At 46.1% G+C, this 128175-nt stretch overlaps 5 protein-coding genes and 1 non-coding gene across 9 annotated transcripts; 4 read left to right on the top strand and 2 right to left on the bottom strand.

Moving 5' to 3' along the window:
- Position 1: 1 nt before the first annotated feature.
- Positions 2-6874, bottom strand: NR1D1 (nuclear receptor subfamily 1 group D member 1; the record flags this gene model as incomplete). The annotated part of the gene is made up of 7 exons (XM_060204889.1): positions 6217-6874; positions 2642-2986; positions 2263-2351; positions 2014-2158; positions 1032-1675; positions 585-770; positions 2-106 (listed from the first exon to the last, which is right to left on the bottom strand). Coding segments are annotated over exons 1-7 (1545 nt in total), but the record flags the coding sequence as incomplete, so codon positions are not given.
- Positions 6875-22738: 15864 nt separating this feature from the next.
- On the top strand, positions 22739-22845 carry LOC132542232 (U6 spliceosomal RNA). The gene has a single exon (XR_009553338.1). It is a non-coding gene; the product is annotated as a U6 spliceosomal RNA (small nuclear RNA).
- Positions 22846-43156: 20311 nt separating this feature from the next.
- LOC132541943 (basic salivary proline-rich protein 4-like) lies at positions 43157-44408 on the bottom strand. Its single transcript, XM_060203554.1, has 2 exons — positions 44057-44408; positions 43157-43707 (listed from the first exon to the last, which is right to left on the bottom strand). The coding sequence occupies exons 1-2, from the start codon at positions 44406-44408 to the stop codon at positions 43526-43528; spliced, it is 534 nt and encodes a 177-aa protein (XP_060059537.1). The 3' UTR covers positions 43157-43525.
- Positions 44409-44658: 250 nt separating this feature from the next.
- On the top strand, positions 44659-64422 carry MSL1 (MSL complex subunit 1). 3 transcript variants are annotated; one of them, XM_007531025.3, is made up of 9 exons: positions 44659-45655; positions 48863-49083; positions 51577-51959; positions 53837-53884; positions 54443-54507; positions 55485-55552; positions 55975-56099; positions 56266-56338; positions 61895-64422. In XM_007531025.3, exons 1-9 carry the CDS (start codon positions 44876-44878, stop codon positions 61983-61985), a joined length of 1854 nt encoding a protein of 617 aa, XP_007531087.1. In that variant the 5' UTR covers positions 44659-44875; the 3' UTR covers positions 61986-64422. The 3 variants fall into 3 exon arrangements, with proteins under 3 accessions (XP_007531087.1, XP_060059536.1, XP_060059535.1); XM_060203553.1 differs by lacking the exon at positions 61895-64422 and adding an exon at positions 60417-60565; XM_060203552.1 differs by lacking the exon at positions 53837-53884.
- A 2378-nt stretch (positions 64423-66800) lies between these two features.
- Positions 66801-97543, top strand: CASC3 (CASC3 exon junction complex subunit). The gene is made up of 14 exons (XM_007531027.3): positions 66801-67263; positions 67618-67645; positions 68580-68617; positions 78214-78372; positions 78462-78613; positions 80681-80857; positions 81675-82360; positions 88742-88806; positions 89410-89524; positions 89804-89902; positions 90165-90379; positions 91622-91744; positions 91911-91971; positions 95918-97543. The coding sequence occupies exons 1-13, from the start codon at positions 66940-66942 to the stop codon at positions 91932-91934; spliced, it is 2205 nt and encodes a 734-aa protein (XP_007531089.2). The 5' UTR covers positions 66801-66939; the 3' UTR covers positions 91935-91971; positions 95918-97543.
- Positions 97544-104575: 7032 nt separating this feature from the next.
- On the top strand, positions 104576-127009 carry RAPGEFL1 (Rap guanine nucleotide exchange factor like 1). Of its 2 annotated transcripts, XM_060203551.1 has the most exons (16): positions 105365-105504; positions 107176-107353; positions 108247-108325; positions 110519-110654; positions 110868-110965; positions 116040-116152; positions 116390-116557; positions 119327-119424; positions 119530-119652; positions 122432-122610; positions 122687-122777; positions 123351-123401; positions 123749-123836; positions 124023-124087; positions 124448-124502; positions 124732-127009. In XM_060203551.1, exons 4-16 carry the CDS (start codon positions 110538-110540, stop codon positions 124854-124856), a joined length of 1371 nt encoding a protein of 456 aa, XP_060059534.1. In that variant the 5' UTR covers positions 105365-105504; positions 107176-107353; positions 108247-108325; positions 110519-110537; the 3' UTR covers positions 124857-127009. The 2 variants fall into 2 exon arrangements, with proteins under 2 accessions (XP_016047177.2, XP_060059534.1); XM_016191691.2 differs by lacking the exon at positions 107176-107353 and having other exon boundaries at positions 104576-105504.
- The last annotated feature ends 1166 nt before the right edge of the window (positions 127010-128175 follow it).

Below are 128175 nucleotides of genomic sequence, written 5' to 3'. Positions count from 1 at the left end.
ATATGCCCATGGCGCCCGAGCTCCTGCAGGCTGTATGTGTGCGGCTCAGGAACATCACTGTCTGGTCCTTCACGTTGAACAGCGAGGCAAAACGCACCATCAGCACCTGTGTGTGTGTGTATGTGTGTGCATGAGAGGGACGTTAGGCATCCTGTGTGAGTTGGGAGGACCAGTAGCCTAGACTACTTCTAGAATTTTTCAAGACTTCACTGGCATGGCCTTAAAAGTTCTCAGCAGTGTGGGTGTAGGGGTAGTTCCAGAGATCCCACTGGCCTGAATCCGAGTTTAACTTTATCACACTACCTGTGACCTTGGCAAGGCACTTCAGCTAAGTGAAATGTGCTTATGCTGGGACTGGGGATAGTAACGCATCCTAAAGTGCTATTTTAAGGTAGTAAGATGTAATTCAACCCCAGTTGAGATGAAAAAAAAGCCTTGCCCCAAGCAGGAATGAGGGACTCTGCCCCTTTCTCTCCCAGTCGAGGACAGATTGGGGTTTCAGAACCTCAGCCCCTCCTAAACACCAAGGCTTTGTTCTATAACCTCCCCAAGGTCAAGAGCAGGGAGCACAAAGGGTAACTCACCTCAAAGGTGCCAGCCTTAAGCAGGGTGACCTGGTCATGCTGAGAAAGATCCTGGAAGCCAGGGATGTGCTTGGCAAACTCAACCACCTCCCGCACAGCGGGCGTGAAGCTCATGGAAAAATCCTCCCAGATCTCTTGCACAGTTCGCCCGCTGCATCCATGTGGGTACATGTTCATGGGACATGCCTGGAGGAACAAGGGGTTTGGGAAACTGACGTCAGCCCAGCGGCCTCAGACAGGCTTCCCCCACAGGGCTGGACACTAGTCTCTGCCTACGCTAAGAGCTGGGTAGAGATCAGGGGTTCCCAGGCAGGGCCCTTACTGCAGGACTGAGCATCCTCCCCTGGGGAGAGGCTACTCCTCACTGAGCCTCCAGGTGTGCCCAGCTGTGTTATGCTAAATCCAGACTTCTAGGCCCCCTGCCCACATCACCCTCAGTGCCCTCACCAGCAGAATGTTCTTGGAGTTGCCCTGCCGTAGACTGTTGGCAGGTGCTTCGCCTTCTGGGACTGAGTACACATGGGTGGGGCATAGACGATGCCCGTTGCTGTTGGGCTGGTGGCAGCTGTGGCGGGCAGGACCCAGGGGCCAGGTGGGAGGGTAGGCGGAGGGAGCCTGGCGTAGACCATTCAGGGCCTCATTATGACGTTGGGCAGCCATAGCATTGTTATCATTGGGAGCAGGTGGGCAGCCCTGATTTTCCCAATGATGTGGGGTGGAGGCCAGAGGGCTGCTAGATGCATGGTTGGCATTAAAGTTGCCAGGTGAGGTGCCCAGCTTGTCGTGAGCATAGGTGAAGATCTCCCGATGGGCCCGCGCCACCTGGGATATCACGTCCTCCACGGTGGGCTCAGGGCTTGGGGACCGGGGAGGTGTCAGCTGCTGAGGGAACTGGGAGAAGCCCACCAAGGGTGAGGGAGCCGGAGCTGGAGGTGGTGAGGGGCCCATGGGGCCTGGAGTGGGGTGCTGGGTGGGTGAGGTCTCCAGCGGGCACTGGCTGTTCAGCTGGTTGTTGGCCAGGTTCATGGCACTCTGCATCTCAGCCAGCATCCGCTGCTTCTCTCGTTTGGGGATGCGCCCAAAACGCACAGCTGTGACAGGATGAGAGCAGTGTCAGGAAGTTCTCATACACACACTCACATGTGTCTCTTCCTTCCTTTTTCCTGAAAGGGCAAAGACCCTGAAGGCTTGGGGTTCCACATCAAAACTAAAACAAGCCAGGCCACACCCATCAAGGGGGATTTCCAAGTAGGGATTTCAGTAGGAGGTGACCTGAGGGACCAAGGGGAAAAAAGCGTGTGTTTACCCAAGAGGGCAGACTCTAGCCCTTCCCTATGAAAATGAAACTTGCAGCTATCTCCAGGGTAGACACTGGACAGAGGGTGGGGGAGGGCACAGGGCTACTTGTGGGACAGCAGTGCAGCCTCACCATCTCGAGACATGCCCACGGAGAGACACTTCTTGAAGCGACACTGCTGGCAGCGGTTGCGGTTGATGCGGACAATGGAGCAGTTCTCATTTTTCAGACACCTTTTGTATTGGATGTTCTGCTGGATGCTCCGACGGAAAAAGCCCTGAAGGGCAGTGAGCAGGCGAGTGAGCATCTGCATCTAGGTCTGGCTTCTGTGTCCTGGGGGAGAGGGTCACCTGCCCCTGCCCTCACCCCTGCCTGCCTCACCTTGCAGCCCTCACAGGCGTGCACACCGTAATGAAAGCCTGAGGCAACGTCCCCACACACTTTACACAGCAGCACCATGCCATTCAGCTCTGCAGGAAGAGAGGGGTACAAGGTGAGCAGGAGAACTGTCTGGGGGGCCTGCCATGTGTAAGTGTTCTGAGCTGAGGATCCTGGGGGAGGGATGGCAGAGAGGGAGCTCCAGTTTTGAGGCAGCAGTTAAATGAACAGACTGGGCTAGAAAGGGACTGTTGCAACACTAGGAGAAATCCCCAAGGCCAGGGTAGGCCCTGAGCATGATTTTGACACATGAACACCAACTCTCGGTCTCTGGGTCTCTGACTGCCTCCCCTGCCTTATAGTCGGCTGGAATGTTACTCACTGGTGATGCTGCTGGTGCTCTTGCTGGGGGACACTCTGCTGCTGTCTTCCAGGGCCACCTGTAGACCCCCTGGGGAGCTTCCATTATAGAAGGAGGAAGAAGAAGATGAGGAGGAGGATGAAGAGGATGAAGATGGAGAGCCATCCTCACTCACACTGGGGGCCATGCTCCCAAAGGATCGAGCTGGGTCCTGGGTGAGGGAGCCAGTGGGTGATGGTGGGAAGTAGGTGGGGCAGCCTTGAGTCAGGGACTGGAAACTGCCATTTGAGCTGTCACTGTAGAGGGATTCGGGGCTGGTGCGACTCGGGGAGGAGCTGCTGGAGCCAATGTAGGTGATGACACCACCTGGCAGAAAAACACAAGGGAAGGAATGTCAGCTGACATGCACCTATGGTCCGAGGGCAGCACCCTGATTGACACCTCCCCCTACTCCTCTTCCCCAAACATTACTAGTCACTCAGAGAAGATAACCATATGGAATTCCTAAGCTTAGCGCCCTCACAAGAGCCATAAGTAACTTCTCAGCATAGACTAGATGTCGGTATGACTAGGCAACACCCAGGTCCCTTTGAAGGGTACATTCAGTTTCAACCTTGAGTGTGATACCTCCCTAGAGGCATGCCCCCAAGGGCACCTGACAGGTGTGCCCACCAAGCACTAACTGCTTTCCCTGGGAATATACACTACAACTAACAACTTAGTTGTCAGCTGTAGACATGGGATGGATAGACTGTGCAGCTGAGGCCCATTCATAATGCCCAGTCTTCTCACACCCCCCTAGTCCCCTACACACATAAGAACAGCTGCTGGTTTTAACATCAAGATCATTCCAGAGATGAGACCATAAAAGGGCAGTAAGGAAAATGGAAGTTTAATATGAGTAAGATAGTCAAATTTGAGCCAGTAAGAGCTTACAGGATCTGCATGCCTGAACTCCAGAGGTTCCAGGCTCAATCCCTGGCACCACCATAAACAAAAGCTGACCACCAGGAGGTGGGAGGAAGGGGACAAGCTCGTGTGTGTGTGTGTGTGTGTGTGTGTGTGTGTTTCATGAAAATAAATTCTTTTAATTGGTCTGGGAGGTGGCGCAGCGGGTAAAGCATTAGACTCTAAAGCATGAGGTCTAGAGTTTGATCCCCGGCAGGGCATATACCAGAGTGACAGTTGGTCTTCTTTCTCCCTTTCTCTCTCTCATTAATAAATGAAAATTTAAAAATAAATCTTTAAAAGCAAGTTAAGGGAGTCGGGTGGTAGTGCAGCGGGTTAAGTGCATGTGGCACAAAGCACAAGGACAGGTTAGGATCCTGGTTCAAGCCCCCGGTTCCCCACCTGCAGGGGAGTCACTTCACAGGTGGTGAAGCAGGTCTGCAGGTGTCTCTCTGTCTCTCTCTCTTCCTCTCTATCTCTCCCTTCTCTCTCAATTTCTCTCTGTCTCTATCCAAAACTAATTAATTAATTAATTTTTTTAAGTTAAAATGAAAAAAGTTATTCATCAAAAACAGTATTCTCTGAAGGTTCTCTGTATGGCCAGTCGCTTCCCATGGCCTCCATGAGAGTGGGAAGACTCTATCTCCCAATCCAGAAGACTTAGTAATGCAAGTTGCAGGAGGTGGAAATGAAGGGCAAATTGTTCAACCTAGGGCTTTGGAATTCCTCCCTGCTGATCTCTCAGCTTAGTCACAATGACCTTGGCTCTTTGGCCACTCAGGGACTTTAACCCCCTGAGTTATTAGTATTGCTAGGCAGGTGTCTGTGTTGCCCTGGCATTAGTAAGAGAAGGTGACCTGTGGGCCACACCTGTGCCAAGCACCTAGCTTTGGCCTGCCATGGGCGGCGGGAGAAGGGAGGATACCAGGACACGTGTGAGCCCACAGAGACCAGGCCACCGTGTCTCCACAGCACATGTCTTGCTCACCCACTGACACACACTAAGCCAGGCAGGGCAGCCTTAAAATAGCTCAAGGTTGGTCAGGGCGAACCCAGCTCCCTGTAAAATAGTTGCACAACAGATGCGCTCCTAGTTTCAGGACTGAGGTGGGGTGGGGGTTGGGATATAGATGCGGTGGTAAATGAACCTGACCTACTTCACCCATCTCCAAAGGGGGATTAAGACTGTCATCCACACAGACTTCCAACCTGAAAGTGAATTATATTCTTAAAAAAAAAAGTATAGATATGGATCTCGCACCACCAACTTGATTTGTGACCTGGAGGAAATCAACTTTCCTCTTTGGGTGTTTTCCTTTCAATAGGAGAAAAAAGGGTGAAAGGCAATATCCTTTCAGCTAGGGCTCCTTGGAAGACAAACTGCTGCTTGTTTCACAGGAGGTGAGACAGTGTTTGCAAGACTAAGGAAAGAGATTCTTGGAGAATAAAATTTGCAAAGTGTCCAAACTGGGTATAAAGGCAAAAACGGTGAGGGAAACGCAAATACAATCAAGGGGGAAGGGGAAACCTGTGAGGCCCCTTTGAAGAGTGTAAACACGAGGCCGAGAGTGGTCAGGGGTGGCTCCCTCTTACTTGCTCCAGTGATGTCCGGAGAATAGGGCAGGCAGGCCGACAGGAAAAGGAGGCAGGCCGGGCGGTGAGTCAGCCCAGCTTCACCCAGATCTCAGCGGGGCGGGGCGAGAGCTGGGTCCTCAGCCGGCCTCACGTCCCCTCTCCACGTGTGCCTCCTGCACGTGGCTCCCCAACGCGGAACCCCGGAACCCGAGACCCCGCCCTGCCTGCGGCCTGTCAGTCCGAAGCAGCAGCCCCGCCCCCGCCCCGCCCAACCAGGGCATCCGGGTCGTAGGTCCCGAAGGTCCGCAGGGCCCGGACCACCTAGGGGAGCCCTGCAAGGAACACGCGTTGCCGGGGCGACCAGGGGGTGGAGCTCATTATGTAACCGGGCCGGGAGGCGACGACCAATGGGGTGGCGGCCACGACTTGTGCTGAATGAAAACAAACGCAGCACGTGGGCCCGGTCCCGCGTCCATGTGAGCCCTGCAGGTCTCCCCAGCGCTGTGGGTGTCCTCTCTGGGGCCCGGCACCACTCTCCTCCGGAGCCTCTCCCTACTGTCACTGAGGATTCCTGGGTGAGGTCTGACCCGTTCCCCCAGCCCCTCCTGCCTGGAGCCCAAATCGCCCCACTGCTTCACAAGTTCCCCCGAACCTGAAGAAATGAAGGGAAGAGGAAAGAGGGATCGACTTTCCGCGAAGTCCTGGCATGCCACAAAAGCTGGGGGGGGGGGGTAGATAGATGGGGGCATTTCGGGGCACTGCTTCAGAGCTCCCAGCTCCTCTAAATTGTTCATCTCATCACAAGTTTCCGCTCCCTATGTCTTCCTGCCCGTCATCCAAGACCTTCAGGCTCAAGGGAGCGTTGGAGTTCAGAGGGGATAGTGGTGGAGCACCTCAGGACTCTACAACCCGCTCTGGAAATCCTAGCCAATGCCCCCCCCCCGACCCCAGCACGCTAGCAAATTACCAGACGGAGGGAGTTCCCAGTCCATTACAAAGTTCCTCTTGTCTACATAGATTAAGGTGAGAAGATAGTGACAGAAAGGATGATGACAGTAAAATAATCTCAGTACCTGTGTTGTTGTTGGAGTCTAGGGTCGTCATGTCTTCACCAGCTGAAAGTGGTCATTCAAACTGGACCTTGACACAAACAGGAGGTTGTAATCGCCGCTGTCGCCCCTTGGATATTGGTTGAGTGTGGGGAGTGAACCCCGAGGCTCGCGATCAGGAACCGAAGCACCTTGCAGCAAGGTCTTGGGGCAGCTGAACTGCAACCCTGCAGAAGGGCGGGACGCTGAGGCAACGGAGGTCTGTTTTGCATGGGAAGAGCAGAGAAAATGTGGGGGAGGGGGGAATCAGCTGCAGTAGTTCTGGCTAGAAGGTAGCAAGGAAGGTCGGGTTTCTTCAGTGCACCGGGTGCCACTGCTTGACGGCTCCGCAGCGCTGCAGGAGAGTGAATCTGAAGCTCTTGGTGCAAAAGTCCCAGAGGGAGAAAGGTTGCAGTCAGGAAGTAAGTGATGGAGAGAAACAGGGCACCCAGGCGCAAAGAAGCGAGACGTGTGCCCTGCTACGTTTCCTCGGCAGCAATATTTCACTCTGCCAATCTCAACCGCCTTTTGCCCCAGCCTTTTTCCCTGGGACAGAGGGCTCTGCGCAGGCGCCAGCAACCCAGGGTTCCCGGGCCGCACGCGGCACTGGAGCAGGTACCATGTGATCCCAGGGAGCGCCTCGTGCCCCAGTGACACACTTTTCCAGCAGCAGGCACGTTGAGCTTCATGCGCCTGCGTAACGCCAAGGCTTTCGGGATTTGTAGTCCAAGGGCCAAGTAAGCGGAATGCATTTATTTTCCCTTTCTGCTTTGCAAAAAAAAAAACTCTAGCTGGCGGGCGGAGGTGGGGTGGAGGGGAGCGAGGGAAGGGTGAGCAGAGATAAAATCTGGGTGGCGTGTTTAGAAAGCCTGTATGGCAGAGGCATGTGAATTCCTGGGGAGGGACTGGCAAGCTTCACTGCTCTGCGGGAGATCCAAGCTGACAAGCCATTTCTGCAAATCTTGCAAACGTGAGGGCTTCATGTGACTGCAGGATTGCCCTCGTTGAGGTTGTGGTTAACACAGGGGGAGAGAGAGATCACCAGAGTCAAGAGCTCAATTCCCTTTGCTGCAGGGCCAAGTTCAGAGACCAAGCAGAAAGGTGACCCCTCTATTTATTTATTTATTATTTTTATGATATTTTATTTTAATGAGGTAAATAAAGACCAGGACATTGCTCAGTGCTGGTTTATGGTGGTTCTAGGGATTACACTGGGACCTCACTTCTTCATGCACGGAAGTCTTTTGGCATAACCTGTATGCTATCTCCACAGCCAACATGATCTATTCCTCTTAGCATACTCCTAGGGAAAGGAGTTACTTGCTGGGAGGGGGGTGGTGAGGCTATCCCTATAGACTCCTCATTTGTATCACACCACCTCACCCATCCAGGTGACTTTGGGGTGAGTCATCTCCCTTTATCTGGGAAGTAAAGACCAAGAAGGGGAACTTTGTGGTGAAAGTGCTTTGAGGTCTTAAAGTCATAGAGGTCAGAGGTGAGAGTTGAGTGCAGAGTAACATTTGCTCCCCCCAGCTCTCATACACACCCTGGCTTGAGAAGAGCAAATAGATTACATGGAGGTTAACACAGAAGGCACCACAAAGGTAATTTTTCTCTTAAATTTTTATATATGTTTATTTGTTTATTATTGGATAGAGACAGAGAGAAAATGAGAAGGGGAGGGGAAATAGGGAAAGAGGTAGAGAGACACCTGCAGCCCTGCTTCATCACTTGTGAAGCTTTCCCCCTGCAGGTGGAGACCAGGGACTTGAACCTGGGTCCTTGCACAGTGCAATGTGTGCACTTAACCAGATGCACCACCGCCTGGCCCATTCGAAGATTTTAACCTTTCTTCTTTACTGATGAGTAAAAGGAAGCTTAGAAGTGAGTGGTTGGAGACTGAGGAGACAGTATAGTAGTTATGCAAAATACTTTCATGCCTGAGACTCTGAGGTCCTAGGTTCAAACCCCAGCACCACTATAAGTCAGAGGTAAGTGATGCTCTGGTCTCTCTCAGTATTTTTCTCTGTCTTTTTATGTATCTCTCATTTAAAAAGGGGGCGGTGGTGGCACACGGTTCAAGCCCCTGGTCCCCTCCTGAAGAGAGAAAGCTTCATAAGTGGTGGAGCAGTGCTACAGGTGTCTCTCCCTCTCTCTCTTTATTTTTTCCTGGCTTATGGTGGTGCAGGGAACTGAACCTGGAACTTTGGAGCCTTAGGCATGAGAGACACTTTGCATAACTATTATGCTATCTATCTGCCCCAGGTCTCTCTCTCTCTCTCTCTCTCTCTCTCTCTCCCCCTCTCTATCTCCCCACTCTCAATTTCTGGCTTTATCCAATAAAAAAAGATAATAAAAAATTTTGGGAGTCGGGCGGTAGCACAGCAGTTTAAGCGCACGTGGCACAAAGCACAAGGACCAACATAAGGATCCTGATTCTAGCCCCTGCCTTCCCACCTGCAAGGGAGTCGCTTCACAGGTGGTGAAGCAGGTCTGCAGGTGTCTATCTTTCTCTCCCCCTCTCTGTCTTCCCCATATCTCTCCATTTCTCTCTGTCCTGTCCAACAATGACAACATCAATAACAACAACAATAATAACTACAACAATAAAATAACAAGGGCAACAAGTGGGAATAAATATTTTTTAAAAATTTTAAAAAGGGGGCAGGCAGGCTGTGACAAACCTACTTAATTACACGTATTGCCATGTGCAAGGACCTAGTTGGAGCCCCCTTCCCACCCGCAGGGGTCTTGCTTCATGAATGGTGAAGCAGGTCTGTAGTTGTCTATCTTTCACTCTCTATCTTGCCCTCCTCTTTCAATTTCTCTGTCTTATCCAGAAAAAATAGGAAGAAGAGAGGGTCAGCAACCTACCTTCTCTGGACAGATGACCTCACCAATGTGTCCTGGAACCCCACCTCCCCAGAGCCCTACCACACTAGGGAAAGGTAGAAACAGGCTCGGGGTATGGATCACTCTGTCAATGCCCATGTACAGTGGAGAAACTATTACAGAAGCCAGACCTCCAAACTTCTGCACCCCATAGAGATCTTTAGTCCATATTCCCAGAGGGATAAAGAATAGGGAAGCTTCCAATGGAGGGGATGGGGTATGGCACTCTGATGGTGGGAATTGTATGAGTTGTACTACTTTTATCCACAATCTTGTCTATCATTATTAAATCACTAATAATAAAAAAAAAAGAAGTTGAAAAATAAGAAAACACTAAGGAGAACTTGGACTGGGTTTGGTGTATTGCACTATGGTAAAAGACTCTGGGAGGGCTCAGGTTCTGGAACATGATGGCAGAGGAGCACTTAGGGAGGGTTGAATTGTTATGTGGAAAACTGAGAAATATTGCACATTTTTAAATTACACTCTCTCTCTCTCTCTCTCTCTCTATATATATATATATATATATATATATACATACATATATATATATAGCCTCCAGGGTTATCGCTGGGGCGCAGTGCCTGCTCTACAAAATCCACTGCTCCTGGAGGCCATTTTTTCCTATTTTTGTTGCTTTTGTTGTTATTGTTGTTATTGCTGCTGTTGTTGTTGTTGAATAGGACAGAGAGAAATTGAGAGATGAGGAGAAGACAGTGAGGAGGAGAGAAAGATAAGACACCTGCAGACCTGCTTTACCGCTTGTGAAGCGACCCCCCCTATAGGTGGGGACCTGGGGGCTGAAACCAGGATCCTTGTGCTGGTCCTTGTGCTTCGAGCTATGTGCACTTAACCCACTGCACTACTGCCTGATCCCCCAAACTACTCTATTTTACTGTTGACTGTAAACCGTTTATTACCCCCACAAGAAGGAGAAGAATGAGGAGGAGGGGGAGGAGGAGGGGTAGGAGGAGGGGAAGAAGAAGGAGGAGGAAGAGAAGCAGCAGCAGCAGCCAAGTGGTGGTGCACCTGGTTGAGTGCTTATGTTACAGTGCACAAGGACCTGGGTTTGAGCTCCCGTTTCCCACCTGCAGGGGGAAAAGTTTCACAAGTGGTGAAGCAGTACTGCAGGTATCTCTCTGTCTCTATCCCTCTCTGCCTTCCCCTTCCTTTCAATTTCTGGCTGTCTCTATCCAATAAATAAATAAAGATAATTAATTTTTTTTTTAGAAATAGAAAGAAGAGAAAAAAGAAAGAGGGAAAAATGGCTGCCAGGAGTGGTGGATTTGTCGTGTTGACACTAAGCCCCAGCAATAACCCTGATAGCAATAAAAAATAAATAAAATTTTGAGATATATATATATATATATATATATATATATTAATAAATGACTGGTTCAAGGTTAGACTCCCTTGAAGCATCCATTTTCATCTTCCCACCCTAAATATCTAGATGGATGAACAAGTGAAACACACTGACCAGGAGTGAAAATAGCCAGTCTTGCCCTTTGAGCAAATGCCCCATTGGTAAAAGATCTCAAGTGGACTTCTGTGCTCTCTGAGGACTTGTGTGAGAACTAGAAGCTTCTTCTCAAAGCAACCCAGTGAGCTTGAGTCACCTGCTCCTCCTTGCTTATTCCTCGTCTGCACCAATGCCTCTAGGAAGGACTTGTTTACACACACAGCCTATGTGTTCAGTCTCTCCTTGCTTCCAGCACTGATGGTTGCCTAGACACATGACAGTCACCATGGAAGTATGAGGAATGTGAGCCCCCTTAGAAGGAGTAAACTGAATAGTTCCAAAGTGAGCAAGTTTAAGCTGGGAAGGTGGCTCAGTTGGTAAAAAAGCACATGCATTACAAACCTGAGGCCCCAAATTCCATCCCTGGAACCACGTAGCCAGAACAGTGCTCTGGTGTGTGTGTGTTTATCTCTTTCTTTTTCTTTTTTTTTTTTTTTTTAGATTTTATTTATTTATTCACTAGAAAGGAGAGAGAGAGAAAGAACCAGACATCACTCTTGTACATGTGCTGCCAGGGATTGAACTCAGGACCTCATGCTTGAGAGTCCGATGCTTTATCCACTGCGTCACCTCCCGGACCACTGTTTGTCTCTTTCATTAAATAGATCCTTTAATTTTTTTTTTTTTTTTGCTACTTGGGTTATTGCTGGGAATTGGTACTTACACAACTCTACCATTCCTGATTCCTGGTAGTCATTTTATTTTTATTTTGTTTTTTCATAAAGGATAAGAGACCAATAGAGAGGAAAGAGACACAGAGAAACACTTGTAAACACTGCTCCACCTCTTTAAAAAAATTACTTTATGGGAGTTGGGCAGTAGCGCAGTGGGTTAAGCACACATGGCACGAAGCACAAGGACCAGCATAAGGATCCCAGTTCGAGCCCCTGACTCCCCACCAGTGGTGAAGCAGATCTGCAAGTGTCTATCTTTTTCTCCCCTCTCTGTCTTCCCCTCCTCTCTCCATTTCTGTCCTATCCAATGACAGCAACAATAACAACAATAATAATAATAACCACAACGATGATAAAAAAAAAATAACAAGGGTAACAAAAGGGAAAAAAATGGTCTCTAGGAGCAGTGGATTTGTGGTGCAGGCACTGAGCCCCAGCAATGACCCTGGAGCAAAAAAAAAAACAACTTCATTATTTATTTTACCAAAGCACTGCTTAGCTCCTGATGTTGGGAGGTTGAACCTAGACCATTGGGACCTCAGGCATAAACATTACTTTGCTTACCTCTGCATATTATGCTATCTTCCCAACCCACTGCTCTACCACTCATGAAACTTCCCCCCTAAAGGTGGGGACTGGGGGCTTGAACCCAGATAATGTATATGTGCATTCTATTGGGTGAGCCGCCACAATTTTTTGTTTGTTTGTTTATGTGAGCAAACTGAGAGGACAGGAAGTTTGAAGAGAAGCTGATTGTGCAGCTGGTGTGACCACTGACCCTTTCTAGAATGGCCTGGGATTTAGCTGTTCCTCTACCCCCGCCTCCAAAGAGTGGGAGAAAGGGCAGTGGTTCTTCTCTGATCTGCCTTGGCCTTTCTGCCCAGAGCTGGGAAGTTGCAGCAGAATGTGGGAGGGCTCGGGAGGAGCTAGGACAAAGAAGGAAAGAGGCTTTTCAGGAAAACTTGGTTCTGAACTCAGCCTCCACCCCCTGTCTCTCCTCCCTGGGCTCTGGAGAGAAAGCTCAGAGGTGAGCCATCAAGTCCCAAGCTAGTTGCACTCTGCACCCTTCCCAACTCTCCATCAGAGTCTGGGTCACAGCCCAGGGACCTGCCAGAGCTGTACTCTAAATTGGGACTCTATTCCCCAGGGTACAGCACCCTTCAGGGACACCCCTTTCAGTCCCCCAAATTCCTCCCAAGGCCACAGCTCTTGTTATGGTGATCCGGCCCATCCCTTGTCCTACTTGCTGGTTTCTATCCCTACAGGGGCAAGATGGGGTGGACACTCCCTCCCTGAGAGTGCAGCCAGGGAGAGGGCAGAGGAAGCTAGGGCAGGGAAAGCTGAGATTTGGCCAGCCTGAGTTCTCTTGGCAAGAAGCTGGGTTGTTTTGCAGTCTGTGTGAGGTATGAAGGCGGCGGCAGGGAAGGAGTGGCGGGGGGGGGGCATTTCTGTTCCCTTCTTTTTGCACTTTTTAAAAAAATTTTTTTTTACATTTATTTATTTATTCCCTTTTGTTGCCCTTGTTTTATTGTTGTAGTTATTATTGTTATTGATGTCGTCACTGTTGGATAGGATAGAGAGAAATGGAGAGAGGAGGGGAAGACAGAGAGGGGGAGAGAAAGATAGACACCTGCAGACCTGCTTCACCGCTTGTGAAGCGACTCCCCTGCAGGTGGAGAGCTGGGGGCTTGAACCAGAATCTTTATGCTGGTCCTTGTGCTTTGTGCCACGTGCGCTTAACCCGCTGCGCTACCGCCTAACTCCCCCTTTTTGCACTTTTTGTAGAGACTCCCCTTTTGACACTGACCAAGAACTTTGAAGTTTCCTTTCTGCAGCTGAGAAGGAAACAGATGAAAGAAGAGGCAGCACCCTCTCTTGGCTCCAGAAGTTTCTAGTCTATCTACCCTGCTCTTCTTTCTGCCAGCAGCTTCTAGGAGGACAGAGATTTGGAGACCTAGAGCCATCCACAGGGAGTGGGAGAGCTGATTTGTCTGACCTGTAGAGACCTGGAATAGAATCTAACACTGGCCTCTCTTTGACCTCAACTTTAACTGTTAGACAACAGGTGCTTCTCAACATAGCCTCCCACTCTCCTGCCAGCTGGACATTCCAGTTGACTACACACACACTATTACTTCCATGGCCAAATTCAGCCCGAAAGGAACTGGACTCTTAATAAACTGTGCTCATATATGCTTCTGGATTTCCTTAGACTCTGAGATTATAAGTTAAAGAATACAAGCATGGCACAAGGACCGGCGTAAGGATTCTGGTTCAAGCCCTCGGCTCCCCACCTACAGGGGAGTCGCTTCACAGGCGCTGAAGCAGGTCTGCAGGTGTCTATCTTTCTCTCCCCCTCTCTGTCTTCCCCTCCTCTCTCCATTTCTCTCTGTCCTATCCAATGACAGCAACAACAACAATAATAATAATAACCACAACAATGATAAAAAAAAACAAGGACAACAAAAGGGGAAAAAATGGTCTCCAGGAGCAGTAGATTCGTGGTACAGGCACCGAGCCCTGGCAATAACCCTGGAGGCAAAAAAAAAGAATACAAGCATGTAAATATGAATGGTATGAGTATATGTGTATGTTTGATTCAAGATTTAATTTTGGGTCAGTGATATCTCACCAAGTAGGGTACCACATGGAAGTGCCACTGGCTCCTGGATGAGCTCTGGTGCTATGGTGTCTCACCCTCTCTATCTTTCTATCTGAATGAAAAAGTGGGAGTTGGCATTGCACTTGTGTGAGGCCCCAACACACACACACACACACACACACACACACACACACACACACTCTCTCTCTCTCTCTCTCTCTCTCTCTTATTTTCCTAAATTGGTCTGGGCAACAGGGCAACACCGTGTGCAAACCCTAGATGGCCTAAATCTTGGGCTGACTGCTTCACTGACTGACTGTGGGTGGATCCTTACTGGAAACCAGGTCATTCTTCAGTAGGTGCCTTCCCTTCCTCCTCCTTTCTCACCAAGTCAGCCATTGCCCAGGGAAATAACCTGTCTGCCAGGGTGATGTAAACCTGAGGCAGAAACCACCAGGCTGGCCTGGAATCAGAGAACCTGCCATTTCCTGCCCTACTAGGTCCTTTTTCTTTTCTCTAAAAAGTCAGCCAGCCTCCTTCCAACCCACCCAGAGCCTTGAGAATTTTGGAGGAATTTTCAAGAACTTGCCATAGGAGGGTCAAAAGTTTGAGTTGACTTGTTATTTAGGCAGTTGGATATAAAGAGGGTGAGGCATGATCCAGGGCTGGGTTCCATAGGTGTGTTTTGCCTGAGATTCTATCTTGACCTCACTACTCCTTTTCCAAGGAAAGGAAATAATACATATTAAGTGCTAACTGTATGCCAGGCACTATGCTATATGCTTCACACACACCATCTTGTTCAATTTCTAAACAGTCTTATGCTTTAGATCTCATTCTTGTTGGAGAAACTAGGAATGTGAGACTTAGAGAAAATTATTAACTTGCCCAAGATGTTAAAACAAATGTAGGCAATTTGTCAGGAGGCTGACATTTTTCTTTTGTTTTGTTTTTTGTTTTTCCTCCAGGATTATCGCTGGGCATCAGTGCCTGCACCATGAATCCACTGCTCCTGAAGGCTATTTTTTCCCCTTTTGTTGCCCTTGTTTTTTATTGTTGTTGTGGTTATTATTATTGTTATTGATGTCATTGTTGTTGGATAGGACAGAGAGAAATGGAGAGAGGAGGGGAGACAGAGAGGGGGAGAGAAAAACAGACACCTGCAGACCTGCTTCAGCGCCTGTGAAGCCACCCCCTGTAGGTGGGGAGCCGGGGCTCCAACCCAGATCCTTAAGCTGGTCCTTGCACTTCACGCTATGTGCGCTTCACCCGCTCAAGAAGCTGAGTTTTTTATTTTATTTTATTTTATTTTATTACCTTCAGGGTTACCACTGGGGCTCAGTGCTAACACTTTGAACTCATTGCTTCTGGTGGCCATTTTTCCAATTTTGTTGGGTAGGGCAGAGAATTGGAGAGAGGAGGGGGACAGAGGAAGAGAGAAAGATAAATACCTGCAGACCTGTTTAATCAGTTGTGAAGTGTCTCCCTGTACAGGTGGCATGCTGGGGACTCAAACCCAAGTCCTTGGGCAGGTTCTTGAGCATAGTACTATGTGTACTTAACCAGGTGCACCACTGCCCTGCCCCCCAGGAGGCTGAATTTGCATAGCAGTTCAGACTGAGAATATGTCAAATCAAAGAATGGTGTATGCATGTACAAACTATTGTATTTACTGTTGAATGTAAAACATTAATTCCCCAATAAAGAAAATTTAAAAAAAAGAGTGGTGTAAATGATGGACATTATTGTGAGAAGCTGAAAGTGGCAGTGGTCTCTCAAACCTGAGTTCAGTCCCCAGCACTGTATGTACCAGGATGGTACTCTGGATAAGCAAGCTCGCCCTGGGATATCCTGAGCAACAGTGGTACATGCAAGTGAAGTGTATCATCAAGAACAGAAGCTGGGAGTTGGGTGGTAGCGCAACAGGTTAAGTGCACTTAGCGCAAAGCACGAGGACCAGCATAAGGATCCCGGTTTGAACCCCTGGATCCCCACCTGTAGGGGAGTTGCTTCCCTTTTGTTGCCCTTGTTGTTTTTCATTGTTGTTGTAGTTATTGTTGTTGTTACTGATGTCATTGTTGTTGCATAGAACAGAGAGAAATGGAGAGAGGAGGGGAAGACAGAGAGGGGGAGAGAAAGACAGACACCTGCAGACCTGCTTCACTGCATGTGAAGGTCTCCCCTGCAGGTGGGGAGCCCAGGGATCAAAGCGGAATCCTTCCACCAGTCCTTGCTCTTTGTGCCAAGATGTGCTTAACCCATTGCGTTACAGCCTAAGCCCCCTCTTTTCTTTTTTTAAATAGAAGGTGAGAGAGAAAGATAAAGATAGAGCTAAAGCTAGAGATAGAGATAGAGATAGAGATAGAGATAGAGATAGAGATAGAGATAGGGCTAGGGCTAGGGCTAGGGCTAGGGCTAGAGCTAGAGCTAGGGATAGGTCCAGAAGCTGGCGCAGAGGAGAAAGCATTGGAATCTTACATGAGGTCCTGAGTTTAATCCCAGGCAGCACATGTACCAGATTGATGTCTGGTTCTTTTTTGTTTTTCTCTTCTCCTATCTTTTGAGGTAATAAATAAATTAAAATCTTGGGAGTCGGGCACAGCAGCTTAAGCGCATGTGGCGCAAAGCTCAAGGACCAGAGGAAGGATCCCGGTTTGAGCCCCCAGCTCCCCACCTGAAGGGGAGTCGCTTCACAAGCGGTGAAGCAGGTCTGCAGGTGTCTTTCTCTCCCCCTCTCTGTCTTCCCCTCCTCTCTCCATTTCTCTCTGTCCTATCCAACAATGATGACATCAATAACAACAATAATAACAACAAGGACAACAAAAGGGAATAAATAAATAACTTTTTTAATCTTAAGGAGAGAGAGAGTGAACGGGAGACACCTGCAATACTCCCCCACTCATGAAGTATTCACTCCTGGCAGGTAGGGACTATGTTCTTAAACTTGGGTCTTCAAACATGGTGATGTTTGCACTCTACTAGCTCCTATATTTCTTCTTCTTTTTTTTTCTTTTTTATATTTATTTATTTTCCCTTTTGTTGCCCTTGTTTATTATTGTTATTGTTGTTGGATAGGACAGAGAGAAATGGAGAGAGGAGGGGAAGACAGAGGGGAGGAGAGAAAGATAGACACCTGCAGACCTGCTTCACCGCTTGTGAAGCGACTTCCCTGCAGGTGGGGAGCCCGGGGCTGGAACCGGGATCCTTACTCCAGTCCTTGCGCTTTGTGCCACGTGCGCTACCACCCAACTCCCTCTTCTTCTTTTAATATTTATTTATTCCCTTTTGTTGCCCTTATTTTTTTTAAATCTTTATTTCCTTTTTGTTGCCCTTGTTGTTTTTATTGTTGTTGTAGTTATTATTGTTGATGTCGTCATTGTTGGATAGGACAGAGAGAAATGGTGAGAGGAGGGGAAAACAGAGAGGGGGAGAGAAAGACAGACACCCCCAGACCTGCTTCACCACCTGTGAAGGGACTCTCCTGCAGGTAGGGAGCCGGGGGCTCAAACCAGGATCCTTATGCCCATCCTTGCGCTACTGCCTGATTCCCTGTCCCTGTTTTTTATTGTTGTAGTTATTATTGCCGCCATCCTATATTTCTTTTTAAACTCCAACATTCTCCTCTTCTGACCATGAAGGTAGAAGGGACCAGAATAGAGTGCAAAAAACAAGAAAACTTCCTCCAAGACTGCTAACAGGTGAGTAACTGAAGCCGCCCTCTGAACTCTCATCTCTACCTGAGCCTCTGGCTTTAGGCTCTGCAGGTGAGTGAGGAGGGCTCAGAAGGTCAGGGCCCTTTAAAGACTTGGCACTTCTTTCCTGGGAATATATTAAGAATAAATTCTGAGGGGCCTGCCAGTGGCACATCCAGTTAAGCACACATCTCACCATGCACAAGAACCTAGGTTCAAGTACCACTCCCCACCTGTTATGTGCGGGGGGGGGGGGGGGGTGCTTTACAAGTTGTGAAGCAGGTCAGGAAGTATGTATCTTTCTCCTCGTCTCTCTATCTTCCCCTCCCCTCTCAATTTTTCTCTGTCCTGTCAAAGAAAAATACAAAGAAAAACAAAAGGGAAGAACGGGGAGCCGGGTGGTAGCACAGCAGGTTAAGCACATGTGGCGCAAAATGCAAGGACCGGTGTAAGGATCCCGGTTCGAGCCCCAGGCTCCCCACCTGCAGGGGGGGGTCACCTCACAGAAGGTGAAACAGGTCTGCAGGTGTCTATCTTTCTCTCCCCCTCTCTTTCTTCCCCTCCTCTCTCCATTTCTCTTTGTCCTATCCAACAACATAAATTTATGACAACATAAATAACAACAACAATAATAACTACAACAACAATAAAAAACAAGAGCAACAAAAGGGAACAAATAAATAATTTTTTTAAAAAAAGGGAAGAATGGCCACTGGGAACAGTGGACTTGTAATGCCAGCACTGAGCCCTAGCAATAACCCTGATGGCAATTAAAAAAAAATTTAAGGATAAATGAAGGGGCACCTGGTTAAGCATTTACATTATAGTGTGCAAGGACCCAGGTTCAAGCCCCTGGTTCCCACCTGCAGGGAGAAAGCTTCACAAGTGGTGAAGCAGGGCTACAGGTTTCTCTCTGTCTCTTTTCCTTTCTGTCTCCTCTCTCCCCTCTCAATTTCTCTGTCTCTATCAAATTTAAAAAAAAAAGGATAAATGCTGGGTTTGGGAGGTGGTCTGGTGGTTATACAAAAGACTTTTCATGCCTGATGCCCCAAAGTCCCATAAGCACTAACATAAGCAGAGCTGAGCAGTGATCTGATAAAAAAACATGGGAGTCAGGAGGTGGCACAGTAGGTTAAGCGCATGTGGTACGAAGTGCAAGGACCGGCATAAGGATCCCAGTTTGAGCCCCTGTCTCCCCACCTGCAGTGGAGTCGCTCCACAGGCAGTGAAGCAGGTCTGCAGGTGTCTATCTTTCTCTCCCCCTCTCTGTCTTCCCCTCCTCTCTCCATTTCTCTCTGTTCTATCCAACAATGATGACATCAATAATAATAACTACAACAATAAAACAAGGGCAACAAAAAGGGAATAAATAAATAAATAAAATTAAAAACATTTTGGAGGCTCAATTGATGGTGCTTCTGCTATCACATTAGATTTGCAAGAATGGGCAGTCGGGCGGTAGAGCAGTGGGTTAAGCGCACGTGGCACGAAGTGCAAGGGCTGGCGTAAGGATCCGGGTTCGGTGCAAGCCCCCGGCTCCCCACCTGCAGGGAAGTTGCTTCACAGGTGCTGAAGCACGTCTGCAGGTGTCTATCTTTCTCTCCCCCTCTCTGCCTTCCCCTCTTCTCTCCCTTGCTCTCTGTCCTATCCAACAACAACAACAATAACTACAACCATAAAAACCAACAAGGTCAACAAAAGGGACTAAATAAATAAATATTTTTTTAAAAAAATCTCAGCTGCATACTTAAAAAAAAAAAAAGATTTGCAAGTATGAGGTCCCTAATTCAATGCAAGGCATTGAATGTTCCAAGGAGATGATCTGGTTCTCTCTCTCCTCTGATCTCTTCCATAAATAAATAAATATTTTAAATTATCTTATTATTGGATAGAAACAGCCAGAAATCAAGAGGGAAGGGAGTGATCGAGAGGGAGAGAGACAGAGAGACACCTGCAACACTTCTTTACCATTGCAAAGCTTTCCCCTTGCAAGTGGGGCTTGGGGGCTTGAACCCATTCTTTGAGCATTTTAATGTGAACTCAATCAGGTATTTAACTGTGGTTTATGGTGGGGGGGATAGAACCTGGAACCTTGGAGCCTCAGGCAATAGTCTGTTTACATAACCATTATGCTAGCTCTCCCACCCAATAAATGAATACTTTTTAAAAATCCTAAGGGAAGGAGTCAGGCGGTAGCACAGCAGGTTAAGCACACATGACGCAAAGCACAATGACCATTGTAAGGATCGCGGACCCCTGGCTCCCCACGTGCAGGGGAGTAGCATCACAGGTGGTGAAGCAGGTCTGCAGGTGTCTCTCTTTCTCTCCCCCCTCTGCCTTCCCCTCCTCTCTCCATTTCTCTCTGTCCTGTCCAACAACGACGACATCAGTAACAACCACAATAATAACTACAACAATGAAACAACAAGGGCCACAAAAGGGAATAATAAATAAATATTAATAAAAATAAATACATCTTTTTAATTTTTTAAAAGATTTTATTTATTTATTAGGAAGATTGGAGGAGAGAGAGAAAGAACCAGACATCACTCTGGAACATGTGCGGCTGGGGATTGAACTCAAGACCTCATGCTTGAGAGTCCAGTGCTTTATACATTGCGCCACCTCCCAGACCACATAACTTTTTTTATATTTACTTATTATTCCCTTTTGTTTCCCTTGTTGTTTTATTGTTGTAGTTATTATTATTGTTGTCATCATTGTTGGAAAAATATTTTTTAAAAATCCTAAGGGAATAACATTCTTTATGTGAAGACCCCCACCCTCCTTTTTTTTCACCAGAGCACAGCTCTGGCTTATGGTGGTGCTGGGGATCAAGCCTGGGAGCTCAGAGCCTCAGGCATGAGAGTCATGTTACATAACCAGTGTGCTATCTCACCAGCCCTTAATGTGCACCTCTAAACAGTCTTTCAGAAATCTCCCACCATGGGTTCAGGTGGTGGCGCACTGGATTAAGTGCACATAAAGGAAAGCACAAGGATCCTGGTTCATGCTTCTAGCTCCCCAACTGCAGGTGTGTGTGTGGGGAGGATCACTTTACACATGGTGAAGCATGAGAAAGATAGACACCTGCAAACCTGTGGTGGGGAGCCGGGGGCTGGAACCAGGATCCTCTGCACTTACCCCACTGTGCTACCGCCCGACCCCCCCAGTGCCTTATCTTTCTATCTCCCTCTGCCCTCTCAGTTTCTCTCTGTCCTATCCAATAAAATGAAACAAATAACAAAAGGCCACCAGGAGTATGGATTCATAGTACAGACACAGAGCTCCAATTCTTCTTCTTCTTCTAGCGTTTGCCCTTCTTCCGTAGCCAGTCAACAGCGTCAGGTTGAAAGCTGTCAGGAGCTGCTTGTTGCTGGCTTTGAAAGTGACTGGGATCCATGTGGATTCAGTCGGCTAGGAAGGATCGTCAGTTTCCCCAATGAATGGGTACTCACGGGACACACCACGAGAAGGTCCATCCAATGAATCCCAGAGCTCCAATGATAACCCTGAAGACAAAAAAAAAAAAAAATTCTCACCAGACTGCTGAATAGCATTATTGATTATGCAAAATGACTTTCATGCCTGATGCACGAAAAGTCCCTGGTTCAGTCCCCACCAGAACCACCTGAACTTAACAATACTTTAGTAAAAATTAAGGGGAAGGCGGAAGGCTAGTGCAGTGGTGCACCTGGTTGAGTGCACATGTTACAATGTGCAAGGACCCAGGTCCCAGCCCCCAGGCCTCACCAGCAGCGTGAAAGCCTTGCAAGTGGTGAAGCAATGCTGCAGGTGTCTCCCTCCCTCTCTGTCTCCCTTACCATCTCAATTTCTTTTTTTTCTTTGCCTCCAGGGTTATTTCCCTTATTGTAGCCTTGTTGTGGTTATTATTGTTGTTGATGTCATTCTTTGTTGGATAGGACAGAGAGAAATGGAGAGAGAAGGGGAAGACAGAGAGGGAGAGAGAAAGACAGACATCTGCAGACCTGCTTCACCGCCTGTGAAGCGACTCCTCTGCAGGTGGGGAGTCGGGGGCTCCAACCTGGTCCCTGCACTTCGTACCACGTGCGCTTAACCCACTGAGCTACTGCCCGACCCCCACCATCTCAATTTCTGACTGTCTCTATGCAAAAAATAAATAAAGATAATAAAAGAATTTTAAGTCACCCCTCTTCCTGGACCAATATTGCTTCAGCAGATGGTTTGAGGAATCCAAAGGGGTGGGAGAATAACCTATTTAGAGCCCAGGATCCCATCCATGGCACAGGATCTAGAGGTGTATGGACTATGCTTGTTGGTAAAAGATTAAGCCCAAGATCTCCCTCTTTGGGAGCCAAGTGGTAGCAGAGCAGGTTAAGCGCATGTGGTGGGTGCAAAGTGCAAGGACCAGAGTAAGGATCCTGGTTCGAGCCCTTAGCTCCCCACCTGCAGGGGAGTCGCTTCACAGGCGGTGAAGCAGGTATGCAGGTGTCTATCTTTCTCTCCCCCTTTCTGTCTTCCCCTCCTCTCTCCATTTCTCTCTGTCCTATCCAACAACGACAACAATAATAACTACAATAAAACAACAAGGGCAACAAAAGGGAATAAATAAACATATTTTTTTTAAAAAAAGATCTCCCTCTTTCTGGCCTGGGCACCCAGCACATGCTACATGAAGACATTCTGTCCACTCTTCGCCATACTGCTACTAGAGACTTCACCCTCCAGGTCCTCTTACCTTCCCATTGGCTATCCCTGAGCAGGGGAGTGTGTGTGTGTGTGTGTGTGTGTGTGTGTTGGAGGGTTGTTTAACTTTATTTATTTTATTTGATAGAACAAAGAGAAATTTAGAGGTAGGGGGAGGTAGAGAGGGAGACATGGTCACCTTCAATCCTGCTTCACCACTCATGAAGCGTCCCCCATGCAGGTGGGGGCCAGGGAACTGTAATATGTTCACTTAACCAGGTGTGCTACCACCTGGCTCCTGGGAGTGTGTGTTTGTATCTGCCTATTTTTTTAAAAAAAAATTTTAGTTATTCTAATGAGTAAAAGAGGCACAGCTGAGCACTGCTCAACTCTGGCTTATGATGGTGCTGGGACTGAACCTGGGACCTTTGGTGTATTAGGCATGAAAGTCTTTTGTGTGCTCGCTTCAGCAGCACATATACTAAAACTGGGACGGTACAGAGAAGATTAGCATGGCCTCTGTGCAAGGATGACACGCAAATTTGTGAAGTGTTCCATATTTAAAAAAAGAAAGTCAGGTGGTCCGGGAGGTGGTGCAGTGGATAAAGCATTGGACTTTCAAGCATGAGGTCCTGAGTTCAATCCCCGGCAGCACATGTACCAAAGTGATATTTGGTTCCTTCTCTCTTTCTCCTCCTATCTTTCTCATGAATAAGTAAATAAAATATTTTTTAAAAAAAAGAAAGTCGGGAGTCGGGTGGTAGCACAGCGGGTTAAGCGCACATGGCACAAAGCCTAGAACCCACAACCAATAATAATGATAATAATTATATAATGTAAGAATCAGGGGAAATTGGTATTGTCCACTGACTAATATATGGGTAACAGGCTTCAGTCTACAAGGAAATGAGGAGGGACTCAAGTTCAAGGACTGGCATAAGGATGCAGGTTTGCGCCCCTGACTCCCCACCTGCAGGGGAGTTGCTTCACAAGCAGTGAAGCAGGTCTTCAGGTGTCTATCTTTCTCTCCCCCTCCTCTCTCCATTTCTCTCTGTCCTATCCAAAAATGACGACATCAATAACAATAATAACTACAACAATAAAATAACAAAGGCAACAAAAGGGAATAAATAAATGAAAGAAAAAAAAAAACCTCCTTTTTGTGGTCCGGGAGGTGGCACAGTGGATAAGGCATTGCACTCTCAAGCCTGAGGTCCTGAGTTCAATCCCTGGCAGCACATGTACCAGAGTGATGTCTTGTTCTTTCTCTCTATCCTATCATTTTTCATGAATCAATAAATAAAATTATATTAAAAAGATAACAGGAAAACATCCAAAATACTTGGAAAAAAATCTTTTGTGTGACAAATGATTATGCTGTTTCCTCAGACCTGTATCTGACTCTTGTTTCCAACCCTTACTCTAAGCTCCATCTTTTTCTTTTAAATATTTATTTGCTTATTCATAGAGACAGAGAAGAACTGAGAAGGGGAGGTAGAGAGACAGAGAGGGAGGGAGGGAAGGGAAAGGGAGAGACCTGAAGCTCTGCTTCACCATCATGAAGCTCCCCCTCCCACTAGTGGGAATTGGGGGCTTAAACCTGGATCTTTGTGAACTATAATGTGTGAGCTCTCCCAGGTGCATCACTGCTTGCCCCCCCAGCTTTATCTATACATCTATATATAAATGTATATAATTTTATTATTTATTAAGCTGAGCATTGCTCAGCTTTGGTTTTTGGTGGTTCTGGGAATTGAACCTGGGACCTGGATGCCTCAGGTATGAAAGACTTTTTCAGGGCCAGGCAGTGGCACATCTGATAGAGCACACATGCTGCAATGCTTAAAGACCCTGATTCAAGCCCCCAACCCTCACCTGCACTGGGGAAACTTCATCAGTGGTGAAACAGTGCTGTAAGTGTCTTTCTTCTTCTTTTTTTTTCTTAATATTTTATTTATTTATGAGAAAGATAGGAGAGAGAAAGAACCAGACATCAGTCTGGCACATGTGTTGCCAGGGATCGAACTCGGGACCTCATGCTTGAGAATCCAAAGCTTTATCACTGCGCCACCTCCTGGACCACATCTTTCTTCTTTTAAATAATTTTATTTATTTGTTTATTATTGATAGAGACAGAGATAAATTGAGAGGGGAGGGGTCTCCCCTGCAGGTGGGGACCAGGGGCTTGAACCTGGGTCCTTGTGCACTATAACATGTGCACTCAACCAGGTGCGCCACCACCTAGCCCATAACTTTTATTTTTTAATATTATTTATTTTGGACCTAGACAGAGAAATTGAGAGGGGAGGGGAAGTTACAAAGGAAAAGAAAAAAAATTTAAAAGAGGGCGGGGCCAGGTGGTGGCACACCTGGTTAAACCCACACATCACAGTGCACAAGGACTCAAGCTCAAGCCCCTGGTCCCCACCTGCAGATGTCTCTCTGTCTCTCTCCCTCTCTGTCTCTCCCTTCTCTCTCCAGTTCTGGCTGTCTCTATCCAATAAATAAATAAAGATGATTAAAAAATAGAAATAAATAAATAAATAAATAAATAAAAGTTATTATTTTTCTTTATCAGAGCACTGCTCAGCTCTGGCTTATGGTCATTCTGGGAATTGAACCTGGGACCTCAGAGCCTCAAGCATTAAAGTTGTTCGCATAACCATTATGCACCCCAGCACCCCCTTAATTTTTTTTAAATTGCCACCAGGATTATTGCTTGGTGCCTGCATGATGAATCTGCTGCACCTGGTGGCCAATCCCTCCCTTTTTTTTCCACTCTCCCTTTTCTATTTGATAGCACAGAGAGAAGTTGGGGGTGGAATAGAGAGGGACAGAGAAAGATAAATACCTGCAGAACTGTTTCACTGCAGGCTCAAACCCAGATCCTTGTTCATGGTAACATGAACGCTCAACCAGGTGTGTCACAGACTGGCTCCCTACCCTCCCCCCCCTTTAATAGAGATGGTGAGAAAGGGACCAGTTGGTGGTGCAACTGGTTGAGTTCACATGTTAATAGGCACAAGGACCCAAGTTCAAGCCCCCAGTTCCTGCAGGAGGAAAGCTTTGCAAGTGGTGAAGCAGTGCGGTCTTCTCTCCTTTCTCTCTCCCTTTCTGTATCCCCCTTCCTCGCAATTTCTGGCTGTCTTTATCAAAAGATTAAATATAATAGAGAGAGAGAGAGAGAGAGAGAGAGAGAGAGGCACAGCACCTAAGCTTCCAGCCTTGAATCTGGACTGCAGACATGGCAAAGTAGTACACTATGCGAGTGAGATATTTCACCAGCCCCCAAGCCCTATCCTAAACCCTGTCCTTATCTACCAGCACCCATTAGGACTCTGCAGCTTTCCATGCAGCTGCTTATGAAAACCAGAGGCTCATGGCAACACTCATGAGAAACTGTGGCCAGGGTAGATGGCAATGGCTGTGTGTAGTTTCTGGGAGGCTTACATAATCACAGACTGGGATGAGGAGGGAGAGGGGTTACAATGGACCTCCCAGTAAAAAATAAAAATAATAATAATAAAACAAGGGCAACAAAAGAGAATAAATAAAATATTTAAAAAATAATTATAATAAAAGAAAGAAAGAAAGAAATGAAAGCAACCCCCACCCTACCAGCACAGCCTGCTTGGAAAGAAGGAACAAGGCTCATTTGCCCTCCTCCCTTCTCTCTTCCTCTGGGCTGCAGCTGTTAGTTGGACTGGAAAGACTGCAGTATTTTAGGGGGAGTAGAGAAAGGCAGGGGAATGCTTCCTGCAACTTCATGAATTTGGGATCCCCTCCCTTTCTTCTAAATTGTGGGTGGGAGAGGGAAGAGAAGTAATTTGCCAGAGATTTTCAATGCCACAGGAAGGAGCTTTGGCTCATTAGAATGCGCAGTTTGCACCCTGAAAAAAAAAAATCTGTTCTGGTTGCAAAAATGCAGACGTGTGTAGGGGCCCAGTGGAAATTAAAAAAAAAAAAAAAAAGCGCTAGCTCTGCAATGCAGGATCTGCGAAGTTTTGGTGTGATACGGAAATGTGGGTCGTGCTTGTTCCACTTGTTCCTCCTAACCTACTGTCCGCCTGACTCCAGCAGTCTCACCTCCCAGCAAGATGCACCACATTCAGAAGTGGAATCACAAGTAGGGGCTGGAGCTAGAGTAGGGGGTCTTGGGCTAGAGCTTTGAGTGAAGCACCCGCAGAGCTTGGCGGGCCAGAGAGTGGAAGAAGAGGACATTCCCTAGAGAGCTGGAGGTTGAGCTACCTTCTGCACCTGCTTTTGAGTTACTGCAAAGCTCTTCTAGATTGTCCCTAGTCCTCAGCTCCTCCTACCCCCAGTCAGCAGAATGGCTCCCTTTTTCCTGTCCACTATGTCCACAGGTGCCACGGCTGTAGATTGATCCCTTGCTTTGTGTCCTTGGCCCCACAAATCCTTGAACTCTTCTCATTCTAATTCTGGACTGGGGGCACCTGCTGCATCTGTGTGTGGCATCCTCTTTCCTAGAAAGAAGGGACCAGGCAACCTGCTTTGGGGAGCCCAGCCTGCTCTGAGCTGATGTCAGCACTGGAACACATGGCCTGGGGGGCATGCTGGGCTGCTGATTTGGGGGAAGTCCTTTGTTCACTTGATTCCAAGGGGCTGCCCGGGAGAACAAGCCTTGGGAAATCATGCTTCCTCTCCCGGTGTTTGCTCCTCCGAGTGGCTCCAGAGAGACAAAAGGAGCCAGGAGACCAGCAGATGGGAGCCAGCGCTCTTTCACCCCTTCCCCATTCTGTCTCCCATTTGTCGGGCCAGTGGAGGCCAGAGCTCAGTGTGTTTGTGCCGGTCCCCAGCTCACGCGGGCTGCCGGGGTCACATGGCCCGGGCATGTGCAGCCTGCTCCATTTCTACCACAACAACTTGCTCATAAACAGCCCGGCGGCGGCGGCGGCGGCGGGCGCAGACATGTGCGCGCGAGGGGGTGGGGCACGTGGCCGAGCCCGAGCCAAGGGAAGGCGCCGGCTCAGCACCGCTCGGCCCTCCCCTCGCCTCCCCTCCACTCCCCAGCGCTCTGGCGCGGCCTCCACAGGAAATTCCTAGTGCTCTGTTGTGTGGCAGCAAAACATGTTTGGGGAAGTGGCTTTCAATAAGGATGGAGTCAATGGACTATTTGAAAAGAGATAGGGTGAATAATCAGTTGGCCACCAACGTGTCCTGCCCTTGCCTTGTCTTCCTTAGATTCCAGGTACACTGGAGGAATGAAGGGCTGAGCAGGAGTCAGTATTTGAAAGATACTGAGGGACAGTTACTGCAGTCAGAAACCGAGCACTTTATTTAAAATATATATTTTTAACAGGAGAGGTGGATTAACGAAAGTACTGTTCAGTGGTGGTGTAGAGGATTGAACCAGGGACTTTAGAGCCTCCGACATAAGATATTTTTTTCATAACCATTATGCTACCTCCCTCTTCCAGGGCTGGGGTTCTTGAAGACAGTAATTCTCTGGGTTCACTGGTGGGAATGCACATTCTCAGGCCCTATATCCCAGGTGGCCTGAATCTGGGGGCAGGAGGCTAGAGCCTAATAATCCTGAGTTTTCACAAGCCCTCGACCTGATGCTGGTGCAGGGTAAAGTCCGGGGGACCCTACTCTAAGGTAGCAGAATCTTGTCCAAGATCAAATGAATGTCCACTTTCCCTGTGTGGGCTTCTTCATCTCACAGTTTTAACTAGAGAGCACAACCAAATTTACTTTGATGCCATGTGAGAAGTATTTATTATGTTTATTTTTCCTTAAATTATTACTATTACTAGAATACTGCTCAGTAGAGGGGACTGACCCTTGGAACTCAGAACCTCAGCATGAAAGTTTGTTTTTTATTTTTATCTTTTATTTATTTATTATTGGATTGAGACAGAGAAATTGAGAGGGGATGGGGAAAATAGAGAGGGAGAGACACAGAGACATCCACACTATTCATGAAGTTTGTCCCCTGCAGGTGGGGACCGGGGGCTTGAATCTGGGTCCTTATACACTGCAATATGTGTGCTTAACAGGATGTACCACTGCCTGGTCCCTTGAAAGTGTTTGTTTGTTTGTTTCCTGGTTAACCATTATGCTATCTCCCCAGCCCAAGAAGCATTTATTATAGACTCTGGGCTTGATTTTCAGCAACAACATAAAAATCAGTTACTGCATGTCTACAGTGTGCAGGATGATGGAAAGGGTGGGAAATGCCTAGTGGAAGGCAAAGTAGATGAGATGAAAGGGGAGGAGATGGGGGCCGGGTGGTGGCGCACCTGGTTGAGCACACACACGTTACAATGCACAAGGACCTGGGTTTGAGCCCCCGGCCCCCACCTTCAGTGGGAAAGCTTCACAAGTGGTGAAGCAGTGCTGCAGGTGTCTCTCTGTCTCTCTCCCTCTGTATCACCCCTTTCCCTCTCGATTTCTGGCTGTCTTTATCCAAATAAATAAATAAAGATAATTTAAAAAAAAAAAGGGGGAGATGATACAGAAGGAAAAGTGATGCCGAGAAAGCTAGTACTGTGAGTTTATCTTCTCTCCTTCCTATTTCTTTTTTTTTTAATTTATTTATTCCCTTTTGTTGCCCTTGTTGTCTTATTGTTGTAGTTATTATTGTTGTTGTCGTCGTTGTTGGATAGGACAGAGAGAAATGGAGAGAGGAGGGGAAGACAGAGAGGAGGAGAGAAAGATAGACACCTGCAGACCTGCTTCACCGCCTGTGAAGCAATTCCCCTGCAGGTGCGGAGCCGGGGTTCGAACCGGGATCCTTATGCCCATCCTTGTGCTTTGCGCCACCTGTGCTTAACCTGCTGTGCTACAGCCAGACTCCCTCCTTCCTATTTCTTATCCTATCTTGAGAATATCCTGTTACTTTTAAAATATTTATTTATTTATTGCCTCCAGGTTTACGAATCCACTGCTCCTGGAGGCCATTTTCCCCCCATTTTTGTTGCCCTTGTTGTTGATATCGTTATTGTTATTGCCACCGTTGTTGTTAGATAGGACAGAGAGAAATCAAGAGAGAAGACAAAGGGGGAGAGAAAGATAGACACCTACAGACCTGCTTCACCGCTTGTGAAGCGACCCCCCCCCCCCCCACAGGTGAGGAGCCAGGGGCTCGAACCCAGTTCCTTGTGCTGGTGTCTGCACTTCGCACCATGTGCACTTTAACTGCTGCACCACCGCCTGTCTACCGTTATTTTTTAAGTTAATTAATTAATTTAATTTTTTTTTTTCTTACCAGAGCACTGCTGAGCTCTGGTTTATAGTGGTGCTGGAGATTGAACCTGGGACCTTTGGTACCTCAAGCATGAAAGTCATTTTGCATAACCATTTTGCTTCTACCCAACCTAAGGATCCTGTTATAACAAAAGATTGTGGTTTAAATTGTTCTGAGGGACCTGGTGGTGGCACACCTGGTTGAGTGCACATGTTACAGTGTGTGAGGACCTGAGTTCAAGCACCTGGTCCCAACCTGCAGAGGGAAAACTTTGTGGGCAGTGGTGTCTCTTTTTCTTTCTATGTCCCCCTACCTCCCTGATGTCTGTCTGTCTCTATCCGATAAGATAAAAATAAGTAAAATATATTGCTGTAAGACTGGAGGTAGAAGCTAATCTCTTTTTATTGGCCATGGGGGTTCCAGGCTAGTTGCAGCCAGAAGTCCTTGGCTGCTCATGCATAACTAAAAGAATATGAGCACTTGTGGTCCCAGAGGTGGTGCAATGAATAAGGCACTGGACTCTCAAGCATGAGGTCCTGAGGTCAGTCCCCGGCAGCACATGTACCAGAGTGATGTCTGGTTCTTTCTCTCTCCTGTCATTGCTCATAAATAAATAAAATCTTAAGAAGAAAAAAAGAATAGGAGTCGGGCTGTAGCGCAGCGGGTTAAGCGCAGGTGGTGCAAAACGCAAGGACAGGTGTAAGGATCCCGGTTCAAGCCCCCAGCTCCCCACCTGCAGGGGAGTCACTTCACAAGCGGTGAAGCAGGTCTGCAGGTGTCTATCTTTCTCTCTCCCTCTCTGTCTTCCCCTCCTCTCTCCATTTCTCTCTGTCCTATCCATCAACAACGACATCAATGATGACTACAACAATAAAACAGCAAGGGCAACAAAAGGGAATAAATAAATAATAAAAAAAATTTTTTAAAGAAAATAATTTGAAAAAAAAAAGAATATGAGCACTATGCACTTAACATATAAACATATATCCCTTAGGATTTTGGAGGCAGGGGTAGGGAAAGCCAAGACAAGGAATAAAGTCCCAGAGGGTTATAAGTACCCCAGGTAAAATGAGTTTCACAGATAACAAGCAGGAAAAGTGCTTCAATGGGGGAGGGCAGGGACAACCCTGGCCTACTCCAGTTTCCTGAGACCTAGAAACTGTGACCAGAGAAAGCAAAGAATCTCTAGGCAAATCATAGACTCCTGGGAATGAAACCTGAGTCTGGAAAGCAAAATGACTAGAAAATGGGAGGCAGGCAAACAGAGTGACAGTGGGACAAGGTGGGAAATCCAGGGGTGGAGCTCTCTCAGTCTGGCCTCTTCCTTCTTCCATCACTCACTGCCCCTCAGGTGCAGAGTTTCCTTTATTGTCTCAAGTGTGATAACTTGACTCCTGGACTTTCCCTGCTTCAGGTTTTGAGGAATATGCTTTGTGCTGCTGTTTGCAGAGTGCTTTCTCTGGCTTCTCTGCTTTCCTTTGTGTCTAGAAGGCTTCAGGCTCAAGGAGCAGACAGCCCTGCAGGCTCAGCTGCAATGACCTACATTGACTTTACCCTAGGCCCTGGGTGTGGGGGCTGAAGTTTCAAGATAGGAACTTGGGAATCTGGCACAGGTCTACAGATGATGATGTCAGAGAGACAGTCTGCAGAAATGGTGCTGAGGGACCTCGAGGCGGATGGGGGAAGCCACTGAACTGAATTCACATTTTGTTTTCACAATAGCAGAAGACTCCAAAAAAAAAAAAAAAAAGGCAGGGAGTCGGGCTGTAGCGCAGCGGGTTAAGCGCAGGTGGTGCAAAGCACAAGGACCGGAATAAGGATCCCGGTTCGAGCCCCGGCTCCCCACCTGCAGGGGAGTCGCTTCACAGGCGGTGAAGCAGGTCTGCAGGTGTCTATCTTTCTCTCCTCCTCTCTGTCTTCCCCTCCTCTCTCCATTTCTCTCTGTCCTATCCAACAACGACAACAAAAATAAAAAAATAAAAAAAAAAAAAGGCATTTACGTGAAGTGACTTCTTGGACAGGTGCCAGAGGACTCTGACAGGCCTGATCTCTAACCACTGGATTTGGGAATTTTTTTTGGCTTATTGCTCATTCTTGCTAAAGCCATCTCAGTCTTCTGCAGCAGGCTGGAAAGATTTCTTTGCCTGTGATGTAGACCAGGGAGTTCAGATTTCAGTTGATTTATTTCTGGGACATGGAGCTGGCAGAGGTGGTCAGATATGCAGAAATCCACTCCTAGATTGTATTAAGTAAAAACCCATGTGCTTCCCTAGTCCCAAGTATTCAAAGAAGGATCCAGAAGGAACTCCAGAGCCAAATTAACACTTACAAATAAATCCTTTCCCTTAGGACCCTGGCAGCTGAACCTCTCCCTACAGCTATGGGATTTTTGGAACAGAAAAGGCAAGTTTTGAAATAATTTTTTTTTTCCCTCTCTCACTCTAAACCACTTTATTTAGGTTGCCCACCACCTCCAGTTTGCAGCTGCTTTGCCCTGGCAAGGAAATCCCATCATGGGGGGAGGAAATTAGGTAGTGCTGACAGAGAATGATAGATAGCCTTCTGGGTAGCTCTCCTGTCCAAAGGGCTTTACTTCAGTCAAGCCCCACCCCACAGCTCAAGTCCATGGCTTGGCACCCAGCCAGGGTGAGAACATTCCTCAGAACTCTGACAGGCTGGGGGAAATGGTGGTGATGTTCCCACCACCAGGGTTGGGGAGGAGGAGGAAATAAGCTGAGGAGGAAATGACCACAGAGAAAAGGGTGAGGGTAGAGGGGAGTTGATTCCCCTTATCACAAGTCCTTTTACAAAGGTATAAAGATTGAAGCAGCATGCTTTCCCCGTGACCGTGTGAAGGGTCTGTAGCTTCAAAGCCCGTGACAGATGACCCCGAGGTCACCTCTCTATTCAGGTCATCACTCAAGCTGCTCGGCAAGTTCCCTCTCCTCTCCTTCCCTCCCTCATTCTGGGGCTGAAGTTGAGTTTGAGAGACCCCACGTGGCTGCAATTAGGAACTGCAGTTGGGTTGGGGGAGGAGCATCGGGTTCCCTTCTGTCACTCTACCAGGGCCCTTCCCTTCCGCCGCTCCCTTAGACCCAGGACTCTGAAATTGCACCTGGTAATGGGAGAACTGACAGATGCTGAATTATAGGAAAGCAAATGTCCCTAGCCTTTAACATTCTAGTTTTATTGCTTTGGGACTATTTTCCTTGAAAATGGGTGGCTATGGTCCGGGAGGTGGCGCAGTGGATAAAACGTTGGTCTCTCAAGCATGAGGTCCTGAGCACATGTATCAGAATGAGCACATACATGTGTCAGAGTAATGTCTGGTTCTTTCCCTCTCTCCTATCCTTCTCATTAATAAATAAAATATTTTTTTAAAAAAAGAAAGAAAGTGAGTGGCTAAGATTCCTCCCTCCCCTTCTATACATTGCTTCTTGTCCTAGTGAGGAGCTGGGGGAAATAGTATAATGCTTATGGAAAAAAAAAAAAAAAAGGCAACAACATGGGAGTGGGGTGGTAGCGCAGCGGGTTAAGCGCACGTGGCACAAAGCGCAAGGACCAGCTTAAGGATACCGGTTCGATCCCCTAGGTCCCCACCTGCAGGGGAGTCGCTTCACAGGAGGTGAAGCAGGTCTGCAGGTGTCTTTCTCTCCCCTCTCAATCTCCCCTCCTCTCTCCATTTCTCTCTGTCCTGTCTGACAACGACGACATCAATGACAACAACAATAACTGCAGCAACAGTGGAAAAAAACAAGGGCAACAGAAAGGGGAAAGTAAATAAATAAATATATATATTTTTAAAAGGCAACAACAACAAAACATCACTTCAGCACATTTGATGCTGGGGATCAAATTCATGTTGCAAATCCAGAACACTAGTATGTGTTGTGAGAAGTGTAAATTTAACAGAATTATTACAGGGCAATGTGTCTCTCCAAAATCACAGAAGTTATAGATAGCAAAAATCAAAAGTCACAATTTTGCTCAGCTCTGGCTTATGGTGAATGGGGGACTGAATCTGGGACCTTGGAATCTCAGGCATGAGAGTTTGTTTGCATAACCATTATGCTGTCTCCCTAACCTTGTTTGTTTTTACCAGAGCAATACTCAGCTCTGGTTCTTAAAGTGGGAGAATGGAACCTGGAAATTTTGGTGTCTTAGGCATGAAAGTTTTTTTGTTTTGTTTTTGGTCTCCAGGGTTATCAGTGGGACTTGATGCCGGCACTATGAACCCACTGCTCCTGGAGGCTATTTTTTCCATTTTATTGGGTAGGACAGAGAGAAATCGAGAGAGGAGGGGGAGACAGAAAGGGAGAAAGATAGACACCTGCTTGTGAAGAGTCGCCCCTGCAGGTGGAGAGCTGGGGGCTCAAACCCAGATCCTTGTGCAGGTCCTTGTGTTTAGTACTATGTGTGCTGCACTGGCTATGCCACCACCGGCCTCCAGCATGAGTTTTTGCATAACCATTATGGTTTCTCCCCAGCCCAGTAAATAATCTTAAAAACAAACAAACAGGGAGTCAGGAAGTAGCACAGCCTGTTAAGTGCACCTGGCACAAAGCTCAAGGGCCTGCTTAAGGATCCCGGTTCCAGCCCCCTCCACACCTGCAGGGGAGTCACTTCACAGGTGATAAAGCTGGTCTGTAAGTGTCTATCTTTCTCTCCCCCCTCTGTCTCCCCCCCCATTTCTCTCTGTACTATCCAACGATGACAACAAGAATAACTACAATAAAACAACAAAAGGGAATAAATAAATATTTTTTAAAAAAGATCTTATTCTTCTCTGAGCACTGCCCCATGTGCTATACTTATTTTATTTTTTTAATGAGAGCATTACTCAGCTTTGGCTTATGGTGGTGTGGGGGATTGAACCTGGGACTTTGGAGCCTCAGGTATAAGAGTCCGATTGCATTACCATTATGCTTTTTACCCTCTGCCCATTTTTTTTTCCCTCCAGGGTTATTGCTGGGGCTCAGTGCCTGCACCATGAATCCACTGCTCCTGGAGGCTATTTTTACTCCCTTTGTTGTTTAACATTGTTGTGGTTATTATTATTATTGTTGTTATTGATGTCATTGTTGGATAGGACAGAGAGAAATGGAGAGAGGAGGGGACGACAGAGAGGGGGAGAGAAAGATAGACACCTACAGACCAGCTTCACTGATTGTGAAGTGACCCTCCTGCAGGTGGGGAGCCAGGGGCTGGAACTGGGATCTGTACTCTAGTCTGTGCGCTTTGTGCCATGTGCATTTAAAACATTGTGCTACCGCCAGACCCTCTCTGCCCAATTTTATTATTATTATTATTTATTCCCTTTTGTTGCCCTTGTTTTATTTTTGTAGTTATTGATGTAGTTGTTGTTGGATAGGACAGAGATAAATGGAGAGAGGAGGGGAAGACAGAGAGGAGGAGAGAAAGATAGACACCTGCAGACCTGCTTCACTGCCTGTGAAGCAACTCCCCTGCAGGTGGGGAGCTGGGGGCTCAAACCAGGATCCTTAACTCCGGTTCTTGTGCTTTGCGCCACGTGCGTATAACCTGCTGTCAGCCCAATTTTTTATGTTTTAAATATTTAAGCTAGGGAAAGGGACAGAGAGAACCCAAGCATCATTATGACACATGCAGTGCTGGAGATAGAACTCAAGAGCTTCATGCTTATGAATTCAGGGCCTCATTTACTGCACCACCTGCTGCCTTACTGTAGTGTGTGTGTTTGTGTGTTTTCCAGAGCACTGCTCAGTTCTGGCTTATGGTGGTGCAGGGGACTGAATCTAGGACCTGGGAGCCTCAGGCTTGAGAGTCTGTTTGCATAACCATTATGCTATTTATTATGCTATCTTCCCCACTTCTATATGCTTTTTTTTTTTGCTTCTAGGGTTACTTCTGGGGCTCCGTGCCTGCACTACAAATCCACTACTTGTGGAGGCTATATTTTTCATTTTGCTGCCCTTGTTGTTTAACATTATTATTATTGTTGTTATTGCTGTTATTGTTGTTGGATAGGACAGAGAGAAATGGAGAGAGAAGAGGAAGACAGAGAAGGGGAGAGAAAGATAAGACACCTGCAGACCTACTTCACTGCTTGTGAAGAAACCCCCCTGCAGGTGGGGATCTGGGGGCTCGAACTGGGATCCTTAAGCTGGTCTTTGTGCTTTGTGCCAAGTGCGTTTAACCACCGCTGCACTACAGCCCTGCCCCTCCTATAAATTTTCTTACAGTCAACGTCTTACCACACACATTCCAATCACTTCAATTCTCCACTTAGTCTCTCAAGCTCACAACCCATATGGGGAGAATAGAAAAATGGACAAAGCCTATCAGAATTTCTCCCCAAGAAAACCAGTTTCCTCTTATTTCCTCATGACCAGTTTTAGCTTTTCTTTACTAGTTCCTTTGTTCTGTGCATCAAGCCTTAACAATAAATTATTATTTACAGTCCTATTCATTTTCCTTTCTTTTAATGTGATGTACTGGGGCTCTTCCTATTCAGGACAGATGTTCTCAACGATGATAGAAGAAACTCCAGTTTGGAAATGGCTAGTGAGTTTGAGAAAGCCAAGCCCAAAGAAGAGAGAACTACCTGTAGTGTTATTGCGGAAGGGGAAATGGGAGGCAGCAATAAGCAGAATATTTAACCCAGAAAAGTGCTATTCGCTAGTCCATGATTCACAGTCTTCACTCTATTTCGAATCACTGAATCTCAGAGACCTTTGCCAATGGCATGTAGAACTCCAGGGGAGCAGCCCAGGCGCTGGTGGAGCAGATAAAGCACTGGACTTTCAAGCGTGCAGTTCCATCCCTGATACAGCATGTGCCAGAGTGATGCTCTGCCTCTCGTTAATACATCTGGAAGCAACACCCCCCCCCAAAAAAAAAAAGAGAGAGAGAGAGAGAACTCTAGGGAAAGTAGAGTTGGAGTAGAGGTAACCAGCTTTGCAGCTGGGTATTAAAACTAACCAGCTTCATATCCTCAAGGGATTTTCTTTCAAGTCATCCCTCCTCAAGAACTGGTCTCATCTTTTGTGTGAACCACAAAGTTATCTTCCGTGCAGTACACAGGGATGAAATCGTTTTTAAACAGAGGAAGTCAGTCACCTTCCCCTATTGTATTTCAACCTTGAATCCACTTTCCCTTCCTCTCCAAACTGCTGCCCCACACTCACCCTGAAGAGGGCACTTTCGCTCAGCCATTAGTTGGTGCCAGTGAAATGAGAGGGAAGCCCCAGGAAGGAAACACAACAATCGGTCACGTGACGGCGATGGGGGTTTCCGCGGTGCTTGCTGGGACGGGGGAGGGCGGGCCACGTGGAGTGGGCGGGACTCGCTGCAAGTTTTGGCGGGGCTGGCAAAGCCAGAAGAACGTCCAAATTTGAGTTCACACACAGGCATATACTGGAGGCGGGGGGGGGGGGGGGGGCACTGGAGAGGCGTGGCAGACTGTGTGTTTTTCTGTCTTGTGGGGAGACCCCCACAGAATGAAGGTCAAAGCGGGGTTTGTGCCAGATAGAGCTTGGAGCCGGCAGCCTCCATGGCTTCACATCCCCCAGAGGGGAAATGTGGTCACTCCACCCTTGGTTTTATTTCCGTGCCATGTGGGGCTGGGCAATTGGCAGCCATGCAACTCCAGTTTTTATTTACCTTTCCAAGAGCCCGAAAATGCCACCCAGAGGAATCTTCTCTCCTTGGGGAGAAACCAAAACAAGTTGCTTTACTACCTCTTTCTGCCCCTATTAGCAGGAACATAGTCTTGTTGTCATCACTAGGACTTAATCGCACTTTTTTTTTTTTAAGGGAGAAAGAAAAACACAATGAATTTTCTTCCAATGTAGTGGGATCAGGCTTGAACCTGGGTGTGATGAATTGCAAAGCACTCCACTATCCATGTGAACTATTTTGTCAGCAGTAAAAAAAAACTAGGGGCAGGACCAGGCAGTGGTACATCTGGTTATTTATAGTGCATAAGAACTCAAGTTCAAGTCCCTGGTCCCCACCTACGGGGTGGGGGGGAGGGAGTGGGAAAGCTTCACAAGTGATGAAGCAGTGAAGTGCTGCAAACGTCTCTTTCCCTCTCCTATTTTCTCTCAATTTCTCTGTCTCTAGGTAATAATAATAAGCAAATTTAAAAAACTATTAAATTAGGGGCCAGGTGGTGGCACACCTAGTTGAGCACACATGCAGAAGGACCTGGGTTATCTTTATTTATTGGACAGAGACAGCCAGAAATCGAGAGAGAAGGGAGGGAGACAGTGACACACCTGCAACACTGCTTCTCCACTCAAAAAGCCCTCCCAGGGCCTGGTGGTGGAGCATCTGGTTGGGTGCAAGTTACAGTGTGCAAGGATGGTGGTCCCAGAGGTGGCACAGTGGATAAAGCATTGGGTTTTCAACCATGAGATCCTGAATTTAATCCCCAGCTGTACATGTACTCTTGTCTTCCTCATAAAGAAACAGTCTTTTACAAAAAGTATTGGGGCTGGGCGGTAGCGCAGTGGGGTAAACGCACATGGCGCAAAGCGCAAGGACCAGAGCAAGGATCCCAGTTCCAGCCCCCAGGTCCCCCCACCTGCAGGGGGGTTGCATCACAAGCGGTGAAGCAAGTCTGCAGGTGTCTATCTTTCTTTCCCCCCCTGTCTTCCCATCCTTTCTCCATTTCTCTCTGTCCTAACAACGACAGCAATAACAACAACAATAATAACAGGAACGATAAACAACAATAATAACAACAAAGGCAACAAAAGAGAAGACATGGCCGCCAGGAGCTGTGGATTGGTGGTGCAGGCACCCAACCCCAGTGATAAACCTGGAGGCAAAAAAAACAAAAACAAAAAAACTGTTGTGCGAGTCAAAGGGTAGCGCAGCGGGTTAAGTGCAGGTGGTGCAAAGTACAAGGACTGGCATAAGGATCACAAGTGGTGAAGCAGGTCTGCAGGTGTCTTTCTCTCCAACTCTCTGTCTTCCCCTCCTCTCTCTCCTATCCAACAATGACATCAATAACAACAACAATAAAAAACAAGGGCAACAAAAGGGAATAAATAAATAAACATTTTAAAAAGGGTGTCTAAAAAACACTGCAATGATGATCGTTCAAGTCCCTGGTCCCCACCTGCAGAAGGAAAGCTTTATGAGTAACGCAGTGTTTGAGATGTCTTCTCTCTCTCCCTATCACACCTGTCCTTTTTGATTTATGGCTGTCTCTATTCAATAAATAATTTGTTTTTAAAAAAAGCTTTTCCCCTGCAGATGGGGACTGGGGGGCTTGAAAGCATCCTTGAGCATTGTAACATGTGCGCTCAAACCAGGTACATCACCACCATGCCCTAAATTTTTTAAACTTTCCCTTTTAAAATTTTTTTTTTTTGCCTCCAGGGTTATTGCCAGGGCTTGATGCCAGCACTACAAAGCCACAGCTCCCAGACCACTCTTCTGCTTTTTACTTTTTAAATTGCCATCAGGATTATTGTTGGGGCTATATGCCTGCACTAGAAATCTACCACCATTCTTTTCTATTTTATGTAATATGACAGAAATTGGGAGGGGGAGATAGGGAGAGAAAAAGACAGACACCTGCAGACCTGCTTCACTGCTTGTGAAGCATCCCCCTACAGGTGGGGGGAGCAGGGGCTTGAACCTGAGTCCTTGTGCATGGTAATGTATGCACTCAACTTGGTATGCCACTGCCAAACCCCTCTATTCAATTTTTCAAGGAATTATTTTTTTAAGTTTTATTATTTTCACTTTATTTAATAGACAGACAGGAATTGAGAGGGATAGGGGAGGTAGAGAGGGAGAGAGACAGAGTCATCTAAAGCACTAATTCACCACTTGTGAAGTGTTCCCTGTGCAGGAGGGGACCAGTGGCTGGAATCCATCCTGCACATGTAATGTGGGTGCTCAAGTGGGTACATCACCATCCCCCCTTATTTATTTCCTTATATTATTTTTTTGTCCTTGCTGTTTTGTTGTTGTAGTTATTATTGATGTCATTGTTGTTGGATAGAACAGAGAGAAATGGAGAGAGGAGGGGAAGACAGAGAGGTGGAGAGAAAGATAGACAGACACCTGCAGACCTGCTTCACCTCCTGTGAAGCGACTCCCCTGCAGGTGGGGAGTCAGGGCTCAAACCGGGATCCTTGTGCTTTGCACCACTTGAGCTTAACCCGCTGCTGCGCTACAGCCCTCCTCCCTCCTTTTTTTTTTTTTTAAAGGTAATGGCAGGCAGCCCAAGAGGTGGTGCAGTAGATAAAGTATTAGACTTTCAAGCATGAGGTCCTGAATTTAATCCTCAGCATCATATGTGCCAGAGTGATGCTTTGGTTTTCTGTATAAGTGCTGTGCGCTAACCGATTGCACCACTGGAGTTCAGTGATGCTTTGGTTTTCTTTTTTTAAATATTTATTTATTTATTCCCTTTTATTGCCCTTGTTTTATTGTTGTAGTTATTATTGTTATTATTTATGTCATTGTTGGATAGGACAAAAAGAAATGGAGGGGAAGACAGAGAGGGGGAGGGAAAGATAAACACCTGCAGACCTGCTTCACCACTTGTGAAGTGACTCCCCTGCAGGTGGAGATACAGGGGCTGGAACTGGGATCCTTATGCTTTGTGCCACCTGTGCTTACCCCACTGCGCTACCACCTGACTCCTGATGCTTTTGTTCTCTTTATTTTTTTCCTCCAGGGTTATTGCTGGGGCCCGGTGCCTGCACTACAAATCCACTGCTCCTGGAGGCCATTTTTTTTTTCATTTTGTTTCCCTTTTTGTTGGATAGGACAGAGGAGGAGGGGAAGGCAGAGGGGGGAAGAAAAAGACACCTGCAGACCTGCTTCACCACCTGTGAATCAACCTCCCCTTTCCCTTTTGCTGCCCTTGCTGTTTTTTTTTAACGTTTTATTTTTATTATTGGATAGAGGAAATTGAGAGGGGAGAGACAGAAAGAAGGGAAGAGACAGAGAGACACCTGCAGCCCTGCTTCACCATTCGTGAAGCTTTCCCCCTTCAGGCGGGGACTAGGGGCTTGAACCTGGGTCTTAACGCACTGTATTGTGTTTAACCAGGTGCGCCATCACCTGGCCCTGCCCTAGTTGCTTTTTATTGTTATAGTTATTATTGTTGTTGTCATTGTTAGGACAGACAGAAATGGAAAGAAGGGAAGACACAGAGGGGAAGAGAAAGATGGACACCTGCAGACCTGCTTCACCGCCTGTGAAGCGACTCCCCTGCAGGTGGGGAGTCAAGGGCTGGAACTGGGATCCTTATGCTGCTCCTTGCGCTTAACCCACTGTGCTACCACCAGACTCCCCAGCATGTCATTTCTAACTCTATAGAGACAGCATGTTCTTTTTTCTGTGCTTCTATTTATTCCTACTTAGGTCTTTATATATATATATATATATATATATATATATATATATATGTATCATAGTAGTATTATATGACTGTCATTCCCAACCAAGCTAAAGGTTAAGGATAGATGCTTTCTCTTAATGTGTCTAAAGATGTAATTTATTTAGTTAACGAACATTTATTAAGTGCCTATTTTGTGCTAGGCATGGTTCAAGGTGACAAGAATAAAGCAATGGATAAAACATAAAGTTTATATTCTGTGTGATAACAATAAGGTAAATTTGTGCGAGTACCATTTAGCAAATAAAGAGCTGAAGGAAACGAAGCCATGTGGACACCTGAAGGATGAGTGATCCAGGAACAGCAAGTGAAAATTATGTAAGCAGATATATTCTGGATGTGTCTGAAGGACAGCAAAGAGGCTAGGATGGCCAAAGAAGAGAGAATATAGAGAAATGAGCAGCATGGTCTGGGAAGTGGTGCAGGGGATAAAACACTGGACTCTCAAACATGAGGTCCTGAGTTCAGTCCCCAGCAGCACATGTACCAGAGTGATGTCTGGCTCTTTCTCTCTCCACCTATCCCTCTCACTGATAAATAAATAAAATATTACCAGAGAGAGAGAAAGAGAAATGAGCAGTGAGCACTCCAAGCACCTGTTCTGTGCTGGATGGCTCCTTCCCCAGGGTGCTAGCAACTGGCCTGGTCCTAACCAGAGGACCCCCACCAATTCCCCAATTGCCTTTGCCATCCCACATATTCCTGCCCAGAGACAGTTCCGAGCCTGTTTGAGCCTGTGGGTCAGAGAGCAGAATGATAATGATTTTGTTTTACTCCAAGCTAGATGGGAAGCCATGAGAGGGTTTTGATGGGAGAAATAACATGCCTTCTTGTCTTATCAGGATCACAATGGCTGCTGTGCTAAGAATGACTCAAGTGAGGGAAGGCAAAGGTTGAGAAGCAAATTACAAGTTTACTGCAATAAAAAGAAAGAGAGCAAGCTATTGATTAAGGCTTAGTCCAGGGTGGACAGGTAATAAAAATGTGACTCAGGACATTTTGAAAAACTATGGAACTCAGGAGTTGGGCGGTAGCGCAGTAATTTAAGCGCATGTGGCACAAAGCGCAAGGACCATAAGGATCCCAGTTCCAGGCCCCCACTCCTCACCTAAAGGGGGGGGTCGCTTCACAGTGGTGAAGCAGGTCTGCAGGTGTTTATCTTTCTCTCCCCATCTCTGTCTTCCCCTCCTCTCTCCATTTCTGTCCTATCCAACAATAATGACATCAATAACAATAACAAAAAAGACAACAAGGTCAACAAAAGGGAAAAAAAAAAACTATGGAACTGAAAACTGATGGGGGGGAGGGAGGTGGTGGCACACCTGGTAGAGTGGCATACACATCACCATGAACAGCAGAGCAGTGTTACAGGTGTCCCCTCTCTGACAAAAACAAAACAGGAGGGGGAATGGTGGCCAGGAGTGGTGGATTTGTCATGCATACACCTAACCCCAGTGATAAATCCCTGGGGACAGAAAAAACAAAACAATTGCCCACTGATCTGATGTGGGGAAGAAAGTGAAATTTTGTATAGGAAGCAGAATTTGATTGTGGGAAATGCAAAAAAAAAAGTTTATTTTTCAATCTTTTTTTAAAAATATTTATTTCCTTTTTGTTGCCCTTGTTGTAGTTATTATTGTTGTTGATGTCGTCGTTGTTAGATAGGACAGAGAGATATGGAGAGAGGAGGGGAAGACAGAGAGGGGGAGGGAAAGACAGACACCTGTAGACCTGCTTCACCGCCTGTGAAGAGACTCCCCTACAGGTGGGAACCCAGAGGCTGAAACCGGGATTTTTAGGCCAGTCCTTGCGCTTTGCACCACGTGAGCTTAACCCGCTGCGCTACTGCTGGACTCCCAATCTTTTTTTTTTTTTTTTTTTTAATTTCTCCAGAGTACCCTTTAGCTCTGGCTTATGCTAGGTCTTCTACTCAGGGTCAAACCTGGATCCTCATGCAAGTAAGTCCTGTGCTCTACCTATGCACCATCTTTCAGGCTTAGGAACATGATTTTAGAGATGAAGTGTCTACTAGGTACTAAATGGATGGATCTGTTAGGCAGCTGCTGGATATATGGTTTTGGAGTTTAGGGGAGGGGCGATTTTGGGAAGACATAAACTTAGTTTATCAATGTAGGGATACTGAAAGTCTTGACAATGGAAGAAATCATTATATTCTTTGTGGTTCCCATCACACCCCCTCTTTACTGGTACCCCTAGCCCCAATACTTCCCTTGAACATATGAAGGCATACAGTCTGGTAAGAAGAGGGAATGGGCTGTTCTTGCTTCTTAACACATTCACACCCATTTGTTTAAAATTTCCAGTGCTTCTAATTCAATTCCACAAGGCAGAAACAGTTTTAATTAGAGGCTTTTCACATGAAGCCAAAGAACGCTAGTCATCGCCATCTCCACACGGACTGAAAGAGATAGATACATCTCTACAGAAGAGAAAGACCAATCAGCTTAAGACAATTTACAAAGTTTTTCCACGAGGCATTTTGTGAGGTCTCGTCTTGGAAATCACACACACCAACCAAGGAGAGTGGGGGAATAAAGTGCTCAATGCAGAGTCCCTAAAGCACTCCTATACCCCAGTAAAAGTATCAATCCCTTCGGAGAGCTCCTTCAGGAGCCTCCAGGGGATGCTAGAAGTGGTTTCAAGAAGGCGAAGGCCGGGGAGATGGCCATTGGCAAGAACTGCTGGCAGCTGGCAAATCTTCTTTCCAGGGAGTGCTGGGCAACAACTCCCCCGGCAGCAACATCATGGATTTTCCTCCCTCTGGAAACCCGAGGCCCCTGCTTCTGGCCTTCGTCCCTCAGAGACAAAGAGCTTCATTCTCCCTCGGGCCAGTCAGCGTGGGGCTGCTGGGGCTGCTGGGGCCGAGGGGGTGGAGGGCCAGGGATGTGCCCCGCGGGAAGCACCCCCGGGCTCAGAGAGCGCGACTCGGGACCCGGCCGCACTCCCACCCCCGAGGAGCCGGGGCGCCGAGAGCGCGGGGGCCGCCCCCGTCCCGTCCCCCAGGGCCCCTCTCCCCGGGAGCCTCCGCACCCCCGTCTCCCCTTGGCGGCCCGCGACCTTTCTGCGCTCTTCCTGGCCCGCCCTCGGCCCTCGGCCCTCCGCTCGCCCGCGCCCAGCCCCCACCCCGTGCGGCCCACCTTCACCCGGCTCCTCCGCGCGCTCGCCCGTGCCGACCCCTCCACCCCGGCCTCTCCTCGTCCGGGGCCCCGGCCCGGGCCCCCGCCCCCGCCCCCGCCCCTCGGGGCGGCAGCGATCCCTTTCACAATAGCGCCGCCCGCCGCCCGCCTCCCGGTCCGCTCCCGCCCGCCCCTCGCGGCGCATGCGCCCTCCGGTTGGCGGCGGCGGCGGTTCCGAGACTCCGTTTTTTTTTAAAGGGAAACGCTGAGGCGCCGGGGGAGACTGTGGGGGAGGGGACCCCGAGCCGCGGAGACCCCCCGGGGAAGGCGACAGACCCCCCTCCCGGAGTAGGAGGGCTTTGGACAGACCCATCCCTCCCGCCCCCTCCTGAGGAGGAGGAGGGGGGGAAATGGAGGCTCAGGGCGGCTAAGGCGAGCTCCGGGGCGGGGGGCCGGGGCGGGGAAGGGGGGTGTGGGGTGGGGAGACGAGGCGGGCCCGGCCGGGCCAGGGGGGGCCGAGGCGAGCTCCGGGGATGAGCTCGGGGGCGGCTGGGTGCGAGCTCCTGCCTCTGAGGCGAAGGCGGCGGCGGCGGCGGCAGCAGAGGCGGCGGCGGCGAGGCCCCCATGGGCCGGCGACGGGCCTCAGCCGCGGCCTCCACTTCTCCGCACGCCGGCGGGATGGCGCCCGGGCCCCGGAGGAGCCGCGCTAGCCGAGGCCTGCGGCCGCGCTGCTGAGACGAGCCCGCCAAACTCCCCTCCCCCTCCGCCCTCGACCCCCCGCACCTCGCCCCCTCCCCACCCCCTCCTCCGCCTCGGTCCCCCGCGCCGCCCGGGACCACTATGACCATGAGATCCGCGGTGTTCAAGGCGGCCGCGGCCCCTGCCGGCGGCAACCCCGAGCAGCGACTGGACTACGAGCGGGCTGCGGCGCTGGGCGGGCCCGAGGACGAGCCCGGGGCGGCCGAAGCCCACTTCCTCCCCCGGCACCGTAAGCTCAAGGAGCCGGGGCCCCCGCTGGCCTCCTCCCAGGGCGGGAGCCCGGCGTCCTCGCCGGCCGGCTGCGGCGGCAAGGGCCGGGGCTTGCTCCTCCCGGCCGGGGCCGCCCCCGGGCAGCAGGAAGAGAGCTGGGGAGGTTCGGTGCCCTTGCCCTGCCCGCCCCCGGCCACCAAGCAGGCGGGCGTCGGGGGGGAGCCCGCGGCAGCCGGCGCCGGCTGCAGTCCCCGGCCCAAGTATCAGGCGGTGCTGCCCATTCAGACGGGCTCGCTCGTGGCGGCGGCCAAAGAGCCGACGCCCTGGGTTGGGGACAAGGGTGGAGCGGCACCCCCAGCTGCCACCGCCTCGGACCCGGCGGGACCCCCACCACTACCTCTGCCCGCGCCGCCACCCCTCGCGCCCACCGCCACCGCCACCGCCACCGCCGGGAGCCTGGCGGCCAGCGAGGGCAGATGGAAGAGTATGAGGAAGAGCCCCCTCGGGGGTGGCGGCGGCTCGGGAGCCTCCAGCCAGGCCGCCTGCCTCAAACAGATCCTCCTGCTGCAATTGGACCTCATCGAGCAGCAGCAGCAGCAGCTGCAGGCCAAGGAGAAGGAGATCGACGAGCTCAAGTCTGAGAGGGACACGGTGCGTGAGGGGTTAATCGGCGCCCGGGCCGCGGCGCGTCTTGTGCGCATGCTCGCGGGAAGGGGCTGTGGGAGGTTAAGGTCCCCCCGGGTTAGGGGCCGGGAGCTCGGCCACCTGCGCAGGCGTCTCCTAGACGCCGGGTCCCAGAAGCAGCCTTACTCGTTGGGCTGGAGGGGAGGGTTACAGGGCAACTTCGGGGGGTGTGTTGGGGGAGCTCAGGCACCGAAGAGTTAATTTAAAAGGCCAGACCCAGACTTGTGGGAAAGACGTTTAGAGTGGGGAAATAGCTGATTTCTGCGGGGTTGGAAAGGGCAGGTGGGCCTCCTCTTATGTGGTGGCTTTCTGGAAGCGGTTCAGTTAAGCAGTGCTGCGTTAGAAAGCGTTCCGGACTTTGAAGCAGCTGTTGCTCTCGCCAGGGCTGGAGCATCTTAAGCTAGGAGGGCAGTAGACCTTTTGCTTGTTAGCGAGAGAGAGGTGATTTACAGTAGAACCCCGTTTTAGCCCCCATTAGTGACATTAAACGAGCGCTGCCTTTGGCTTCAGGCAGTTTGTAATTGGAATGTGAGTTATAAGATATGACCAGCTCCCTTGGATAAGCATATAGTGTTTGAAGGCCGGAAGATTTTCAAGCATCAGGAGAAAGAAAACTCATTAAATGTATTAAGCTGAGCTCCCGAAACCTCCCCCTTCCGTAGGGTCTTGTGATAGTGAGGAAGTCACTTTTATCATTTCTTTCACATACATAGCATACATACATATATGGAATACATAGCCTTGTTGTTACTTCAGCACTAGGTAAAGGCACATTATGGGCACATTATGCATTAAAACATAATTCCTTTAGATGTCAGGAAAGCTGTGGTGGTGGGGTAGTACCGTGCTAGCATACCTTACAGCTGTCTAAAAATAAACATGGTTTCTACAGTTGTATTCAGGCTGCAGCAGCCTCTCTCTCTCCCTCTCTCTCTCTCTCTCTCTCTCTCTCTCTCTCTCGTTGTGTGCACCAAGGGCCGAGCAAGGGAGCAGAGGGCTATTCAATTTGTTTGCTTTCAAAATGAATCTCATGAACCAGTCGCTGTTTATTGGAGAATGCTGTAAGGGGGAATAGAAGATAGAAGCTAGGGCAGATCTCATTAAAATATGATGTGGTTTAGTGGAAGTTACTCAACATGGAGGTGATACTGGACTGCAGTCTAGGGGTGCGATGACACTGTAAATACAGCACATTATACCCTTAGAGGTGGGGTCGAGTGGGAAGAGAAGGACCAGTGAAGGAGAAGAAACCAAGAAGTGTCATCTACAATCCATGGTTAAGTAATGTTAATATTATGAATCAAAACAGAGAGTATGGCTGAGAGGGGGATGGGGTGGTGGTGGTGGGGAGTTTGCTCAGCTCCTGAGGTAATGGTTCCTTTGCAGACTTTTAGGCAGGAAAGTAGGTGAAGTAAGGATAGCATCAGTCTGAAGTTGGCATTTACTGCTTCTGTTATGTATTGCAGTTTTAGTGTTGCTTAAGCTTGTTTTTTATTTCAATTGTTTAGCCTTTTCTGAAGCCTATGTGGTTAGGTGGATGTAAACAAGACATTATTATCAGAATCTAACCCACATGAAATTCCTGTTAAGAGAATAACAGTTGTTAACTTTACTTTTTTTTTTTTAATCTTTTTAATTTACTTTTTTAAATTTATTTTTTACACCAGAACACTGCTCAGTTCTGGCTTATGGTGGGGCTAGGGAATTGAACCTGGGACCTCAGAGCCTCAGGCTTGAAAGGCTTTTGCATAACCATATGCTGTCTCCCCAGCCCCTTTACCTTGTCTCATAACATTTTAATGTGAAGTTTTCAGTGTAACTTTTCTGTTCATGTAGTCCTCCCTTTAATTAAATGAAAAGACAGATTTTTAATCATTATGTAAGTAGGTATAATTTTAAAATATATATTTATTGTATTTTAATGAGAAAGAGTAGATACAGAGGGAAAGATACTGAGAAAGAGTAAGAGACCAGAACACTGCTCATTTCTGGCTTATGGTGTTGCTGGGGATTGAACCTGAGACATCAGAGCCTCAGGCTTGAAAGGCCTATACATAACCCTTATGCTGTTTCCCCAGCCCAGTAGGTATAATTTATATATTACCTCAGTTGTAAAACTATGTATATTTCATTATCTTTGGGATTTATGGGTACCAGTTTTTATTTTAGTTTTTCCCTTGTTTTTTTTATTGTTGTTGTAGTTATTGTTGTTGTTATTGATGTTGTTGTTAGATAAGACAAAAAGAAATTGAGAGAGGAGGGGAAGACAAGAGAGAGAGAAAGACAGACACCTACAGACCTGCCTGTGAAGCGACTCCCCTGCAGGTGGGGAGCCGGGGGCTCTAACCTGGATCCTTATGCTTTGTGCCACCTGCGCTTAACCCACTGCGATACTGCCTGACTCCCTATTTTAGTTCTTCTAATTAAATGCTCATGGCATAGGTGACCCCCCTCCACACACACTTTTTTTTTTTTTTAAGATTCTGTTTTATTAATGAGAAAGATAGAAGGAGAGAGAGAAAGAACCTGGTACATGTGCTGCTGGGGCTTGAACTCAGGACCTCATGCTTGAGAGTTCAGTGTTTTATCCACTGAGCCATCTCCCAGCTCCCCTCCCCCCCAATACACACACACACACACACACACACACACACACACTCTTCTTAAATAATGCTGCATACCCTAGTGGCAATGTGACTATATGAGCTTTTCTTTCCTTTATGTACTGTTTGGACTTTGCCCTTGTGAGTAGAGTTTTAGAGTGGAAGTGGAAAGAATAGGATTTGGAGAACCTTAGAAGGGTCTAAAAAAGCATAAGGTTAATTCTGGAAACTCTCAAACTGACTGAACAACATGGTACCAGTAGAAGAGATCATGCCATTTAAAAGGCAGGATGTGGCCCCTCTCAGAGATTTTCTTTCAGAGAAATGAATTACAAATTCTCTCATGTCTATCGTCATCTAGGTTAGCCTCTAAAATTAAGCAGTGTACCTTGTCTTCTCTGTTGTGCTTAAGGTAAACTATTCAGTTTAGTGTCTGTTAAAAATAAATTCAACTGATAATACCCATGGGAAGACGATGCTATTACTGATTCCTAAGTGAGGTTAAGTGTCTGTGCTTATTGTGTGTGTGTGTGTGTGTTTTAAGTTTGCATTTTATCATTCTCTCTTTTAGCTTCTTGCTCGGATTGAACGTATGGAAAGGCGGATGCAGCTGGTAAAGAAGGATAACGAAAAAGAAAGGCACAAGCTGTTTCAGGGTTATGAAACTGAAGAGAGAGAGGAAACGGAGCTATCTGAGAAAATTAAACTGGAGTGCCAGCCCGAGCTTGAGACATCCCAGACTCTGCCTCCCAAGCCTTTCACATGTGGGCGGAGTGGAAAGGGACACAAAAGGTGTGCTAATAACTTTGTTACACTGTCTAGAAATGATGGCATTTGTTTTTTTCTGAAAATGTTTTACTTATTTAATTTAAAAATTTTTTTTATTCCTTTCTGTTGCCCTTGTTTTATTGTTGTAGTTATTATTGTTGTTATTGATGTTGTTGTTGGATAAGACAGAGAGAAATGGAGAGAGGAGGAGAAAATGGGGAGAGAAAGATAGACACCTGCAGACCTGGATAGACACCTGCAGACCTGCTTCACCGCCTATGAAGCGACTCCCCTGCAGGTGGGGAGTCGGGGACTCGAACTGGGATCCTTACGCTATACTTATTTAATTTTTAAAGATTTATTATTACTAAGAGGAGAGTGAGAGAGAATCGGAGCGTCATTCTGACATATGCGATGCCAGGGATTGCGCTTGGTACCTCATACTTGAGAGTCCAACACTTGATCCACTGTACCATCTCTCTCTCAGGAAACTTAATTTTAATACAGTCATACTCTTTCTGATTTATGTTCTATGCTGAGGAACTCTTTTTTTATTATCTTTATTTATTTGATAGAAACATCCAGATATTGAGAGAGGAGGAGGAGATAGATGAGAGACACCTCAACACTGCTTCACCACTCATGAAACTTTCCCCCTTTAGGTGGGGACTGGGGACTTGAACCTTGGCCCTTGTGCATTGCAGCATGTGCGCTCATTCAGGTGTGCCACCACTTGGCCCTAGGAACTCTTGAAATATTCTTGCACAGGCTGTTGAAGTCTGTTAAGAACATTTTAGTCATAGTAGTCATTACAGAATACAGAGCACATTATAAAGAGAATGAGTAACAAAAGTAATAGCTGATTTTTAAAAAAATTTTTTATTTATAAAAAGGAAACATTGACAAAACCATAGGATAAGAGGGGTACACCTCCATACAGTTCCTACCACCGAAACTCCATATCCCATCCCCTCCACTGATAGCTTTCCTATTCTTTTTTTTTTTTTAATAATTTATTTCTTTATTGGGGAATTAATGTTTTACATTCAACAGTAAATACAATAGTTTGTACATGCTAATTTTTTTTTTTTTAATGAGAAAGATAGAAGGAGAGAGAGAAAGAACCAGACATCACTCTGGTACATGTGCTGTCAGATATCAAACTCAGGACCTCATGCTTGAGAGCCCAATGTTTTATCCATTGCACCACTACCCGGACCACAATAACTGATTTTTTAAAGAAATTATATTATCTTTATCAGGTAAGACAGCCAGAAATCGAGAGGGAAGGGGGAGAAAGAGAGACAACTGCAGCACTGCTTCAGCACTCATGAAGCTCTCCACCTGCAGGTGGGAACTTGGGGGCTTGAACCTGGGTCCTTGCACACTGTAATATGTGCACTCAGCCAGGTGTACCACCACTGGGGCCCATAGCTGATTTTCTTAAAGAAAATTATAGTAGTTCATTTTTCAGTGAGGAAATGTTAAATTATTTCATTGAGTTAGACACTGGTAGACATAAAAAAGGTAAGATCTTATTATCCTTGGATTCTAAAATTAGTCCAATTGTAAGGATGGCATACATTTTGAAAACCCAGAATTCAACTGAAATAAAATATGCAGGCGGACAAGTTATACAAAATAAATTTTGAAAGATGCATGGATGCAAAAGATTATTCTGAGATTAGTGAAACTATGGGGAGATAAATCTTGAAAGAGAAGTTGGTAAAGAAAAAAGGAAAAACAACAAGGGCAACAAAAGAGAATAAATAAATAAATATTACAAAAAAAAAGAAAAAAGGAGGTAGCATTCTAGGAATGTGGGGGAGGGGAGAGAGGTGTGAGAAAGTCAGCTGATAGCAAGAAAAAAAGAAACAGAGAATGTAATTGATGTGATTGAGGATTGGGAGGTGGTAGAATTGAGACTAGCCTCTGGGTAACAGAAATAAGCCAAAAGTACTGATGCCTAATATTGGGTAAAGGGTCTTGAATAAAATAGGAAACTTTTAGCTTTACTAGGCAATAGAATACTATTCTTTTTTTTTTAATTTTTTAAATATTTATTTTCCCTTTTGTTGCCCTTTTTTTTTAAATTTTTGTTGTTGTAGTTATTGTTGTTATTGATGTCATCGTTGTTGGATAGGACAGGGAGAAATGGAGAGAGGAGGGGAAGACAGAGAGGGAGAGAGAAAGATAGACACCTGCAGACCTGCTTCACCACTTGTGAAGCGACTCCCTTGTAGGTGGGGAGCCGGGGACTCAAACCGGGATCCCTCTGTGGGTCCTAGCGCTTTGTGCCATACGCGCTTAACTTGCTGCGCTGCTAGCCGACTCCTTACTGTTATTTTCTTAAGCATGGAAACTTCCAACATTTACTAAGGACATACATACACTGTTAAACATGAGACTATTCCTGCTCATGACTGCCGAATAGCCCCAGATATTTACGTATCTAATTATTGGTTATTTTGCTCAAAAGTGAATAAATCTTAAAAATCTTTTTTCCCTATCTAATAGGAAATCCCCATTTGGAAGTATAGAAAGAAAGATTCCTGTTAAAAAGCTGGCTCCTGAATTTTCAAAAGTCAAAATAAAAACTCCTAAGCACTCTCCTGTTAAAGAGGAACCCTGTGGTTCCTTATCTGAAACTGCTTGTAAACGTGAATTGAGGAGCCAAGAAACTCCAGAAAAACCCCGGTCTTCAGTGGACACCCCACCAAGACTCTCCACTCCCCAGAAGGGACCCAGCACCCACCCCAAGGAGAAACCCTTCTCAAGTGAGATAGAAGATTTGCCGTACCTTTCCACCACAGAAATGTATTTGTGTCGTTGGCACCAGCCTCCCCCATCACCATTACCATTACGGGAATCCTCTCCAAAGAAGGAGGAGACTGTAGCAAGTAAGGCATAGAGAACACTTGCTCTTATACCCTAGTGGTGGCGGTCAAGCTAACGAGTGTGAAAATGCTTTTGGCATTTTTAAAAAAAAGTGCAATCAATAAAGCAGAGTTCTGTCAAGAATGAGTAAGTTAACAGCCAGAGACAGACACTGTGCAGGCATTGCAATAGATGGAATTACAGCAAAATGTGCTCAATGTATTTGCCTGCTTACAACACTGGGAGATGTGTTTGCCAGTAAGTTGCTCATCACAAGAGCATCAGACTTGGGGGTGTAATCTCCGGCAACTTGCATGCCCTCTGAAAGAAGGGTTTTCTGTGCTGTGAAATGCATAGAACGTATACTTTGCCATGCACAACTGTTCCTGCATTTGATATTGTGTGAAAGCTGGGAGGGTGGTCTTTGGGCGTTCTCAGGGGGCAATGGTAATTTTTGGGTGGGGGAGCCAGTTTGCGGTGGGAAATTTCACCTGGGGCTCCACTCTTTAACTATATAAACATTTATCTGTATCTCTATGTCCCGGTCTGAGGGGGCAGGAGGAATCTGCCAAAGACCAACAGTTTTACTTTATCTTACTATACTTCACAAAGGTTCTAAATGTGAAGAGTTTACTTGGATTGCAGTAGCCCATTGGTTGTTCATATATTTAAATAAAATGGTCTACAAACTATTTTTCAAACAATAAGGACTACCTTGGGATATCTGAGATGCTTGGGGAGGGTTGGGGTGTGGGACCTTGTTCTTCATTCCCTTTTATTCTTTATGGCTTCCACACAGAGATGTTCCCCATCTCCTACCTCAACCAGTAACTGGAATGTGTCTTCAATTGTATGTTAGTCTGTGACAGTCACGGACAGGTGCTCTGGGGTGATGGTGGGAGAAGCCTTCTTGGATAGACTTGGAGCCCTGAAAGTTCATGCCACTGTATCTTGTCATACATAGCAGGGATAGGGCTGGGAATCCATTCCATTAAGACAAGAGCAGGCTTTCTTTGACTGTTCTGGTGACAAAATTAGACATAACATTCAGTAGGCCTCACACTTGAGTACGTAAGGTAGACCAGGGTCCTAATCTAGGTTCAGAATTTTTGTTGGTTCAGTCAATTTACCAGGTTCATCCTTAATGGTTAACCTTCTTGCTGCCATGGCAATGCTGTGTAACAACTTAAGAGAAACTGTGAAGCAACTTCCCATCCGCGATTGGGAAATGGCTTGGTCCAGAGCTGCTCTGTGTGACTGGCTATTTTTGAAAAACCTGTCTGCCATAGTACAGAAAATAACAAGCCCCTCTGAGATATTGGGCATAGCAGTACACAGAAAGAGTCTGCTTGGGAGGAGCCCAGCCCTTTGAGGACCCTGAGTTGTAAATAAATATGTGAATTCTTATTCTTGGTGCCCCTATCTCAAGAGGAAGTCTCAGTGACTTGTTCTAAGGAAGCCAAGTCTTTGTGCATGTTGTTCAGGCTGGACCAGCAAGTTAGTTTGTTTGGAGGGAGGAGGGAGCTGTTTAAGAAGACTACATATGTAAGTTTTGAGAACTGATCTTTTATTTGAAAAATAGGGTCAACTTTTACTCACCTGCCATGTTCTGAGTTTAAGGTTTGATATCCTTGGCCATCAACTGTTGCAGGGAAACCACCCTAAATAATGAAGAAAAGAAGTCGTCTCAGTGTAAAAAAAAAAGTGGTGGGCTTATTTTCTTTTCTTTTGTCTGTTGTTCCCTCTCCCCCTTCCCCAGAGAGAAATGCTCAAAAGAACAACTCAAAAAAACCAAAATGGCTTCCTAGTGAGAACTTCAGTGATGATCCTTTCCTCCATTTTGGGTATGGGCTATTTTTCTTTTTACACTGAGATGATTCTTCTTTCCTGCATTATTTAGGGTGTCTGATGCCATCAAGTGTTGCAGGAGAAACTTCAGTCTTGGCTGGTGAGTAGAATAGGACTTGTGTTGGCTGGGCCTGGGGTTGTGGGTGGGGGGCTGGGGGGATGGTGGATGGTTGGGAGCTATATTCCTCATCAGTTGGATGTGGGAGAGTGAGATTCCTTGGTATTTAATTACACTGTAGACTTTAAAATGACTGCAAATTTCAGTTGTTTTTCAGGAACTGCAATAGCATCCATTATATGAATTGTCAGGTATTCGTTTAGGGGTTTTTTTGTGACCCTGTGTTTGGCAGAATGCAATGGCTTTTTAGGTTCTTTTATACCATAGGGAGAACACAGAATATGGCTTCAGGTGAGGCCATAGAAGAGATTCCTATCACTTTATCTTACCTGGGGAGAGGTTTTTTGTTTTTTATACCAGAGCACCGCTCGCCTCTGGCTTCTGGTTGTTTGAAGATTGAACCTGATTGCTCGGAGCTTCACATGTGAAGTCTTTTTGTGTAACATCTTATCCTAGTAATGATGGGAAAGTTATATGACCTTGGATTTAAGGGTGGTTCCACCCCTCTTCTCTTTCTTTTTCTTTCTTGTTTTTTTCCAGTTCCTTCTTGGAGGGACCACTCAGTAGAGCCTCTAAGGGACCCAAATCCTTCAGATCTTTTGGAGGTAGGTACTCAAGAGTTATTAGTGAAAGAGAGTGAGAGACAGAAGAGAAAGGGACAGAGGAAATTTAAAGCCAGAGGAATGAGGGATCAGCTCATCCAGTTGCTTTGTTGTACAGATAGAAAAATGCAGGTCCATAGTGGTTATGTTATTACAAAATAATATTCAGTGTTAGATTTCATACTAAATAAAGATTAACATGCATGTAGTTCAGGAGGTGACGTTGGACTCTCAAGCATGAGGTCCCGAGTTCAATCCCCAGCAGCACATGCACCAGCGTGATGTCTGGTTCTCTCGCCTATCTTTCTCATTAATAAAAAAATCTTTAAATAAAAATTAACATGTACTACTCAACAAAATAATATATTCTAGTCTTATTTGATTGAAAGATTTAATATTTAACATTATATTTCATACTTATTAAAACTTTTTGCATAACCACTATGCTATCTCCCCCCTTTTTCTTTTGTTACCCAGTTTATAGCTGGGGCTTGGTTCCTGTACAGCCATTTGTGTGTGTGTGTGTGTGTGTGTGTGAGAGAGAGAGAGAGGGGGGGGGGGGAAAGAAGGCAAGATAGAGAGCTAGAGAAGGAGGAAGGAAGATACCTGCAGCACTGCTAAACTGCTCCAGAAGCTTCCCTCCTGCAGGTGAGGGCTGAGGCTTGAACCCCCTCCCCTGCCCATGGGTGTGCCACCTCCCTGCCCCCCAAATTCATATTCTTACAAAGTGTGTAGGTAGGAAGGGTTCATGGAAGTTTCGAGGATTGTTTCAGCTTGAGATGATTTTCACCATTGGAAAATTTAAAATTTATTTTAAATTTTTAGCAAGGGGTAGGTGTGGAAAAAGGCATATGTGTTGTGATTTTGTTAACATGATACTCCATAGAACTCAGTGACTCAGGTGGGACCTGAAAGCTGGAAATAAATTGGCATATGTGTATAACGTGTATACAGCTTATCAACTGCTATTCTTTACACAGAATCTGGATGACAGTGTGTTTTCAAAGCGGCATGCAAAACTAGAGCTGGATGAAAAGAGAAGGAAAAGGTAAGGCTAGAGATCTTCATCCTGGGGAACAGCTGAACATTAGGACTCTAGGACCTTGGCCTCGCATTCAACTGTGGAGAGTCCTGGAATTCATTACACTTTAAAAACTAAGAGCTTTCCAATTGGTTGAGTATCTTTGTTTAAAGTGGTAGTTGTAGGTCAAGATGTTTGGTCTCATCCTTCTTCATGTCCTTCAGGTTCCATTATCTGTGGAACACCAATACATAATCTTAACTGCTAGATGTAAATAGCTCTTCCATAACAAAAAACACATCTTTACTACTTCTCCCATGCCACCCCCGTAGGAAGAGTCAGCAGATCTCTCCCTAGTGTCTGAATTGTATATGAGAGATGCTTTTATAGATTAAGTTTTCAGTAATGTTAGGTTTGTTTGTTTTGTTTGTCTGACTTGTTTTTCCCAGATGGGATATTCAGCGGATCAGGGAACAAAGAATTTTACAACGACTGCAGCTCAGAATGTATAAAAAGAAAGGAATTCAGGAATCTGAGCCTGAGGTTACCTCATTTTTCCCTGAGCCAGATGATGGTAAGTTTTGCTTACTAAAAGAGTTAAGTTTTTTAAAGAAGAAAAAGGGTACAGGACTCTAGGATCTTTTGCTCTGAATGTGTGAACAGTACTTTGGAGCAGGTGTAGCTGCTAGATATTCATTACTCATGTCACTAACAAGGTCCTGTTTGACTTTTTTCCATAGTTGAAAGTTTGATGATTACTCCCTTCTTGCCTGTTGTAGCATTTGGACGACCATTACCAAAATTAACTCCACAGTAAGTATAAAGTATTTTCCCCCTTTCCTTTCAAGTAGCCCTTTTAGACTTCATGAGAACATGGATAGGTGAGACAGGTGGTTGAGGTAAAACATTAATTTTTTTTTTATCGTTGTTGTGGTTATTATTGTTGTTATTTATGTCATTGTTGGATAGGACAGAGAGAAATGGAGAAAGGAGGGGAAGACAGAGAGGGGAAGAGAAAGAAAAAACACCTGCAGACCTGCTTCACTGCTTACGGAGCGACTCCCCCACAGGTAGGGAGCCAGGGGCGCGAACCAGGATCCTTCTGCTGGTCGTTGCACTTTGTACCACGTGCGCTTAACCCACTGCGCTACTGCCCGACCCCAATTTTTTTTTTTTTAACAGAAATTAGGCTACCTGACAACTAGCTTTTTCAGTGATGAGGTTTCTCTCTTAATGAAAAAAGTATATAGCACAGGAAGTAGATAAAGCATTGGACCCTCAAGTATAAGTTCCCAAATTTGATCTTCAGCACTGCATGCACTACTAGAAATCAAACCAGGAACCTCAGACATGAAAAGTCAATGCTCATGGTCCAGGAGGTGGCGCTTTGGATAAAGCATTGGATTCTGAAGCATGAGGTCCCAAGTTCAATCCCCGGCAGCACATGTACCAGAGTGATATCTGGTTCTCTCTCTCCTCCTATCTTTCTCATTAATAAATAAATAAAAATATCTAAGAAAAGAAAAGACAAGCCAGTGCTCTACGAGTTAAGTCATTTCCATAGCTGTGTACTCCCTACCACTTATTTTCCCTACCAGGGTTATCACTGGGGCAGGGAACCTGCACAACTCTGCTGCTCCCTGTGGCCATTCTTTTTATCTTTTAGATAGAGGAAGAGAGATGAGATAGACACACTAGCACCACTCCACTGCTCATGAAGCTTTCCCCCATAGATGCTCCCACAAAGCAACCAAGGATTTGAGCCTTGGCTTTCACACATATGTGTGCTCCACCTTCCAGCCCCACAGGCCAGTTTTTATTCTATCTACTTAGGAGAGAGGGAGAAATAGGGTAAGAGAGAAACACCAAAGTACTACTTCACCATCCATGAAATTACTTTTGGTCTGCTATGCTGAGTTGCTACCTCGTGGTGCCAAGGATTGAGCCTAGGATTTTACATGTTCAGTCATTTCAATGGCACACTGTTATGGCCAGGGTGGTGGCTCAATGTTTTGGAGTGGTGAAGTACATACCTTTCATGAATAAGATTCAGTATTTGCCACCATATAGGGCTAAATTATGTTCTGGTCTCAGGATTTTTTTTTTTTTTATTGAGGGGGGTTAATGCTTTACAGCACAATAATTGACATCTGCATATACTTTCATTATGTAATAGGCCCCCAGAGTTTTCTTCCTACCCTCCCTCCCCAGAGTCCTTTACTTTGGTGCAGTATACCATGTTCAGTCCATGTTTCACTTTGTGCTCTCCCTATCCAAAATCCTTTGCTTTGGTGCAGTATACCACACACACACACATATTCTTTTTTTTTTTTAATTATCTTTATTTATTTGGATAGAGACAGCCAGAAATCGAGGGGGAGGGGTTGATAAGAGAGACAGAGAGACATCTGCAGCCCTGCTTCACCACTTGTGAAGCTTTCCCCCTGCAGGTGGGGGCCAGGGGCTCGAACCTGGGTCCTTGCGCACTATAATATGTGCGCTCAACCAGGTGCACCATAGGCCCCTATGTATTCTTTTTCTTTCTTTTTTTGCCTCCAGGGTTATCACTAGGACTCAGTGCGGAATCCGCTACTCCTGGAGGCTATTTTTTTCCTTTTGTTCCCTTGTTTATCGTTGTTGTTATTATTGTTGCTATTGCTGTCATTGTTGTTGGATAGGACAGAGAGGAGAGAAAGATAGACACCTGCGGACCTGCTTCACCACTCATGAAGCAACCCCTACAGGTGGGAGCCAGGGGCTCGAATCAGGATCTTTATGCCAGTCCTTGAACTGCCATGTGTGCTTAACCTGCTCTGCACCACCACCCGGCCCCCTCTTTCTCTCTCTTTCTCTTTTTTTTAAAGATTTTATTTATTTATTTATTAATGAGAAAGATATGAAGAGAGAGAAAGAACCAGACATCACTCTGGCATTTGTGCTGCTGGGGATCGAACTCAGGACCTCCTGCTTGAGAGTCTAAAGCTTTATCACTTTGCCACTTCCTAGACTACCATTCTTTCCTTTTAAGATTTTGTTTATTGGGAGTTGGGCTATAGTGCAGTGAGTTAAGCACAGGTGGCGCAAAGAGCTGAAGACTGGTGCAAGGATCCCAGTTTGAGTCCCCAGCTCCCCACCTGCAGGGGAGTCACTTCACAAGCAGTGAGGCAGGTCTGCAGGTGACTATCTTTCTCTCCCCCTCTGTCTTCCCCTCCTCTCTCCATTTCTCTCTGTTCTATCCAACAACAACAACATCAATAACAATAACTACAACAATAAAACAAGGGCAACAAAAGGGAATAAATAATTATAAAAAAATATTTTGTTTATTAATGAGAAAAATAGAAGAGAAAGAACCAGACATCAGTCTGGCACATGTGCTGCTGGAAATTGAATTGAGGACCCAATCCACTCCACTGCACCACCTCCCAGACCACTGTTTTATTTTTCTATAATTCTTTATATTTTACTCATTTCATTTTAATAAGAGAGATATATAGAGAGAGATATAGAGAAAGACCAGAGCATAGTTCAGCTCTGGCTTATGGTGATGCTGGGGACTGAATCTGGATGGAGCCTTGGAGCCTTAAGCATGAGAGTCTCTTTGCATAGCCATTTATGCTATCTACCCCTGCCCCCTGAATGCCTTTTTGTATATCAGTTATGCTATCTCCATAGCCTGTTCAGGTCTATCATAAAATTTTTTATCTTTTTTTTTCCCATAGCATTGTTCAGCTCTGGCATATGGTGGTATAGGGGATTGAAGTGGGACTTTGGAACCTCAAGCATGAAAGTCTTTTTGTAGGGGCTGGGTGGTGGTTCACCTAGAAGAGTGACATGTTGGGGGTCAGTCAGTAGCCCAGTGGGTTAAGCACACGTGGCACAAAGCGCTGGGACCAGCGGAAGGATCCTGGTTTGAGTCCCTAGCCCCCCAACTGCAGGGGAGTTGCTTCACAGGCAGTGAAGCAGGTCTGCTGTTGTCTATCTTTCTCGCCCTCTCTGTCTTCCCCTCCTCTCTCCATTTCTTTCTGTCCTATCCAACAATGATAGCAATAATGATGATAATAACCACAACAATGGTAAAACAACCAGGGTAACAAAAGGGAAAATATGGCCTCCAGGAGCCAGTGGATTCATGGTGCAGGCACTGAGCCCCGGCAATAACCCTGGAGGCAAAAAAAAAAAAGTGACATGTTACAGTGTGTAAGGACACAGGTTCAAGCTCTTAGTCCCCAATTGCTGGGGGAAGTTTCACAAACTGTGAAGCAGTGCTATAGGTCTCTGTTTCTATCTCTGTCTCTCTCTCCTTCCCCTTATTTTCTGTCTATCCAAAATAAAAAAATAAAAATATCTAACAAGAGCTGGGGAGATAACATAATAATTATGCAAACTACTTTCATGTCTGACTTTCATGCTTCCAGGTTCAATCCCCAGCACCATAAGCCATAGCTGATCAGTGCTCTGCTGTTTCTGTGTCTTTCTGTATTTCTCTCATTAAAATAAATATTAAAAACAGTGTTTAAAAAAGAAAACTCTTGGGCTGGGGAGACAGTATAATGGTTATACAAAGGACTTTCATGTGGTCCAGGAGGTGGTGCAGTGGATAAAGCATTGCACTCTCAAGCATGAGGTCCTGAGTTCAACCCCTGGCTACACATGTACTGGAGTGATATCTGGTTCCTTCTCTCTCTTCTCCTATCTTTCTCATTAATAAATAAATAAAATCTAAAAAAAAAAAAAAGTAAAAAAAAAAAAGGACTTTCATGCCAGAGCAATGCTTAGCTCTGTGTCTCTGTAGCTTTCTTTCATGGGGGGGGGGGGGAATTGTGTTTTTGCATAATCATTATGCTATCTCCCCTGCCCTAAATTTTTTAATTTTATTTTATTTTGATAGGACAGAGAGAAATTGAGAAGGGAGGGGGAGACAGAGAAGGAGAGAGAAAGACACCTGTTCCACTAGTGAAGCTTCCCCCCGGAGGTGGGGTGGACCAGGGGCTTGAACATGGTGATGTCTGCACTTAACCAGGTACCTCACCACCACCTGACCCCACCCTAAATTTATTTTATTTTATACCAGAGAAGTTTTTTTAAAGACATTTTTTTTTATTGGATAGAGACAGAAATTGAAAGGGGGTGGAGGAATAGAGATAGGGGAAGAGAGGGCGGGGAAGACAGCATAATGGTTATGCAAAGAGACTCTCATGCCTGAGGCTCTGAAGTCCCAGGTTCAATTCCCCACATTATCATAAACCAGAACTGAGCAGTGCTCTGGTTAAAAGAGAGAGAGAGAGAGATAGGGGAAGAGACAGATACTACAACCCTGCTTCAACGCTCATGAAGTTTTCACCCTACAGGTGGGGACCAGGGGCTTGAACCCAAGTCCTTTCATACTATAATGTATGCACTTAACCAGATGTGCTACCACCTATCCCCCCGCCCACATTTTTTAAACAGTAATAAATAGCAATAACACAATGGATAAGGCTTTAGATCATTATACATGAGCTTCTGAGTTTGATTTCTGGCATCACGTGCTAGAGGAATGTTCTGGTCCTTCCTTACCCAAATAAATAAATAAATAAATCATTAAAAATGATATACTGTGCATGGGAGACAGCATCAATGTTTACACAAAAGACTTTTTTAATATTTATTTTCCCTTTTGTTGCCCTTGGTTTTTTTATTGTTGTTATTGATGTTGTCATTGTTAGATAGGACAGAAAGAAATGGAGAGAGAAGGGGAAGACAGAGAGGAGGAGAGAAAGATAGACACCTGCAGACCTGCTTCACCACCTGTGAAGCGACTCCCCTGCAGGTAGGGAGCCAGGGGCTCCAACCAGGATCCTTAACGCCGGTTCTTGTGCTTCGAGCCACATGTGCTTAACCCACTGGGCTATGGCCCGACTCCCACAAAAGACTTTCATACCTAAATTTGAGGTCCCAAATTCAATCCCCACCACCATCATAAGCCAGAGTTGAGCAGTGCTCTGGTGTGTATATGTATCTTTCTGTATCTCTCATTAAAACATTAAATAAATAGTGGTCTGGGAGGTGGCGCAGTGAGAAAGCTTTGGACTCTCAACCATGAGGTCCCAAGTTCAGTCCCCGGCAGCACATGTGCCAGAGTGATGTCTGGTTCTTTCTCTGTCCTATCTTTCTCATAGATAAATAAAATCTTTTAAAAAAATTTAAATAAATAACACACTTGCCCACACCACCCCCACCTCCGACTTCTAGGCAGGAAAGATACTTCAGACTTGGGAATGAGTGGTGGAGTGCATAGTGTCTTTTTTGGAGTTACTGCCATGCCAATTATGAATACCTTTTTGTCTTACAAGTTTGTTTTCTTTTTTTTTTTTTTTTTTTTGCCAGTAATTTTGAGCTGCCCTGGTTAGACGAACGTAGCAGATGCAGGTTGGAAATCCAGAAGAAGCAAACACCTCACCGGACGTGTAGGAAATAGAGCGCTGGCAAGAACCTTCTGTCTTCAGATAGTTGTAGCATGCCATTCTCAGAGAGTGGCAGAGACCTGTATATGTGACCTATGTCCTCATGTATGTTATCATTCATTGATTGATAATGCCTTTCCATACTCCCTTGATCTTGGTTTTTAGTCACTCTTGATTTCACAACTCTTTCACTCAGCTAATTGTAATTATGGAGAATGCTTGGGATTGATTTTTCCTTTATGGGGAAATGAACTCCCAAGCTTAATATATAGGATGGCAGATTTGGAAGCTTCATGGTTCTGCTTCTATACATTTGCCTTTGTTGAAGGAGTAAAAGGGCTCTCTTCATTAGTCTTGCAGAAGATGAAGCAACCCCTGCCTCTAGAGCTGTGCCTGTGTGGCACTCTTCTCACCCTGGTATACCTTCCATTATAGTTTGTGTATAGTGGTTTTTTTTACCCTAAAACAAAACAAAAATCCTCACCATGAGCTTAATGAGCAGATGAGGAATAAAAAGTGAAGTGAATGAAGCAAGTCGTTATCACAAACTAGAAAAGAGATTGGATGATTTGATAAACATCTAAAGGGGAAAAAAAAGTCTTTTAAAACAATTCTGTGATGTAGCCATGTTTGGCTGTGTTTTCTTAGTTGGGTAACTGGATTTCTTCCCCTGTACCTCAAAAGTTAAAATCTTTGGAAGAGAGACAGGATGGTAAGTTTTCAACTCTTAAGTGAAGGCATTTGGCATTTAAGGATGGTAAACCAGAACCTGCGCAGCTGTCCTTGTGTCACTTCACTTCTCAAGTATTCCTCTGTTGGGCTTTATCCTTTTAGCTCTTGGTGGTAGGATAAGGATTTGGGAGGGTGGGGGTGTACATGCTTACTTTGGCTGGCAAATGTCTACATCTTGAAATGATCAGATGTACCTAATGAGCTTCTCCACTCACTCTGTAAAAATATATTTGTATGTGTAGCATCTTGGTCCCCTCACTCCCTCACATTAAAAAAAAAAAAAAAAAAGGAAAAAAAAGATTTTTTTTTTTTCAGGACACCACTCCAGGCCACTTTGGTCTCAATATAAGATCCCTGTAACTATCTGGAAGGAAAATAGAGCCAAGACCTCTGGTCTTTAAGTATATAGGAATTGCCTTTCTTTAGGCTTCAGGACTATTGTGTGAAAACAAGTAGGGGTCAAATCTCCTAGAAGGTAGGGGCTTTTATCCTTGAAGAGAATATGTCCCCAGATTATTAGCACTTTTAGAGGAGAAGCCAAGGTGTGTAGAGTGTGTGGCCGGCCCGTCAGTGGAGCATGAAAGAATGGGCTATCATTGTGGGAAGAAAAGAAGTTCCTCAGGGGCCTCCCACTGCTAAAACTTTGTGAGATGGTTGATCTGTGCTCCCTGAGTTTGACTTTTAAAAGAACTGTTCCGGCAGCACATTTAGTATTCTTGGATGATCTTGCTGCTCTTATTTCTCCGTGTGTGTGTGTGTGTGTGTGTGTGTGTGTGTGTGTGTGTGAGTGTGTGCGTGTGTGTGTGTGCGCGCGCGCGCACTATGAGTTTTCATTTGTAATTCCATCTGCTTAGGAGAGTGGGCTCTCTACAAGGGAACCTGCTGTTGAACTTCACTGCAGCAAGAATGTAGGAAGAAATAGGACTTATTCCACTAGGGGCTCTCATCTCACATGTTATGGAAAGGAAGGAGATTTCTGGAAAAACTGGGCCAGATTTTCTTTGTTCTTCATTATTTTAATATGGAAAGCTGTTTGGCTTTCATACTCTGATCTACGTTATATTCCTTTATAATGTGCCCAAGAAGAAAAAAGACCAATCATTGTCTCTTTACTTTTTTTCCTTGATTCCTCTGTTCTTCTAAATTTTCAGATTCCTAATTTGGATGTGGCTTATTTGGTTTAACATTTGTGCCCTACCTGAGCTACACTAAGAGGAATCCATGAGGTGCTATCTAGCCAGATTTAAGTGGATTCTATTTCCTTGGTTCTCCCTCTACTAGGATCTCTTATCTCATTACCCTTTCTTCTAGATCTATTCTCCTTTGATTTGACTTTGTTGGGGTTTGTTGAAAAAGAGATTGGAGAATAGATCATCAAAGTTTTGAGAGTGAAATTACAGTGTGTTAAGAGTGTGGGGGGAAAATTAGTCTTATTTTTTCTCTACATGGGATACAACACTGTGAAATTCAATCTTCAATGGAAGGCCCTGCAATTCTCCTAAAACATAGTTCTTTGTTTCTTTAACAGTTTAAGCTAGTGTTAATAAATTAAAAAGAGAAATTGCTTGTCTGTCCACTTCAACTTTGTTTTATGCCCATTTCATATTGTTGTCTGTGTTGTAATTCATACTTTTGATACCATTTCTGATGTGTAAAATTGGTTGTCTTGTAAATATCTTATAAAGAGTTCAATTGTAAATAAACTATTGTGGCTGTTAATTTTTGAACTTCTGCTTCAATTTATTAGAATGATTGGGAAATGCTCACAATTCTGCTATGTAAATATATACATAAATTAGATTAAGACAGAGAAATTAGAGTACAAAACACTGCTCTATCATCCATGGAGTTCTACTCCTATAGTTTGTTGCTCTCATTAGTACTAGGGATTGGACACAGGACCTTTATACATGCAAAGCAAGAACTAAGCTATCTCCTTGACACGTTTTTTATAGTTTAAAATATTAGAGCAGCATGGGAGGTGATCATACACTAACTATAGTGCTCCTAAGACAGTACTGAGCAGTGTTTTGGTCAAAATCTAAATAGGGACCAGTGGTGGTGCACTGGGTAGATCATCACACACAAGGGTTTAAGCCCTTGGTCCCCATTTAAAGGGGGGAGCTGCACAGGTGATGTAGTCTTGTGTCTTTCTCCCTCTCAATTTCGGCCTATCAACAAAAAAGAAAGAAAATGACTTCTAGGAATGATAAATTGTGTGGGTACTGAGCCTGCAGATCTGTCACCATTTGTGAAGCGACTCCCCTGCAGGTGAGGAGCCCCGGGCCGTGAACTGGGATCCTTACTCCAGTCCTTGTGCTTTGAGCCACCTGCGCTTAACCTGCTGCACTACCCCTGACTCCCAGTTTACCTATTTTGTATGTGCTTATTCTGGCCCAAAAATTATATACTGCCCCCCCCCCTTTTTTTTTTACCAGAATTCTGCTCAGCTTTGGCTTATGGTGGTACAAGGGACTCAATCTGGGGCCTTGAAACCTCAGGCATTACATTCTTTGCATAATCATTATGCTATCTCCCACCCTATATAATAATTTTTAATTTTTTTTCACTTTAAATATTTTTATTCATATTTCCTGCTTGTCTTCTAGAGAGATTTGTGCCTATTTGTAACCCTACCAGTAGTAGTTGACATCTACTTTTGATTAAACTTTTAATAGGAAGGTTAGTATTAGGAAAAAAAAATTTCCTTGGTAAAGAATTATTCCTCAAGAATCCTGTTTCTAGATGGGCTAAGAAATGTAAAATAAAAGACTTTAGGTAAATGATCACAAAATTTAGTTTAAACTTTTCAAAAAAACTATTTTAGATGATAATTTAATTCCTCTCTACAGCACCCACATTTTTAGGATATATACATGTTAGGGGGAAAAAAATTCAAATATCAAATACTAGAGGAAACCATCTATAACAGATACAAAGGCAGCATAACCAAAAATCTGATCATGGCTTTTCTGTTGGGATTTAAAAATGAGAGAAGCAAAGAATTAAAAAATAAACTTCACTTATTCTTCCATTTTGAGTTGAAAAATGCAGTTTTGTCCCCCTATCCAGTGAATCCTAGGTCACAGGCCGCTGCTTGTTGGAGCTCACATCAGCAGCTGCCTCCAAGTCACCCCTTAATTTTTTTTTTTTCACCAAGGTTATTGCTGGGGCTAGGTGTCTGACAGAGAATCCACTGCTACCAGGAAGCCATTTTTTCTTTTTCTTCCTTTATTCCCTTTTGTTGCTCTTGTTATTTTTTATTGTAGTTACTATTATTGATGTCATTGTTGTTGGATAGGACAGAAATGGAGAGAGGAGGGGAAGACAGGGGGGAGAGAGACACCTGCAGACCTGCTTCACCGCCTGTGAAGCGACCCCCCCTGCAGGTGGGGAGCCAGGGGCTCAAACTGGGTTTCTTACTCAGGTTCTTGCATCCCGTCCTTGAACATTTCAATGTGTGTGCTCAACCAGGTGCGCCACCATCCAGCCCCATTATTATTATTACTACTACTCTTATTTAAGGAGAACCATAGCATAACTCTCGACGCTAGAGAGCAAACAAACCCAGCAACCTCGTGCTTGAGAGTCCAGTGCTTTAACTGCGCCCCCTCCTGGGCCATCTGTCGCTCACGGATCCATTTAAAACCCGTCTAAAATCTCGGCTAGCCTAACATTTCTCACTGTACTTTGGACGAGGCAATACGGCTGAGGTGGGGAGACAGACGAAGAGGGAAGGGGGATTCAGAACACGGAAAACAGTGCAACACTAGGTCTCGGGTTTCGGTACCGATAACTGGCTTCTTCGCCGTTTCGTGTGAAAGGGGCTCAGTGTGGCAAAGCTGACGCCGCAAGACGTCCTCAGAACTTTCCCCGGACTGATGATTTTACCACGTCAACCAATGTAGTAATATACTTCAAACGTACGGAGCACGGACCCCAGATGGGAAGAAGAAACCCGGAAGCAGCTTCAGTGCGGCAGTGAAGCACTGACGGGCCGACACTTCACTCGGAAAGCTCAAGATGGCCGGGCGAAGAGCCGCAGGAGGAGGCCCCGGCGCAGCTCCCTTCGCACGCCCGCCAGAGGCCGGGCCTAGGGAAAGAGGGAAGCCGCAGCCGCGTCGGGCCACCCCCGCCAGTCACTCATCCTACGTCACCCCGCTCGCCCGCAAACGTGCCGCAGGATGACGGCCCCGCCCCCTCAGAGGAGGGGGCGGCGAGCGTCACGCGCGGAGCATGCTGGGACGAGCTTCGGAGCCTCCCGGCAGCCCCCGTCTGCGACGGGCGCGGTGCGTCAAGAGCTGGCTGGCCGGTGGCCGTTCTGGTAAGATGGCGGACCGGCGGCGCCAGCGCGCTTCGCAGGACACCGAGGACGAAGAATTCGGTGCTTCAGGCTCAGACAGTGGCGGCTCCCCAGCGCTGGGCGGAGGAAGCTGCAGCGGGAGCGCCGGAGGCGGTGGTAGCGGATCTCTGCCTTCCCAACGCGGAAGCCGGGCTGGGGCCCTTCATCTGCGACGGGTGGAGAGCGGGGGCCCCAAGAGCGCGGAGGAGTCGGAGTGTGTGAGTGCGCGCGGCCGGCGGGCGGCGGGCGGCGGGCGGCGGGCGGCGGGCGCGGCGCACGGTGCGGGGGAGGCTGGTAGTTGGTGGCAGAGGCTGTGCTACCCCAGACCGGCTTGCTGCCGGAGTCCCAAGGAAAGGTCGAGGGCTTTGCGGGGAGCTTAGAGCTGCAGCGAATGGAAAGCGAGTATTTATTCTGCATCTAGGACTTGGGGTGGGGCGGAGGGGCCGGATCGCCCTTGGTGGTTACTTGTTAAGGATGTAGTTTGTTCATCTCCCCTTTCAACCATTTTGTGTTGTCTTCAGTTTGCCATTCTCTGGAAAGCACCTGACTAACCCATGTTTTCTTTACTTAAGGAGAGTGAGGATGGCATCGAGGGCGATGGTGAGTAGCATCATGACAAGAGGGTTCCTCCTCCCCCTTAAACTCACCACCTGTTTCCAGGAATTGCCATGTCAGACTGTTATGGACTTGAAGGAGGGTGGCTTACATTTTTTTTTTTTTTTACATTTTAATTAGTTATTTTAATAGAGATCCAGAGAGAAAGATAAGAGTACTGCTCAGCTCTGGCTTATGACTTGTGCATTAAATCTTTTGCAGAATCATTATGCTGTCTCCCCAAGCCGACCCCCCCCCCACCCCGTGGCTTACTTTACTCTTTGTACTTGTCTCCCGTCTGCAAATGGGGACTGTAACTTTTTTTAAGAGTTTTTTAAAAATATTTATTTATTTATTCCCTTTTGTTACCCTTGTTTTTTTATTGTTGTAGTTATTATTATTGATGTCGTTGTTGGATAGGACAGAGAGAAATGGAGAGAGGAGGGAGAGAGAAAGACAGACACCTGCAGACCTGCTTCACCACCTGCGAAGCTACTCCCCTGCAAGCTGGGGGGCTCAAACCGGGATCCTTAAGCCGGTTCTTGTGCTTTGCGCCACCTGCACTTAACCAGCTGCGCTATTGCCCGACTCCCTTTTTTTTTTTCAATATTTATTTATTGGGTAGACACAGTCAGAAATTGTGAGGGAAGGGGGTGACAGACAGGGAGAGAGACACCTGCAGCACTGTTTCACCACTTGTGAAGCTTTCCCCCTGCAGGTGGTTGGGGACCGGGAACTCCAAGCTGGGTCCTGTACACTGTACCTTGTGTGCTCAACCAGGTGCACCACGACCCGGCCTGGGGACTGTAACTTTATCTACCTTCATAGATTGAGGTCAGAATTCAAAATGAGTCTTAGTCTGAACCACAGTAAACAGGAAATATGTCTACAATTTTTGTTGCTTTTTTTTTCTTTACTACATATTTCTCTCTTCTTTTAGCTGTTCTCTCGGATTATGAAAGTGCAGAAGACTCAGAAGTAAGTGTAGTAGATCATTTTCCCTGTGGTTTAGTTTGGAAAATGTAAATGTGTAAATGTGTATGCCTAGGTTCCAGAAGTACCAAGCAGTTTGTTGCTTGAGCATTCGCCCTTTGTGCCTTTGTAGTTGGCATTTCACCCTATATGAAGAAAACATGGTTGTAAATAAGAGAATGAGAGCATCCCAAGCCCTCCATATGATGTTTGACAGTTTGTTTTATGCTCCATCGGTGGTAAAGTCAGTCAGCCAGTTGGATATATCTAAAGTATTCTGAATATATCTAAAGTCATTGAAATTACAAGCTCATGAGTGGTTTGTATGAGAAACTTTTTTCGGCTTACAAATAGAACTTTGAAGAATTAATGTAAAACTGACGTTTGCAACCTTGTATGTTTTGATTGTTTAAGCTTCTAAAGAGTCCCAAGTTCAGAAATTTTGTCATTGTATTATACACAAGAGAATGGAATTGTGAGTCAAAAGATTTCCTCTGAATTTTATACCATGACTACTATATTGTAGACTTTTCTAAGTCCTGGAGATGCGACATGGAAGGCTAATAAAGCTTCTATCTCTAAGGATGTTGAAACTTAGCAAGAAAGTCACAAAAATCTTCAGGACTTAGTACAAACTGCTGGGAGATTTTGCTAAGTAGAATGTTACTGGCTGGGTATTGACTCCATCTCAGGTAGTCAGAAAGAATAGGTTGTAGTTAGCAGGCATATGTATTTTAAATTATTTATTTATTTATTCCCTTTTGTTGCCCTTGTTTTATTGTTGTTGTTATTGATGTCGTCATCGTTGTTGGATAGAACAGAGAGAAATGGAGAGAGGAGGGGAAGATGGGGAGAGAAGGATAGACACCTGCAGACCTGCTTCACCTCCTGTGAAGCGACTCCCTTGCAGGTGGGGAGCCGGGGCTCGAACCGGGATCCTTTCGCTGGTCCTTGCGCTTTGCGTCACGTGTGCTTAAACCTCTGCGCTACCACCAGACTCCCAGGCATGTGTATTTTAGGCAGAACGGGGGGTGGGGGGGACCTAGAAACGAGAAAATTGAATATTTGGAAAGTCTCAAGTAGTTTGAGGGGCTAGGTGGTGGTACACCTGGCTGAGTGCACGTGTTAACAGTGTACATCCTTAGTTCAAGCCCCCAGTCCCCTACCTGCAGGGGGAAAGCATCACAAGTGGTGAAGCAGTGCTGCAATTGTCTTTTCTTCCTTTTGTTGCCCTTTTGTTGCCCTTATAGTTTATCGTTGTTATTGGATAGGGCAGAGAGAAATCGACAGAGATGGGGAACACAGAGGGGGAGAGAAAGATAGACACTTGCAGACCTACTTCACCACTTGTAAAGCGACTCCCCTGCAAGTGGGGAGCCTGGGGCTCAAACTGGGATCCTTCCTTTGATCCTTGCGCTTTGTGGCACGTGCGTTCAACCCACTGCGCTACCGCCCAACCCCCAAAAGTGTTTTTCAAAAAGCATAGTTTGATATTGCTGGAGCATCTTTATGGATACCAGAAGTTCGACAGAGCCTGGGATGTTGTGTAGTGATTAGGGTGCTGAAATTAGAAGTTGAGGTTCCCAAGTTTGACCTCTGGCATCCCTTTTGCCAAAGCAGTGCCCTGGTTCTGTCATTTCCAATCCACCTCCATGCCCTTGTATACATTAAAAAGAGAAAGTGGTCCGGGAGATGGCGCAATGGATAAAGCATTGAATTCTCAACCAAGAGGTCCTGAGTTCAATCCCCAGCAGCACATGTACCAGAGTGATGTCTGGTTCTTTCTCTCCTATCTTTCTTATGAATAAATAAATTTAAAAAAAAAAAAAAAGAAACAAAGAGGAACTTGACATCAGTTACAACAACAATAAAAAACAAAGGCAACAAAAGGGAAAATAAATAAATAAATATTTTTTTAAAAAAAGAGGAAGAAAGAAAAGGACAAGTTAGTCAATGTAGTGGATCCAAATTATGAAGAGAGAGAACACTAATGTATCACTCTGGCCCATGCAATGCCAGAAATCAAACTCAGGACCTTATGCTTTATTCATTGTGCCACTACCCTGGCCACAGTTGTTTTATTTTTTTTAATTTTCCCTTTTGTTGCCCTTGTTTTTTCATTGTTGTAGTTGTTATTGAAGTCATCGTTGTTAGATAGGACAGAGAGAAATGGAGAGAGGAGGGAAAGACCGGGGGGGGGGGGGGGGGGGGATAGATAGACACCTGCAGACCTGCTTCACTGCCATGTGCGCTTAACCCACTGCGCTACCGCCCAACCCCCAGGAGTATGAGATTTCAAGAAGGATAGTGGTAGGTTAACTTTAGAATGTTTCAGTTTTAGAAATCTGTGGTTGTGTGTAGTGGCAGTATCAAGTATATGTCACGTGACATTAAAAAGGAAAAAGTTGTATCTGTTACTTTTTTAAAAATTTTCTTTCTTTTTTTTAATATTTATTTTATTTATTTATTCCCTTTTGTTGCCCTTGTTGTTTTATTGTTGTAGTTATTATTATTGTTGTTGTTGGATAGGACAGAGAGAAATGGAGAGAGGAGGGGAAGACAGAGAGGGGGAGAGAAAGATAGACACCTGCAGACCTGCTTCACCGCCTGTGAAGCGACTCCCCTGCAGGTGGGGAGCCGGGGTTCGAACCGGGATCCTTATGCCGGTCCTTGTGCTTTGCGCCACCTGCGCTTAACCCGCTGTGCTACAGCCCGCCTCCCATCTGTTACTTATTTTTGAGCAATAAAGGAGAAGAGTGGGGTGGGGAGAAGACACCAGAGTATCACTGTAGCATATCCAGTGCTGGGGATGAAACTCAGAACCTCATGCTGGAGAATTCAATAATTTATCCACTGCACCACCTCACTGACCATTGTCATCTAACATTTAAGAAAATAGTCTAGGAGCCTCAGGCAGTGGTCACCCAGTTGAGTGCACACATTACCACGCACAAGGACCTGGGTTCGGACCCCATCCCCACCTGTAAGTGAGAAGCTTCAGAAATGGTAAAGCAGTGCTGTTGGTGCTGCATCCTCCTTCATCCCTCTCTTCCCCTGAGCTTCTCTCCATCCTATTAAATTAAAAGAGAAGACCCCAAAAGGAGGGTGGGAATGGCCACCAGGAACAGTTGATTCATCATACAGGCACTAAGCCACAGCATTAACCCTGACAGCAAGACAAATAAATAAAATGTGGTCTAGGAAGACTGGAAAGATAGCTTACTAGGTAGTAAAAGACATTTTCCCCCCTCTAGGGTTATCACAGGCTCGGTGCCTGCACTATGAATCCACTGCTCCTGGAGGCCATTATTTCGTTTTTTGTTGCCCTTGTTGTTGTTGGATAGGACAGAGAGAAATGGACAGAGGTGGGGAGAAAGATAGACACCTGCAGACCTGCTTCACTACTTGTGAACAACTCCCCTGCGGGTGGGGAACTGGCGGCTTGAATCTGGATCCTTGCACCGGTCCTTGCACTTGTGCCGTGTGTGCTTAACCTGCTGGGTTAGCGACCGTTCCCCAAAAGACATGTTTTATCCCTCTCATTAAGTGATGTGACGTTATCACATTTTTTTAAAGATTTTTTTAAAAAATATTTATTTTCTTTTTGTTGCCCTTGTTTTTATTGTTGTTGTAGTTGTTGTTGATGTTGTCGTTGTTGGATAGGACAGAGAGAAATGGAAAGAGGAGGGGAAGACAGAGAGGAGGAGAGAAAGATAGACACCTGCAGACCTGCTTCACTGCCTGTGAAGCGACTCCCCTGCAGGTGGGGAGCCGGGGTTCGAACCGGGATCCTTATGCCAGTCCTTGCACTTTGCGCCATGTGCGCTTAACCCGCTGCACTACCGCCCGACTCCCTTTTTTAAGATTTTTTTTTTGAAATTTATTCATGAGAAAGAACTAGATGTCTCTTTGGTACGAGTGCTGCCAAGGATTGAACTCGGGACCTCACACTTGAGAGCAGTACTTTATCCAGTGCGCCACCTCCCAGACCACGGGGTTGTTTTAACCAGAGCACTACGCCCTAGCTTATGGTGATGCTGGGGATTCAACCTGGGACTTTTGATGCCTCAGACATGAAAGTATTGCTATTTCCTCAGCTCCTATTTGGTGGTGTTATGAATGATACTGCTATAAACTGTACGTGTTTTGTGTGTGGATGTTTTTTTTTTCTTTTTTTAAAAAATACTTTATTTACTATTTATTAGAGATAGAAATTGGGGTGTGGTGTGGTCTGGGAGATGGCACAATGGATAAAGCATTGGGCTCTCAACCATGAGGTCCTGAGTTCAATCCCTAGCAGCACATGTACCAGAGTGATGTCTAGTTCTTTCTCTCTCCTCTCCTATTTTTCTCATTAATAAATAAATAAAATATTTTTTTTTAAAAAAAAGAGGGCGTAGGGTAGATAGCATAATGGTTATGCAAACAGACTCTCATGCCTGAGGCTTTGAAGTCCCAGGTTTAATCCCCCACACCACCATAAACCAGAACTGAACAGTGCTTTGGCAGGGGAGTCTCTTCACATGCGGTGAAGCAGGTCTGCAGGTGTCTTTCTCTCCCCCTGTCTGTCTTGCCCTCCTCTCTCCATTTCTGTTTCCTATCCAACAACAACAACATCAATAATAACTACAATACTAATACAACAAGGACAACAAAAGGAAATTAATTTAAAAATTGAGATAGGTCCCAAGTAGCTATGGCTTTCAGCCCCAGGAATCTCCTTAGGCTCCTCTCTTTCCAGGAGGCACACAAGTTTGCACTCACCTGTGACTTGGTGGGTTTCCAAAGTATTCTGAGTCTTGTCTTTCTGTGTTCTCAGGTGATCTTCTTTGTTATTCTTAGTTGATGAGGAAGGGATTGAGAGAGTTATTGCTAATCTGTAGCCCCCATTGGCCAGTCTTCTGTTGTAGTAATCAAAGGGGAAACATCAAGAATGTGAATTTAGAGGTTACAAAACTTCAGTCATCTGTATAGACTTTTTAAATTATTTTTTCTGATTTCTTCATGACAACATACATAACAGATTCGTGGTGAATGTTTATACTAAAATTTATAGAAAATTTTAATAAAGTAATGTAAAATAAAATTGAGATAGGGTGAGATAGAGAGGGAAGAGAAAGAGATACCTGCAGCACTGCTTCACAGTTTATGAAGCTTTTCCCCTGCAGATGAAGACTGGGGACTTGAACCTGGGGCCTTGTGCATTGCAACATATACACTTAAAACCGGGTACACCACTGCCCAGCGCCTGAATACTTTCCTTTGTGCTGGTAGGGATTAAACTCAGGACTTCATGTTTGAGGGTCCAATGCCTTACCCACTTCGCCACTTCCTGGACCACAGCCTTTTTTTTTTTTTTTTAATTTTTTTTTTTGGAGAGGTCAGAGAAATTGGGGGGGGGGGTAGAGAGAGACAGAGACACCTGCAGACCTGCTTTACCACTTGTGAGGCAACCCCCTTGCAGGTGGAGAGCCAGGCATTCAAACTAGAATCCTTATGCTGGTCCTTGAGCTTCCTACTATGTGCGCTTAGCCTGGTGCACTACCACCAGGCTCCAGAACTTCAATTTCTTTATAGTACTTGTCTTGGACTTTTCTTTGCTATTTCTTTCTTTCTTTTTTTTTTTTTTGCTATTGTTGTTGCTACTGGTATTGTTAGATAGGACAGGGAAATTGAGAGGGATAGATTGACAGAAGTGAAGAGAAAGACACCTTGTCCTAAGGAACTCAACATACACATCCAAAAAGATCTGTGTACACATGTTCTTTTTTTTTTTTAATATTTATTTATTTACTCCTTTTTGTTGCCCTTGATGTTTTACTGTTGTAGTTATTATTGATGTTGTTATTGTTAGATAGATAGGACAGAGAGAAATAGAGAGAGGAGGAAAAGACAGAGAAGGGGAGAGAAAGATAGACACCTGCAGACCTGCTTCACCGCCTGTGAAGCGACTCCCCTGCAGGTGGGGAGCCGGGGGCTCGAACCGAGATCCTTATGGCGGTCCTTGCACTTTGCGCCACATGCACTTAACCCGCTGCGCTACTGGCTGACTCCCACACGTATGTTCTTGGCAGCACAATTTGTAGTAGCCAAAACCTGGAAATAATCCAGGTGTCCAACAACAGATGAGTGGCTGAGCAAGTGTGGTGTATATATACACAGTGGAATATTACTCAGCTATAAAAAATGGTGTTGGTGGGTGGGGAGAATATAGATCCAAGAAGGATGACAGAGGACCTAGTGAGGGTTGTATTGTTATGGAAAACTGGGAAATGTTATGCATGTACAAACTAGTGTATTTACTGTTGAATGTAAAACATTAACTCCCCAATAAAGAAATTTTTTAAAAAGACACCTTTACAAACTATTGTATTTACTATCGATTGTAAAACATTAGTCCCCCAGTAAAGGGGAAAAAAAGAAAGACAGCTGCAGACCAGCTTTACCCTTGTGAAGTAGCCCCCTGTAGGTGGGGTGTCTTGAACTTTTTAATTTTAGCCATTTTAGTAGATATGAAGTGGTAACTCATTTTCATTTTCATTTCCCATTTCTTTTTGTTGTTGTTGTTGAAGATTTTATTTATTTATGAGAAAAATAGGAGAAGAGAGAAAGAACCAGACTTCACTCTGGCACATGTGCTGCCAGGAATCGAACTTGGGACTGGATGCTTGAGAGTCCAAAGCTTTACTACTGTGCCACCTCCCAGACCACACGCATTTCCCATTTCTATATCTTGTTTGGAGAAATGGCTGGTTTTGTTTGTTTGTTTGCTTGTTTAAGATTTTATTCATTTATTAATGAGAAAGATAGGAGGAGAGAGAGAACCAGACATCACTGTGGCACATGTATTGCCAGGGATCAAACTCAGGACCTCATACTTGAGAGTCCAAAGCTTTATCACTGCGCCACCTCCCGGACCACGTCTTTTTTCTTTTTTTTTTTTTTTTTTTTTTAGTGTCACTTTTAGAGGACATCCTGTGGCACACCTGGTTTAGCATATGTTACCACACACAAAGACCCAAGTTGAAGTTCTTTTTAGCTCCAAATCTTGAGAGAACAAGGAAACGAGAATTTATTTAAGCTCAGTTCCTGTGGCATGAACCTTAACTATTTGGTCCTTTTCCTTGCCTTGAAATAACCACGTCTGTTACCTGAACCTTTTTAGTGACCCCTATTTAAAGATAACCCTCTGTATGAAGAGATGGCGCCGTGTGTCTCAGTTATTGCTGGGTCTTCAATACTCTGAGCCAACTTTTTAGAGAGGAACAGAGGAAAATATACCACAGCACCAAAATTAAAACTATTCAGTCTTGGGGCTGGGGAGACAGCATAGTGGTTCTGCAAAAGATTTTCATGCCTGAGACTCTGAGGTCCCAGGTTCAATCCCTCAACTACCATAAGCCAGAGCTGGACAATACTTTCATCTTCCACTGTGCCTTTCTCTCTCATAAAATAAAACTACTCAGTCTTGATGTGGCAAGAGAGGGAGGATGATGGCGAGGACTATTTGGACTTTAAGCATTACTGCTATTGATGTTATTGTTATTTTTTTAATTAATTTATTTATTTTCCTTTTTGTTGCCCTTGTTGTTTAACATTGTTGTGGTTATTAATGTCGTTGTTGTTGGATAGGACAGAGAAATGGAGAGAGGAGGGGATGACAGAGAGGAGGAGAGAAAGACAGACACCTGCAGACCTGCTTGTGCCTGTGAAGTGACCCCCCCTGCAGGTGGGGAGCCGGGGCTCGAACTGGGATCCTTACGCAGGTCCTGGCGATTTGCGCAACGTGCGCTTAACCCGCTGTGCCACCGCCCGACTCCCAATGTTATTGTTATTTTACCAGAACTCTGTTCAGCTTTGTAGTGGTAACAGGAGTTGAACCTGGGACCTCTGGGGCCTCATGCATGAAAATTTGTTGTGCTTTGTAATAGCCAAAACCTGGAAGCAACCCAGGTGTCCAACAACAGATGAGTGGCTGAGCAAGTTGTGGTATATATACACAATGGAATACTACTCAGCTGTAAAAATGGTGACTTCACCGTTTTCAGCCGATCTTGGATGGACCTTGAAAAAATCATGTTGAGTGAAATAAGTCAGAAACAGAAGGATGAATATGGGATGAGCTCACTCTCAGGCTGAAGTTGAAAAACAAGATCAGAAAAGAAAACACAAGTAGAACCTGAAATGGAATTGGCATATCGCACCAAAGTAAAAGACTCTGGGGTGGGGGTGGGTGGGTGGGGAGAATACAGGTCCAATAAGGATGACAGAGGGCCTAGTGGGGGTTGTATTGTTATATGGGAAACTGGGGAATGTTATGCATGTACAAACTTGTACTTACGGTAAATGTAAAACATTAATTCCCCAATAATTAAAAAAAAAAAAATCACATACACACAAAAAAAGAGAATGATCTAACCCAAGTCCAAATGAAGAGAGATCTGGCCTAGGAGGCAATGGGAGCCAGAGGCAAGGAGGGAGGGAGGGCTGAGTACAGGGGGACTGGCCTGAGTGTAGGGAATGTGCTTCTAACACCCCGCTGGTGCTGGCAGCCCTGTGCTCTGAGGAAGGGCCTTCTGGTCCCAGAAGCAAGCTTCCTTGCCCTGAACTTTATTTTTTTTTATAATTTTTTAGGTTTATTTATTCCCTTTTATTGCCCTTGTTTTATTGTTGTAGTTATTATTATTGTTGCCATTGATGTTGTTGTTGGATAGGACAGAGAGAAATGGAGAGGGGGAGAGAAAGAGAGATACCTGCAGACCTGCTTCACCGCCTGTGAAGCGACTCCCCTGCAGGTGGGGAGCTGGGGGTTCGAACTGGGATCCTTATGCCTGTCCTTGCGCTTTGTATCACATGCGGTGTGCTAACCCACTGCGCAACCACCCAACTCCCTTATTTTTTATTTTTCATCAGAGTACTAATCAGGCTTATGGTGGTGTAGGGGATTGAGCCTGGGACCTTGAAGCCTCAGGCATGAGTGTCATTTTGCATAATCATTTTGCTATCTACCCCTGCCCAGAACTTTATTTATTTATCTATTTATTTTGTATTTCAAAGGTGTGATGGTTCTATGAGTTGTTCTCTCTAAGGTTTTAGGGTGGGTTTTATTTTTATTGTGTAATTTTTAAATTTTTTTTTTTAAGGAAAGCACTGGCTTTTTTTTTTTTTTTTTTAATATTTATTCCGTTTGGTTACCCTTGTTGACTGGCTTTCATATATATATATAATTCCCTTTTGTTGCTCTGGTTGTTTTATTGTTCTAGTTATTATTGTTGTTATTGATGTCATTGTTGTTGGATAGGACAGAGAGAGATGGGAAGACAGAGAGGAGGAGAGAAAGATAGACACCTGCAGACCTGCTTCACCACCTGTGAAGCGACTCCCCTGCAGGTGGGGAGCCCGGGCTCGAACCGGGATCCTTACACCAGTCCTTGTGCTTTGCGCCACATGCGCTTAACCCGCTGTGCTACTGCCCAACTCCCTACTTTTTAATTCTTAAAGTGTAGGTAACATATGTTAGTAAATGTTTTTCTAGAGAATGGAAAATAAAAATGTACCATTCAGATCTTGTGTTCGTAGCTGACGGAATTTTTCCTTTTTAGGCTGAAGAAGGGGAATATAGTGAAGAAGAAAACTCCAAAGTAGACCTGAAATCAGAAGCCAATGATGCTGCTAATTCATCAGCAAAAGAAGAGAAAGGAGAAGAAAAGCCTGATACTAAAGGCACGGTGACTGGGGAGAGACAGAGTGGGGATGGACAGGTCAGTACCCCCCAAGTGGCCTTCAGTTTAGGTTGGAATAGGGGTTGTCAACTTGAGAGAAAGTAAGGAGCCCTTTGATTATCCTCCAGGAGAGCACAGAACCTGTGGAGAACAAAGTGGGTAAAAAAGGCCCTAAACACTTGGATGATGATGAAGATCGGAAGAACCCAGCGTACATACCCCGGAAAGGGCTCTTCTTTGAGCATGATCTTCGAGGGCAAACTCAGGAGGAGGAAGTCAGGTAATGAGTTACTTACTACTGATAGTATTTTAGTATCTGTGTATGTATTTTAAGTTATTTTCAGAGGCCAAGGAGTAGTGCAGTGGACATACTGTTGGTCTCAAGCATGAGGCCTTGATGTTCAATCTCAAGCATTGATTGCATGTACCAGTGTGATAGACACTGTGGCTCTCTGTTTATTATTAATAAATAATGGTTTTTAAAAATATTTTATTTATTTATTCATAAGAAATGATAGGAGAGAAAGAACCAAGTGCTGCTGGGGATTGAACTACGGACTTCATGCTGAGAGTCCAAAGCCTTATCTACTGTGCCCCCTCCTGGACCACCATAAATAATTCTTTAAAAAAAGATAAATAGTGGTCCAGCAGGTGGCACAGTGATAAAGCTTTGGACTCTCAAGCATGAGGTCCTGAGTTCAATCCCCAGCAGCACATGTGCCAGAGTGATGTCTGGTTCTTTCTGTCTTTCTCATAAACAAATAAAATATTAAAAATAAATAAACGAAAAGATAAATGAAGTTGGGTGGTAGCGCAGCGGGTTAAGCGCATGTGGCACAAAGTGCAAGGACCAACATAAGGATCCCAGTTCCAGCCCCCGGATCCCCACCTCCAGGGGAGTCTCTTCACAGGCAGTGAAGTAGGTCTGCAGGTGTCTATGTCTTTCCTCTTCTCTGTCTTCCCCTCCTCTCTCCATTTCTTTCTGTCCTATCCAACAACAACGACATCAATAACAACAACAGAACAACAAGGGCAACAAAAAGGAAATAAGTATTTTTTAAAAATACATAAATAAGTGGTCTGGGAAGTGGTACAGTGATAAAGCTTTGGACTCTCAAGCATGAGGTCCTGAGTTCGATCCCCAGCAGCACATGTGCCAGAGTGATGTCTGGTTCTTTCTCTCTCCTCTTACCTTTCTCATTAATAAATAAATAAAATCTTTTAAGAAAAATTACATAAATAAGGGAGTTAGGCAGTAGCACAGCTGGGATAAACTTAGGTGGCGCAAAGCGCAAGGATAGGCGTAAAGATCCCAGTTGGAGCCCCCAGCTCCCCACCTGCAGGGGAGTTGCTTCACAGGCGGTTAAGCAGGTCTGCAGGTGTCTCTCCTTCTCTCCCCGTCTCTGTCTTCCCCTCCTCTCTCCATTTCTCTCTGTCCTGTCAAACAATGATGACATCAATAACAACAATAATTACTACAACAATAAAACAAGGGTAACAAAAGGGAATAAACAAATATTTTATTAAAAAGATAAATAGTACTGGGAGATAGCATAATGGTTATGCAAAAGATTGTCATTCCTGAGGCTTTTGAGGTCTAAAGTTACTTTTATTTTTTCAGAGCTAGGTAGGGCTTCACACATGTACAATTCACCACTCCCAGGCCATTTTTAATTCAAATAGAGGGAGGCAGAGACACCACAGTACTGAACTATCCTCCAATATTGTAGTGTCCCTCGTGTATTGCTGGGGCTTAAATCTGTGCTGTGTGGCAAGACACAGGCCGTACCCCAGTAAGCTTGTTTTTTTGCCCTTTGGAATATATATTTCTTAAAAGTATTTTTTTTTAAATTATCTTTATTGATTGAATAAAGACAGCTAGAAATCGAGAAGGAAGGTGGAGGGAGAGAGAAAGAGAGACAGCTTCACCATTCGCAAAGCTTATCTTCTATACAAATGAAAAATAGAAAGTTTAAAATATTTGGTAATTGATTGTTTTTGAAGTAGCTTGAATCCAGACACACACTTCCACTGCCTGCCTTAACCTGAAGCACAGAGGCCTTTGGGATATGAAGTACTTGCATAAGTACTTAAAGGAGAAAAACATTTTCAAGGTGCTGAGTAGTTTGACGTAAAATCTTTCCTCATTCCTATTCCTGTTGCATTTGAGCCCAGCAGGTCCAGAGGTGCTGATTGACTATTGGTTGTTGGAAGGTCTGTTTTGTATTTTTTGCCCAGGAAGAATATAGACACTGCATTACACTCCTGCTGTTTCTTTGCCCGTCTCTGTTTCATTGACATATAGTAGCTTTACCAGCTGAAGACACTTTTCCTTGTTTTTATCCAGACCCAAGGGGCGTCAGCGAAAGCTATGGAAGGATGAAGGTCGTTGGGAACATGACAAATTCCGGGAAGATGAACAGGCTCCAAAGTCCCGACAAGAACTCATTGCCCTTTATGGCTATGACATTCGCTCAGCTCATAATCCTGATGACATCAAACCCCGAAGAATCAGAAAACCCAGGTGAAGAAATTTTGGCATTGGGTCCGGTGGTGGCATATTCAGTGAAGCGCACATATTACCTACGGGGCATCTGTTTCATGAGCAGTTAAACAGGTCTGCAGATGTCTGTCTTTCCATCTTCCTCTCTGTCTCCTCATCTTCTCTCAATTTCTATCCTATCTAAAAAAAGTGGGGGGGGGGGCTGGGCGGTAGCGCAGTAGGTTAAGCACACATGGCACGAAGAGCAAGGACCAGCATAAGGATCCAAGTTGGAGCCCCCAGCTCCCCACCTTCAGGGGTGTCGCTTCACAGGCAGTGAAGCAGGTCTTCAGGTGTCTGTCTTTCTCTCCCCCTCTCTGTCTTCCCTCCTCTCTCCATTTCTGTCTGTCCTATCCAACAACAACATCAATAGCAACGATGATAATAACCACAACAATAAAAACAACCAGGGTAACAAAAGGGAAAAAATGGCCTCCAGGAGCAGTGGATAGGAATCCAGGATTCGTGCATGGTGCAGGCACCGAGCCCCAACAATAACCCTGGAGGCAAAAAAACAAATGAAGTAGGAGGAGGAACTAGCTTCTGGGAGCAGTGGATTCATAGTGCCAGCACCGAGCCCCAGCAATAACCTGGCAGAAATAAAATTTTTAAAAAGGGGGAGGGGATTAAGGCTATCAATATCTTCAGAAAAACTGCCTTTCTAAATACCATTCCAACCTGGAATTGAATGAATAAGGATTATGGGACGTTTCTCTGATGTTACACCTATAGTGGTCTTTATTAATTTAGTTGTTTTTGTTTGTTTGTTTTTCTGTAAAACTTTGTTCCTTTTATTCAGGTTTGGAAGTCCTCCACAAAGAGATCCAAATTGGGTTGGTGATCGACCAAACAAGTCTCATCGTCACCAAGGTCCTGGGAGCACCCTACCACCAAGGACATTTATCAACAGAAATGCTGCAGGTACTGGCCGAATGTCTGCACCCAGGAATTACCCTCGATCTGGAGGCTTCAAGGAAGGCCGTGGTGGTTTTAGACCTATGGAGACTGGCGGGCAGCATGGTGGCCGGTCTGGCGATGCTATTAAACATGAGACTAACTACCGATCACGGCGCCTGGAACAAACTCCCATGCGGGATCCATCTCCAGAAGCAGATGTTCAAGTGCTCAACAGTCCTGAGAAGGAGGAATCAGCCTCAGAGATACCAGCTCCTGCTCCAGATGTTGTCCCGCCAGCCCCTGACAGACCCATTGAAAAGAAATCATATTCACGGGCAAGAAGAACCAGAATCAAAGCTGGAGATGCAGTTAAAGTTGCAGAGGAGATGCCTCCTCCACCTGAGGGGCTGACATCAGCACCTTTAGTGACAGAAACTGCTCCTCCTCCACCTGCTAAGACTGGGAACTGGGAGACTCCAGTAGATTCTACTACAGGTGGACTTGAGCAAGACGTGGCACAACTAAACATAACAGAACAGAGTTGGAGTCCAGGGCAGCCTTCATTCTTGCAACCCCGTGAGCTTCGGGGTAAGTACTTCAGGGTTGGTGACTGGCTTTTCCCCCTTGTTCTATTGAGTTTAGGGTTGTTGGGACTTAAGTTTCTCAGAGTTATAATATCTGACAAATACTCCTGCTTTCATTAACTACAAGAAACAAATGGATCAGAGGAATTTTATCTGCCAACTACCCTTTGCTACTTTTTTTTTTTTGCCTCCAGGGTTACTGCCAGGATTTGGTGCCTGCACCATGAATCCACTGCTCCTGGAGACCATTTTTGCCCCTTTTGTTGCCCTTGTTTTATCATTGTTGTTGTTATTATTGTTGTTGTTGCTGCTGTCGTTGGATAGGACAGAGTGGGGGGGGGACCTGAAGAACTGCTTCACCGCCTGTGGGGAGCCAGGGGTTGGAATTGAGATCCTTATGTCGGTCCTTGCACTTTGCGCCACGTGCACTTAACCCATTGCACTAACGCCCTACTCCCCCTTTGCTACTATTAACTAATCTGTCTTCCATGTTTTTTTGTTTTTGTTTTTGTTTTTGCTACTTTGGCTTTGTGCCTATGTAATTCTACCACTTCTGGTAGAAAACACACACACACACACACACACACACATACACACACTTCTAGAGAGATAGGCAGAGGAAAAAGAGATACCATAGTACTGTTCACTGCTCGTGAAGTTTCCTCTGGTGCTCTGTAGTCTTCCCATGTGGTTCTAGGGACTCAGGGTGAGTCCTTGTCCATAGTAAAGTGTGCACGTAATGTTTGAGCTGCCTCCCAGCCACTCAACTTAATGTTTCATTTAGAGAATGAGGAGAGACATCATAGCACTGCTCTTACCATCTATGGACTTCCTCAGTGTCGTCCATAGTGCACTCATGTCGTACCAGGACTTGAACCCAGGACCTCATGCATGAATGGCAAAGCACACACTCTACCAAGTGAGGTATCTCTTGGGCCTTGCTCTTCATCTTGAACTGCTGAATTAGAGGATCTTTTACCACTCTGAAGAAAAAGTAGAAGTCAAAGATATTTTCTTGGGGGCCAGGCGGTAGTGCAGCAGGTTAAGCACACATGGCGCTAAGTTCAAGGACTGGCATAAGGATCCTGGTTTGAGCCCATAGCCCCCCACCTGCAGGGGGGTCAATTCACAAGTGGTGAAGCAGGTCTGCAGGTGTCTCCCTCTCCCCCTCTGTCTTCCCCTCCTCTCTCGATTTCTCTCTGTCCTATCCAACAACAACAGCAGTTAACAGCAACAACATGGGCAACAAAATGGAAAAAGTGGCCTCCAGGAGCAGTAGATTCATAGTGCAGGCGCCAAGCCCCAAATGATAACCCTTAAGGTGAAAAAAAGGGTGGGTTTTTATTGTTTGGTTTTTTAAAATATTTTTATTACCTTTATTTATTTATTTATTTATTTATTGGATAGACAGCAGAAATGGAGAAGAGAGAGAGAGAGCCAGAGACACCTGCAACACTGCTTCACTCGTGAAGCTTTCCCCCTGCAGGTGGGGACTAGGGCCTCGAACCTGGGTCCTTGTGCACTGTAACATGTGCGCTCAACCAGTTGCTCCACCACCCGGCCCTACATTTTATTGTTTTGATTTATAAGACTGTTGTTGTAACATATATATAGTTTCCTTTTAAAAAAATATTGATTCCCTTTTGTTGCCCTTGTTGTTTTCATATATATATATATATATATATATATATATATATATATATATATATATATATATATATATATATATATAGTTTCATATCTCCCCATGACAGATGTCAACACACTACACCCTCCACCAACCTGTCATCTTCCTCTCCCATAAACCCAGATATTCTAACTATCTTTAGTTAACCTGGTTAAAGTCTTATGCTCTCCACTGTTGGAAATGAAATATATAACATATATTAAACTTTTTTTTTCCTTGCCAGCGGGATTATTGCTTGGGCTTAGTGCCTGCACTCTTCCCGGTAGCTTTTCTTTTTTTAAAATTATTATCTTTATTTTATTTACTGGATAGACAGCCAAGAATTGAGACAGAAGGGGGTGATAGAGAGAGAGAGAGACACCTGCAACACTGCTTCATCACTTGCAAAGCATTCCCCCTGCAGGTGGGGACTGGAGGCTCAAACCTGGGTCCTTGAGCACTGTAACATGCGCTCAACCAGGTGCGCCACCGCCTGGCCCCGCTGGTAGCTTTTTTAACACAGAGGCTGAGACAGAAGAAAAGGAAACATCTGCATCACTGCTCTACAGTTCATGAAAACCCCGCTCCCTGCAAGTAGGGACCAGGGTTTTGACCTCAAATCAAGTAGCTATACACAACTAGTGGATATTATATTTTAAAGCATAATATTAAAGACTAGGACTCACCATTTACCCATTTCTTTTTTTTTTAACTTTTTATATTTATTTGTTTAATTATTCTTCCTTTTGTTGCCCTTGTTTTTTATTGTTGTTGTAGTTATTGTTGCTGTTATTATTGTCATCATTGTTGGATAGGACAGAGAAGGGGGAGACAGAGGGGGAGAGAAAGACAGACACCTGCAGACCTGCTTCACCGCCTGTGAAGTGACTCCCCTGCAGATGGGGAGCCGGGGACTCGAACTGGGATCCTTCCACTGGTCCTTGAGCTTTGCGCCACCTGCGCTTAACCCATTTCTTTTTCTTTCTTTTTTCCCCCCTCCATTTACTCATTGTCTTGGTTAACCAAATAGGTCAAGAGATCTCTTCCTTTGTCTGAAATCTGCTAGTTTTTTTTTTTTTTTTTTTTTTTTTTACCAGAGCCCTGCTCAGCTCTGGCTTATGGTGCAGGGGATTGAACCTGGGACTTTGGAACCTCAGGCATGAGAGTCCCTTGGCAGAACCATTATGCTATCTACCCCGCCCATTTGTCTGAAATCTATTTTATCTTTAAACACTAGAAATCCTCATTTGGACTGGTTGTGATTTTTTTTTTAATGTGTTGTTAAGGATTGAATCCAGAACCTCCCACATGCACTCTGTTGCCAGTGTGTCTGCCTGTTTTATGTGAAGATAATCAGTCCACCACCCTGCGATATTTGGAATTTTACTCATCTATACTATTTATTTATTATTGGATAGAAACAGAGAAATTGAGAAGGGAGGGGAAGGGGAGAGAGGGAGAGAGACAGAGAAACACACCTGCAGCCCTGCTTCAACACTTGTGAAGCTTTCCCCCTGCAGGTGGGGACCAGGGGCTGAACCTGTGTCCTTGCACACTGTGATGTATGTGCTTACCCCTGTGTGCCACCACCTGGCCCCTTGTCTCTATCCTTGTCTCTATCCTCTCTTATCATTTGTTGCTGAGTATCAAATCCAGAGCCTCATGTATTGAAGATGCCTTCTTTACCCACTTAACCATCTTCCTGGTTCTGAATGTGATTTTTATTTATTTAATGCCACCAGAGTTAACATCAGGTCTCTGTCCATTTGCAACTTTACCATTCCCAGTGGCCATTCCCCCCCTCCATTTTTTGATTTTTTTTTTAGTACTATTTTTTTGGGGTGGGGGAATTAATGTTTTACATTCAACAGTAAGTACAATAGTTTGTACATGCATAACATTCCCCAGTTTCCCATATAGCAATACAACCCCCACTAGGTCCTCTGTCATCCTTCTTGGACCTGAATTCTCCCCACCCACCCACCCCCACCCCAGAGTCTTTTACTTGGGTGCAATATGCCAATTCCATTTCAGGTTCTACTTGTGTTTTCTTTTCTGATCTTGTTTTTCAACTTCTGCCTGAGAGTGACATCATCCCATATTCATCCTTCTGTTTCTGACTTATTTCACTCAACATGATTTTTTCAAGTTCCATCCAAGATCGGCTGAAAACGGTGAAGCCACCATTTTTAACAGCTGAGTAGTATTCCATTGTGTATATAGACCACAACTTGCTCAGCCACTCATCTGTTGTTGGACACCTGGGTTGTTTCCAGGTTTTGGCTATTACAGATTGTGCTGCCAAGAACATATGTGTACACAGATCTTTTTGGATGGATATGTTGGGTTCCTTAGGATATATCCCCAGGAGAGGAATTGCAGGGTCATAGGGTAGGTCCATTTCTAGCCTTCTGAGAGTTACCCAGACTGTTCTCCACAGAGGTTGGACCAATTGACATTCCCACCAGCAGTGCAGGAGGGTTCCTTTGACCCCACACCCTCTCCAGCATTTGCTGCTGTTACCTTTTCTGATGTATGACATCCTCACAGGAGTGAAGTGGTATCTTCTTGTTGTCTTTATTTTCATTTCTCTGACAATCAGAGACTTGGAGCATTTTTTCATGTGTTTCTCAGCCTTTTGGATCTCTCCTGTGGTGAATATTCTGTCCATGTCCTCCCCCCATTTTTGGATGGGGTTATTTGTTGTCTTGTTGAGTTTGGCAAGCTCTTTATATATGTTGGTTATTAAACTCTTGTCTGATGTATGGCATGTAAAGATCTTCTCCCATTCTGTGAGGGGTCTCTTGGTTTGGGTAGTGGTTTCTTTTGCTGTGAAGAAGCTTTTTAATTTGATGTAGTCCCATAGGTTTATACTTGCCTTAGTCTTCTTTGTAACTGGATTCATTTCATTGAAGATGTCTTTGAAATTTATGCGGAAAAGAGTTCTGCCAATATTTTCCTCTAAGTATCTGATAGTTTGTGGTCTAACATCCAAGTTTTTGTTTGTTTGTTTGTTTGTTTTTTATAGAAGGACAGATGCTTTCAGCAGTGCTCCGACACCCAGGTGAAGTTCCCCCTTGGGGAGGGGATAAAGAGATGAACATGAGTAATGTGTATGGTCTACCAGATGAACCATTACCCTGTCCCTTTTTTTTTTTTTTTTTTTTTGTACTGATGCTTAGTTCTGGCTTATGGTGGTGACTGAGATTGAACCAAGGACCTTGGAGCCTCAGGCATGAAAGTCTTTTTTGCATAACCATTGTGTTCTCTCCTTGACAATAGGTATGTTTTTTGTTTCTTACCAGAGGACTGGCTCACCTCTGAGTTACCATGGTTGGAGTACTCAGCCTGGGACTTTGGATCCCAGGCATGAGAGCCTGTTTGCATAGCCATTATACTGTTTCCCCAACCCATTAGATTTTATTATTTATTTATTTATTTTAAACATTGAAAGCTAGTGTTATCTAAAAATAGATCTACAGCTGATCTTTGACTAGAGTTGAATACTTTCATTTTTTAAAAATATTTATTTATTCCTGTTTGTTACCCTAGTTGTCTTCTTGTTGTAGTTATTATTCTTGTTGTTGTTATAGGTTAGGACAGAGAGAAATGGAGAGAGGAGGGGAAGGTGGGGGGGGAGAGACAGATACCTGCAGACCTGCTTCACTGCTTGTGAAGTGACTCCTCTGCAGGTGGGGAGCCGGGGGCTCGAACTTGCATCCTTATGCTGGTCCTTGCGCTTTGCGCCACGTGAGCGTAACCCACTGCGCTACCACCCGACTCCCAGTTGAATACCTTCTTAAAGATATTCTTCCATTGGAAGATAATCTCTATACTTTTTTTTTTTCCTGAGTCATTTTCACCTAGAGGAGACTCTTTCCCAAACTTCCAGCTTAGACCTCTGTGACCAAAAATAATCTGGGTAGATGGACAAACTCTCTTCTGTCCACTTGTTTCTTTCTTTCTTTTTTTTTTAATATTTATTTATTTATTCCCTTTTGTTGTTTTATTATTGTAGTTATTACTGTTGTTGATGTCATCGTTGTTGGATAGGACAGAGAAATGGAGAGAGATGTGGAAGAAAGAGGGGGAGAATGGTAAAAAAAAAGGGAACAAAAAGGCAACATAAAGGGAAAATAAATATAAAATTTTTTTCTATTTTTTTAAATATTTATTTAATTTATTTATTCCCTTTTTGTTGCCCTTGTTGTTTTATTGTTGTAGTTATTGTTGTTGTCGTTGCTGGATAGGACAGAGAGAAATGGAGAGAGGAGGAGAGATAGACACCTGCAAACCTGCTTCACCTCCTGTGAAGCAACTCCCCTGTAGGTGGGGAGCCGGGGTTCGAACCGGGATCCTTATGCCGGTCCTTTTGCTTTGCGCCACCTGCGCTTAACCCGCTGTGCTACAGCCCGACTCCCAAAAATTTTTTTTAATATATTTTTTCATAATGTAATGTGCTCGTTAATAATCTTCCGGGGATTATATAGAAGGAAGTTTTTGGTGGGAAAAATTTGAACTTGAATTTTCTCACTGAATTTTATTTTCCTCTCATGTTCAAAGGTGATATATATTCCAACCTGTATCCAGAGCATCGCCTCCTAGGCCACCACCATGTTAGAGTCTTAAAGCTGTCCTATTGTTTATAGTATTGATAGTATCTTTGAGTCCCATATCTGTCTGCACTGCCATCAGAGACTTTTTTTTTTTCTATTACAGGTATGTCCAACCACATACATATGGGAGCAGGACCTCCTCCTCAGTTTAACCGGATGGAAGAAATGGTATGGAATGGGGAAAGTAGCAGTTTGTTCACTGTTTGAACCGAACTAAGGCATTGAAGCCAGTTTTACCATTTACTACTCATTGTTCTTATAATTTGGATCTCCAGAAGCATAGGATAGAAAGTTTAACTACAATTTCTAATGTTTCTAAGTTTGTTTTTCAATGTGTTTTGTTAATACTGCCATACATAGTTATTAAACTACCATATATAAAGCAGACACTTCACAGGACGTAAAGGAGGATTAGACTTGATGTGAGAAGTAGCCTCTGAGGAATTTGGGCAGTAGTGCAGTGGGTTAAGTGCACATGGCGCAAAGTGCAAGGTCTGGCATAAGGATCCGGGTTCGAGCCCCCAGCTCCCCACCTGTAGGGAGTCACTTCACAGGTGGTGAAGCAGATCTACAGGTGTCTTATCGTTCTCTCCCCCTCTCTGTCTTCCCCTCCCCCTCTGTCTTCCCCTCCTCTCTCCATTTCTGTCCTATCGAACCACGACAACAATAATAACTACAAGAACAATAAAAAACAAGGGCAACAAAAGGGGAAATACATTTTTAAAAAGAAGAAGTAGCCTCTGAAACCTTGCTCAGACCACTTTCTTTCAGGGTGTCCAGGGTGGGCGAGCCAAACGCTATTCATCCCAGAGGCAAAGACCTGTTCCAGAGCCCCCAGCCCCTCCTGTTCATATCAGTATCATGGAGGGGCATTACTATGATCCACGTGAGTTGTTTTGTTTGTTTGTTTGTTGTTGTTTTACTGTTGGGGTAACTTGCTTGGTTGTCTGAAGTGAACAGGTGTAAAGTGGCAGGAGACAGACCAGCCTTCTGCCACTATAGTTTATCTTTTGACCGCTCACAGTGGCTATTGGACAGTATGTGGTTGCTGTTTTCTTCATGTGGAAAAATTGAGAACATCTTTTAAAGGGTTTGGGAAACAGAGACTTACTTATGTGATACGATTAGTGAGGTTTTATGAGAGTCCCAATGTGATATCTTACAGTGCAGTTCCAGGGACCAATCTATACCCATGGTGACAGCCCTGCTCCACTGCCTCCTCAGGGCATGATTGTGCAGCCCGAAATGCACCTTCCCCACCCAGGTAAGCTTTGTCTCACTACTTGCTTGCTTCCAGTACATGAGGCTATATGTGGGAAACTTCACAAATTCGATCCTCCTGAACTTTTATACTGCTTGCCTGTGAAGTTGGCCACTCTGCCCTCTGGGGCAACGAACTCCTCTTGGGTCCATCCTGAGGACGGCCATCCTGTTTCTGCTGAGCAGTCCAGCCAGGCTATCCCATGGACGTGATAGTCTCTTCTGTCTCAGTTTTGTTTTGTTTTTCTTTTTTCTTCCTTACACAGGTTTACATCCCCATCAGACACCGGCATCTCTGACCAATCCAGGCCTCTATCCCCCACCGGTGTCCATGTCTCCAGGACAGCCACCACCTCAACAGTTGCTTGCTCCTACTTATTTTTCTGCTCCGGGGGTCATGAACTTTGGTAATCCCAGTTACCCTTATGCTCCAGGGACACTGCCTCCCCCACCACCGCCTCATCTGTATCCTAATACACAGGTAAATTGGCCAGCAAGTACACTTTTCTAAATACAAATCTTTTTTTCTGTTTGTTTTATTGTTTTTGTTTTTGGTCATCACTGGGGCTTCACTGCTCCAGCCCAGCATTTATACCTGCAGATATAAAGACAGAGATAGATAAAAAAAAAAAAAACACCACAGGACTAAAGTTTCTCTCAGAGCGGTAGACACCAGGCTCAAACCTAAGTACAAAAGCCTTTAAATCTTGCAGGAATATAGTATGAGGACCCTGCTCAAGAAATTTGAGGCTGTGAATGATTTGCATGCTAGGATGCTTCTTGGTGGTCAGTAGCAGGAAATGCAGCTTATAATAATGCAGCTTATAATAACAGCTCATCTGTTACTCTTCCATTTCCTCTTTTTTTTTTTTTTCCTCCAGGGTTATTGCTGGGGCTCAGTGCCTGCACCATGAATCCACTGCTCCTGGGGGCCATTTTTTCCCCTTTTTGTGTCCCTTCTTGTTGTAGCTATTATTGTTATTGATGTCGTAAGTTGTTGGATAGGACAGAGAGAAATGGAGAGGGGGGAGAGAGAGAAGACACCTACAGATCTGCTTCACCACTTGTGAAGCAACTCTCCTGCAGATGGGGAGCCGGGGGCTTGAACTGGGATCCTTATGCCAGTCCTTGTGCTTTGCACCACGTACGCTTAACCTACTGTGCTACCGCTCAACCCCCTCTTTTTTTGTTAAATATTTTTATTATTATTGTCTAGAGACAGAAATTGAAAGGCGGGAGTCGGGCTGTAGCGCAGCAGGTTAAGCGCAGGTGGCGCAAAGCACAAGGACCGGCATAAGGATCCCGGTTCGAACCCCGGCTCCCCACCTGCAGGGGAGTCGCTTCACAGGTGGTGAAGCAGGTCTGCAGGTGTCTATCTTTCTCTCCCCCTCTCTGTCTTCCCCTCCTCTCTCCATTTCTCTCTGTCCTATCCAACAACGACAACAACAATAATAACTACAACAATAAAACAACAAGGGCAACAAAAGGGAATAAATAAAATAAATATTAAAAAAAAAAGAAATTGAAAGGGAAGGAGGAGATAGGGAAAGAGACAGCGAGACGCCTGCTGGTTGGCACTAGGGACTTGAATCCAGGTCCTTGTGCGCTATGTATATGTATATATCCCTTAGTATTTTTACATTTTTAGCTAAGAAGATGTTTTCCTGGTCATATTGTTTGGATTGATTCCTCACTTTTTTCTCCTGGTTTACCGGGGTCACAGGCCCCATCACAGGTGTATGGAGGAGTGACCTACTATAACCCCGCCCAGCAACAGGTGCAGCCAAAACCTTCCCCACCGCGGAGAACTTCCCAGCCAGTTACCATCAAGCCCCCACCACCTGAGGTACGAGAGTGACTTTCTATACAGAGGGCACATTCTTTGTCAGTGGGCTTCCCTTTTTCCCTAGAATTTCTTTAGTTTTCTAAGCACATGTTTCTACAGAAAGTGTTTTGATTTTCTTTTTCTTTGTCTTCTTTGTGTTTAACTAATTCCAATTTGATTATTTCAGGTTGTAAGCAGGGGTTCCAGTTAATAGGAGTTTCTGAATATTTTAACTCTAACATATAAAAGTAAGTGCACAAATTATTGTTACTTCTTGCTTAATAAAATCTTACTGCTTTAAATTGTAGTCATGTATACCTTGGGGGAGAGTGTTTCAAGAAATTTGCTTTTTTTTTTTTTATGTGAATGTATTGAACAGTGTTGAATTAGAAATCATCTTTAACTTGGCAGTTTCTTTTGTTGTTTATTTGTTTTTGTTTTTGTTTAATGAGGGAGCCGGAACATCATTCTTGTTCCTGGGATTGACCTCACAACTTTATGGTTGCAAGACTTGTACTTTCCACTGAGCCACTTCCCTGACCATGTGTGAAGAATATTCTTTTTTTTTAAGATTTTACTTGAGGGTCGGGCAATAGCTCAGTGAGTTAAGTGCATGTGGCACAAAGCATAAGGATCCTGGTTCAAGTCCCTGGCTCCCCACCTGCAGGGGAGTTACTTCACGGGTGGTGAAGCATGTCTGCAGGTGTCTTTCTCTCCCCCTCTCTGTCTTCCCCTCCTCTCTCCATTTCTCTCTGTCCTATCCAACAACGACAACTACAACAACAATGGAAAACAAGGGCAACAAAAGGGAAAAATAAATAAATACATTTTAAAAAGATTTTATTTATTAATGAGAAAGATAGGAAGAGAGAGAAAGAATCAGCTATCACTCTGGTACATGTACTGCTGGGGATTAAACTCGGGACTTCACGGTTAAGAATCCAGTGCTGAGAGTTGGGCGGTAGCACAGTGGGTTAAGCACAGGCGGCACAAAGTGCAAGGACCTGTGTAAGGATCTCGGTTCGAGCCCCTGGGTCCCCACCTGCAGGGGAGTCGCTTCATAGGCGGTGAAGCAGGTCTGCAGGTATCTCTCTTTCTCTCCCCCTCTGTCTTCCCCTCCTCTCTCCATTTCTCTCTGTCCTGTCCAACAGCGACAGCATCAATAACAACAACAATAGTAACTACAACAATAAAACAACAAAGGCAACAAAAGAGAATAAAAAAAAAAATCCAGTGCTTTATCCATTGTGCCACCTCCCAGACCACAATAAATAAATTCTTTTTAAAAAATGAGTAGATGCGGAGGTGATTCAGTTGGTACAACACTGGACTGGAATGCCTGAGGTTACCTGTTTAATTCCAGGTACCTCGTGTGCCAGAGTGGTTCTCTAGCTTCTCTCTCTCTCTGCCATGTGAATCAGTCAGCCAATCTATATCTCCCCTATGTAATACATAAAATTAACCTTTAAAATGAATAAACAGGGTGCTGGGTAGTAGTGCAGCAGGTTAAGCGCACATGGCGCAAAGCGCACAGATTGGTACAAGGATCCCAGTTCGAGCCCACAGCTGCCCACCTACAGAGGAGTCACTTCACAGGTGATGAAACAGGTCTGCAGATGTCTATCTTTCTCTCCTCTTCTCCGTCTTCCCCTCTCTTCATTTCTCTCTGTCCTATCCAACAATGACAGCAGTAACAACAATAATAATAACAATAACAATGATAAACAAGGTCAACAAACGGGAAAAAAATAGCCTCCAGGAGCAGTGGATTCATAGTGCAGGCACTGAGCCCCAGAGATAACCCTGGAGACTAAATAAATAAATTTTAAAAAATCATTTTTTAAAAAGTGAATTTGTCATTAAAAAAAAAATGAGGTTGTCGGGCGGGGGTGCAGTGGGTTTAAGTTTACATAGCGCAAAGCACAAGGACCAGTGTAAGGATCCTGGGTCAAGCCCCCGACTCCCCACCTGCAGGGGAGTTGCTTCACAAGCAGTGATGCAGGTATCTATCTTTCTGTCCTGTCTCCCCCTCCTCTCTCCATTTCTCTCTCCTATCCAATAATAACGACATCAATAACAGCAACAGTAATAACTACAACAGTAAAACGAGAGCAACAAAAGGTTATAAATAAATATATATATATATTTTTTTAAGAAAGGAGACATTAACAAAATCATAGGATAAGAGGGGTACAGCTCCACACAATTCCCGCCACCCAATCTATATCCCGTCCCCTTCCCACTAGCTTTCCTATTCTCTATCCCTCTGGGAGCATGGACCCAGGGTCGTTGTGGGTTGCAGAAGGTGGAAGGTCTGGCTTCTGTAATTGCTTCCCCACTGAACATGGGTGTTGACTGGTCTATCCATACTCCCAGTCTGCCTCTCTCTTTCCCTAGTAGGGTGAGTCTCTGGGGAAGCGGAGCTCCAGGACGCATTGGTGGGGTCTTCAGTCCAGGGAAGCCTGGCCGGCATCCTGATGGCATCTGGAACCTGGAGGCTGAAAAGAGAGTTAACATAAAAAGCCAAACAAATTGTTGAAGAATCATGGACCCAAAGGATGGAATAGTGGAGATAAAGTGTTGGGGGGTATAAATAAATATTTTAAAAAATTGATCTTTACTCTTGCCAGCGCTCCACTTTGGTGTTCAGACGCAGGAAAGGTTGCTGCCTGAGGCGGCCATTTTTGCTACCTCCACGTGGCCCAACCTGCTTATCTCGCACCCAAATCTGAGGTGCCTGCACAAATAAAGATTTATGCTCCCTCTTTGCTCCGGACCTCCTCTCTCTTCTCCGCGGCACACAACAACACCGCTCCTGGAGGCCATTTTTCCCCCTTTTGTTGCCCTTGTTGCCGTAGCCTTGTTGAGGTTATTATTATTACCAATGTTGATGTTGTTCATTATTGGATAGGACAGACAGAAATGGAGAGAAGAGGGGGAGACAGAAAGGGGGAGAGAAAGATAGACACCTGCAGACCTGCTTCACCACCTGTGAAGCGACTCCCCTGCAGGTGGGGAGTTGGGTGCTCAAACCAGGATCCTTACTGTTGTATGCTTTACATTGGTTTGTCCTAGCTCTCCCCCACCAAGAGAATTGGATCAGTCCTGCTAGTTTTGCGGGCCTGCTTGGCCCCGCCCCAAGGAACCCCGAGAGAGGGCCAGAGTTCCAGAGTTGGAGAGAGTGGGGGGGGGGCGGAGAGGCAGCAGAGTTCTGCAAAATAAAAAAAAAAAAAAAAAAATTGATCTTTAGTGGCCTGTGAGGTGGCGCAGTGGCTAAAGCACTAGACTGTCAAGCATGATGTCCTGAGTTCGATCCTGGCAGCACATGTACCACAGTGATGGCTGGTTCTTTCTCTCCTCCTATCTTTCTCATGAATAAATAAATACATTCTTTTAAAAATTTTTGATCTTTAAAACAAAGAAAATGAATAAATAAGGGGGCCAGGTGGTGGTTCAACTGATTGAACGAACATGTTACAACGTAACGGATCGGTGTTCAAGCCACTTGTCCCCACCTGCAGGGGGAAAGCTTCACAAGTGGTGAGGCAGAGCTGTACGTGTCTCTGCTCTCTTCTTCTCTATCTCCCCCTTCCTCTCAATTTATGGCTATCCAATAAATTAATAAAGATAATAAATTTTTTTGATGGATAAATAAATAGTTCAGTGGTTAAAAACATAAAAGTAGGACCATCAAGATAGCTCACCTCGGGGGTTGGGCGATGGCAGGCCCGTCTGAGCGCATTTCCACAATACCATGCAGATGGGCCTTGGTTTGAGTTCCTGCTGCCCACCTGCAGGGGGATGCAGGTCTGTAGCTGTCTTGCTTTTTGCTCTCATCTGTATCTCCCCTCCCCTCTGAATTTCTGTCTGTAGATAGCTTACCTGGATGGTGTGCCTGCTTTGTCATACACATTACCCAGGTATGAACCCAGCTGCTGCCACACTGGAGGAAGTTCCAGTGATGTGGTAGCTTTAACATCTCTCCCTTGATCTCTGTCTGAAAAAGTTGACACAGAGCTAAGAAGCCCTGGCAATGACTATATAAATGTCATGGAGGGGGAAGACCATAGATGTTTTGGTTTTGGAACATTAATATACATTGTTCGGAAATGAGACTTTTTAGAAGCAATTTGTAAATGCCCAGAAGTTCCATTAATACTTTGGTGATTATTTCCTTTTCTCCATCCCTGTCAGAACAGCGGAGGTGAGAACCTGGGAGAGACATACAGCTGGCTCTCTGCTACCAGGAAGTCTTCAAAGATAGGTGACTCCTACCAGCAAGCAGTTGAATGAGGAGCCTCCCTGCCTTCCTCTGAGGACAGTCTCTGTTGGAGAAAGGGAGATAAGTGGACTTCCCATCTCCACCCTACCTGAGTTGCATGTGCTCAGAGGAGCACATATCCAGAGAGCCTGGGCTCCTGAGTTTACATCTAGAAGCCCATGACTCTATGGTTCTTCTCTTCTGTTTCTAGGGAAGCTCCTTGCTAATCGCTTATTTTCTAAGATGTTAATTTTTTAAGCTTGGCTTGCTATTCTTAAAGTAGTGTTAATTTTGTTTCTCTCTCTCTCTATGCCTTTAAATGAGACAAGTTCATTCTTCTGGCTTGTTTGCTTCTCTGGTTTCCCTTTTGGCTCTTTGCTGCATCTGAGATAATTGACAGTGTACCAGCTAGTGTCCCCACCAAGTCTACAAAGAGTTGGTCTTTATTGTATATTTGGGGCCTCTTAGTGCTTCTGACACTTTGAAAACATGACTTTCTGAACAGAGTAAATGTCTCAAACCCCATCCTCTACATAATGTGCAGAATGAGGAGAAAAACAGAATTGAAGCCTTTCCTGTCCCCCTGTACTCTGGTAGGCTTCAGTCCTCTGCTGAGGGAAAAATCTACAGCAAGATGAGATGGCAGACCAGATCCTTTTATGAGAAAGGGAGGATGGAATAAGAGCCTTTGCTGCTTAGGGGGATATGTGTTTACATAGTCCTTGGGCTTAGTAAAGTGGGATTTGAGGGTCCTGCTTCTCTTTCTCCCTTCTCCTGCCACACCCCCTTTCCAGTTGCTGTGGACCAATATGTTCCTCAAGAGCAAGCAGTTTACTCTGTTCTTTCCAGTTGCTCTTCTCCATATCTTTCCTGATAACTTAGTGTTTTAGATGTTAACTACCTTATTTCCCCCAAATTCTGCTTCTGTCCTTGCAAGCAGAAGAAATACTGTACTTAAGTATGAAGAAATACTTCAGATCTAAGCCCAGCCACTTGTAACAAGGGCTCTTCCCCTCTTTTATCCCCCATCCATGACACTGAACCACCCTACTGCTGCCTCTGCAGAAAAGATTCTTACTATTGCAACATGTTTATCTGCTAGGGGTAAGTTGACCACTATTTCTGTCTTTTGATAGAATTTGAGAGAGAATGTGGTGGTTGTGTCTCTCCCCAATTAAAGTCACTGTCTATTTCTGTTGCTTCTCTAGCAGCTCACCTATTCTTGAGTCTCACATTTGGGGTGGGAAGAGGGAAAAGGCACTTAAATTATAACCCCAGGAGGAAATAACCAAGAGATTCTTCCAGGGGTAGCAGGTGATTGTGCCTTTTGTAGGCTTTTCCCTTTGCCTTAAACCCGAAGATGTCTCCTCAAGCCTGTGGGCAGCATGCCCAGATTCCCAGACCTTAAAGACACTGTGACAGTTGTCTCTGTGGTCCACTGTTTTGTTGTAAGAACTTTTAGTGTGTTGTTGTTGTTGTTGTTGTTACTGTTTTGAAGGGTGTTTATTTGTGACCAGCATTGTGACTTGGCGGTAATAAAATTTGAACTGTAGACTTGACTCTTACTACCTTTTTTGTTTGTTTTGTCTTGACTTGGGAGGGAAGGAAGAGAACTCTCTGGTTCTCCAAAGTCAGTCACAACTCCAGCCAGCTCAGATTTGTTAAAGTGGAAGCCCAGAGAGGTAGTGAGCCCAAAAGTATGTTTGCACTCTCCATACATTTTTTTTTTAATTTCTTTATTGGGGAATTAATGCTTTACATTCAACAGTAAATACAGTAGTTTGTACATGCATAACATTTCCCAGTTTTCCATATAACAATCTCCATACATTATTTAATTGCTTAAGGGGCCAGGTGGTGACACACTTGGTTAAGCGCACACATTACATTATTTAATTGCCATATTACACACCAAACAACATCATGTAGTTTCTTTTTATTTTTTGCCTCCAGGGTATCGCTGGGACTTGGTGCCTCCACTATGAATCCACTGCTCCTGGCAGCCATTTTTCATTTTTATTAGATAGAACAGAGAGAAATTGAGAGGGGAGAAGAAGATACAGAGAGACATCTGTACACCTGCTTCACCACTTGTGAAGCGACCCCTCTGCAGGTGGGTAAACCAGGGACTTGAACCAGGATCTTTGCACAGACCCTTGAACTTCGTACTATGTGCGTTTAACCCGTTGTGGTACCACCCGGCTCAACATAGTTTCTTAAGAGTGGAAGTTGCGGAAGTTGGGCAGTAGCGCAGCAGGTTAAACACACGGCACAAAGCGCAAGGGCCAGCATAAGGATCCCAGATCGAGCCCCAGCTCCCCACCTGCAGGAAGTCGCTTCGCAAGCAGTGAAGCAGGTCTATAGGTGTCTATCTTTCTCTCCTCCTCTCTGTCTTCCCCTCCTCCCTCCATTTCTCTGTCTATCCCACAACAGCTATGACAACAACTATAAGCACAACAACAAGGGCAACAAAATGGGGAAAAATAGCCTCCAGGAGCAGTGGTTTCATAGTGCAGGCACCAAGCCCTAGCAATAACCCTGGAGGCAAAAAAAAAAGTGGAAGTTGCAGTGATAGAACTAGTGAGATAACTGCTTACCTACATAAACACCTAGTATCTCTTATCCTACCTTTGTGTTTGGCAAGTAGTTTCTCAGCTTAGTGGGTCAAGTGTCAATACAACTACCAGGCCTTGAATGAAAGAGGAGACAAAGTAGCTGGCTTTCTTAGGTAGACACACTGGCACTGAAATAACAAGAACTGCAGTCTGAGAAGCTGCAATTACCCTTACAACAAGTGAAAAGGAGCAGCAATTAAAAGGCCACCATCTGTGACTCATGCTGCTGGTTATCTAGGCCACATGACTTCTGGTGAGCACACGGCAGTTGAGTAGACTGTTTATTCCTCCAGGTCCTGAATGGAATGTTTTTCACTGCAGAGATTGTACCCTGTTTGGGAGAACATTGAATTTAATGGGGAGCTGGCAGTATCTGCTAGGGTTCTACATATCTTTGTACATTGCGATCATGGGCTATAAGGGACTTTTTTTTTTTTTTAACCAGACCACTGCTTATCTCTGGCTTATAACGGGTGTTGGGGATTCAATCTGGGACTTGAGAGCCTCAGGCATGAAAGTCTCTTTGCATAACCATTATGCTATACCTCCACCCTTTTTTAAAATTTATTACCTTTATTTATTGGATAGAGACAACCAGAAATCGAGAGGGTAGGGGAGATAGATAGGGAAAGAGAAAGAGAGGCACCTGCAGCCCTGCTTCCCCACTTGCAAAGCTTTCCCTCTGCAGGTGGGGACTGGGGGCTCGAACCCAGGTCCTTGAGCACTGTAACATGTGCACTCAACCAGGTGCGCCGCCACCCGGTCCCAGGGATATCTTATGACAGGTGGCTTTTATGCCTGGTGCTCCAAGACTCCAGGTTCAATCCGTGGAACTACCACTGAGCTGAATAGTGCTCTAGTAAAAGAAGAATAAAAATAAATGACAGCCAGGGCTTCATGCTCATCTCTTGATAACAGTTGGAAGAACATGACTTCTGACACACACATCTCAATTGCTTTTCAAGTCATGTCAGTATATAACTATGGGCCTGGTCTCCTTGGGGTCATGCAAAGAATGTCAGTCAATGGGGACAGCAAAGGGGAGAAGGGACTTCTGGCAGGGGAGATAAGCATGTTAAAGATGTTCCCCTCACCCCTGCTTCTTGTTTCCCCAGTCCTACAGTTAGATCCCATTGCTCGTTCTGTGTTGCCCTGGTAACCATCTTAGAAGAAACTCAAGCTCAGCAAAGCCACCAAGTTCTCTTTGCCTCCTACCTTCAGTGGGCATGTTGAAGGGGAATGTCAGGGCCAGCTCTGGGCGGCTCTGCCCAGTCTCTGGTTCGTGGGTGTGGGTACTCAGTTAAAGCTGTTAGTCCCATCTCCCAGTTACTCCTATCTCTCCCCTTTCTCAATTCCTCCCACTTGCAGGATGACCACACCCTCTGCTACTTTGTGGGTAGTTAAGAACAGTGAAGGCTGGATGGTGGTACACCTGGTTGAGTACACATGTAGCAATGCATAAGGACTGGTTTTGAGTTCCCAGTCCTCACCTATGGGGTGGGGGTTGGCGGGGGGCTGTGAGTGATAAAGCAAGGCTGCAGGTGTCTCTCTGTCTCTCTCTTTTTTTTTTTTGCCTCCAGGGTTATTGCTGGGACTCAGTGCCTGCACCACGAATCCACTGCTCCTAGAGGCTTTTCCCTTTTCTTGCCCTTGTTGTCTTATCATTGTTGTTAATATTATTGTTGTCCTTGTTGTAGGATAGGACAGAGAGAAATGGAGAGAGGGGGAGAGAAAGATAGACACCTGCAGACCTGCTTCACCGCTTGTGAAGCGACTCCCCTGCAGGTGGGGATCCGGGAGCTCGAACCGGGGTCCTTATGCTGGTCCTTGTGCTTTGCACCACGTGCGCTTAACCCGCTGCACTACTACCCGGCCCCCTCTCTATCTTCCCTCTACCCTCTTGATTTCTGGCTGTCTATCCAATAAAGACAATAATAATAATAATATAACAGTGAGGACTCAGAATCCCAAGGTCATCTTCCAGCATCTGCAGCCCAGTTGGGTTATTCTCTAAAACAGTTTTTTTTTCTTGTCTTTTTAAAATATGTATTTAATAGATACAGAGAAATGAGGGAAGGAGACATAGTGATGGAGAAAAACACTTGCAGCAATCTTCACAGCTTACAAAGCTTACCCCCTGCAGCAGAGACTGGGGGCTTAAGCCTGAGTCTTGGTACATGGTAGCTAGCATGTGCAATCAGCTAGGGTACACCACCACTCAGCCCCCAGATTGATTGACTAGAGATAACCACAGCATCTCTCTGGCACATGCAATGCTGTCAAATGCTTTGACACTCAAACACTTTACCTGCTGCGCCACCTCCTAGGCCACTAAAGCAGTGATTTTCAAATAGTCTTGGTCATTTGAATCAATTGGGGATAAACTTTGACCTCACTTCAGATCTGATTTAGTTGATTTGGAGTGTGCCCTGGGTATCAGTATTTTCCCCTCAATGACAATGTGCAGTCAAGTTGAAAGTGCTGCTAGCTTTCCTCTTCAATTGAAAGGCCTTGAACTGAGAGGCTGTGTCCCGTCCCGCGGGACCTTCAACGTGGGTTAACCTAGGAGAGGGAGTGAGGACAAGGAAAGAAGGGAGAGGGAAGGGGACAAGACACGTGAGAGAAATGACAAGGAAAGGGGTGAGGGAAGAGGACAAGACACGCGAGAGAAATGAGACAAGTCAAGATTCTGATCAAGTCTGTTTATTAGCACCAAAGATGCTGTTTTTAAGGCCAGGACAAGGGGGGAGTTAGCAGCTGGGGGCTGTTGATTGAAGTGGTGTGTTGTCATGGTAATCAGCATTATCTGGAAGGTCCTGGGTGATTCATGGGGGGTTTAGAATTGGGAGACAGGAACTTATCTGTGAACAAAGACTCTAAGGTGTAAAGAAGCAGGAACTTAACTTTTAAGCAAGGCTGTCTGTGAACAAAGACTGTGGTCATGCCAGTAGCAACCTTGAGGGCACATGTGGCTCCCCACAAGGCTGAGTACTGGTACACCCAGTATAGTCACATTTTACCATGCTTAATGACCCAGGGTTCAAGCCCCCATCCCCATTTTACAAGTGTTGGAATAAGACTGCAGGTGTCTGTCTCCATCTATTAAAAAAAAATGGGGAGTTGGGCGGTAGCACAGCAGGTTAAGTGCATGTGGCGCAAAGTGCAACGACCAGTGTAAGGATCCCGGTTCGAGCCCCCGGCTCCCCACCTGCAGGGGAGTCGCTTCACAGGCGGTGAAGCTGGTCTGCAGGTGTCTTATCTTTCTCTCCCCTTCTCTGTCTTCCTCTCCTCTCTCCATTTCTCTTTGTCCTATCTAACAACGATGACATCAATAACAATAACAACTACAACCAAAAAAGACAACAAAGGCAACAAAAGGGAAAATAAATAATATTTTTTTAAATGGGGGCAGGGTAATGGTTATGCAGACACTCTTGGCTGGGGGTAGATAGTGTAATGGTTATGTAAAGAGACTCTCATGCCTGAGGCTCCAAAGTCCCAGGTTCAATCCTCCACACCACCATAAGCCAGAGCTGTGCAGTGCTCTGGTGTTTGTCTTTCTCTGCATTTCTCTAAAAAATACTTAAAAGAACTATCAAAAAAAAAAAAAGAGAGAGAGAGAGACGCTCATGCATGAGGCTCCGAAGTCCCAGGTTCAGTCCTCACACCACCATATGCCAAAGGTGAGCGGTGCTCTGGTAGAAAAAAAAAAGTTCAACAATTTGTTTGGCTTTGTATGTTAACTCTCTTTTCAGCCACCAGGTTCCAGATGCTAGCATGATGCTGACCAGACTTCCCTGGACAGACAACCCCACCAATGTGTTCTGGAGCTCCACTTCCCCAGAGCCTCACCTTACTAGGGAAAGAGAGAAGGCAGGCTGGGAGTATGGATCAACCAGTCAATGCCCATGTTCAGTGGGGAAGCAGTTACCTTCTACCTTCTGCATCCCACAATGACCTTGGGTTCATACTCCCAGAGGGATAAAGAATAGGAAAGCTATCAGGGGAGGGGATGGGATACGGAGATCTGGTGCTGGGAATGGTGTGGAGTTGTACGCCTCTTATTCTATGATTTTGTTAATGTCTCCTTTTTTTTTTTCCCTCCAGGGTTATTGCTGGGCTTGGTGCCTGCACCATGAATCCACCGCTCCTGGAGGCCATTTTCCCCCTTTTGTTGCCCTTGTTGTTGCAGCCTCGTGGTTATTATCATTGCCATTGTTGATGCTGTTCGTTGTTGGACAGGACAGAGAGAAATGGAGAGAGGAGGGGAAGACAGAGGGGGAGAGAAAGATAGACACCTGCAGACCTGCTTCACCGCCTGTGAAGCGACTCCCCTGCAGGTGGGGAGCCAGGGGCTCGAACCGGGATCCTTACGTCTGGTCCTTGCACTTTGCACCACATGCACTTAACCCACTGCGTCACCGCCCGACCCCCAATGTGTCCTTTTTTAAATAAATTTTGAAAAATTAAAAAAAAGAAAAGAAAAGAAAATGGTCTTGTACTTAGTAGCTACCTGATATCCCTGAGTACTTGGAAGAATGCTACTTCTCAGGCTTCCAGTTTCCAGAAGTCTCTCTGCCCTTTCTATTTCCAGCCCCCACACCCTCCACACTCCCCAATTCTTCCCCCTTCCTAACCAACAATCCCAAATCCTGTCCAAAGAGAAGGTTACCAAGGCAACCAGCTTAATCTGGTAACAGTGGCATGTGCTGGAAGTGGAGCCCTCCCCTCTTCCCATTCGGTTCATAAAATGCCTGGGAAGGTCTAAGCAACCCTATCCAGTTTTTTCTTCTTAACCCCTGGAATCTTGGGGTGTCCAATAAAGATAACCTGGAATACTTAGATCTCTGGTTCAGCTTCTTAGCCAAAATTGTGCTGTCTTCTTTCTCACTGTTCCTTCTCTAAATTCACAGATGGGTGTGCAAAGCTTTCTTTCTGTGAACACATGCTCTATCACATAGGACCAGATACACACACACACATACACACAGTGACACATGTGTAGTATACACCCCGTTCAATTTTACCACTCCCAACCTCTAACATTCCTGTCCCTGCCTGGCACACAGTAAACAGGGGTGTGGCGTTGTCTAAGGAGCCTCAGCCCATCTGGAACTTGATGCCACTCCTCTACCTTGTTACCTGACCCTTGGTGTCTTATGTGAGACTGTCTCTACTATCCTCTCATCCAGGAGCAATGCACCCTTATGAACAAAATTTTCCTGGCCATAAACATTAGCAATGGGGATTATTTGGAATGTAAACATGCTACCACCTTATCCATTCCATGGCTGTGGACTCTTGGGGGGAGAGTATTCTGATGATTGGGCTGGCAATTCTGGAACTTGGCACTCATCTCCCTGCTTCCTCCTGCTGCCATCAGGGCTCAAGTGCCCTTATGCTCTGGGTCTCTTCCCAACTGCCTACAGTCTTCTCCTCACCCCAACCAGACCTGCCACAACCTGCTGTTCCCTGCCTGGCTCCTACCTGCCTGCCAGTACCTGCCTCTCATATGCCAGAAGCTCACCACCTATTGCACCCTGGCAGAAAGGGCAAATGACTACCGCCCCCAACACCAATGCCAATGCACCCAAGAGGCCTTCCCGTTCTTCTCACGGAAGGGACATAAAGAGCACTTGTAAGACACTATGGGGGTTGAGTGTGATGCACCCCAATCAGTAACCTTTGTAGCCCATACCTGGATACATGTAAATGAGTCAAGGAAGGCCACAGATCTGCCCCTTTTCTTTAAAATGATCCTGAGTCTGTGTAAGCAGGAATCCCTCTCCTTTGGTAGGCCCACTGTTTCCCCCCTGCCCTTCATTTTTACGTGTGTTCTGAACTCAATCCCATTCAGCTCTTACTGTTTTCCCCGCGGCCACCCCCAGCGGCCAAGTTCAAGCCTCGCGCGCCGGGGGGCGGCCCCAGGAAGGATCGGGGCGGGGACTGGGGAGGGGGCGTGGTCTCAGTCCTGCCACCTTCCCCCCCCCTCCCCCCCCCCCCCCCCCCCCCCGGCCAGGAGCGCAGCCGCCGCCGAGTCCTCTCAGCCCAGCGCTCCGCCCGCCGCCGCAGCCCGGCCGCGAGCGCCAAGCGGGGAGCGCTGGCCCGGCATCTCCGCACCTTCCGGGCCGCGTGCCGACTGCAGTGGGCATGGGGGGCTGCTGAGAGCCGCCACTCCTCCCCTCTGACGCCTCTCCCGGCCACTGGCCACTGGACTCCTGCCAGCGAGCCTCGGCCACCTCTGGCCACCAGTCCTGCGCGTGGCACGGCCCTGCGCTCTGCCCTCCGTCTCTGAGCATCGTGTCCCCCGCCCTCCCCGCCCGCGCCCGGGACACCTGGGTCCCCCGGCGGCCCCTAGGAAAGGGGCGGGCGGGGGGGGGGCATGAAGCCGCTGGAGAAATTTTTAAAGAAGCAGACGTCGCAGCTGGCGGGGCGAACGGTGGCAGCAGGTCCCGGCGGGGGCCCCGGGGGCTGCAGCGGGCCTGGAGGGGGCGGCGGACCTGGCGGGGGCGGGGGTCCAGCGGGAGCGCCGCGGCCTCTGCAGCGACGGCAGAGCGTGTCTCGTCTGCTGCTCCCCGCTTTCCTCCGGGAGCCCCCCGCCGAGCCCGGGCTGGAGCCGCCCCCCGAGGAAGAAGGGGAAGAACCCGCGGGGGTCGCGGAGGAGCTAGGCAGCGGGGGGCCCTGTTGGCTGCAGCTAGAGGAGGTGCCTCCAGGACCCGGGTCGCTCGGGGGAGGGGGACCCCTGCGCTCCCCTTCCTCGTACTCCTCGGATGAGCTGTCCCCAGGCGAGCCCCTGACTTCACCGCCCTGGGCTCCCCTGGGCGCCCCCGAGCAGCCCGAGCATCTTCTGAACCGGGTTCTGGAGAGACTGGCCGGAGGGGTCACCAGGGATAGCGTCGCCTCAGGTAAGGAGTGGGGGAGGCCACCTGGTTCCTCTTTCTTGCCCTTGGACAACAGGGGCCATGTAGACCCTCGGGTGGGGTTGAGTGGTCAGCTGAAGAGGAGTAGGGGTCTGTCCAAGCAGCAGACCCTTCTGCAGGAGAGAAGTGACAACACCCATCTTCCTCCCAGTAGCAGCCTCACCCAGCTAAACAAGATGCTGAACCGTTCTCTCCTTAAGCCACCCTTCCCTGGACATTTTATCCACAGACTCTCCTGGGTCCCTGATGTTGACTGCCTCCTTCTGTGGCCCAAATTAGGGCCTGACACACTAAGATGGAACCTGTCCAGAGCAGCCTGTACCACCCCAGTAGAGGAGCCCAAGCTGGGGAGGACGACCCAAGAGTCCCTGATTGTGTTTAAAATCTCAGAGCACAGGCTTAGCCCATTCAGAGGGGAAGGCCAAACAGGCGCACCTCCCAAGCTGCCTTTTGGTAAAGGGATGGATGCACTGTGCTTAGCACTTAGGGTGGAGAGGGGGTGTTCTAGTTGGGGACTGACTCAGAAGGTGTTTGTTGGGGGGAGAGGTGGCTGGGCAGACAGCAGGGCCTATAGCATCCAGGGGTTGGAACTCCTGCCCTTCCAGTCACGGGCCTCAGCACAAGGCCTCTTAAAAAATAATAACCACACCCTGAGAGGTTTATTCCCAAAATGATGAATCTGTTTCAACACTCACCACCAGCACCTGACTTGAGGAAACTGAGGCCTCAAATTACCTGTCACTTAGGGGCTGTAGCAGGAGATCTGTGTTTTTAAGTGTAGCACTCGGCATTTCACCAGGCCCTGCAGGGTCTGAGCATCGGGAGCCCTAGTGAGGGGCTGGAGATGGGAACTGCACACTTGATTCTCAAATCTCTGCTGAGAGCCCTAGTCTAGGTGTGTGGAATGGGGCTCCACTCCCCTACATTTTTCTTCAGACCTGGGACCTCTTCTTGGCTCAGGCTGTAGTTGCCCTGGGGAACTGACACCTTTTGGATTTAATTAGAAAAATATCAGACAGACACAGCTCTCCTAACCATAATTTCCCGCCTACACCACACACCCTGTGTCTCTATGACACATTCCCTTGGGGAGCTATGCATTGGACCAGAGCCTGCCTTGGAAGAGGCAGATGCCAAACTGTAGCCCCCATAACAGCATCTCCCCCACTCTGCCCCATGTTCCTCTTTCTTTGCTCTGGCTCAGTGCTCCTGTGAAATGAGAGTCTAAGGAAGATGTTAGCCATCCTGATTCTGAGTACCCATCCCTGGAGTTGGAGCTTCCTCACTGTAAGAATATAGTAGGATATCTGGATAGAGAGAAACTATCTTTCCCCTTCCACAGCTGCCTGGTTCCACAGTCCTTGGGAAAGGACTCCAAAATTGACTGGCATGCATATTATCTGACCTGGCAGACTGGATCCCTAGACTAACTGGTTTGGGGAACCAACCGTGCCCCAAACCAGTGCTAGAGTGAATGAGTATCAGTTTAACCTGCCACTCTGGTAGTATCCTATATAATCAGTGTTGTCAAACCATCTTGACCCCCTCCCAAAGTGTGTGGGAACAGTAGGGCTGTACAGAAGTTACCTCAAACTAGCCAATTCCCAAATGTCTAACCCCATCTCATTCATGTCTCCAACACTCTGCTTACTTCAGGCCCATTGAGAAAAACACTACGACTCGACTCAAAGGCTGGGTCCTTATTCCAACTCCAGCCAAGTCTCTCCCAGATCTGGACCTCAGTTTCTCTTTTGTGAAAATGAAGTAGTAGAAAAGAAGAATTTTGTGTTGGTTCACCTCTACTTTTATGGTTATAATTGGAGACCAGGGAATGGTGAGCTAAGGACCTTCAGAAACTTTGGTTTTTGTCTTGGGGCAGTGCCTGGGGACCTGGCCCTAACCTGTCCTGGTGAAGACACCTGGCTCCCTCCCTGTGCCCTGCCTGTCTGTGCCAGGCTGCCCTGCCCCACCCCAGGGCTGGCTGCAAGTCAGGGCGACCTTGTACCTGGCTGACTGGCTGAGCCAGGCCCAAATGGAGTGTGGAGGAGCAGGGGTGGTGAGAAGAGCCACTCCCCATCACCATTCCACTATTAACCCTTCCCTCTCTGGGCATCCAGAAACCAGGGTTTCTATTTAAAGTCTTTGGATCAAAGAGATGGCACTTACTCCCTCTGCCTTTAACGAGGCTGGCTCTCACCTGCATAGTTGGAACTCAAAGCTGTTAGGTAGGGAGTGGAAAAGGGAGGTGAGACACACAGACAAATAAACATGCACTGTTGACCCTCACCTCTGTGTGTGGAAGTTCTTGTTCTAGAGACTTTCATGGTCTAACCCCCCCCCTTTTTTGCATAACCATTATGCTGTCTCCCCCACCCCCCCCTTTTTTTTTTAACTGAGGGGAGGGAGGTGGCTAGATCTCTGACTTGATGTATCATGTGGCCAAGCTTCCCACACATTGAAGAGAAAGTGGGCGTGGCCACCGAAGGGGCACACCCCCTCCTTCCCTCCAGCTGCCTTGGCAGCTGCCACCCCCACCCCCGCAGCGGCTGCCCAAAACCTTCATACATGTGTGTCTGTGTGCTCAAGTGTGCAGAGCGTGACAGGGCAGGTGGCTAATCAGAACTTACCCTCAGAGGTGGGTTGGGGCAGGGGATGAACAGTGAGTGTCCTGTCAGATCCTGGAAGTGGTGGCCTCCTAACATCTGCGATGCCAATTGCTCTCCACAGATATTCTGCTGGATGACATTGTCCTTACACATTCTCTCTTCCTTCCCACGGAGAAATTCCTGCAAGAGCTACACCAGTAATATCCTTTTGTGGAGCTTGTAAAAAGAGGGGAGGGTCAGGAAGGAGTCACTCTCCCACCCCACCCCACCCCAATTTTTTTTTTTTTAGGCAGGCCCTAAATTTTCTCCTAGAAAATTCACTTGGGTTTCAGTCCTCCTTGTTTTTCTTCTCACCAGCTTGTGGTCTTGGACAGATCACCTAACCTCCTGGGACCTCAGTTTCCTCTTCTGAAAAATGGGGGTAAATAGCACCTACCCTGTCAACCTACAGGGTTGCTGTGAATAGCAATCTGGTGGCAGGTGTGGGAGTGCTTTGGAGACTGTAGAGTCCTGTACAAATGTAAGGTGTTATTATTCCATTAAGACTGCCTCTCTCCCTGCTGAATTATCGCTGTAAACATCTGGTTGCCCAGTGAGTTATTACAGGGTCTGAGGTAAACACCAGGTCATGACTGAGCTTTAAAAGGGTCTGCTAAAGATCAGCCACTGGCTGGACTATTCATAGGGTCTCCTGTAAGCATTGGGCCTCTCCCTGAGCTATTTTAGGACCTAATTGTACATGCCAGGCCACTGGGTAAACTATCATATGCTCTCTTAGGTTGGGCCTGGGGGATTGCTCACCCAGTAGAGTACTTTACCATGGCATGAGGATGTGGGTTCAAGCCCCTAGCAACACATGGGAGCATTATGCAAAGGGAAAGCATCATGAGTAATGAAGTGGTGCTGTGGTTCTCTCCTCTCTCTCCTTTTCTGTCTATCACCCTTTATTTGAAAAAAAAAAAAAAAAAGAAAGAAAGAAAATCTTCCAAGAGTGGTAGAATTGCATTGGGCAGTTAGCTCCCAGTGAAGCCCTGGTGGTGAAAAAAAAAAAAAAAAGAAAAAAAAGGAAAAGAAAAAGAGGGGCCGGGTGGTGGTGCACCTGGTTGAGCACACATGTTACAGTGCTCAAGGACCCGGGTTTGAGCCCCCAGCCCCTACCTGAAGGGGGAATGCTTTACAAGTGGTGAAGCAGTGCTGCAGGTGTCTCTCTGTCTCTCCCTCTCTGTCCCCCCTTTCCTCTCAACATCTGGCTGTCTCTGTCCAATAAATAAATAAAGATAATAAAAAATTAAAAATAATAAAAATTATTTTAAAAAAGAAACAACAAACATCAGAGTTTAAGGTATTGTCTGGTTTGTGGTAAGCATGGTTGACTTTTTAAAAATCTTTATTTGTTTATTGGATAGAGACAGCCAGAAATCAAGATGGAAGGAGTAGATAGAAAGGAAGAGAGGGTAGATAGCATAATGGTTATGCAAAGAGACTCTTATGCCTGAGGCTCCAAAGTCCCAGGTTCAAACCCCCCCACCACCATAAACCAGAGCAGTACTGTGGTTAAAAAAAGGGGGGGCAGTCAGGTGGTAGCACATCGGGTTAAGTGCATGTGGCACGAAGCCCCCGGCTCCCCACCTGCAGGGGGGTCGCTTCACGGGCAGTGAAGCGGGTCTGCAGGTGTCTATCTTTCTGTCCCCTCTCTGTCTTCCCCTTTTCTCTCCATTTCTCTCTGCCCTATCCACAATGACGATGTCAATAACAACAATAATAACTATAACAACAATAAAATAAGGGCAACAAAAGGGAAAATAAATAAATTTTAAAAATTTTTTAAAAAGGACAGAGGGTAGATAGCAGACTGCTTATGCAAACAGACTCGCATGCCTGAGGCTCCAAAGTCCCAGGTTCAAGCCCCTACAGCATTATAAGCCAGAGCTGAACAGTGCACTGGTAGAGAGAGAGAGAGAAGAGAGACAGAGTGGTGCAGCACTGCTTCACCACTCACAAAATTTTCCCCCTGCAGTTGGGGACTGGGAGCTCAAACCTGGGTTTTTGCACATGTGTGTTCAACCAGGTATGCCACCACTCAACCCTCCCCCAGTTGACCTTTATCAGCACACTGTAAGCTCTAGGCTAAGAGCTACTCATAGGATACATAGGTCCAAGCAAGGTTTCCCTCAAGTGAGATTCAAATGGGATGGAGATGGATGTGGTTAAATAGGTGCCATCCCTAACTAATTTGTGCAAAAGCCTAGGTCAGAGCCTAAGAAGGCTTGGCTTCCTGGACCTCTTTCCTCCCTCACCCCAAATCTATGGACTATTTGGGGGTGGTTTAGCCTTCCATTTCCTTTCTCAGTCTCCCCAGGTCTGTCTGACTTTTTCCTTAACTTAGGGGTCAGCTTTGTTTGGGCAGGAGGTATGGAAGGCCCTGAGGGGCTGGGCCGGAAGCAGGCCTGTCTGGCCTTGCTCCTTCATTTTTTGGACACCTATCAGGGGCTCCTGCAGGAAGAAGAAGGGGCTGGCCGGATCATCAAGGTGGGTCTGGGAAGAGAAGGTAAATGAATAGACTGTTGTTTCTGCAAGGGGGCGCCTTTGGAGGAGCATGATTCTCATGCTGGGTATCTGAAAGGCAAATCTGCTGGTGGGTCTTTACTTATATGGTTCTCAATTTGAAGTCATGGAGGCCCTTGAGAGAGCATTACTTCGAATAAAACCCTGCCCTCATTATCTTCCTCCTCTACTCCCTAGGACCTGTACCTGCTGATTATGAAGGATGAGTCCCTTTACCAGGACCTCCGAGAGGATACACTGAGGCTACACCAACTTGTGGAAACAGTAGAGCTAAAGTGAGGGGAGTGGGCTGGAGGAGAGGACAGGAAAGAAATCGCCACCACCATTATCCTCTCTTATAGGGGCTGCCTCTGGTCTGTTGGCTGTAGCATGACTTCATTTCAGTCCATTTCTCTTACTGGAGGGTAGTACAAATCACTGTTTCCAAGTGGCTTTTTGAATTTGTTTATTAATTAATGAGAGAGAGAGAACTAGGGCACCACTCTGACACATGCAATGCAAGGGATCCACAATTCACTCACTGTGACACCTCCCAGGCTACAATTACATAGAGTTTTTAACCAATTTATAGATATTAAACCAATACTAATAATAAACCAACGTGTAGATAATATTAAAAACAATTAGGAAACAACTTTTGGCTGTGAATTTATGACACTTTATAGTTTGTTTGTTTGTTTATTTTTTATTTTTATTTTTTTTTACCAGAACACTGCTCAGCTCTGATATATGGTGGTGCAGGGGATTGAACCTGGGACTTTAGAGCCTCTGGCTGGAGAGTCTCTTTGCATACCATTATGCTATCTACCCCTGCCCTGTTTGTTTATTTATTGCCTCCAGAGTTATGGGGCTCAGTGCCTGCACTACAAATCCACTGTTCCTGGAGGCTATTTTTCCCATTTTCATTGCCCTTGTTTTTGTTGTTATTATTGTTATTACTGTTGTTGTTGTTGCCAGATAGGACAGAGAAAAATTAAGAGAGGAGGGGAAGACTTGAGAAGGGGAGAGAAAGACACTTGCAGACCTGCTTCACCACTTGCGAAGCAACTCCCCTGCAGGTGGGGAACCAAGGGCTTGAACCTGGATCCTTACTCAGGTCTTTGTGCTTTACACCATGTGTACTTAACCCACTACACTACCACCCGGTCCCCTATAGTTTGTTTATTGGATAGAGACAGAGGGAAATTGAAAAGAAAAGGGAGTCAGGGAGAAGAAGAGATAATTGCTACACTCTTTCACCACTCTATGAAGCTTCCCCCTAAGATGAGGACCAGGTGCTTGAACCTGGGTTCTTGCACATTATAGCCTATGTGCTCGACCAGGGGTGCCACTGCCCAGCTCCTTTTTTTTTTTTTTTTAATATTTATTTATGTATTCCCTTTTGTTGCCCTTGTTGTTTTATTGTTGTAGTAATTATTATTGATGTCGTTGTTGTAGGATAGGACAGAGATAAATAGAAAGAGGAGGGGAAGACAGAGAGGGAGAGAAAGAGAGACACCTGCAGACCTGCTTCACCGCTTGTGAAGCGACTTCCCTGCAAGTGGGGAGCCGGGGGCTCAAACCGGGATCCTTACGCCGGTCCTTGCGCTTTGCGCCACCTGCGCTTAACCCGCTGCGCTACCGCCCAACTTCCTCCTTTTCTTTTTTTATCACTGTGTTTAAGTCAGTTGGCCACGTTTCCCATATTCATGAGCCAATATGAACAACCTTCAGTGCAACACTACATACATACATCCTTCCTCCCTTCAGTCCTTTCAACTTCTTTATTCTCTATTCTCACCACTATAGCCCTCACTGAGGCTTCAGAATCTCATTTCTCAGACTGGACAGTGCCACAGTCTCCTTTTAGAGCTTCATCTTATGGTCATGTGTTCTTCTCTCCCTTTATGTTGACACAGAAAAGATCTGTTGATCTTACTTATTTATTTATTTATTTATTTACCAGAGCACCACTCAGCCCTGGCTTATGGTGGTGCAGGGGATTGAACCTGGAACTTTGGAGCCTCAGGTATGAGCGTCTCTTTGTATAACCATTATGCTGTCTACCCCTACCCAAGATCTTTTGATTTTTTTTTTTTTTTTGCCTCCAGGATTATTGTTAGGGCTTGGTGTCAGCACCACAAATCCACTGCTTCTGGCAGCCTTTTCCCCCATTTTTATTGGCTAAAGGGGAAGGAAGATGGAGAGGGGGAGAGAAAGATAGACACCTGCAAACCTGCTTCATCTCTTATGAAGTGTTTCCCACCTGCAGATGGGGAGCCAGGGGCTCCAACCGGGATATTTGCTCAGGACCTTGCACTTAATACTACGTATACTTAACCCAGTGCACCACCATCTGACCCCCAGATCTTTTGATCTTAATGACATCAGGTTAAGTTTCTTTTTTGACCACTAGGTTATCATTTTAAAATCTACCACTGGGAGAGGTAGATTTTTTTTTATATATTTATTTATTCCCTTTTTGTTGCCCTTGTTGTTTTTATTGTTGTAGTAGTTATTATTGTTGATGTCGTCGTTGTTGGATAGGACAGAGAGAAATGGAGAGAGGAGGGGTAGACAGGGGGAGAGAAAGATAGACACCTGCTTCACCACCTGTGAAGTGACTCCCCTGCAGGTCTTTTACTTTTTTTTAAAAAGAATTTATTTATTTATTCATGAGAAAAATAGGAGGAGAGAAAGAACCAGACATCACTCTGGTACATGTGCTGTTGGGGATCGAACTCAGGACCTCATGGTTGAGAATCCTATGCTTAATCTACCTTGATACCTCCCAGACCTCTTTCTTTACTTTTTTTTTTTTTTTTTTTGCCTCCAGGGTTATCGCTGGGGCTCAGTGCCTGCACTACAAATCCACTGCTCCTGGATGCCATTTTTCCCATTTTGTTGCCCTTGTTGTTACCCTTGTTGTTGGTGTTATTATTGTTGTTGTCATTGCTATTGTTGTTGCTGGATAGGACAGAGAGGGGGAGAGAAAGATAGACACCTGCAGACCTGCTTTACCACCTGTGAATCGACCCCCCTGCAGGTGGGGAGCCGGGGGCTCGAACCGGGATCCTTAAGCCAGTCCTTGCGCTTTGCGCCATGTGCGCTTAACCCACTGCACTACCGCCGACTCCCCTTTCTTTACTTTTTTAAAAATTTTATTTATTTATTAATGAGAAAGATAGGAAGAGAGAGTAAGAACCAGACAGATATCGCTCTGGTACATGTCCTGCTGGGGACTGAACTCAGGACCTCATGCTTGAACATTCAGTGCTTTATCCACAGTGCCACTTCCTGGTCTGCCTTTTTTTTTTTTTTTTTGATATTTTATTTATTAATGAGAAAGATAGGAAGAGAGAGAGAACCAGACATCAGTCTGGTATATGTGTTGCCAGGGATCAAACTCAGGACCTCATGCTTGAGAGTCCAATGCTTTATCCACTGCGCTACCCCCCAGACCACTACTTATTTTTCTTATTTATTTTTTGTCATCATTGGGGCTTTCCATGTATATGAAACATGTATATGGAAAGAGACAGAGAGGCAGAGAGAGAGGGGGACTGAGACTCCATAACACCAAACCTTCCTTTAACACTGTGAGGGTCAGTCTCAAAATTAGGTTGCACACATGACAAAATAGTCAAAAACAGTCCAGTCCACTAGCCAAGTGAGGTATTTTGCTGGACTCATCAGCTACTTTTTTTTTTCCTTTGAGCCTTGTTCTTTTATCAAGCTACTTTTATTTTTTAAACTTTTGTTTTTAAATTTTATTTATTACCTTTATTTATTTGATAAAGACAGCCAGAAATTGAGAGGGAAGGAAGAGATAGAGAGGAAGAGAGACAGAGAGATACCTGCAGTACTGCTTCACCATCTGTAAAGCTTTCCCCCTGCAGGTGGGGACTGGGGGTTGAACCCAGGTCCTTGAGCACTGTAACATGTGCACTCAACCAGATGAAACACCACCCGGCCCCTCAAGCTACTTTTAAATATCTACAACTCCCCATTGCCTATATACCCAGTGGTAACATCTTAGCACTGCACTCAACACCCGTCCCTTCCTACTCTGTTGATCCTTCCCGCCTCACTTCCCACATTCCCATCCACCCATGACACTTCCTGTTATACCCCATCACTCCCAAACCCCTGTTGTGTTTCCAGTTCTCTGTTGTCATTTATTAGGTCCACTTTAGAATGCCTCCTCCTACCCTTTCTCTTCCTATTGTTCCTCAAGGCCCAGGTCAGAAGCCATTTATCTATTTATTTACCAGAGCACTGCTCAGCATTGGCTTATGGTGCTGTTGGGGATGATTGAACCTGGGAACTTGGGGTGGGGGGTTTTCAGGAATTAATGTCTTCTTATTGCATAACCATTATGCTGTCTCCCCAACCCAGATGTCATCTTCTCAATGAAAGCTTCTTAATACTTTTAGAAGTAGCCTTTTTTTTTTTTTTTAAGATTTTATTTATTAATGAGAAAGATAGGGGAGAGAGAGAGAGAAAGAACCAGACATCACTCTGGTACATGTGCTGCCAGGGATTGAACGCAGGACCTCATGCTTGAGAGTCTAGTGCCTTAGCCACTGCGCCGCCTCCTGGACCACTAGAAGTAGCTTTATCCCTTCCCCATGCCAACGCCCTGTATCTTTGTGGTATCACTCAACACCTCTTGCCTGGTGTTAGAAGAAGCTCTGTGTACGTCTATCTCCCTCCCAGACTGACAGATCCTTGGCAAATTTCAGCAAACAGCTGATAATCTACACCTACCATGTGCCAAGCAGTATGTCAGGCCTAGAATATATTACCAAAAAAATTTTTTTCAGTAACGACCCAACCCCCCAAAAAAACTTTTAATTTTGTAGAATACGACATGAACATAAACATTAACCCAATGTTCTACAGTAGTTAAGGCAAAAAAATAATAATAAAATAAAACTTTCTGGTGCATGAGTAGAGCAAAGAAAAATTTATGAAAGAGCTGGCATATGAAGGGCTCTGGGTGGTGGTGTATCCTGTTGAACACACACATTACCATGCACAAAGACCAGGGTTCAAGTCCTTTCTCTCCACCTGCAGGGGAGAAGTTTCAGAAACTCTCTCTCCTTATTTATATCCCCTTGCCCTCTCAATTTCTCCCTGTCCTATCAATAAAAAGAAATAAGGGGGGAGAGAAGAGCTGGTATTTGATTTGGGTCACTTGGACAATTGTCCTGTATTGGCCATTGTCATCTCTTCTGACCCCCTCGCTTCTCCCTGAACCTGGTGCCAAGGCATCCATGACTTCACTTTTCCATCCCTGCTTAATGCTGCCTATTGGCACTCCATATTCTTGGCCTGGCTCCCTGATGCCAACTGTGTCCATGCCAGGATCCCAGAGGAGAGCCAGCCACCAAGCAAGCAGGTGAAGCCACTTTTCCGACACTTCCGCCGGATAGACTCCTGCCTTCAGACCCGAGTGGCCTTCCGGGGCTCTGACGAGAGTGAGTGTGGGCAGTAAGAGGGACTGGGTTCCCTGAGGGACTCTGGGGGAGGGGAAGTTCACCCTCTGTAGGCTTTCCCTATGTGGTAGAACCAGGCCTTTTCACAACCTCTTTTTTAGGGGCTATCCAATTTAGGGCTGGGGTAGGGTGAGTTAGGGAAAGATGTACCCCAGAGGGAACGGTGCCTGTGCTGCCATGTGCCCTGTGGTGAAAAGCTGCCTTCCTGTTCCTGTGTAGTCTTCTGCCGGGTCTACATGCCTGACCACTCTTATGTGACCATACGTAGCCGCCTCTCAGCATCTGTGCAGGACATTCTGGGCTCAGTGACTGAGAAACTTCAGTACTCCGAAGAGCCTGCAGAACGTGAGGATTCCCTCATCCTAGTTGCTGTGGCCTCTTCTGGAGGTGAGTATCAGGGAGAGCTGGGCTGGGCAGGGGCAGGGAGCAGGAGACACTGGGCAGGGACCAAGATTGGCTTCTAGGTCCCAGCTAGAACTGCAGCCTTAGTTACACAAAGACACTTGTGGCTACATGCAACCACATGCATGTCACCTGGGAGCTTGTTTAAAATGTCCCCATCTCGAGAAACACATGAAAAAATGCTCCAAGTCTCTGATTGTCAGAGAAATGCAAATAAAGACAACAATGAGATACCACTTCACTCCTGTGAGGATGTCATACATCAGAAAAGGTAACAGCAGCAAATGCTGGAGAGGGTGTGGGGTTAAAGGAACCCTCCTGCACTGCTGGTGGGAATGTCAATTGGTCCAACCTCTGTGGAGAACAGTCTGGAGAACTCTCAGAAGGCTAGAAATGGACCTACCCTATGACCCTGCAATTCCTCTCCTGGGGTTATATTCTAAGGAACCCAACACATCCATCCAAAAAGATCTGTGTACACATATGTTCTTAGCAGCACAATTTGTAATAGCCAAAACCTGGAAGCAACCCAGGTGTCCAACAACAGAAGAGTGGCTGAGCAAGTTGTGGTATATATACACAATGCAATACTACTCAGCTGTAAAAAATGGTGACTTCACCATTTTCAGCCAATCTTGAATGGACCTTGAAAAATTCATGTTAAATAAAATAAGTCAGAAACAGAAGGATGAATATGGGATGATCTCACTCTCAGGCAGAAGTTGAAAAACAAGATCAGAAGAAAAAAAAAAAAAAAGTAGAACCTGAAATGGAATTGGCATATCTCACCAAAGGAATAGACTCTGGGGTGGGGGTGGCTGGGTGGGGAGAATACAGGTCCAAGAAGGATGACAGAGGACCTAGTGGGGGTTGTATTGTTATATGGGAAACTGGGGAATGTTATGCATGTAAAAACTATTGTATTTACTATTGTATGTAAAACATTAATTCCCCAATAAAGAAATAAAAAAAGAAAAAAAAGTAAATAAATAAAGATATTTTTAAAAAATGTCCCCATCTACAGGGCTAAGTTTCAGGAGTGGTAGAGAGAGCAGCGCTATGGATATCTCCCTTCTTTTCCCTTTCCTTATCTCTCTCTCTCTTTCTCTTTTTTAATTATTATCTTTATTGGATAGAGACAACCATAAATCAAGAGGGAAGGGGATGATAGGGAGAGAGACAGAGACACCTGCAGCACTGATTCACCATTCGCAAAGCTTTCCTCCTGCAGGTGGGGGACCAGGGGCTCGAACCTGGGTCCTTGCTCATTGTAATACATGCGCTCTAGCAGGTGTACCATCACCTGGCCCCCTCCTTCTTTATCCCATATCTTACCCTCTATAAAAAAGAAATAAAAATAGTGACCACTGGGAACAGTGGAGTGGTGCAGGTAAGAGGCAAGCCCTAGCAATATCCCTGATGGCAAAAACAATTTTATTTTATTTTTTTTTTACTTATTCCCTTTTGTTGCCCTTGTTTATTGTTGTAGTTATTATTATTGTTGTTATTGATGGTGTCATTGTTGGATAGGACAGAGAGAAATGGAGAGAGGAGGGGAAAACGGGGAGAGAAAGATAGACACCTGCAGACCTGCTTCACTGCTTTTGAAGTGACTCCACTGCAGGTGGAGAGCCGGGGGCTTGAACCGGGATCCTTACACTGGTCCTTGCGCTTGTGCCACCTGCGCTTAACCTGCTGTGCTACTTACTGCCTGACTCCCTTTAATTTTTTTATATTTGTTTATTCTCCCTTTTGTTGCCCTTATTGTTTTTCATTGTTGTTGTAGTTATTATTGTTGTTATTGATGTCATCATTGTTAGGACAGAGAGAAATGAAGAGAGGAGGAGAAGACAGAGGGAGAGAGAAAGAGCGACACCTGCAGACCTGCTTCACCGCCTGTGAAGCGACTCTCCTGCAGGTGGGGGGCAAAAAAAAATTTTTTAATGGCCCCAGCCCAGACCTACTGAGTCACATGTACATGTCAATAAGACCCCCAGGTACGCAGTAAAGTTTGGGGGACACTTTCCTGGACATTTGAGTTCTGATCTGGGTGCTTTGCCTCTCACCTTGGAATTGTTTTTCTGGTCCTTCTACCTCCTCAAGTACCTATGGATGTTACTTTTTTTTTCTTTTCTCCAACATGGGTATCATTGGAGCTCAGTGTCTACGTGACTCTCATCAATCATTCCTGTCTTCTCCTCCTCCTCCTCCTTCTTCTCCTCCTCCTCCTCCTCCTTCTTCTCCTTCTTCTTCTTTCCTCTAGATAGAAGGTGAGAGGCAAAAAGAGATAGAAAAGGAGAGAGAGAGAGAGAAAGGAGAGCTACTACAGCACTGCTTTACCACTTGTAAAGCTCCCCTTTGCAGATGCTCCCATGGGGTAGCTTAGGGGCTTGAACCTAGGTCCTCACACGACTGGCTAAGCCAACTGCTGTAGGCAGTTGTGTAGGCCTGAAAAGTGTCTTATTTATCTCTAAGATGAAGAAAAGTTCCTGCTTTTTCAGTGTCACAAGGATGACAGAATGAGACAGAATGAAAATATGGGAAGTGATAATAAAAAGATGTTATAAATGGAAAATAAATCACTATTTGAACGTTTCCAGAGAGACATGGCATAAACAGGCAGTAGCCTAAATACCAGGGGTCTAGAATGAACCTGTATGGGGTCAAGAGTTTCTGGGCAGCAAAACAGTAATGACTGGGGTAGATGAGGGTGTAAGTGGTTGGGCTGTGACAAAGCGACTGTTTGTTCTGCAGAGAAGGTCCTTCTCCAGCCAACTGAAGACTGTGTCTTTACCACACTGGGAATCAACAGTCACCTGTTTGCTTGCACCCAGGACAGCTATGAGACCCTGGTAAGAACTCCTTCACAGGACCTTGGCTAGGGAGTGGAGAGGTTCTGGGAGTCAAACTCACACCCAGAGTGGAGCCCACCCCTTGTGCTTCCTGCCTGCCATCAGGTACCCCTTCCTGAGGAGATCCAGGTCTCCCCTGGAGACACGGAGATCCACCGAGTAGAGCCAGAGGATGTTGCCAACCACCTTACTGCCTTCCACTGGGAGCTGTTCCGCTGTGTACATGAGGTGATGCAGGGGCTGGGGCGAGGGCATTGGTGGGACCTGGTAGAAGGCGGTATCTGTAGCTCACTGCCCTGCTAGAATGCTCACTTGCAATATGTTCAGGGGCAGTGCATGGCCAGAACCCCCTTTGTCCTCTCATCTGAAATAAAAAGTGAAATGGGAGGAGGCTCAGGGAGGTGGCAGAGCCAGAGAGCATATTTCCTTGAGTGTGTGAGGCCCCTAAATTAGGTTTCATCTTCAGTATTGCAAATGTAGGCATTCTCTGTTCTCTCTCTCTCTCTCTCTCATAAACAGAAAAAAAAAAAAAAAAGCAAATAGGAAGATCCCCTAGCAAAGTGCTGCTTACATAAAACCTGACTCATAGTTAATACAGTATTTTTTTTAATTCACTCTAGAAAAAAAATTTTAGGGACCAGGAAATGGCTCACCCAGTAGAGTACAAGCTTTGCCATGCACAGGAACCCAGGTTTGAGATCCTGGTCACTACATGGGAGCACTAGAATGTGGTAAGCCTTGCCAGTAGTCCAGTAGTGAAGCAGTGCTGTGGTGGTATCTCTCCCTTTTACGTTTATTTTTTAATTTTTTAATAATTTATTTATCAATGAAAGGGATAGGAAGAGAGAGAGAGAAAGAACCAGACATCACTCTAGTACATGTGCAGCCACGGATCAAACTCTGGACTTCATGCTTGAGAGTCCAGTGCTTTATCCACTTTGCCACCTCCCGGACCACTTATTTTTATTTATTATTTTATTTATTTATTTATTTATTTATTTATTTATTTATTTATTACCAGTGTGCTGCTCAGCTCTGACTTATGGTGGTGAAGAGGATTGAACCTGAGACTTTGGGGCCTCTGGCTCGAAAGTCTCTTTGCATAGCCATCATGCTATCTACCCCAGCCGTCCCTTTTTTTTAATTTTATTTTTAAAGTAATTTTTTAATCTTTATTTATTGGATAGAGACAGCCAGAAATCAAGAGGGAAGGGGGTGATAGAGGAGAGACAGAGAGATACCTGTATCACTGCTTCAGCACTCACAGAGCTTTCCCCCTGCAAGTGGGGACCAGGGGCTCAAACCTGGGTCCTTGTGCATTGTAATACGTGAGCTCAACCAGGTGTGCCACCCGGCCCCTATTTTATTTTTATTTATTTATTTAAAATTTTTAATTTTATTTTATTATTTATTTATTTATTCCCTTTTGTTGCCCTTGTTGTTTTATTGTTGTAGTTATTATTGTTGTCATTGTTGGATAGGACAGAGAAAAATGGAGAGAGGAGGGGAAGACAGAGAGGAGGAGAGAAAGATAGACACCTGCAGACCTGCTTCACCACCTGTGAAGTGACTCCCCTGCAGGTGGGGAGCCGGGGTTCGAACTGGGATCCTTATGCCGGTCCTTGTGCTTTGCGCCACCTGCGCTTAACCCGCTGCGCTACAGCCCGACTCCCCTTTATTTTATTTTTTTAAATCTTTATTTATTGGATAAGGACAGCCAGAAATCAAGAGGGAAGGGTGTGATAGAGAGGGAGAGAGAGACAGAGAAACACCTGCAGCACTGCTTCACCACTCACAAAGCTTTCCCCCTGCAGGTGGGGACTGTGGCTCGAACCTGCGTCCTTGCGCATTGTAATACGTACGCTCAACCAGGTGTGCCACCACCTGGCCCCCCTATTTTATTTTATTTATTTATTTTTAACACTTTTTTTTTTTTTTTTTAATTAACCAGAGCACTGCTCAGCTCTGGCTTATGGTGGTGTGGGGGATTGAACCTGAGACTTCGGACCCTCAGGCATGACAGTTTGTTTGCATAACCATTATGCTATCTACCCCCACCCTATTTTATTTTTTTGATATTTATTTATTCCCTTTTGTTGCCCTTATTGTTTTATTTTTGTAGTTATTATTGTTGTTATTGATGTCGTCGTCGTTGGATAGGACAGAGAGAAATGGAGAGGGGAGGGGAAGACAGAGGGGGAGGGAAAGACAGACACCTGCAGACCTGCTTCACCACCTCTGAAGCGACTCCCATGAAGGTGGGGAGCTGGAGGCTAGAACAGGGATCCTTACACTAGTCCTTGCGCTTTGTGCCACTTGCGCTTAACCCGCTGTGTTACTGCTCGACTCCCACTCTGCCTTTTATTTTTAAGAAAGAAAAGCCAGAGCTTTTCTTTTCTTTCTTTTTTTTTTATTATCTTTATTTATTTACGGGACACAGACAGAAATCGAAAGGGAAGGGGGAGATCGAGAGGAGGAGAACAAGAGAGATCATTCCCAGTGCAAGTGGGGGCCAGGAGCTCAAACTCGAGTCCCTGTGCACGGTGATATGTGCAATCAAGCAAGTATGCCACCACCTCTCCTTATCTCTCTATCTTTAAAAAAAAAAGAGAAAGAGAAAAAGTCCCCTAAGAACAGAGGTTTCATATTGGTGTGAAGTCCCAGTGATAACCCTGGTGAGAAATATATATTTACTTTATTAGAAAGACACCAGGGCAGTGGTCACATGGGGCACAGGAGAAAAATATAATATTTACTCTTAGATAAAATAAGGCTGTGACAATAATGTCTATCAGCTGGTTGTCTTGAGGATTAGTCAGCCTTTAGCAAGTACCTGGCACCTAGTAAGTACTCAGTAGGTAAAAGAATATTACTCACCTTGTTTATTTTTCCTGCCCCTCTCAACTCTGTTGCATCCTGTCCCTTTTCATCCCTTTTGTTTCCTACTCCCTTACTCTCGCCCCCAACCTCTGCATCCGCACGCCCCCCCATGCAATGTGGGGCGCAGCTGGAGTTTGTGGACTATGTGTTCCACGGGGAGCGCGGCCGTCGGGAGACCGCCAACCTGGAGCTGCTGCTGCAGCGCTGCAGCGAGGTCACGCACTGGGTGGCCACCGAAGTGCTGCTCTGCGAGGCCCCTGGCAAGCGCGCACAGCTGCTCAAGAAGTTCATCAAGATCGCAGCCATGTGAGTGAAGCCCAAGGAGGGGCAGTGCAGAACCACCACAGGGGCCCCCACTGAGCACCCCTTTTCACCCTCGCAGCTGCAAGCAGAACCAGGACCTGCTGTCCTTCTATGCCGTGGTCATGGGACTGGACAACGCTGCGGTCAGCCGCTTGCGGCTCACGTGGGAGGTGATGACAAACACCCCCCCCCCAACACATACACACACATACACACACTCCTTTGTGCTTTCCTCCTATCAGCGCCTGCCCTTGCTTCCATCCTCAGTCTGGACATACTGGGCTGCCTCTGGGAGATTCCTCTAGATTGCTGCTAGCCTCTGCGGAGACTTTATGCCAGTTGCATAAAGAAAGAAGTCATATAGGGCCCCAGGCCACACAGTTTAGCTAAGAGGACCCAGTCCTTGTGCAGAAAGAGGGGAATCCTCCTAAGTGGGGCCCAGTAGCCCAGGCCAGGTCTGCTCTGGGGTATCATCCAATACAGCTGGAGGCACCATTCTGCCTGCCACTTGTGCACCAGCACTTCCTCTGAATAATTCATTCCTCCAAGTTGCTTCAAGTTCCCCAGAGCAGACCGAAGGCAGACTCTATTTCTCTACTCTACCCCCACCCGGACCCCCAGCTTCCCAGCTCCCTGTAAAATCCAGGTCCCTTTGCCACTCATACCTCAGGATTAACCAGAGGCTCCCACCAAACGCGAGGAACCCGCCCTCTGACCTTCCTTCCCCTTTTTTAATCCTGCAGAAGCTTCCAGGGAAATTCAAGAACTTATTCCGCAAATTTGAGAACCTGACCGTGAGTGGGTTTAGCTTTTTAATCTGCTCTTGGACTTATACCTCTGAAATTCTGTCCCCATGGAAGTTCTTCCTCAGGCGTCCATTTCAACATTTTTAGTGCTTGAGACCCCATACCCTTGCATCTCTTTCCAGCCCCATGCTGAGGGCAGAGTAGAACTGCACCCCTCTTTTCTCTGGAGGAGAGAGGGCAGTAGTCAAGCTCCCCTCCCGTACACATACCCCAGTTAGATAGATATCCATTGCGCCCCTGCATGACCAGAGCTCTCACTGGGGTGAGGGAAGGGAGACATCTCAGGAGTTCCCTGGGCACATCCATCCTCTTACCTCACTTCTGTGGAATGCCAGGACCCCTGCAGGAATCACAAAAGCTACCGAGAAGTGATTTCCAAGATGAAACCACCCGTGATTCCTTTTGTGCCTCTCATCCTCAAAGGTGAGTCCCCCGAATTTGTGCTTCTCAAGCTACTAGGACCTCCTTTCTCACTTCTGATTTCTAGTCCCCTCTGAACTCAGTGCCTACTTGGAGGGGCGCCTCCAGATTGCATGGGTTCTGCAGGAGAGAAGCCTTCGGGCCTCTCTCGACTCCTTCCTCACATGTGATTCTCTCTCCATTCCCTAGACCTGACTTTCCTGCATGAGGGGAGTAAGACCCTGGTAGATGGTTTGGTGAACATTGAGAAGCTGGTGAGTGGCACTGCCAACCCCTAGCCCCATGAATGGGAGATTGGCATCTCCCCTCTCCTGGCACCTCCATGTAGATAGCAGCCTTGCTCTCTGGTGCCCAGCTTGTTTAACAAATTCAGGGCTGTTTCCCTGGTGGCATCACTGTGGCAACCCACCCACGGGTGGCAGTGCTGACAGGCAGCTGGATGGGGTGACTCTACCTCCCCCTTACTTGGTGCCCCGCTACACCCCCTTCTATGGTCCTTCAGAGACCATCCAGAATCAGAAACTGAGTTGGAGGAGAGGGAGTGCATGGGGAGTGGGGAACGGGAGGGAATTTTTCTGTGCCCTTTCCAGGGCTCATCCCTTGTTATCCCTCAGCATTCAGTGGCCGAAAAAGTGAGGACAATCCGCAGATACCGCAGCCGGCCCCTTTGTGAGTACCTGGAGTTCTAGGAGCACTGCAGTTAAAGCTTTGAGTGAGAGGATTCTCGGGACAATGTGCCCTTTTCAGATGTTTACTTCTTGAAACTTGTTGCTTCTCCATTCTCTCTGTGGCCCTCTTGCCCAACACCTGTCCCAGCGTCCCTTCTCCTTTGGCTTATGTGTGTGTAGAGGAAGAAGGGAGGCTGAGACCTAACAACTTCTTCTCCCTTCCCCTCCAGGCTTGGAGATGGAGGCATCCCCCCACCACCTGCAGACCAAGGCTTATGTGCGCCAGTTCCAGGTCATCGACAACCAGAACCTCCTCTTTGAGCTCTCCTACAAGCTGGAGGCTAATAGTCAGTGAGAACTGGGGGTACTGCTCACCCCTCCACAGGGTCCTTGGACACCTGGCACTCAAGCACTTTGAACGATGTCCCAACCCACGTCTTACCTCTTCCCTGGAGCAACTTCCCATCCACCAAGGAAACTGTTGGGTGAATTCATCCCTGGGCTTATGCCCTATTCATCTCTCTGAAGTCTGCCCCTTGCTCTCCTTCAAGTCCAAACCCCAGCTGGTTCCTGCCCTCAAGTGGGAAAGGGGGTTGAGAGCTCCTCCCTTTGTCCCCTTGCTTTGAGTTGTGTTCCAGAGATGGAGTTTACAGCCACTTTTTCAGGAGCAGGAAGGAAAGTTGCCCACCCTCAGCTCACCGATCAGAATTGTGGGAGAGACTGGCACCCTTCCTGTCTACCACCTGTCTGACTTCTCCCTGGTCTGACCTCCCTTGGATGTACCCCCTAGAAAATTATGTTGTGTGTGTGTATGTGTGTGTGTGTGTGTACTTATAAGGAGTAAGTGCTGTGGTAATTGAGGGAGGGTGTTGTGTATACTGTGTGTGTGCACAGACGTCCTTCTGTTTGGTGCTACCCTTGTCTTCTCTACCCTGGGACATTGCAGGGTGCTCTCCTCACCCCCACTGCTCCCTACTGCCCTACATGTCCAGGCTTGTGGGTGAAGTTGCTGGCAGGGGCAGGGAGCAGCAGTAGGTGGGAGGGGTTACCTGTCAGCCCTTGCAAGTCCCCCGCCCCCTCAGGCCCCCCAAAGTCCTTAGGTAGGCTTCATCAAGAGGGTAAAAGTTGCTCAGGGAAACACAGGCCTCAGTTGCCTCCAAGACCCTCCTGCTGCAGTGCAGTGAGGTGGGGGCAGGGAGGCAGTCTCATGAGTTGGGGTGCCTGCTGCTCATAGTCCTGCTTTCTGAAGTGTCTCACTGCTGAGAAGGGAGTGAGTTGTCACCCCCTTCTGGCTCTTGTGTCTTGACACCAACTACATGGTACCTTCTCTCCTCCCTGTCTTGATTCTCTTTTTGTCCTCCCCATCAACCATCAATGCTGGGGTGGGATTAAACCCCATATACCAGGGGTAGGCAGCCCCCAAAAGTAGGGGGGAGGGGTGACAGAGACTATAAAGGCAACACTGGACTCCGGAAGATGCCTTTACTACCCTCTTTGTCTCCTCTCCCATTCCCATCACTAGCCTCCAGGGTTTGAGGGGTGCAGGGGCTCTTGGCAGCTACTGAGCGAGGTTTCCTGACACATCCTCCCCCTCCTTTGTGGAACTACCCCTTTCCCTTCTGAAGACGCAGCCACAGCAGCAAAGAGCAGTGGCCACTCCAGCTCTGAGGGTGTATATATGTTTTTACCAAAAACTCTGGAATTGTAAATTTATTTTTTAAAACCAAAAGAGGGAAAGAGTCTTGTATCATATGTAAAGATTGTATCATATGTCCTGTTGTACAGTCCCTTTTATAACATGGTCTGTTTTGTTCCTGCTACCAAAAAACAGCCTACTCACCACCACCCCATAGACACAGATGGGCAACCCACCCCCCCACCCCCGCTCCCTGCCTCCTTTCTGCAACTGCTGAGGCATCTTACTCCTCCTGACCCCTCATTCCAGCCCTAACACTGGACACTACTGGTCCAGTCTTGGCACCTGCCCTGCTGCCTCCCAGAGGACCCTAGGCCCCCTCCCCACATCCTGCAGCTTTAACAGAGTAAACCATGTGTGCTGTACAGGCTCAGTTCTCATCACAAAAACCACCAGGGAGGAAAAAAAATCTGATAAAAGTCTATGAATCAACCCTCCTGCTGCTCTCCATTCTGTTTCTTTGAGACTGGGGAAGGGCTGAGCTCTGGGTTTCTTAAGTAGGGCAGGACTGTAGTGACTTTGAAAATATGGATGACAGCAGCCCAGGAGGTAATACAGAGGGTAAAGCATTGGATTCTCAAGCATGAGATCTCAACTTTGATTGCCAGGTTTGATCACTGGCATTGCATGTGCCAGAGTCATTCTCTGGTTCTCTCTCTCTCTCCTTTCCCTTGCTAATAAATAAATAAATAAATAAATAAATAAATAAATATTTTTTAAAAATTGTGGATGAGAGGAAAGATCCTAACCTTATGAGATATATCCTATAACACCTGGAGCTTTGGTGAATAAATGAGTTAGGTCTAATGTGATCTCTCTTTCTTTTCTTTTTTTTCTGCTAAGGCTTTATGCATGCACGACCCCACTACCATGGGTGGATTTTTTTATCATTGTTGTGGTTACTATTATTGTTGTTACTGATGTTGTTGTTGTTGGATAGGACAGAGAGAAATGTAGAGAGGAAGGGGAAGAGAAAGACAACTGCAGACCTGCTTCACCGCTTGTGAAGTGATCACGTGCAGGTAGAGAGCTGGGGGCTCGAACCAGGATCCTTAAGCCGGTCTTTAGGCTTCACACCATGTGAGCTTAACCCACTGCACTACTGCCTGACCTCTGATTTTTTTTATTGTTGTTGTAGTTATTATTGTTGTAGTTATTGATGTCATCACTGTAGCATAGGACAGAGAGAAATGGAGAGAGGATGAGAAGGTAGAGAGGGGGAGAGAAAGACAGACACCTGCAGACCTGCTTCACTGCTTGTAAAGCGACTCCTCTGCAGGTGGGGAGCCGGCAGCTCGAACTGGGATCTTTATGTCAGTCCTTGGACTTTGCGACAGCTGCGCTTAACACGCTGCGCTACCACCCGACTCCCCCAGCCCCTCTTTTACATTACTATTATTTTCATCATCATCATCAACATCATTTTAAATAGACAGTAAAAGAAACCACAACACAAAAGCTTTCTTCAAAGTGGTGAGATCTAGACTTGAACCTGGGACACACACGGGAATGCAGTGCACCAGCCAAGTGAGCTATTTTGCCGGTTTCCTCTCTTAGTTTTAATGCTATAAGGTGGTGGATGGAGACTGAGAAGTCCAAGGACAAGTCTAACTAGGGGGTAAGCAAAGGGGGCAGAATCTGGCAGACACACAGCGCACTAAGATGTAGAGCATCCACAGCTTAATGTCAGCTCAAATGAGAAACTAAACTCCTGGGGGCTGGGTAGTGACATACCTAGTTGAGTGCACATGTTACAGTGTTCAAGTACCTAGGTTCAGGACCCCAGTCCTCACTTGCAGAGGGAAAGTTGAGAGTGATGAAACAGTGTTGGAGGTGTCTTTTTCCTTCTCTACCACCCCCTTCCTTCTCAATTTCTTTATCCAATGAATAAAGACAACAAAAGAAAAGAAACTTGGGAGATATAACATACTCAGCAGCACATGAACATTTGACTGGTCCTACATTTGTTATTCCCTCA

This window comes from Erinaceus europaeus, chromosome 12 (assembly GCF_950295315.1).
Source record: "Erinaceus europaeus chromosome 12, mEriEur2.1, whole genome shotgun sequence".
In the NCBI taxonomy this organism is placed as follows: domain Eukaryota; kingdom Metazoa; phylum Chordata; class Mammalia; order Eulipotyphla; family Erinaceidae; genus Erinaceus; species Erinaceus europaeus.
Note: the sequence above shows the minus strand (reverse complement) of the source record. Positions and strands in the feature narration are given on the sequence as shown.

Bases quoted from the DNA above. Each gene is read 5' to 3' on its own strand.
- RAPGEFL1 (XM_016191691.2), top strand. From the start codon at position 104,982: ATGAAGCCGCTGGAGAAATTTTTAAAGAAGCAGACGTCGCAGCTGGCG. The intron at 123,402-123,748 runs GTGAGTGGGTTT...GTGGAATGCCAG, and splicing joins GCAAATTTGAGAACCTGACC to GACCCCTGCAGGAATCACAA. The intron at 123,837-124,022 runs GTGAGTCCCCCG...TCCATTCCCTAG, and splicing joins TGTGCCTCTCATCCTCAAAG to ACCTGACTTTCCTGCATGAG.
- CASC3 (XM_007531027.3), top strand. From the start codon at position 66,940: ATGCTGGGACGAGCTTCGGAGCCTCCCGGCAGCCCCCGTCTGCGACGG. The intron at 82,361-88,741 runs GTAAGTACTTCA...TTTCTATTACAG, and splicing joins GCAACCCCGTGAGCTTCGGG to GTATGTCCAACCACATACAT. The intron at 90,380-91,621 runs GTAAATTGGCCA...CCGGGGTCACAG, and splicing joins ATCTGTATCCTAATACACAG to GCCCCATCACAGGTGTATGG.
- LOC132541943 (XM_060203554.1), bottom strand. From the start codon at position 44,408: ATGGGTCTGTCCAAAGCCCTCCTACTCCGGGAGGGGGGTCTGTCGCCT. The intron at 43,708-44,056 runs GTGGGCCGCACG...TGAGGGACGAAG, and splicing joins CGCGGAGGAGCCGGGTGAAG to GCCAGAAGCAGGGGCCTCGG.
- MSL1 (XM_007531025.3), top strand. From the start codon at position 44,876: ATGACCATGAGATCCGCGGTGTTCAAGGCGGCCGCGGCCCCTGCCGGC. The intron at 49,084-51,576 runs GTGTGCTAATAA...CCTATCTAATAG, and splicing joins AGTGGAAAGGGACACAAAAG to GAAATCCCCATTTGGAAGTA. The intron at 55,553-55,974 runs GTAAGGCTAGAG...TGTTTTTCCCAG, and splicing joins GATGAAAAGAGAAGGAAAAG to ATGGGATATTCAGCGGATCA.